Here is a 141,281-nt window from a genome sequence, read left to right as displayed (position 1 = left end):
CTTTCTAAATGAGCATATATCTTTCTTTCAGATTAAAAAGTTGTTTGAGATCAAATTGTAATAGAAGTCAAGGTATCCAGCACAGAACACCAGAATATAGTTAAAGTTTTTTTTTTTAAATTTCTAAAGTTGCCGTAAATACATGACCACAACAAAAAGTCGCGAATTCTTTAAATGTCCTGATGAAATGCACATGCATATCTTCAACTCATTTCCAAAATGTACACAAATGAGTCAGTTGACATCTGCTTCTGCTCTTTTCTAAGGTATAAATGTGAATCTGGCCCCTTTTAATCATCTCCAGCACTTTGTCTAAGTAGCTTTCCATGATTTGTATACAAAAGTCACTTCCCAGGAGAGGAAGACTCTTTAAAGTATAAGCCGAAGTGTACACACGATTAACATCAGAGAGACCTTCGTTTTTGGAAGTAATTTGAAAGAAAATGAGCAGGGGTTTTTTCTTTTTCTAAAGAAAGAAATTGGAACCATATTTTTAGGTATTTCTGTGTAACCAGAAAGGATTGTATCAGCCTCTCTCTATCGTATATGTTTCCTCTAGTACATCCTCTGTGACCTTGTCATTTCCAAGGTTATTTTTGGCAGAAATGTTTAATTCAAATTTGTAAGGCCCACAGGATAAAGATTGATCTAGCTTGATGTCTATTTTTTAAATGTCATTAATAAGCAAATATTAATGACATGAAAGTATTAAATTGTTTGGGAGACTTAGTTTAAAAATACAGACCTATTTAATATTAAAAGCAGCAAGTTTAAAGAGGGAATGAATTTTTTCCCTTCATGTTTCAGCATGTTGGAGTGTACTAATTTACGATGAAAGGTTTTTCCCAAGTGGGGCATTTCAAAACCAAGAGTAGCCCAGTTTTGTAACTGTAGTGTTGTTTCACTGAAGATGGTATTCCTAAAAGAAGAGACAAAAGCTAGAAACTCGTGTGCCATGTTGTTTCTGGAAGGATGTGCTGTGATTGATCGGGTCCTTCATGGGGACTTCCCTGCAGAGTTTGAGAGGCCCTGTTAATGACTCAGCAAGCTTGTGCTCTTAATTTGATCAAGTTCAGATATTAATTAAACCTATTCCTTCTTTTGTGTGTTTTTTTAACCCCCTCCGCCCCAATTGTTACTCCCACATCCTTCTTCCTACCTGCTCATGAGTATAATAGCCATATCGTATTTACCTTAAGTCTCCATCCTTGTTTCCGCTCCCTCTCTCCATTTGCCAATGCCCCCCTGGGCAGGGGTAGTGCTGAGGGAGTGGGGTGTCTCACACTGTGGGCTCCCAGCACAAAAGCCACCCTGATGCCTGCTCTACGTAGCCAGCCTTCCCTCCCTGGCCCATGGTCCTTGGGTTGTCACTGCTGCTGGACTCTTCGTGCCACCGCTTTCCAGCAAAACACTTCCTGAGCAGCTTTTTTATTTAGCAAGAGCTCCTGGAGCAACGTGTGGCTCCACCAACTGGTCACAATTCTTTTCTGGGGGACACAGGCACTCCCGAGTGAGAGAATGGGCTTCTGGTAAACCTCCTCCTCCCTGCCAGGACCTGGGACCACCTCCATTCAGCACTGCTCGCTCAGCCTCTGCCCCCACCATAGCCACGAGGCAGGGTCTGTACAAGTGCCAATCCCTTTGGGACTGGATCTGCCAGTTGGTCCTGGGAAGTTAAAAGGTTCTTTTCAGGGCCTTGAGGCCCTGGGGGGCGGGGAGGGGGAGGAGGCGGAGAGCATCGGGGCTAGGGGTTCAGACCTAAAGGCTAGAGCCCCTTTCCATTTAAGCAAGGTCAGCCGACAGGCAGCTTGTTAGAAATGCAAATTCTCACCACCGCCGCCTCTCCTCCCCAGCTCTCCGGGTGGTTCTTGTGCATGCTCTGGCCTGGGATGTGGTCTACTACACTGTTCAGGCTGAAGACTGTAGAGGGGACATCCTTCTAGGATTCTGGAAACAGAAGGAATCTCAGCTGGAGGCCATGGTCCCAAACATTCACCCCAACCTTTACTTTTAAGGCTGAGCCACGTAACCAATGGAAGGGGAGTCAGGACTCAAAAGCAGGGCTGCTGGCTTCTTTTTGTTTTTGTCTTTCTGTATGATGCGCCTTCTTTTGCAATATGTTAAGAGCGTTTTTCATTCAATTAAAACAAGCCTGCTCTTCCATGTATCTTCCCGAGTCCCCCAAATAGCAGTTTTCACCAGTGGCCTTGCTCACCTTTTCCCATTTACTGCTACACTGTGGCACATATTGGAATTTGCATGTGTGCAGTTATAGTAGAAGGAGTGGAGGCCCTAAGGTGTTTTTTTTTTTTTTTTTTCATGTGGGTACTTACAGGGAACACCACTCCTGCATCCTCTCATGTTCATTCAGCAAACATTTATTGGAACTTGCTATTTGCTCTTTGGCGGTTTGGTAACTATTTTTCCAGATAAAGGAATAATTGTATCAGTCTGAAGAGAGTGCAAGATTCTTAATCAGTGAACAGTTAAAGTGTTTCTAAGTGACTTGGGAGTTGGTTTGTTCCACATGTTGCTTATGTAGTACAGCAGTGCTGAGTGCCTCTCCTCCAAAGGGTTTTTCCCCCTCACGACTGGTAACTGCCAGTCAGTGTTGGGCTCCTGGCTGCGGCTAAAGTCTGTGTTCAAAGGCTAACTAGAGCTGGGGGGTTGGAATCTTGTACTTTATTAGGTATAGTAATTATATATCAAAAGACAATAATAGGATTGGTGGGTTCATCTCAGGTGCACATATATCTGTTATCAGCGGAAGTGGGGTTCTTGGGATACTGCTGGAATAAGTAAGCATTTCCGGAAGCCCCCACGGGAGGATGAGAGCCAGTGTCTAGTTTCCATTCCATATTGCAGCCGGGTCCAATTCATCACCAGGTGAGTTGCAGTCCATTAGTCCATTGCGTGGGATGCAGGTTAACGCAAGGGAGCCCTACAAGCCCAGAGTCACGCAAGTCCCAAGTGCAGTAAGAGCACAAGAAAGGGAACTCTTGTTTAGGGGATTAAATATCTCTAATTACGCGCCCTTTCAGTGGCCATGTCCATTCTAGCCAATGACCTTTGTTCTCAGGTGTGATTGACAGCAACTTTACTGGTCATGCCTCTATCTCCCTTTTGTTGGGAGTTGTAGCTTCCTGGCGAAGCTGCCCAAATGACATGCCTATAATATCTGGCCCTCCCTCTGCTCCTTTCCTATTATTAATAACTAGGTTAATCACAGCGGTATCATAGCCACTTGTAGAAGTGTCACACTCACCTTTTTAAGGGTTGCGATGTCAAAGGAAATGAACTGGCTTTTATAGTTTGTGCTTTTTATTTCTAGCCTTGACCATTTGTTCTTTGATTATGATCCATTTGTTTGGTGAGTATGTTTTGGTAGAGAGAACAAGGCCCCATTTTAGTTGAGAGCAGAAATAATAGGGTGTCCCCAAAAAATGTATAACACACACATTGAATCATTATAAAGGCAGTGTTTATTAAAATACATTTCATTTTCAAAATTGAGCTATCCGCTGTTGAAGTGTGTGCACATTTTTTGTATATTAGAAGCAGTAACTGATTTTCTGAAAGTGAACACATAAGATACCTATCCATTCATTTAGCGGTTTTCAGTATTTGAGAGCTGAAAAATCTGAGACTTTTTAATTGTTTTAAATCACGAGTGCGTATTATTTTAAAGTTATTGCTCATTTTAAAGATACTTTTCCCAAACGTCAGCCTCGGAAAGCTGATGAAACGGTTTAGTTTTTTAGGCATGAAGTTGTGGTCACACCTTACACAGAGCTGTTTTCTGTGCTCTAGGAAGGATTCGGGCATATCTTTTCTTTTGATCAGACATTCTGTGAGGCAGTGCCCAGATGTTCTACATCTGAGTAGATAGTCTTGACAACATATGCTTTACTGCACTGCCTTCAGAAATAACTTCATAATTTTAAAGAAATGTGCTTTCTAAATATGCTTTCTAAATCATCTTTATAAGATTAATTTTTTTTCTCTCTTTAAAATTAAAAGCATGATGAAATCAGGCTGGAAAAAGTTAAGTATTAGATCAGACTATGTGAAATTGTTAATATTTGTCAGCTTTTGAGCTATGAAAATGACCTTGTTTTAATGGGCGAACCTAATAGGTCTTTCGAATTAACCTTCGGTAGATGATAACCTTAAATGGTCTAGTTTGTTCTCTCACAGCTTTCAAAATGCTGCTGCATTTTAGATGTTACTTTTGTTCCAACTGCTGCCTTTTACTTCCTAAGAAGGGCTTTCTGCTTCTCGGAGCTGTGCAGTGGCAACCCAGGCTTCAGCCCTGAAAAGAGCTTTTGTTTATTAAGTCTGTGGCTGAGACCCAGCAAGCCCGAGGAGAGCCCGCGGTTGCCAAATGCTTCTTCGGTGCTCTTTGGCGTGAGCAGACACTCAGTCCAGTAGAGTGCCTCTTCCTTTTGCCATTAAGATGAACCTAGCCATTCATTTCTATCTTAAAAGTTTGTAACTTGTCTCTGGTGTATGTGTGAGAGCCCCCAAAGTTTTTTTTTCTTTTTTTAATTAAAGTGTATGTGTAACTTTATTAAAGTGTGAATTGTGAACCAGCTCCTAACTTGTAAATAGGAGCCTCCTTGAACTCAGGAACAAAACAAAACTCAAATATAAGTTTTGAGGTAGCAAAGATTTTGCTTTTGCTTAAGAAATTTTCACTCATCAAATGCTCTTCACATTTGCCTTTGCTATGCTGTGAAGCAAACCATTGTCAAGATTCTTTTTGTAGTAGTTATAGAGGTTTTTTCCCCCCCATCCTCAAAGAAGATATAAATAAATGTTAGCATCTTTAAAAAAAAAAAAAAGAAATGTAAAAATGTTTCCCATTTCTGCTGCCTTACATGGTCAAGTACTTTGAGATTACTTACAATATTTGCATCCAGTAGTGGAGTTAGAGACTCTCTCATATATTTGAAGACAGTTGGATAGCAGTGCCCTCTTGTGGGGTAATAACATATTGCTTATTTCATGCTTGCTTAAGTCTGAGCAAGGATTTATAAATGTCTCTTAAAAATCTGTATGTATGAGTATATTTTGCACAAAGTACCTTTTCACTAGGACCTTGAACCCATTATTAACTTAAGTAGAACAGTAGGGAGGGTGGTAGAAGTGGCTGGATGTTTGGTAGAATTGCTCCAGTTCCTGGCTGGGGGAGAAAACTTTCTGGTAAGAGTTAGAAAATGTTTTTTTGTGAGCAGCTAATGGCAAATATGTTTAAAGAAATTCATGAAAATGGCTCCTTAAAGTGAATTCCTTATAATTCGCTTTTGTAAAGAACTCACTTTTTCAACCATGTAAACTCTTTTCTAGGCAAGGCTCTCTGGGCTGAGATCACTTCAGGTACTTGAGTCTTATCAATGATGAACTGTAAATTGCATCACATTTTTGCAGTAAAGTATTGAGGTTAGCCTGCGGAGAGCTCTTCTGAAGTAAGTTCTCCAAAAATAGTAGCAAGAATGGTGCTTCTTATCAGATTTTGCTCTTGCTGGGGGAAAAAAAATGATGTTCAATCCCGCGGCCCCCCCCCCCCCCCCCGCCCCCGTAGTTATATCCTATTTGATGTTTGTTAAATGAGTGCTCTGGGTTACATGGGGTCCTGGAACTTGGGAGCATCTTTGTCTGAAGTCCAGATAATGAACCAACATGGACATTTTACTGGGGAGGGCTCACCCTGTGAATTTTAAATAGGACACCCCTTCCCCCCATTTTAGTGTAAGGAGTTTGTTGTAATATGTTCTACAGTCTACTTTCATTTAAGGAAATAAATGCATTTTGTGTCAAAACTTTCTTAAACATGTTACATTTTTCAGGCAATTGCGATTTAATTTTAAAATAATGTTTTGTTTTGTTTTTTTTTTTAATATATTTTTATTGATTTCGAGAGGGAGGGAGGGAGAGAGAGATAGAAACATCAATGATGAGAGGGAATCATTGATCGGCTGCCTCTGCATGCCCCCTACTGGGGATTGAGCCCGCAGCCTGGGCATGTGCCCTTGACCGAAATTGAACCCAGGACCCTTGAGTCCATAGGCCAACGCTCTATCCACTGAGCCAAACCAGCCAGGGCTAAAATAAATAATGTTTAATAAGCACCTTTAGCAAAATTGACTTGTTAATATGTTAAAATTTATTTCATTGGAGTTGATTGTTTACCTTCATTTTTAAGTGCTATAATAAATATATAAATATGTAGTAATAAGTATAGTGTTACAGTAATAAATATTGAATATATTTTCATCAAACACAGCCTTATCCAGACCAGTAGCCCCACCTTCCCTGAAGAGCAGCCCACCAGCCTTAGGCTTTCCAGGACCCCCTTTCCTATCCTTCAGGGACTTTCTCCCTTTTGCTTCATCTGCCCATCAACTATTTGGTTTTCCTCCTGGGTTGTGGAATATGACTTTTGGTTGCAACCTCTTTTCGTAGGTGAAATCCCGCTATCTTTCTCTCTCTATTAATTTGTAAACATCCAAAGGCTTTGGAGGTCTGCCTTGATAAACATGACAGTTGGTGGTCTCTGGCTGTGATATGGATAAAATGAGAAAGAATGGAAGAGGCAGGCGACTGGCCTGGCTGCGCTCTAGCCTAGCCGTGCTCTAGGCTGTGGCCACCTTTTACCATAGAGCTCTGTTGACAGCTTCTGCCCCCCTTCCCTGTCTACCATGCTAACCCCCCTCCCACTCCTCCCTACCCCAGGTCTCTATGCCGGGTCTCTGTGAGATTAGAAACATTATAAGAAAGTGTTCTGTTTGGGTGTGTAGGTCTGATTGTATTTCTCAGTTCTCAATGCAGTTTAAAATTCAGCTTTTAGGATTCATTGGTGGAAAGCCAGTAAGGATTAATGAGAGGGCTGAATTAGAGAATATTTTTTAATGCAGTTTTGTTCCTCTGAGGTACATTCAGTAACAGAAACTAGGCCAACAAGTTATTGACAATTAGTGGTCCTTTGGGAATCTGCTTTAATGAATAGATAAGAATGATTTGTAATTAGCATAATAATTATATGCAAATGAATGCTTCTGAATTGCTCTAAAACACTTCTGAACTGTTTAAACAGCCCTCCTGAGATCTTGTTACTCTATTAATTTGTGTAGCAAATCCTTTTTTCATAGATCATGCAAAGATAAACTTCAGTCCAGCCCCTGTCCAAATTATTATGTATTCCAAGGTGGTAGGACCTGAATTAATGAGATTTACTTATACTATATTAATGGCACTCTGTGGGAACCTGAATCGGTGAGGAGTCACTGGGGAGATGTAATTAAAAATAGAAAAGAAAGCTGCTTATTTGAAAATAACTGTTCAAATGGGTTTCTTAAACAAGTTAGTAAATGTTATTTCTCTTAACACCGCTGTTACTTGCTATTGCAAAATGTAATGCCAACATTTTTTTTATTAATAGGCTTCCCCTTTGGGGTCTGGCTTGCATTTTGTCAACTCCAGTTAGTTATGCACTAGGGTCAGTGGTGATAGGATCCAGGAATCCCTTGTTTTCTATGTGCCGCAATACTGAAAAATGCAGGGCAGTGCTGATAAATGATGTTTGCTATTTACCTTCGAATTTAATGCAGCCTTTCTCCCATCCTGGCCTTTACTTTGAGGATGTGCTGAGAGGAAATAAGCTTGGCTAAATTGAGCAGCAGTACCTGTGCATTTTAAACTTAGTGATTATCTTGGAGCTATTTGAATAGACACCTAATTAATCATGCTACGCTAAAGGGAAGCACTTTACGGCAGGCTGCAGAATCCTAATATCTCTCTCAAGTTTTGTGTTGACCCTGTAGAATTGTTCCTCTTTTTTTTTTTTTTTTTTTTTTTTGGGAGGGCGGGTGCTCTTTAATAAGCAGATGTCCAGGAGTTGGTAATGATGTGTTTGGGCACACTTTTCCTTATTTCCATTAAGCCTCACCGGTGGGAACCCATTCATGGTTCTTTAGGCAGTTTCTGGTGTCTGGAGTTTATTTTGATTTTTTTCCACAAGCTGTCAAGACAATCCTACCAGCCTACCCTTCCTTCACCTTCTACTCACTTCCCATTCATAGTCATGAGTTAAATCTGGACTCACGGATATTTAGGTTGGCTCAGCACAGATTTTGCACTTGTATTTTGGGGGATAGCCACTATGCTTAAAGATTCATAAAACTAATATTCTTTGTCTTCAAAATGAATCTGGTTTCTGTTGAGAGTTTCTATTGAGAACTGTAGTGAGTAACAGATGCATACCCAGGAGGCAGCACAACTTTTGTATTCCAGTGACAGAAAACAGGTATTTATAAGAATTGAATAAATGTATTCTGTGGCTCCAGCTTGGAGACTCAGTAATCCATTTATTTTCCATGTTTTATGTGTTCTCCAAAGGGTGTCTTGACTTTCTTGCCTCCTTTTTTACTTAAGAGTTTTCAATTAAATGGAGTTGTGTTAACACTAATCCAAATCCACGTAATGTTGATACCAGTGTGTTTTCGGTGGTTCAGGCACTGGTATTAGTGGAGCGAGCAGTGTCTAGGGACATCACACCTAACTTGATAATGATGGTTTTACTAAGCCCTTATCCTGGCCAGGCCTTTGGGCATTCTACAGATAATTAAAATTTGATCATAAAAAATTTTAAACACAATGCACCTTAGCAATAAGATTTTTCTACCTTTAAACATGATTTTAAAACTCATTTTACAAATACATTTCCTTGGCCTAGTGAATTTGCTTTCTTTTTTTCCCAAGGATTACAGAAAGTGCATAGCAAATTCAGCCTTCAGAATACCCAGGAGCTGAAGACTCAAGTAGGCTACAGCTGTCTTCACCCACTGTATTCTAAAAGAACTAATGAGATGAGAAGTCTGCAGCTGGTGGCAAGCACAATAAACCATGAGCCAAGGGCTTCTCTTCATCAGAGCCTCCCTTTCCCCATGGGACCCCAGAGGAGACAGAATACTAACAAAGCCAGCAGGCTGTCTCATTCCACACTATTGCTCATTTGCAGCTATAATTGGTAGCTGAGGTTGCATTCTCTATGCTGAAACTGTCATACATGAAAGAATATATTTGTTCGTTGTGATACGGATATAAATCGGCCAGTTTTCAAATACAGAAAGACCAAACTAGATACCCAAGAATAAAATGCAGCAAATAAGATACTCTTCAACAAATTAAATGTTTGTTACAGAAATACCAAACTGAGGTTGTTAAAACTACACCTGCTTCCTGCTTTTTAATATCTTGCTACTTAATTCAGCTGATTAAACATTTACGTGTTCAAACTAACAAAAAAGCACAAAAAAATTCCTAGGTTTTGACAAGATGCATTATTCTCATCTGTCAAGGTTAAGGTGCTATTGTTAATAATTGGGTTTTGTTACATTTCCAGTATATCTTTAATATCTGCTGCTTTATATTCCAGAGAAAAAAGCGGAGAGGGAAAAAGACAACGCTTTAGAGATATATGTGTATGTAGTATTTTATATGCATACACTCATTTCTTGTAGGGAAATTCACTTCGGTTTCTGATGCTGCTCCTTTTTTTGTGTTTTTGAAATGTGATTTTGCTTATCTGGTATTTGTGGACACTCTTTGCCCCTCTCCTGTGTAAGTGCCAGGATGAGCCCAGGACAGGCTAAGAAGCCTTGTGTTGAAGTCCTAGGTGAGCCATATCATCTCCTTGTTGGACTGTTGCATCCTCATCTGTAAAGTGAGATTTATCTTCCAGGTTTATTTCCCCTGTATAATTCTGTGAGTCCATATTGCAGAACAGCATCCAGTGAACAACCAGCACTAAAAGTGAAGGCTTAAAAATACACTTTGTGGAACAGTATATGCGTTAGGTCCAGAGTGAAGTTTTAAAGTGTTATTTCATGTTCTTCAGTTAATTAATCCATGTCAGACGGGTGTGGAAAACCTGACGTCATCACCCAGGTGTGGAGCTGGGTTTAGGAAGGAGAGGGGCATTGTCCAAGAAGTCCATGTAACCCATCCACTCACACTGTCACCTTCACTGGGGCCATAGTCATGCTTAGGGCCATCTCCTGGGCGAGGCACCTTCTCCGTTAATTGACCTCCCTCCACATGAAAATAATTTATGCTGGCCACAATTTAGACCAGTTTCACTTTTCTTAAATCGGTTGTTTCTTGGTTTATGTACTACCCTTAGTGGGGTTTTTTCCTTTCACCCTACTGACATTTGTGTACACTCTGTGCTGTGGATTTTGGGGTGCGTTTTTTTCTCTGTTGGAGTGGACAAGTGTAGAATCTGCAGAAGTAGTCCTGCAGTCTCCATTCACTTCATCAATTCTAAGATTCTGCCCCCTTGACCTCATATTTTATTATATTCAAAATCAGGATTTGTCTTCCAGTTATAGCATGTTTATTGGCTGAATGCTTTCCTTCTTTTTTTTTTTTTTAATATATTTTTTTTATTGATTTTTTTACAGAGAGGAAGGGAGAGGGAGAGTTAGAAACATGGATGAGAGAGAAACATCCACCAGCTGCCTCCTGCACGCCCCCCACTGGGGATGTGCCCGCAACCCAGGTACATGCCCTTGACCGGGAATCGAACCCGGGACCCTTCAGTCCGCAGGCCGACGCTCTATCCACTGAGCCACACCGGTCAGGGCTGAATGCTTTCATTCTTAATGGAGCACCTCTCTGAAGTTTAGGAAATGTGGTATTTGCTGTTCAACTCATAGTGGGCTCTATAACATTTTAGATTTTGAAAGAAAAACAAAATGTGAGCATTATGCCCACAGTGAGGTCACACTCAGTGAAAAAGAAAAAAGAAAGTATTTTCCTTCAAATGTAATGAAACACTAGCCAAGCCTCTGGCCATTGTACAGATAATTAAAATTTAAGCATAAATCATTTTAACACAATGCACCATAGCAATATGAGTTTTCTACTTTTAAACGTAATTTAAAAAATACATTTCCTTGGCTGGCGTCGGGTGGTTTCAGTTCTGACTAATTCTGCATTCTCGGTTGGCAGTTAGCGGGTCCTCCCTGGCTTTCAGGTGCCTTTTCTTTGTTTGCCTCTCTGTCTTCCTCCCAGCTAGACTGTGACTTGCTAGGAGCCAGAACCAGGTACTGGCTCTCCCTACCCCTTGCTCTGCTTCTTAGCATCCTGTGTACTACCTCCTCCTACGTGGTAGCTAATGAATAAATAGACCTTGATTGAGGGAGATGATGTTAAAAGTGATTATTTGATATGATGTTAAATGTGTTCAATTGTGGAGAAAAGGGAGCTTGTCTCTGGGTTTTAATTCTAAGCCTCTGACCTAGAGGAAAGTGCCCTGTGGAGTTCCATGATTATTTATGTTAGCACTATGGCCCGTTTCTCACTGTGAATCCAGGTCTTGGGAGACCAAGCCTGTGCCATTGATTCTTTCCTCAGTCAGCAGTGAAGTTGTTAATTTTCAGGGTGTGGTTCTAAATAGGAGTTTCAGAATTCATATTTGCCGACGGTAATTGAACTTCTGCTGATGTGCCCAGACACATGAAGTAACCCCAGTTGTCCGGCCCCTTGCAGTCGGCTCACCCCTGTTTGTCATTCCTAGGTAACACTGACTGACCTAATGCCTGTGGCTATACCACATTGCATATTTTAAGCAGTAAGACCCTGTGTGGCCTGCTCAGTTTGCTTGTGTAGTAATTTTAGCTGATTGTTGGGCCTTTTTATAGCTTCTTAGACAACCTTTAAACAGGCTTCGAGGTCAGGGTTGTACATTTACCCAGCTATCTTTAAAGTTTTGTTTTTTTACCTGAACCTCACATTTATAACTTTCTCTTTAGGAATTATTATGTCATAGGCACTTACTGAATAGCTGTTGAGTGTTGTTGTTAATCCTCACCCCCAAAATTTTTTTTTTCATTGATTTTTAGAAAGAATGGAAGAGAGGGAGGCAGGTAGAGAGAAAGATGGATGTGAGAGAAACTCATGGATTGGTTGCCCTGACCAGGAATCCACTGAGCTACACCGGCCAGGGCTAGCTTTTGAGTCTTGATTGGCTGCTTCTCAGCATGTTTTCATTGATTTGTGAAAGTTTGTGTTGTGCTTTGGAATATGTTCAGTGCTTATCTCTAGAACAACGATTTGTCATATTGACTTATCTGGGCACGTCCCCCAAAGTGTGTGGTCCCGCCACCAGTGCAGTGAAGGACTCCTGGTTCCAGAGTTCTGCTTGAGAGGGGAGGGCTCTTTCCTGGTAGTATTTTCAGTTGACCAACTGACCTGTTCACTGTCACTATTACAGCTCCTCTACACCTGAACTTTAGCTCTTCAAAGGTAGTTTTTATTTCTTCCTATAGATTGTGCGCATATATGTGTGTAATGACAACAGAACTTTTGTAAAGCAAACAGGTTTAAAAAGATTTACTTCGTTCGTTTTCCCTGTTCTATTGGGAAGAGTAAATTAAGGGCAATCGAATTTACACACACTAGAGCCTTGCATAAAACCTAAATGTTAGAGCGGTGCCCCTAAGGCAGTGGTTCTCAACCTTCCTAATGCCGCGGCCCTTTAATACAGCTCCTCATGTTGTGGTGACCCCCAACCATAAAATTATTTTCGTTGCTACTTCATAACTGTAATTTCGCTACTGTTATGAATCGTAATGTAAATATCTGTGTTTTCCGATGGTCTTAGGTGACCCTGCTAGCGGTTCTCAACATGTGGGTTGCGACTGTAGAGAACCGCTGCTGTAGAGCCTCAGACCATCGGAAAACACAGATATTTACATTACGATTCATTAACAGTAGCAAAATTACAGTTATGAAGTAGCACCGAAAATAATTTTATGGTTGGGGGTCACCACAACATGAGGAACTGGATTAAAGGGTCTCGGCATTAGAAAGGTTGAGAACCACTGCCCTAAGGAGTCATAGACCCCTCCCTTTTCTCCTATGGCTGTGAGAGGTACCTCTTCCATGAGGAAGGCACAGTATGTGTATCCCATGGCTCTCCGTGGACTAGGGTTCGGAGAGGATGATTCTGGTTGAGGCATCCACCACAGACCCAACCATGGAAGACATGGGAAATGCCACGGAATCAATACTTCTGATCTGTGTTTCCAGTTACAGCAGTTGCTCTCTAGGAGGGGGGTTAGTTCTGTGTCATCATCTATGGGTATTGATAAAACTGGATGTTTAAAACTGGGCATGTTTTATTTCTTGAATGTGATTATATATATATCAAAATGCTGGAACTATGGGAAAATGTTGGAAGATTTGTTCTTGGAGATAGCTCTCCGATAAACCAGTAGACAGCTAGTCAAGACTTCTGTTACCTTTTATTATGTAGTCATTTTGCCTTAAGGCAAACGTTTAAAACAGAGAGAACCAAAATGAAAACTTAATGTCATATAGAAGTGTTTTTCTACTTCTATTTTATACAGAAGCACAATAAGCCTAATGAGTTGCTGTCGGGTGTACTAGTAGCTGCAAAGCGCTGTTCTGACAAAGTTAAAGAATTTTCTCGGGTTTTCTTCTCCGCTTCTGACTTTGTTTTGCTTTGCAGGACTACAAAGCTGATGAAGACCCAGCATTGTTCCAGTCAGCCAAGACCAAGAGAGGCCCTCTGGGACCCAACTGGAAGGTACTGGGTGCTGACCTTTCTGACAGGCAGAGTCTTGGCAACAGAACGCTTGACAGGGCTTGAGTCTGGAAGAGCTGATGACGTTTAAGTGAAAAATAGAAATGGCACAAAAATAGTTTTATTTGCGATAAGGACTTACAGCCAGTTGCAGTTGGCCAGCAAGTCTGTGTTGCATTAGCAAACAGAACAGAGCCAGACTGTCACTTTCGGCATAATGCTATTCTGATAACTCTTAAAAGAGACAAGTGAGTGAGTCTTTGGGGATTGTATTGTTCTCTTTTGAGACTTGAAGCAGTACAAAAATTCATGTTAAGTGGGCGTTTCTAGTTTAAATTTAGTCTTAGTAAAAACGGAACATGCTCCCTTCACCCAAGCTTATGCTCCTGGCCTTTTAATAGTTATATTTTGGAAAGCAGGACACCAGAGAACAATGGCGATGCCAAGTAGTTGCTTTCTAATAAAGAGCATATCCTAATTTTATTCAGGGAAGTAAGAAAAGCAATGTCCAGGTAATCATTTAAATTGCTGTAGAAATATAATGCATTTTAAAGGCATTTGTTAAACTAAATGACAAACCTTTACAGAAGGATTAATGTGTCGATGGCAGGTTATTGTAGCTAATTTGACAGGAGAAGAGGAGCATAGAAACTTAAACCTGCCCCGAGCAGATTTCCCACCAACAGGATTTTACTTAGGAACGAATCTGTCTAGGTGCTAGTTGTTGCTTGCAGGTAGAGGATTAGTGTAACAGCCCCACAAGTAACCCATTGCATGGTTCTGCATGGGCGTCAGACTGTTTTGTAGATTGTCTTGCATGTCAATTAAAATGAAGAATGAGTCTGACTTTCTTCTATAAGAAAATGATTCATAATTATCTTATTTTCACATTTGTTCTCTGGGTAGAGTTCCATTCCAGATTCTCCCAGTTTAATGGCCATGACTAGAGACGTTTAACTTAATATCCAGGAAGTGATATATGCCATTTCCAAATCAAGAGACAAATTCAGTATGCATGATCTAAATTTACTCGAATGGGTTTTTAAAAAATCCCTACCCTTACCCAGATTTCTAGCTGTGGGCTTCAGAGGAATCTTAAGCGATTTAACGTTGGCCTTCTAAGAGTGCTGGGCTAGGCAGCAGGCAGTGGATAGCTTCTCAGGTTGCCGTGTCTTCTAAAAGGCCATCTTGCTCCAAGAAGTAATAACTCTCTAGTTGACAGGACTTTTACAGGGAATGAAGGGCATCAGTTGAGACTTAGAGGTGAGTTAAATACTGAATTTTCTTCCAATTATCCATTTTTCCAAGTGTAAACTTGAAAAGCATTGCTACATTACATGATCGGCTATTATGTTTAGGCTCAAGTGTTGGCTGTAGGAACGCCTAACCAATTTTATATCAGGCACAACGGTAGTTTGACACTATGACTTTACCTAATTTCCAAACTTTTAGGAACTTGGAGTACAATTTTTACTCCCTCTTTATTTGCAATTTTTACCTTTGTAACTAGCACTGATTTTTCTTTATCAATTATGATTATTTAAAATTGTAGGATAGCTTTAGTTTTTAGAAATAACGTGAATTTTACATTGTTTCAGGTTGTAATATTGCAGTCTTTTTCCCCATTGTGTGTGCGTATTTATTAAACAATAGCTTATTATTTCTCTGGGAGAGTGCTGGCTGATAGTCATACCTTTCTACCCATTTGCCTGTTGGTTGTTAACTTTTGCCAAATGATGGTGGATGTAGCTACTCTTATAAATTGAGTTACTACTTAACTGAATTTCAGTGAATTACCATGATTAGAAATAACTAGGGTAATCAAGATTAACTAATTAAACCATCTGTTTACTGCTGTGAAGGAAAAATAGAGCAAGAAGGATGACTAGCTGATAGTACAGCATAGACAAATAGAAACCCGTGGACTGGCTTGATCTTATTCGTGCTCAGGGGCCCCTACTTGTCAATAAAAGTACTCATCTTGGCGCTGAGGTAGCACTGGGGAAGGGTGGCAGGTGGAGATTTCTGTACTTCTGCAATATGAGAGGAGGGAAGGAATGCATGGTAGTTAAAGCAAAAAGGAAGAAGAAATCCCATCTGGACCCACTGCCCCAGGACTGTGTGTGAGAGTGCTTCTGGGTAAGTGCTGCCTGGTTGTTCACAGCTTTGAAGGCCTTCGATGCCACCTAAGCAGAGCCCCACCTTAACAGCACAAATTCCAGAGTGTATTCACCGCTAGTTAAACCTCAGGATCTCTGGGAAACTTTCTCTTACTTATCCCACAGTGGCGTTTTCCTTCTGAATTATTGCAGTATTTACCGCTTGTCTGCACCAGACTGGAAAGGGGAAAAGAAACTTTTCCCTGGTGCCAGGCACTGTACAAGGTCGTATTTAATCTTCACAACCTTCCTGTGGGGTAAGTACAACTGCTTCATTTCATAGATCGGAAACTTGGCTAGGGAAACACCGGTAATAGTTGTAGAAGAAACTTGATTCTGTGCTATCCACAGAGATGGGTAAGGTGTGGATATGTAGCGAATTCTGACTCAATCCAGTGTTTCCAGAATACCAGTCTACACCTTTTATGCTCTGTCATATCATGGCCATTTTGTGCTTTTCTGTATTCGTGGTATTTGTCAGAATTTGGTAATTCCTGTTAATACCAATTATGTGTTTCCAGTGTTCAGGGGATTTGTAGGTGACAGTGGCGTTAGGGAGATCCATTAAAAACCCATTTAAGCTGTGACTTAAATAACTTAATCCTAACTCTGCCTTTGTTTTCCACATCTCTGAAATGGGAATGATACTAATAACTACCTCAGGGTTGTTGTGAGAACTAAATGAAGTAATGAATGAATGTTACATTCCTAGCAGAAAGGAACTACACAGTAAGTGGTAGCTCTTATTGTTGTCACCATGAAAAGCCCTCATCATCTCTTGGTGTTGATGAGATCAATGTCTGTGATATCCTATTTATGACAGTTACTCCTGTTCTCTGTCTAGTATTCAGGGGTTCCCTGGTTCTAGTATCTGGGGGTTGTCAAATACATCCTGGTTCACCTGTCCTTACCTCCCGTGGTTATGTGGTTAATGGTTGGCCCTAACGCAGAGGCAACACAGTTTAGAAAGCCTTCAGGGCATAATGGGGTTGCCAGGGAGATTTTAATATTTTCCATGTTGGTTAAGAATACAGGCCTTTTAATTTTAGCCTAAAGTATGATGCATCCTTTTAATTTTCAAAAACTAAAAACTCAGAGATGCAGGCTTTAGTTGTGTATTCATTTTCCCTCTGAAAATAAGAGTGCAAAAAATCTGAGCACACGAATTATATTTTGTTATTTAGGGTTTAACCCTTGATGAAGTGACTCTGTGCATAGTAAAAGGAGAGCAGTTTGTAACCTGATAGAGATTTTTGCTTCAGGCTGAATTGTGTGTTTCTGTGGATATAAATGTCTTGCTTCTCTGTAGCACTTCACATGCATGTGTGTGCGTGTTTTGGTTTGTTTATGTTTGGGGGGCTTTGTGTGTGTGGTGGCATTGGTATGACTACTTGTTCTGATGGTTTATGAAAAACAATTTACATGTGGGTTCCTTTAGCTTTCCAGTTTGCCTCCTGATCTGGTGAGGAGTTGTCATTTTAACAAATTGAAACACCACCTTTGAAGATTATGATGTCATTTTTATCCTATAGCAAGGACTCATTTCTTCCTTCATTTAATCCAGATGTCTCTGAAGACTTGAGCTTTTGTGTCTACATATATATGATAGCTAAAAGCTAGGCGTGTAAGGGTCTTTGCCCAAACACCTAGCCCTTACAGTACTTGACATTTCTCAGAAGACTCAGCCAGTATCTGAATGTTGGGATATAAGGGGATCAGGTCAAATAAAGAAGTTGCTCCAGAAATTGTGGTGACTTTTTAAAAAATATGTTTTTATTGATTTTTTTTCAAGAGAAAGAGGAAGGGAGAAGGATAGAGAAATAGAAACATTGATGAGAGAGGAACATCATCATTCAGCTGCCTCCTGCACAGTCCCTATTAGGGATCGAGCTCGCAACCTGAGCATGTGCCCAGATTGGGAATCAAACTGGCCACCTCTTGGTTCCTGGGTCAGCGCTTAACCATTGAACCACACTGGCCTGGCGTGACTTTTATCTTTATATAGGGTGGGCAGACGTAGGTTTACAGCTGTGAGTATGTGAAAACAGAGTTTATTGCATTATTTTTTATTGATTATTGCAATCATAAAGGCACGTCCCATTTCTCTTCTGCATTAGTTAACTCCAGTCAGCAGCAGTTCTGGCAGTTGGAGCTTAGCCTTTCAAAAACAGTTTGTCATGCTGTTTACCTGCTCAGTCACGCTTTAGACTCATAATTGCTGGAAAAGCCATTCTGGATCCTCCAAGCCAGTGGAGGGCAGCCGTGTGTGTGGATTTTAGGAATGCTAATGTATTTCCTGCCGTACTATCAGGACTACTTTCTCTTCCTACCTCCTCTCTGTATAAAGAAGGCGATAGCCTTGGTTGTCAGTGACCCACAAGGTTCTGTTGGCTGGTGATTGGTAGAATAAAATGGGGGGGAGGGTGTGGGAGAAGGTGAAACTTAGCTGTGGCGATCTGTTTGAGAATTAGACTAGCAGGAAAGGAGCTCAGAGAGTCCTCAAGAGGCTAATGAGCACTGCCCTTTACTGACAGCCTCCCAAGGAGAAAGACTGAGGGTGTTCTCCTGTGTTCATCTAGACATGGCTGTGACTCCTAGGAAGGATGTGAAAGCATTTTAAAAGCTGTTCCCTCTCTGTAATCTACATTTGCAATCCCATAGTGGGTGGTATAATGAAGCTTAATAATTAGTTTCTGATTAGACCACATCATAGATTATATATAACTAGAGGCCCGGTGCACGAATTCACACACGGATGGGGTCCCTCGGCCAATCAGGGCCACAGGAGGTTGGCTGGTTGGGGGGAGGAGCTGCGGGAAGTTGGCCGGCCATCCCCTATCGGGGCCACGGGGACAGCTGGCCGGGGAGAGGGACCGCGGGAGGTTGGCCAGCTGTGGGAGGTTGGCTGTGGGAGCGCACTGACCACCAGGAGGCAGCCCCTGCATTGAACATCTGCCCCCTGGTGGTCAGTGCATGTCATAGCAACCAGTCGACCAGTCATTGGGTCGCTTAGGTTTTTATATATAGACTAGTAGCCCATTTGCAGGAAGAATCCTGCAAGCGGCCGCTGCGCCTGCACCCGCTCTGCCCCGCTCCACCTTGCCCGGGCTTTCCCTCTGGCAGCCACCTTGCTTTCCGCTTTTCCTCCCTCTTCCTTCTAAGTTGTCTTCAGTCCCGCCATCTTTGTTGGGTAATTTGCATACTCACCCTGATTGGCTGGTGGGCGTAGCGAAGGTGCGGTCAATTTGCATGTTACTATTTTATTAGGTAGGATGAAGCAGACCTTAAAACATGGCTGATTATTTTGAGTGCCTGGTTTGACAACTAGTTTTTTAATTAGATTTTTTTAAATGTGCATTTAATGTAGCATAAATTATGCAACTCCTATGGAGGATACCAAAAACACTGTTGCATGTCTTCAAGAAGCTAAGTGCCCAGGAGCAGTACATGATGAGTTCTGGATTTACCTTGAATACAAATGCGTCTGTTCTCAGGCAGAACCGAAGGGCTGGGGCCTGAAGGAATGAAGGGATCTGGCAGGCTGGGCTTCTTGCAGTGTCTTACTGACCCGTCAGGGACATCAGGTTTTCTTCATGAGTTTTATTTGAAGAGTGAACTTGTGTTTTCACTTGTATATAGTGTCACTCCTAGAGTAATTGGACACAAGCATGAAGCATGTCATCGTTGTTATTAGTGCAATGGGTGTGAGCTCCAAAAATATTAAGTTTGGAGACATGGAAAAGGGGCATGATTATCTTCGCACAGGCAGTACATTTTCCGGCCTTAACTTCATCTTCCTTATTTTTGTGACTTTAGTTTAACTTACATAGTTTAATCTTTTGAACTTGATCTCACATTTACTTCTTCCGTTTAACATTTCTCATTTGCCCAAACATGTAGGGATCTTCTACCTCTGAACCCTTCTGGGGGCCTTTGTTGATGACCTGCTCATGGCACTTGGTGTGTCTGTGTCAGGGAAGGGGTTCATGTTTTCCCTCTGCATCCCTTCCCCAGCCTCCTGTGTTTGTCCCACGTTATTCACTGAATTTCCAGCCAGAGGCTCTGTGTCTGACTTAGCTTGTCTAGCACAGATGTTTGCTCAGAGTGGATACTGAGTATTTACTAGATTTCAGGTAACTATTTTAAACCAAATAAAAATCAAATGTTGGACTTGCCATATACTTAGAGAGAATATATGCCTGGTGTAGGTCTATCAAAATAACTAGCAAAATCTAAACAGAATTGAGGGAATGGCTGTGAGTCAGGGAATCGGGTTTTGCTTGAAATTTCAGTACACACATTTCACATATATTCTATAATCTTGTGTTGATATTTACTGATGCATGTACTGGCAACAGCCCCAGCACATCATTTATTTTTAACTTGCTTAGTGAAATCTGGGTTGGAAACTTACATTACAAAATCAACAGCTGAAATTGAGCATTCAGACTCTCTTAAGTTGAAAAATTAAGATATGAAGGGAGTGTGAGTCTTTTAGAAACTGCTGTGTTCTTGCAAAGTATTACCTTTAGTTGAATGTGGCATATACTTATTCCATCTTCATCCTAATACATTTTAAATAAGAAACTGTGTATGGGGAGTTGATAATGTAGCATAAGACTGTGAGAGACTATTTTTAGAAATTGAGTTTTCAGAATGCCTTTGGTTGTGGTTGTGTGTGTGTGTGTGTGTGTGTGTGTGTGTGTGTGTTTTAATTCTCTTACATTTGTGTATATTTGTTTGTCATAGATACAAGAAACTAGTTCTTGTGGATAACATGGGCTGATTGCTCACCATTCCAGTTAAACATGCTGGGTTTTGTTTAGTTATGTTGTGTGGCTTCAGTATACATTACTCTCCCTTAGGCCTCATCCACATACCTCAGAGTAACCTAATATGTGTCGTTAAATTAAAAACATGATTTGAGTTTGGGGGCTCCATTTATAGTAAGAAATGTGAAATGCAAGGAATTCAGTGAATACACAAACTAAATACAATTAGGGGAACATTTCACAACTATGTTACAGATGAAATTTTAATTATGTAGAGATGAGTCATAATTTTGGGTTCTTCTGTTAGCTCCTGGTTTTCATTTTATAGAATTTCTGATTATTCTTGTCTTTTGGTAACCAAGCATATTTTACCTTTTATTTTCAATTATTCTTTAAAATTTTTATGCTTTAATCTATATAAATCTTGTGTTTATCAGCAAAATAATTCTATTTACGGGTAGATTAGGAGTGTTAATCCTGTTTTGCCTGCTTTATGGTTATTTTTTTCAACTGATGAAGAGCAAAGATTCGGAAAACATACCTATTGTTTAAGGCCCTAGAAGAAGCTTTGTCCTGCCCCCCAGCAGTGAGCCTTCTTGAAGGAGCCCCTTTGGGTTGTATGGATTCTAGAACATTGCTCTGACTGGGGAGGAGGGGACCCCAAATATTTGTCCCATTAAGATTTTTTTCACATTTTAAAAGTTACGCATTTTTCCCCCCACAAGAATATTTCTGATAACTCTGAGAGTTGATTATATTTTACTCTGCATATATACTTGTTTTTGCTTCAGAAGTTTAAGATTAGGAAAAATTAAATACGGACTGGACTAAAGTTATATATTTAAGATCTTAGTTCAGTTTTCAGCTTGATTTTGTTTAGCTTTGATTTATTAAACATCAAAAATAAGGAAGGCAGGAAAACATATTGTTTATAGTCAATGAAGAATAAAGATTTGAAATATTAACCAGATAATTTACAGCAAAGTAAATCTTTGTTCTAAAATACTCAGCTGAGGGCAAAAAGTTTTTATAGTTTATTTTTTATGCATATTAGTTTTTTTTTATATAATGATGTTTATATATTAAATTTTGAAAATAAAGAATTATACATAGGAGAGACTAAAAGTCAATTATAGTCTCACTGTTTAATTACTTATATTTCCTGATTCATGTAGTTGATTTTGTTACAAATGTTTCTATCATAGACCTATTTATATTCATATTAAGCTTTTTTGTTCTTTTTTACCTTGTTAGTCATTCACTTAAAAGATGGTTTCTACTGGCTATTTGCATAGCAGGCCATTGTTTGGAAGGCCTATGAGGTATCCACCACTCTCCTTCAGTACATGTTGAGTTTAATAGTCCAGGTTTTTGTTGTTATAAATAAATCTACTGTGTTGTTATTTTCTTACTTGATGAATTGGGATACATTTCTGAAGGCAGAATTACCAGGTTAAAAGTATATGGTATACATAGGATATGGACAGCCTTGAGATTTTTAATTACATGGTATTATTCCGCCCCAAAAAGATGGTGCCAAGAGCATTCTTTTAGCCTTTATTTACTGCATCTGGGCAATTTGACTACTTTCTGCTTTATCAGTGTAAGCATAGAGACTTTAAAAGTTGTTTCTATTATTTAATCCCTTGTTTTAAGATCATAGCTCAAACTAACAGATGAATTGCATCATTTTTAGGATTGGATGAGACCTCAAATATCACACATATTCATAATAATAATTGAAGAAAACTATATAGCTTCTATGTCCTCAGCTTTCACCTGGGGATATTAGAGAATGTGTGAGATATTTGTACTGTGAAGAATTGGCCAAGAAATAAAGGCAGCAGGCAGTTTATTATTTATTTCTCAAATATGATGTTTTTATTGATTTTAGACAGAAGGAGAGGAAGAGGGAGAGAGAAACATGGATCGGCTGCCTCCTGCACACCCCTTACTGGGAATTGAGCCCGAAACCTGGGTATATGCCCTGACCAGGAATCAAACTGGTGACCTCTCCGTGCATGGGACTTAACCAACTGAGCCACACTGGCCAGGGCTGAACTTTTTAAAAAAAATAATTACTTGTAAGTTAGATGGAAAACAAATAGCAGATTGAGACTGACTATACATTTTAGATCTGGGGGAAGATAGCTTAGAAAGAACTGGTTCTTTTTTGTCCTGTCCTATCACTTAAACTAAATTTTATAGGCCATTATTACTTAATATATTACCAGTATTACTGTAATTGATTTGAGCAGTCTGCCAGACTCACTAGAAAGAATGTGAGAAACAATGTAGGTAATTGTTGAAGTCAACATGTGTGCTCTGTTCTTGGAACCCAAGATTGGTATGGGCTTGTTTGTATTACATTTAGCTTCTTCTTTAATTAGAACCATGCTTGATCCTGCTTTTTGTATAAAATGGTGGGAGAATTTTGAAGAGTCAGTGTCCTACTTGAAATACCCAAGGCTTTCCTTTAGCACAAGGTGTCTAATGGTTTGGGCTTTGGAGTTACAGTATCAGCAGCCCCTACTGAGTAGGACCTTGGAATATTTCACCTGGTTCTCAGCCACAGAGGAAATTCAGCCTGAGTGTGTGGGCAGGGAGAGGGTTGTTAATAAGCCCAGTAATATGGGAGGGTACAAAATTATAGGACGTTTTAAGACAAGGCATTGGATGTCAAGGCCACGGGTGTTGCCTGCCACCTGTGGCCCTGGGCTGACCGTGACTCTTGAGGAGCTACGTTCACTTGCGCCTACTTTGAGTGGCATGGAAGTGGAGGGTGGAAAGCTCTGACAGAGCCCAGCCTCTCATTTTACTGACAGAGAAGGGAGGCCCAGAGGGGTTAAGGATCCTTCCCGCCTCCATAGGAAGTTACTTTGCATAATGGGGACTGTTTGGCGGGTGTATCTTAGTGCTGTAGTCTACAGATATCCAAATGGTGTTTCATATGAAGGTCTTAGTGACACTCATTGGATTAGAGAGGACCTCAACACTCGCTCATTGCTTATGGGAAAATGATCTCTGAAAGACCGGTTTTGTCATTATATCAGGAAGGCTGGGCACTCAGAAGCTATCTGTGTGCTGTGGAAGGCACACAGGAGAGCATGGGTCCTGCAGGTCATGGAGGGGGTGGGCAGTTGCAAATAAGTGGTTTGTGCCCAGGGCCAAAGCAGCCACAACATAAGGGTGGCCCTTCTGGGAGATGGCTGGCACCCAGAGTAGTGGTTTTATCATTGCTTATGAACACAATTACACTCCTCTCTGTCAGCCACTTCTGTGTCCCCTGGCAATACCCAGCACAGATTGGGTTGTAAATGGCACCCACTTAACACTTAACTGGATTAAACTTGTTCATAAAGTATGGGGGGGGGGGGGGGTGCGTGCGCACATTTACCGAATTTTCACAGTGGTACTCTGTTTTATGGGAGGGAAATCATGGAAAAATAGAGCTAAGCTCGCCAAGTTCCTCTGTTGACATAGAACGCACCTGGAGAAGGATGGTTTGCTGTATGTAATAATCTTATTTACATGCTTATGGTGTTACCCCATTGATTTAAGTCGTGTACCAGCTCATTATTCAAAAGTGAACTGTTACTACAGAAGAGATTTTCTGATAAAAGTTGATCAATCATTCAGGACTCTATAGGACATTGAGTTCTATTAATAATACCAAAGTAGAATTTTTTCATATATCTTATCCTTAGAATTCACTTGAAACTGGAACATTATTGAGAGTTAAGGGTGGGGGGGTGAATATGGTCTGGTGCTATGATTCCACAAATGAAGAATAATCTTGAGGTTTTACAATAAGCCTAGAAATTCATCATTTTTTTGAATCCATGTATATGTGGCTAAATAGAAAGAATATTTGTTCATACAACGAACTTATTGGAAGCGGGTATGTGAGTGAGTTGAACCTGACAGGAAGTGACAGTGGCACGCTGTGACTGATGCTGGCATTGTAATGCCTTGAATGCTGTGTGCAGCCGAGAACAATGGTGAAGAAGGGAGGCCCTTGGAAAAGGCTGCTTTATCTTTTCACTCAGTAATTTGGTTTTTATAAAAAGGGTCCCCATAGTGTTGCACACGACTTTCTACTCTTTTAAGAAGCTTTGTTTAATTTTTTTTTCAAATTCAAAGTGGTAAATACGACTCTATGAAAGAATGAGGGAGAGAGAACTAACATGTGTTATGCCCTTGAGTTCCACCAGCTAAGCATGGCGCGCACACTGTCTTAGTTAGGTTTGAGATGCAGCTTTCATCTTGTAAGTACACCGCATTGGGGCTTAGAGTTTATAGACTGGCCCTTTGCCTAGACCTGTGGTCGGCAAACTGCGGCTCGCGAGCCACATGCGGCTCTTTGGCCCCTTGAGTGTGGCTCTTCCACAAAATACCACGTGCACGTACAGTGCAATTGAAACTTCGTGGCCCATGCGCAGAAGTCGGTTTTCGGCTCTCAGAAGAAATTTCAATCGTTGTACTGTTGATATTTGGCTCTGTGGACTAATGAGTTTGCCGACCACTGCCCTAGACTATACCTGCAGCCCCCTCTCTGCTATCTGTGATTCTTTGATAAGAACCTGCCTTTAGCCCTAAACTGAGCTCTGCAGGTAAGACCATGTCTGCATTTGCTTGCTGCTCCGAGCCCATTGCAGGCTCTCTCCCGGGTCAGCTCAGGAGTCTTTTGGTCTTTTGTACACACCACCTTGCAAGCTATGTGCTGCGAGCTCCTGATTCAACCCCACAGTCACCTGCTATCTGGAACCTAAGGCAGAAGGCTGCACTGAGTGTCACAGAAATGGTCAGGAATACCATGGACTGCAGTCGCCCTGCCCAGTTTTTATAATCAAAACTTAGAACTAGCCAAAAAGCCGAAAGAAGACAGCGAACACCTCCACGTACATGCAACAGTTGTTGACACTTTGCATATTTGTTTTCCCCTCTCTTCTCATTTTTCCTCTTCCTCTTTCTCCCTCTCTCCACACAAATACACATTAAAAATTTTTTTGACTGAATCTAAAAGTTCTGTGAATCTAGGGTGGCATAATCTGAGGATCCAAATTCTTATTGCTCCCTTATGTTTTCTTGGGAATGTAAATTGTAGACATTATATTTTGTTTCTTTAGTCTCTTTTAATCCAGATAGCCCACCTACTCCTCTCCCTCGTTCTTTTTTAAATATATATATATATATATATATATATATATATATATATATCCTTTTTTTTTTTTTTTTTACCATAACAACTCTTGATTTGATTCCCTGACTTCACCATTTAAACTATCAGGTGTAATCATTTGTGGATATTAAAGTCCGGATGTTTGGGATTTGCCTTCGAAGACTTGCTGCAGATCAGTTTTGCTGCTGCATCCCTTTGTATATCCCCCTTCCATTGAGAACACCTCAGTTAATAAAACACAGCCCCCCACTTGCCAATGTTTGAAGACACAGAAGACAACTAACTTCATCGTTTCTTATTGTGCCGCAGCACATTCATGGTGGGAGTACGATAATGGCTTTATGGGAACACTTACGTATTAAAGGCTCACTATGGATACGATGTGAATAGAATTTGGTGTTTAATATGAAATCTGAATAGTGTAATTTGAGACAGAGCAATGCGCCTATTAAACTGTGCAGTCAGGAAGTAACTTCGTCTGTGGAAGGACGGTTGCAGCGGGGGAATTCTGCTGCTTTTGCTAAAAAGATTTCAAATATCCAAATACCTAAGTTAAACACACATATGAGATTATAATTTTCTTCATGCATATCTGTGATGTCATTACACAGCAGTCAGTTTTAATCAAAACATAAATATCTAAGTCACGATTTCTCCTTTTCAATGTTCCTCATCTAGAAGGAGCTGGCAAACAACCCTGACTGTCCTCAGATGTGTGCCTATAAGCTGGTGACCATCAAATTCAAGTGGTGGGGGCTGCAGAGCAAAGTAGAAAACTTCATTCAGAAGGTAACGTCTGTTAAGAATGCAGTGACTTAAATGTAGCTTAAGATTTGAGGTAGCTACTCATGGGATATTTTCTCTGTTACCACTTCTTTTTTCTCATGAGGTAAAAATTACTGTTCCTGTATCAAATCTCTGCCCTTTTCTCCCTAGAAACAGCCCGCACAGAGGCCAGCAGAGGTTTTAAGGGGCTTACTTTAGGGAAGACTAGCATTTTAAAAAATATATATTTTTATTGATTTCAGAGAGGAAGGAGAGGCAGAGAGAGAGATAGAAACATCAGTGATGAGAGAGAATCATTGATCGGCTGCCTCCTGCATGCTCCACAGTGGGGGTCGAGCCTGCAACCCAGGCATATACCCTGGACCGGAATTGAACCCGGGACCCTTCAGTCCACAGGCCAACGCTCTATCCACTGAGCCAAACCGGTAGGGCAAGACTATAACATTTTTTGTTCAAAGTGCTTTCCTGGTGGTTTGCCCCGCTCTTCTGTAGAGAGCCTTGTCCACATGCAGCATGGCCCCAAGGGGCATGGTGTCTCAGCACTGGCTGGAGGGAGAGGCCAGGCCTCACCCGCTGAGGCGCTCCTTGTCCCAGCTCAGCTCGATGCCCCTCCCCCTCCCCCAGATCTCTCCCACATACACGTCCTTGTGTGCTTTGCACTCCTTTGTGGCATGTCTCCTTTTGGGGTCTTCGCTAAGAATAGTTACACTCTGAACCTAGGGTAACATAATCTGAGGATCCAAATTCTAATCACCTTTTTTATGACTTCTTTATTAAACGTGGAAGCTGCAGGGACAACTGATCTAGAATGAGGAGAGAAGTGCAGCTGTATAAAAACAGACATGGTTGTAAGCACAGAAGGAATATGAAAGTTTTTGGTATTTGCTTTTCCTATAGGGTGAATGTGTATCCATTATCATTATAAAAAAAGCCCCTTTTGTATCTCTGGAACCCACACGGGTTGCGGTGGCAGAGTTTCACCATAATTTTTTTACTTTTAAACTGGAACTGCTCTAACGTTTAAAAAAAAAAAAAAAGCATCTTAAAGCCTGGAAACTGATTCTTCTTGGGCCTGCTTACAGTTGGCCCACAGGAGGCACTCTGTAAATATTGGCTTCCTTCTTTCCTCTTGGATCATAATAATAGATTAGCAATCTAGTTCTGATAAATAGAAGTCACACATATAATTGATGAAGTCCCTTCTGTTCATGGGAAAATTGTAAAAGTTGAAGGCTGTCCAAAAATAGTAAAGTGCTCACTTTTCAGTACACTTTTCTCTCTCCTTGGAAAAGTTTAATAAAACTTAAATAACCCAGCAACTAAAATCACTAATTATATATATATGGTTTATTTATATATGCACATATACACATATAATATGGGCAGTAACATTAGAGTAGAAAAATTAGTGGAGTGTGTGTAATAATTCTTTAACTTAATAAAACATCTTATTCCAAGAACCCAGGACTCCTCTCTCAGGATGTTATTGTATTCTACCTCACAGTATTCCTTTGAATTACAGAAAAGTTAGAAATTTGAGTTGACCTTTGGTGATTGACATTTAGAAAAGGTAATAATAAATCAGGCCCAGCAGGAGTCTATGCAGGATTAGCATGTACTCATCACATTTTTTTTCAGTTTCTAGTAAATATTACTTCCTTTGCAAGAAGAGACTGTTTCATATTTCACAAGGAAATCTTTATTTTGTTTTACAAAATGGTAATAGTATGAAATTAAGAATTTCACCAATCGACATAGTAGTCTTTTCAAACCAAGTGTATGTAGATTTCATGTGTTAATTAGGACATATAAAGTTCATGTGTCATTAATCTCAGAGTTTTACCATCTTACACTACTTTTTCTTCTTTGTTTTAAAAGCAAGAAAAAAGGATATTTACAAACTTTCATCGCCAGCTTTTCTGTTGGATTGACAAGTGGATTGATCTGACAATGGAAGATATTAGGCGAATGGAAGATGAAACCCAGAAAGAATTAGAAACAGTAAGACCTCCTGTTTTGGGGAAATTCCCTCATTTTCCTTTCTAGTACTGTGTGTGTGCTTAGTAAGTATAGACTTAGAATTAAGAAGAGTATTATTAGAAGCCATTCCTTAATCTGTATATCCTTGTCAAAATCAAGTTTTTCAGACACTAATCTCTCTTCACATGTTCTGATTTCTCTTTTGTTGAGGATCTTTTCATAGAAGTAGACGAGAGCTTTCTTGAGTTAGAATGTTACCGGTAGGGTGTCCAGTTGTTTGTAAATTCTTTTTTATGCATTAGTTCTCTTTGATGGTCTCGGGTTCGCCGTCCTTGTGGACCCGCTTTCTCAGGCCAAGTTGCCTTTGGCTCATTTTGCTGTCACAGTAAGTTACTAATGTCAGCACTGGAAGTCCTAGTTCCCGCTCCTGTAGAAAAGATAAGAGGCTTGGTTTTATCACTGACTCCAGAAAAGCCTCCTCATTTCTTTTTAAGCTTTAGGCAGAAATACTGGTGATCCTTGGCCTGGAGGTCAGCCTGCCAGGTTTCAAACTTAAAACCCACCCAGCTCCTCCTCACCATGACCAGTGAGCAGGCCCTTGAGTGCCTGAGCACCCCATTTCTCCCACAGACTGGTTCTTCCCGACTTCCTCTTGCACATGTCTGCTTTTGCTTTTGCTCTGGGCTGCACTTCTTTTCAGTTGAAAGTCAGGCCCCAGGGGGACATGAGCCCCAGGAATGTCCAGGGTAGGCTAGTGGTTTCCATGCAGTCACCCCAAGTCCTGCCAGCAGTCTTCGTTTTGGAAGCCCTGCAGCTGGGAGTGTTTGACAAATGCCTGTGTGTGAGGCAGGAACTCCATTTAATCACTCGAGAGTGGCAGCAAATCAGGTTCTTTGGCACAGAAAGAAATCTATTTGTCTGGCACGGAGCATCGTAAAGAATCTGTTTAAAATTGCTTACTTTTGGTGATTACGGCAGATCTGCTTCTAATTAGCTTTATACAAACCTTCTGAAAGGACTGGGGCATACTTTCTTTATAAGGCAATAAATGTTATAACCTTATCTTATACATAAAGTAAACTTCAGGCAGTCTCCAACGTATGAATGGATTTTGTTCCAAAAGTTTTTAAGTTGAATTTTTTGAAATTTGGAACATGATTTCCCATAGAGAAAACAATATAAATTGGGGTTCGGTTTCTAGGCCAGACCATGGAAGCCTCGTTGACATCAGCTTCTTCTACTGCTCGTCTGACTCCTGAGTTTTGGATCTCGGGAATGGGGTGATCGAATAGCAAGCGTGGAAGACTCTCGCTTACCCCCTTATTTTTAGGGTGGCCCAGTCAAAATACTTAAACAGGACAGAGTAAGTCAGGGTATGTCCTGTCCTTCTTCCCATGCCTCTCACCCACTTCTGTCTTCCCTGACTCAGGAGTCAGGTGCCCTTCAGTCACCTACCACCACTGCTCCTTTGAATCCTTCTCCGCTGCCTTGCCTGGTTTCACTCCCTCCAGGAGTGCAGGCCCCAGCGATACCTGCTGGCTCTTCCTCAGCCCTTGTGAGGAGCTGCTGTCGGCCGAACATTAAAAAGAAAGCAGCATGGTTACCCTCATTCTCACTACACTCATGGTACAGCTTTGGCATCTCCGAAAATGATTTACCCACACCACGACAGAACTGGAAACAGACTTATTTCTATTGGTTTGAACTCTCAGGAAGGAGGCTTTTTTTGTGTTGATTTTGATGTTGAGGAGCTGACCATCGCATGAGGAAGAGTGCTCACAGTTGCAGGGGGATGGGTGGAGCCCTCCCTGGTTTGGGCTCTGAACCCTGCCTGTCTCTGGACCCCTTGGGTGGAACTTGGCTGAGACCTCTTCTTCCCCCAGGGAGGTTACTCCTGCTTCCCTCCCAAGTCCTCAGTCTCCTGATACCTGAACACAGAACAGCCCCAATGCTAACACGACGAGAGCCCTGACCAGGAGGTGGGAACTCGCTCCCGCCTCTGGCAGGAGCCTGCAGTCTCCGCCACTTCTCCCTGCAAGCTGTTCTTTGTGAGTTGGCAATGACACTTGGAAAAGGAGGTGTAAGATAGGCAAGTAGTTTCACAGAAGCCCAAGTTATTAGAAGCTATCATCATTATTGCACCCACATGACTCAGCCTAACTCCCCCAAGAAGTTGGTAGGAATCTATCATTGGTTCAGGGTTGGGGGTACATATTTCAATAGCATCTTAAGGCAAATTTCAGATCAAGTGTTGACCATCTTAACATACAATCCCATTTCAGTCATTTTGTTCAAGTCATTGGGTGGGGGATGCTCTATTCCACATCTAATGGTTGGTTCGTGAGCATCTTCAGAGTCTGGGCAGCATCATGCCTCTAGGCCAAGCCGCCTACCCAGAAAGCACCGCCTCCTGAAGAGGCTTAAGGCTTTCAAGTCCTCTTCACCACGGAGGAATTTCCCTTTTCTTGAGGTCCTGTTTCCCTGACACCTGATGATAGAATTGGATACGTTGCTCTTGTTAATTCTGAAATACTTTTAAGAATTGGATTTTTTCAAATGGCCTTCGGCCCTGGAGAGAAGGAATCGCATCGTGAGAGGTTAGGCATGAGAGAATGCCCCTGCCCGTAATCCTGCAGAGAAACACTGGGTTTGGGCAAAGCAGCCGAGAGAACCCTTTGAGCAAACCTTTTGCGTTTGTTCTCAACTCGCACTTCTGTGGGGTTGAAGGAGAAGGGTTGAGGTTTAGAAATGTGTTTATTGTATTTATTCCTTTTCTGTTCATTCTTTTCCTTTTCTCAGTGAGGTTTTTACTTGTCTGTAGTTTATTGTTATGGAATGCCTGTTCTTTCTGATGCATCCCTGTGTCTGTCCTTCATCGTTTCTCATGCATTGTTCCTGTGCTCGCTTGTTCTTCCTTTCCACTTTCCTGTTTTCAAGAAACTTCCCATAAGGAACTTCTCGGAGGGACCTTGGTCTCAGAAGCCACGGAGGTGGCCATTCCTCATGGCTTCCTGTCTGGTCCGGGGACTATAGAAGGATGAGCCAGACCATCCGGGCATTTTCTCACCTCATATTGGTGAATGGTTCATTTACCCTTGGCTGTCTTTGATAATTTTACATCATCAGTCTGCAGACTTTTGTTTCCTAGATTCAAGCATAGGTACACATTTTTTTATGCTGTGCAAAAAAATCCTTTTGCAACATTTTCTTTTGACCAAGATTACGAAAAGGGCCTCAGAACCTCATTCTCTATGTGGAAATGGCTATAAACAGGCAGTGGTCACTTCACAATCTCTTCTAGATCTTTTTTTCTCCCCTTGCTTGACTAACCCAATACAGAGTCTATGATTTCAGCAGCTCATGCTTTTATTTTACGTTTAGATGCGTAAGAAGGGTTCCGTCCGAGGCACGTCGGCTGCTGATGTCTAGATGAGTCCCCTGTAGGGTCAGAGACAATATCAAACTGTGTAAGTGAAGACCTGGGTAAAAAGGATATTTGAAAACCAATACCTTTTTAGTAATGAGTAGTTAACTCGCCGAGAGAGGCTAAGTGTTAAATGTGGTTTAAATTTTGGAATGTAAGCGATTATATTTTAGAAATTGACAGTAAATGCTATTCTATAAAAATGGAACAGGTTGGATTTAGTAATCCCTAACTACTTCTTAGTGTTACTGGGTTAGAAACCAGCTGTCGATGGCCAGTTAATTGATCTGTTTCTCAGTGGGACCTTTTGTGGTTAGTAAGGAAAGATTTTAAAGCATTTTAAGTCAAAGACCTTTTATCCCACACCATAAGGGCCAACCTCAGTGATTCGTTTTAGTTGAATTTTTTTTCCTGAACACCAGAGAGTCATCCTTTATGGTGACCCTTCAATTATCTTGATAGTTAGCTTTTTACTTTAGCTTTTATTCCCAGTGTAAAACATGTCTATGGTCTTATTCCTCTAGCACAAATTTATTTGCTTAAATTCGAGATTTTTCTATAGGGGATAAAAGAGCCTCAAAATCTACCAGTATTGAAACCAGTGTGAGGAAACAAAAGTTGACAGGATACTGTTGTCATTTGTTAACATTGAACTGCGGTGTTAATTGAGGAAAAGCACAAGACAGAACATTCTTGTCACTCCACTGTAGTTCGTTACTGCCCTTACATGTGATACCTGCTCTATGTTATAGAACATGGGAGACCTGACGTGTTCAGTAGTGAAAAGAGGTAGTTGTACCAAATAAGAATGAATGAATCCTGCCAGGATCCCCTCCAAGCTCTTTCTTTAAATTCAGTGTCCCGTTTAAAAAAAAAAAAAAAATCAACTTAATTATTTTTTGTTAAGTTCTTCTAAGTTTCTGTGATTTGTATTCGCTTCTCATTTACTTTCCCTCCAATGAAACAAAATGTTACGCCATCAGTACTAGTAAGACCACGATCTTCGAGAGGTTAAATTTTTAAAATGCAGTAGTTGGGGTCCATTTTCTGTCAAGAGTTTTAATACATTGAAGGTTTTGTTTATTTGTTTGTTTGTTTTCAGGAGAATGTGTGCAACAAGCTATTGTCTCACGTTTTTGCGTCTCTCTGAATGTTAACACGTTGCCCTTCTTTCACTTTCCTTGCAGTTACGTAACCAAGGTCAAGTGAGGGGCACAAGTGCAGCCAGTGATGAGTGAAGAAGAATCTGACCAGGATCTCACAGTGTCGGCATTTCCCAGCCACGTGCTTGTGACTGTGTACGCACATGCACAGCTTCCCAACCACGTGTATATATATGTTTGTGCGTGTATGTCTGTAGCTGTATATAAAGCGCATGTAGAGCTACAGATCAGAATACACACACTTGTGTATATATGTACATATAAACATACTGAAGGGATTAGTACAATTTCTCCAAAGTACTGTACCTATCTTCAGCAAGAATGCAAAAGAAAATATTTTCAATATATATACCTGGAACAGATTTTAATAATCAGAGTAATACCATTAATGGACAAATTGACTGCAGTATAATACTAGCTGGTATGTTTCATAAATGTCAAGTTGTGGACCAATAAATATATATATATATATACATACATAAATATATGTGTATATATATAGCCTTTTATTACTTTTCTGTTCTTTTAAATCAGTCTCTTAAAATTTTTATTTTCTCATAAGCAACTGACTCCCACAAAAAAATTTACTCAAAATCTGTTGGTATTCCAGTGAATGTGGACTATAAATGCTGAATGTATATACAACGATTTACTTCTGGATGGTCATTATCTCACAACCAAATTGGACAATATCTGTTAGTAAGGAGTGAAGTTATAGACCAGTTTTTACTTGTTTGCCCTGAGGGACAAAATCCTTTTAAAAGAAAAATCCAGTTTTTATTGGATTTTTTGTATTTTAAATTTCAAGTATTTTTCTACATCAGACATAGCAAAAAAAACGGAGATGATGGTTTGTGATGTATAATAAACACTATACAATTTTCAGGCTCCTGTTAGGCAAACAAAGAAATTGGTGAAGAGATTAATAGCATTGTAGGCTGTTTGGAAAAATGGGGAGTGCACTGCTTCCGCCGAGTCTTTTTCTGGAAAAGACTGTTTTCTGAAATTACTGCTTGGAACCTATGCAAATGAGCTCGATTCCTCACAGCTTACACGACAGAGTATAGATAGTGATGGTGTTTTGCTCTTTTCATGTTGAAACACTTTAAGGAGGAGATACTGACTTTGAAATAGGAAGAATTTAAGAGGCAGCGTGAGGTCTGCCTGCACACGGTTAGGAGGCCCAGCTGAGGGGCCAGCGCCCCCCCACCCCCACCCTCTCGGCTGTGCCCTCAAGTACAATGTCATTGGAACATACCCTGAACAAGCATCATGGAAATGCTGGTTAGAAGCGGCTGCCACCTTTTTGTTTTAAAGAAAGGAAGGACAGCTAGGTATGAATTTATCAGCTTTCTTTGTCCGAATCGCGTTTCTCTCCTGTCAGTCAGTCCTGGAAGCTTGAATAGAAGGATATTGTGGAAGCCTTCAGGTTACAAACTGTCTTCTTTAACCTCCCGTCCCTCCTGCAACACGCCAGCCCCTGTAGTCACATCACATTAGTAGTCTGACTTGCTGACAGTCCTGCCCCCCACTCCTCACTGCTCTTTCCCACATGTTCCGTGTCCCCACCGAAGCGACCGTAGTGACTCCAGGATGTCTTGTGCATCGTGACGCCGTGATCCTCAGCTCCAAGCCCCACCTGGCGGATGTCCTCTGTGTACTCAGGATCAAGACTGATGTTTACTCTCCGAGCACTGTTGTAAGATAGGTTCTGTCATCGCGTAATCATTGTCTGCAAAGTGTTTGATGCGAGGAAGATTATTGCTAATTTTGTGAAATAAAGAGTCTCGTCCTCTCCTCTTAATGAACTTAACTCTCGCTGGCATCTGTAGCATCGTCGGGAGCTGGGGCGCACATGGCAATGAGAGCCCGGCGCATGGATTTTAATGTTTTTCTAACAACTGTGGAGATTTGAGGGAATGTGTGGTGAATGTAAAATATCTAGTTTACTTGGCAGTCTCTTGTGTAAATTACAGTAAAACAAAGTAAATGAAATTTAAACAAAAAATAAATTTGATCACAAAACGCCACTTGTGTGCTTGAGTGGTTGTTTCCCTGATGCCACGTCTGCTTCCGAACACTACAATCCACTTCTCGGCTCTTTTCAAAAATTCTCTCAATTGCAGCACTGCCACTCTGGGAAAATAAAGAAAAAAAGTGTGTGTGTGTGTGTGTGTGTGTGTGTGTTTTAATTGCAAACTCCTGTTCTTGAAATGCGCCTATGCCACATTAAGTTGTTACATTTGGCTTCTTAAATAATTTTCTGTCTTTAAAAGCTAAGCAGTAAACTAAAGAAGGATTATTTATTATTAGTCTCAGAGGTTTTTTAAAAATTATTTTTAGCCCTAGCCGGTTTGGCTCAGTGGATAGAGTGTTGGCCTGCGGACTTAAGGGTTTTGAGTTCGATTCCGGTCAAGGGCACATGCCCGGGTTGCGGCTCGATCCCCAGTAAGGGGTGTGTGTGCAGGAGGCAGCCGGTCAGTGATTCTCATCATGGATGCTTCTATCTCTCCCTTTCCTGTCTTCTCTGAAATCAATAAAAATATATATATTTTTAGAAAATTATATTTAAAGGGGAAAAATACAGAATACCCATAGTATTTTTTAAAAGCACTCAGTAAGGATTGTGCTTTGTTTTACCTTTTCCTCTTTTAGGACTTTGGAAGGCCTGCTGTTTGGGGACATGTAACAACCATTTTCTCGTGGTTCCAGCTTACATCCTCGAGTTGCTCAACCTTGGGAGCGGTGGCCAGCCATGTGGATGTATTTAATGTAGAATGTTGAATGTCCGGGGTGTTCTTTGGTTCACTTTCCGAGGTAATTTTCTCAGTGTTGTGTTTCAGGCAGGGTTTGCGTTCATACTGGCAGTCTGTCCGTGCATTCGGCAGTCGGACACTTGCACGCCCAGCACTCGGTCTTGCTGGCGGTATCGAGGTGAATGCAAGCAGTGCACAGTCCAGTATGGGAGGCAGACGTGTGGACCAACGAGTTACCGTTCTGTGTAACTTAACAGCACAGAGCTGCTTGAGAGAGGTCTCTGACATCATTCACATTGTACAGATGAGGGAGCAGACGTCCAGGCCGAAGGCAGCTGGGATAGGCGAGGGCCTGGGGGTCAGCACACCCCTCCGGGCCCCTCGCTGAGTCCTGGACTTCCTGTCTGTCAGTGGAAGCCATAACGTCCAGCTGTGGAGTGTTCAGGGTCAGCTGAGATAGTACACCCTCTACCATATGGTACGCCCTCTGCCGCGTGATCTCTTACTTCCTATTCCATTCATTTACCAAACCGCTTCCTGGTTGAACTAAAATCACTGTGGACCTAACACCTGGCTTTTGGAAAGCTCACCTCTCTCTCTCCCTTCTTGAACTTGCTGAGCTGTAAGTTTCACAGCTCAGCCTCCTCCTCAAATCTGGTTTCTGAGGAGGTAGGAGACATTAACCAGGTGATTTGCCCATCTCTCAGCAGCTGAGCTGACAAGGGGTCGGTATGACATTCCCTGTCCTTCACCACTTGATATTGAATGCCGCTGTGTTAGGAGATGGAGTTCAATGGACACCAATCCAGTTTTTTGTGTTACCGGCAATTTTAGAGTTTGGGACTTCTCATGAGAGAGAGAGAGGGGAAGTGCGAGGGGACAGGTTAAAGATGGTCCTGCTGAGCGTGGAGCAGCTAAAGCCGACAGAGTGCCTCCCAGGAGCCCTGCCGGTGCCACTTGGGGTTACGCTTTCTGACTTGGAAATATTAAGCAACAGCAGGTCCCTTCAAAACCATTTCTTCCACCGGATTGGAGTGCGAAAAGCAGAAATTGCAGAGATTCTCAAGCTGCCTCCCACAAGCAGTGTGGGACAGGGTGAGGGCCTCATCACTTTTTGTTTTCCTTTTCTTTTTGAAAGTGCTGTGTTTCAAGGCATCTTTGATTGTTTAAAGGGAATTCAGAACTCATTGTTGCTCCCCCGACTCCTTCAAGATGGCTTGTACTCCCTGGAGGGGTGAGGGGTTGCATGGGGAACCACTGCTTCCTCATTTCTCTTCCACGGAGTTAAATCGCGAGTTACAATGTGTCCTTCATTCTGGCCAGGCTGTTATTGTTCCCAGACTGCACGTGAGGGCTCCCCTATCTTGAGGGTTTTATTCTGTTACGCTAGGGCTACCGGCTTGAGAAACTTCAGCTTTTGTCAACCAGAGAAGGTCTCCGCCCCGGCTGCCCCTGAGAGTCATGTGGGGAGGAGCCTTTAAAAAAAAAATAATAAGCTGCCCCACCCGTTGCCTTTCTGTGGCTTGGGTTCTGTGCCCTGTTTTCAAAGGCCAGGCAGGCGAAGGGAGCTCAGAATTCCCCCTCTTCCTGGACGATCATTGAGAAGACGGCTTTCCCGCCAAGTCACCCGATTTCTCCCCCTTCTTCAAAGCCACGTGCCGCTTTCCAGGCCGCCTGCCTTCACCTGGGGCGACCTCTGCGGAGTCCGCACCCTCAAGTGGCTCTTGCAGACGCTGCCTTGGTTAAGAGGTCATCTTTCATATGCATGTTTTGCATCTCGAGTCAGCTTGGGAACTCCCGGGCAGGAGTCACCGTGACACCCGAAGTCACCTTCCCTGGTGGGAAGTTTGGCTCCGAGACTGTGCCTTTTGCCCACAGCAGGGACCTGCCTAACCCTCTGTGAGGCCGCTTTTGAGTCTGGGCGAGAGGAGAGGAAAGTAGAACCAACAAGCAAAGATCTAATTTCTGGCCTCAGACACTTGAAGCCTGACCACTAGCTGCCGCGGGAGGTAGTCCTTCGGGCAGCGAGTAGGACGAAGTGCGATGAGACAGAGGAGGGAGCTCCAAGCCCGCGTTTCCTCCCCACTTCCCAGACATCCAACCCAGAGCTTCGGTAGACTTCAAACTAAACTCTCTCCTCCCCCTGAATGTGCTGTCTTCTCACGGAGTCTTACAAGTGCCCCAGAAGGTTTTTATTTTGATGTAGTCCCATTTGTTTATTTTTCCCCCTTTGTTTCCCTGGCCCGAGGAGATGGCTCAGCAAACATATTGCTACAAGAGATGTCTGGGATTTTTGCTGCCTACGGCTTCTTCTAGGCTTTGTATGGTCTCGTGACTTCCATTTAAGTCTTTCATCCATTTGGAGTTTATTCTTGTGTGTGGTGTAAGTTGGTGGTCTAGTTTCATTTTATATATATAAAATGGAAACAGCCCATGTGTATCAGTAGATGAGCGGATAAAAAAGGTGTGATGCATGTACACCATGGAATACTACGCAGCTGTAAAAAAAAGAAGAAGGATCTCTTACCCTTTGAGACAGCAGGGAGGGACCTGGAGGGTATTAAGCTAAGCGAAATAAGCCAGTCAGAGGAAAACAAGTATCACATGATCTCACTTATATGTGGACTAATGAACAAAATAAACGGGCAGATTAGGTCCAGAGACAGGGAAGCATGGATAGCAATCAGGGTGTGCCAGAGGGGACTGTCTAGGACACCCCTGATCATACCGCATGCACCCCTGCGCAAACACCGGCATGGCTCCCTAAGGCCCAAAAGGCCAGTGCCGCCCGAACCCGCAGACAGAGGGCCGCATTGCGCGTCTATAAAGCGGAGTCAGAGATGCTCGTCCACATCTTGGCCGTCGGAGCGTCAGGCACGAGTGAGAGGGACTGAGCTGTTCTCTGCCGCCTGTGACCCGGATGTTGCCCTTGGAAAGGACTCTACGCGCAGGAAGACAGTCGCTGCCGTTTGCCATCAGCTGAAATACGATAATGCTGGCGAGCTAGACTCTTCTCAATTGGCATATTTTGCTTCACTATATGTCTGTTGTCCAGAAAATACCATCTGTGGCTGTTAAACTAGACGCTCTCTTTGTGCAAACACTCACAGAATGTCCTATACATTTCCCATGATAGGAACTTGGCTCCCTAGATTCTATCTCGGACATGTTAGCCTGAGCTCGGCTTGGCGGCTGCTGAGGGGGCACAGGATGTCCGGGCCTTTGCCTAGAAAATCGGCCCCGAGTTTCCCTGAGTCCGTGACCCTCGACCTTGGGCCGAATCTGTTGACTCCTCGAGTCCCGAGGAGCAGGAAAGCCCTGGGACATGCTTCGGCCTCATTGACCCCCTATATATGCTGACACCACCTGCTCATCAGTCCGGAGCAGAACTGCCGTGCGCTCCAGACTGAGGGAGCTTCAGAAGTGGAACAGAGGAGTGGCTTACGGTGTTCAGTAACGTATGTGCTACACAAAAGCTGCGCCTCTGGGCAGCCCGCTGCACGCTGGCTCCCTGCAGCCTGGAATGCCGATGGCATGTTCTCTCCGCCGCCCCTTTCCCATGGCCCTGGAAGCCCTAAACGGCCAAGCCTACCGGGAGGTGCTGGGAGCGCCTCCCATCCCTGGTGCTCTGCAGACCTCACTCCAACACGTCTTTCCCAGAGAGAAACTGCAGGGCCAGAGCCTCCTCCCAACCAAGGCTCAGGATCGGGCCCAGAACAGCCCCGCGTAGACATGGCACAGGCCGTTCGCTTAGGTCAGGGCTTGGCAAACTCTAAAGGGCCGTGCAGTAAATATTTTGGACTTTGTGGGACGTGCAGTCTCCGTGGCAAATACTCAGCTCTGCCTTGGTAGCTGGAAAGCAGCTATGGACGACGATGTTGTGTAAACAAATGGGTGTGGTGGTGTTCCAATAAAACTTTATTTACACAAACAGGGGGTGGGCTGGATTTGGCCCAAGGGCCATAGTTTGCCAATCTCTACGTTTAGATTCTTCCATCCAAAAAGCCAACGCCTTATAGCACCGTGGCAGGCACTGTGCTAAGCCCAGCACATAAATAAATGTGATCATACTGCAGGCCCCCCTGATCTTCACCACCACCCGACCAGGTAGAGCCATGCCCCTCTACAGAGGGGGAAACCGAGGCCCGAATAAGAGTACATTTCCTAGGTCACCTTACCGAAAGCAGTGGAACCTCGGTTGTAATCCTGCGGCCACTACGGAGTCGGGCGTCACCACTGCTCATCCAGCCTCCCTGACTCTCAGAACCGCCAAGTGCCACGCCTGTGGCATGTACTGAGGGTCCATTAAGGAGCGGCCTTAACGATAAGAATCCTATTGCGGACACACTGTGTTCTTTTTTAATTATTTATTTTTATTTTTAATATTTTTCTTGATTTCAGAGAGGAAGGGAGAGGGAGGGAGGGAGAGAAACATCAATGGTGAGAGAGAATCATTGATCGGCTGCCTCCTGCACGCCCCCTCCTGGGGATTGAACCCGCAACCTGGGCATGTGCCCTTGATCAGAATTGAACCCGGGGATCCTTCAGTCCACAGGCCGACGCTCTATCCATGAGCCAAACCGGCCAGGGCCGGACCCCCTATGTTCTTAAACACCAGTTAGAGGCAGGCATCCATGACTGATTCTTCCCAGAGCTCAGAGCCAAGAAGGCATTTCTCCCTTACACGGAGTTGAATTCCCCTCCATCTGGTGTCAGGCAACGCCCTTTTTGCAGTTTCTGTCCCACTGAGGCAGCCTCTTTAGGCGGGGTCCCTTTCCCCCCAACCCCCCCCCTCCCCCAGCCATCCCACGCCTCACACTTGATTTTTATGATGGCGCTGTGACATTTGAGGGTGTGTGGCCCCCCTGCATCCATCCCTCCTCTGCAAGTCACCCCGGCATCGTCGGGGGGGGGGGGGCGGGGGGGAGATCTAGCGATAATTCTGAGATGTGTGTGGAAATACAAACAGTGTCTGCTGCGCGGAGGTGAGAAATCGGGGCTGCAGTCCCCGCGCAGCTGCAGGAAACCTCTGGGCCTGCGAACATCTGGAGGGAGCTGTGCGGTTGTTTTGTTAGCATGGGATTGTGGGTAGTTACCCCTCCCCCTTCAGAACTGTCTGCAAGCCTCTCACTGTACAAGAGGATCTTAGTGGAAACTATTTTTGTCAGGCACGGGCCCTGAGAACACTTCCCCATACAGGGCTGCCCGGCCGGGCCTTCTATCACGGGGGATAAGATTTTTCCTTTCAGCATCTGGTGGGCCATGAGCTCACTCTTCTTCCTAGGCGTGTGCCAGAAAGCCGTCTGGGGCGGGGTGGTGGGGGGGTGCGACTCAGGATTCCTCCCGGCCCCTTCCAACCCCACAGGCTCAGATTTTCCACTCGTGCGATTGAGGTCAGCATTCGGCTGGCGCGCTCCCCGCACATGCAAGCGCCGGCCTCAAGCTGGGCTTCTCCCACTGGCCCTGGAATTCGACCCCCTCCTTGGTCCTCTGGATCCCCGGGCTGTTTGAGCTCTGCCTGGCACCCAGGATCCTGGAGGGATGTGGGGGCCGGGGGGGCGCGGGGCTCCATCAGTGACTTGGGACAGGCCTGGCCCAGTCCTGGCTCTGGGCCACCAGGATGAGATGGTGGCCCCGTGTTTGCTCAGGCCTTTGTGCGCGTAGGGAAGGGGTGTCTGGCCAGGAGAGAAACAGTAGGATCACTGTTGCCTGCAAAGAGCTTCGCTCCCTCCCTTGTCAGCTCACCAGAGAATGTGGAGCCCAGCAAGCATGACTGCGGCCACTGGGTTTGACTGTGGTCGCTGCCAATGTCCCCCTCCGAGAGGCCACGTCGGACCCGGGGGCTTTGGCATCCGACCCTGCATTCCCAGCCTGCCACATCCACTTACTGGGCAACGGCCAGCTAGTGAGTCTGGGCCCCTCTGAGCCCCTGGGTCCCGCCCGTGGAGATGGAATGAGGCCATGAGATGAGCGGTGTACTGGTATACCAGGTGTGCCGGTTAATAATGCGGACTTTTTCAATAGATGGAGTTACACCTTTGCTGATATAGATGCGCTTCGATATGTATGCTATTTTGTTGTATTGACACAAGCCTCAAAACTTCGTATGTCAAATTTTCTGAAGGTGTTAACATCGTAGATATTTTTATGCTTAAAAATGTCGAATTTCGTGCCAAGAAAAGGAGCATTTGCGGCAAGTTTTAATTCATTTATTTTGAAGAAAAGCGCTGCTGAAAGTTATCGTATACTTCGGGAAGCTTATGGTGAACATGCTCCATCCATCTTAAGATGCTTGTGAACGCTGGTTTAAATGCTTTAAAGGTGATGATTTCGATGTGAAAGACAAAGAACGTCCAGGTCAACCTAAAACGTTTGAAGACCAACAATCACAAGCATTATTGGATGAAGATGTGTGTCAAACTCAAAAACAACTTGCGGAAAGATTAATCGTTGCTCAGCAAACAATTTCCGATCATTTACAAGCAATGGGAAAGATTTTAAAGGAAGGAAAATGGGTGCCACATCAACTGAACGAAAGACAAATGGAAAACTGAAAAGTCATCAGTAAAATGTTGCTTCTTCGGCACGAAAGAATGTCTTTTTTGCATCGAATTGTGACTGGTGATGAAAAGTGGATTTATTTTGAGAATCCCAAACGCACAAAATCATGGGTTGATCCAGGTCAACCATCAACATTGACTGCAAGGCCAAATCGCTTCAGAAAGAAGACAATGCTCTGCGTTTGGTGGGATCAGGAAGGTGTGGTGTACTATGAGCTTCTAAAACCAGGTGAAACTGATAATTAATACTGATTGCTACCGATAACAAATAATCAATTTGAACCACACTTAGATCTTAAAAGGACCAGGATGGGCCAGAAGACATGGCAAAGTAATTTTGCTTCATGATGACACACCATCACACATTTCAAAACCAGTTAAAGACACGTTAAAAGATCTTGCCTGGGAAGTATTAACCAACCTGGTGTATTCACCAGACCTTGCTCCTTCAGATGACCACTTGCTCCGATCGATGGCACACGCACTTTCTGAGCAGCACTTCAAAACGTACGAAGAAGTGGAAAACTGGGTCTCTGAATGGTCTGCCTCAAAACAAGAAAAGTTCTATTGGGACGGTATCCACAAATTACCTGAAAGATGGGGGAAATGTGTAGCTAGCAATGGACATTACTTTGAATAAAGCACTTTTGATGTTTCTCTTGAAAGTATCGTGTTTTCTTTGATTACAAAGTCCAAATTTTTAACTGGTTAACGGCTAATCCAAATTTTTAACCTGTATGTAACTCGTGAAAAATCTCTCCAGCACCAGATGTGCCCTTTGGTTATCCTACTAATTGGCTAGGGTGACGGGCCATCCCAGTTCGCCCAGGATGTATGGGTTTCCTGGGAGGCTGCACTGGGGATGCTAAAACCAGGACAGTCCTGGGCAAACTGGGGCAGTTGGCCATCTTATTTTGAACTCCAAATGTCAGCATTCTTTAACCCAGCAGCCTTCATTTAAGAACAAATTAAAAAGCTGAATGGACATTGTCTAGGAGGCAGGCAACCTTGTTTTCTAATCTGATGTAACCCCAACAACTGCCTTCCCAACCCCAGCCCCAGCAGGGCACAGACGGTGCCAGGGTGGGGTGGACGCCAGTCGGAGGAGGTGCTGGCCAGAAGGGCCTGGCAGGATGACTCCTAAGGGGCAAGAGCAGATCCCCCAAACCCCCCTAACCCCCCCCCCCACCCAAGCCTCCTCTCTACAGCTCACGGTTCCAACCTTGACCTTGTCCGGGAAGCCACGAGCTATCACCCTTCCCTATCTTCGAGGAAACTGGGTGCACACAGGTCAAGAAGCTCTCTCCGCTGAAAAGAGGCAGAGCTCCCTGCAGCCAAAGGCCCTTCTCCCCGACAGAGGAAGGTGGGTCAGGTCTTCCCATCTTTGCTCTCAGGACAGAGACAGACCCTGCTGTGCCCGAGGGGCCCTGCGTGTGGGCTTGGCCACCCTCTCCATCCCACCGCCTGCCCTCCCTGCTGCAGCCACGCTGGTCTTGTCCCAGGTTCTCTGAGCCAAAGCCTACAGGGTCCTCTGGGCCTGGAGCCCCTTCCCCTCCCCTGTCCAACCTTTGACCTCAGCCCACGTCCTCAAAGACACCCCCTTCCCCCCCATCCCAACTAGGCCAGCATCTTCCCTGGGCACTGCCATAGGGCAGCATCCAGGAGGGCCAGTGTCACTGCAGGCTCAGAGCCTGCCCACTGCCTGCCATGGAGTAGTCCACCCTCCCCGGATCTGCGTCAGAGAAGCCCAAAGCTTAACCCGTCTCCTCCCGCACCTTCCCCACTAGCATCTGGGCAGTCCGTTTCTTTCTTTCTTTTTCTCTTCCAGAGAGGAAGCGAGAGGGAGAGAGAGATAGAAACATCAATGATGAGAGAGCATCACCCGATCGGCTGCCTCCTGCATGCCCCCCACTGGGGATCCGGCCCACAACCTGGGCGTGTGCCCTTAACCGGAATCAAACCCAGGACCCTTCACTCTATCCACTGAGCCACACCGGCTAGGGCTGGGCAGTCCGTTTCCCTTAACCATTCTCCTGACCCTGCCTGCAGCCCAGCCGAGCCCCATCCCAGCCAGAGCCACGACACCTCCTCGATCCCCTCCCATCCTGCGCCAGGAAATATTTCTGTTTTACGGCTATCTCTGCGCCTCATGTCTCTCGCGTTATCTTAATGAATTAACTGGATCCCCATCGCGCCCCCTCCCTCTTTCTTCCCTCCCTCCCCCCCCCCCCTCCTCCCCGGGCAGTTTATGGGCTGTACAGCGATATCTGCGATCTTCGTCAACCCCTCGCGGTTGTTGTGCTGGTTCCTATTACAGTAATTGGCATAAACTTTATTCTTTTGCAGAGAGAGTTTTGGGCCCGCTGAGACCACATAACCATCTGCCATAAATTGAGACTAGTACGGCTTAGTTTGGTGAATGCAAAATTGGATCCCATCCTTCACTCCGCGGCTTGATGCAACTTCCAGATGGTTAATCCACATGAAGTAATAGGAATGCACCCGGCTCTGCTTAGCTGAAGATGGAGACGTAATATTTATTTGCTGATGTGGAGGCCCGGGACGCGGCCCTGTCGGGGTGTCAGTACACAACGCGGCGGCGGCACAAAAATGTCAGCTTGTTCCACAGGAGCGACAGCGTCCCTCCGAGTTGCCATGGGGGACCCCCGGATGTCATTTTTTTTTTTTTTTTTTTTTGGTCTGCCCTTGACCTAATCTCAAGAGGTTTTGTTCTCTCCTGGGCTGGTTCTTATCAGCGGTGTCTGCCCGTGTAGCCGGCTTCGCATCTGCTTTGACTTTAGTGCCTGTGACATTTTCATTAATACGTCTCCAAGGTTGAGCCTTTCTTCCAAATGCCCTGCAGCTCACGGAAGCCGTCGCTCAGCTGTGCTCAGCCGGGGGGCTGCCGGGAAACTTGGCCCCGTAATATCCACCCGCTCGGCCATCTCCACCCAGTGGAGCTAATCAATTCGTTTTTCATTGTGGCTTCTCCCCACACGAGCCCTCCACGCTGAGGAGGCTCTGAGAGGGATCCGGGTCAGCAGATTCCAGGGGCTTAGACCCCACGATGCTTCACTCCCAGGAGTCCCCCCACTGGCCAGGTTAACCACCCCCAGCCAACCCTGCCTTTGCAAGCCTGGCCATGTTTACCCACCTACCCCGGGGAAGACTGGGACTTGGGCCTCCTCTCCCCGCCCAGGTGGCCATAAGGACCCCCTGCATTTGAATGCCCTTGGGGACATTATTAAAATGCAGACTCACCAACCATCCCAGTTTGCTCAGGCCTCTCCTGGTTTTAATACCGGAAGTCCTGTGTCTTGGGGAAACCCCTCAGACCTGGGCAGATGGGGGCGGTTGGTCACGCTCCTGGGCCCTACCCTAGACCCCAGAATGAGAACCTCTGAGGACTCAGGCCTAGGGTTCTGCGTCTGGATCCATGTCCATGGGTGACTCTGATGAGCACTTGAACTTGGGAAGCACAGCAGGACGCGTCAAGTGCCCCCAGGGCTCACGCTCGCTCGCTCACGTAGAGAACATGTTGCATGAATTTAGCACAAACACCGTCATCATTTGCTCACGGAGAATGTTTGCTTTCCGAGCCCGAGATCCTCAAGGGAAGGACTCGGCCCAGGTCCCTTTTGCAGTCTTGGTTCCCAGCTCTGCGCCCGGCCTGCAGTCGGCCCAGCAAACAGACCGACTGAAGGAAGAATTAGACCCAAGTGATCGTTCGTGGGAGGGAAAGGGACCCAGGCCTGTTTCCCACACACTTTTCCAAAGTTCCAGGGCGGACTTGGTGAGAAATTAGACAAGGAAACACGAGTAGGGCGGGCATTAGGTCTAGGATGATCTTTTAAGGGAATGAAAACCTTGAAAGCTCGAGGACGAAACAAATAAGGAAGTAGGTCGAAGAAAGTCTAAAATGGAACGGACCAAGGCTGTGAACGTCCGAAGACTGAATTGCTCTTTCTCCCTTAACCGTCGCTTCTGCAGGCGGAAAGAGCGAGAGGCCCGGATGCCTTGTAGCTGATTATCAGAGCCCAGCATCGCTTGGTGCTTTCAAATGCTTCCAGTTTGCACCTCTCCAAATAACCCCAGCTGTGCACGAAGACAGACTCAAGTGGGAGGTCTCCGGGCTGGGAGGTGGGGACCCGGCAGCCCAGAAAACAGGCTCAGCCAAAGGGGAGGAGGGGGACCCTTCCAGAACCATGATCCGTCATGATCACGCCTCAATCTGGGCCGGGCTCAGCCAGGGGATGGCCGTCTCCCCATCACCTGAGCGTAACCCCCACCACTTGCCAAAGTCGCCCTGTTGCGTTGGGCCGCGGCCCTCACCACATGAGCTTAGCTCCCTTATCCATACCGTGAGGGTGGGAAGACTCCTCTTTCCTGCATGGGGGCTTTAAAGTGGGCGCAAACAGCTGAAACCGGTTTGGCTCAGTGGATAGAGCGTCGGCCTGCGGACTGAAGGGTCCCGGGTTCGATTCCGGTCAAGGGCCTGTACCTTGGTTGCGGGCACATCCCCAGTAGGGGGTGTGCAGGAGGCAGCTGATCGATGTTTCTCTCTCATCGATGTTTCTAACTCTCTGTCCCTCTCCCTTCCTCTCTGTAAAAAATCAATAAAATATATTTAAAAATAAATAAATAAAGTGGGCGCAAACATACAGGATTACTCGGGTGGGTTCCATCTATCCGAAGACACGGTGGCTGCCCTGGGGCCCTGGTCCCACACCTTGCTTGTGATCATCTTGTTGCAAAAGCGAGCGGGCGGGCGGAGTAGAGTTTGCAGCTGCGAAGAAGAACCCAGACATCACCTGAAGGAGGGCTCGTACCTGCCATGCAGGCAGCAGGGCTGTCCGAGTGGCTACACGAAAGCTCCGGTGACAGAGGAGAGGGCCCGGGCCACAGAGACGCCGGAGACCTGACTGGGTCAAGGGTGCCTCTCACGCCCCACGTGGGAGCCTCTCAGCTCGACCTTCAAAAGGTGTCCAGAATTCGACCCTTCTCACCACATCCGTCACCATGACCTTGAACTAGCCTGGATTCTTGCTCAAAACCTCCTTACCTGGCCCTTTCCCTTCCCATAGAGGAGCCAGAGGGCTTCTCTCACGTGTCAAACAGATCCCATTCCTCTTCTGCGTGAAGCACCTCCCCTGTAACTCAGACCTGTACGTAAGGGACATACAGATCCCTCACGGTGACCCCCACTCTGTCCCCACCCCCTCCAATTCTCTCCTCTCATTGCACTCCAGCCACCCTGGCCTCCTGCTGGCGGCTTCTCCAACACGCCAAGCAAGTCACCTCAGGGCCTTTGCACTGGCTGCTCCTGCAGAACCCCCCACAGATCCCTCCCTTGCCTCACCCAGATGCTCAAATGTCCCCTCTCCCAGGGGGCCTTTCCAGGCCCCCTTATATAAAACAGGCCCCCCCCCATCTGTCATAACTCTCTGTCTTTCATAGCACTTACCTCTACCTGCATTGTGTGTGTGTGTGTGTGTGTGTATGCGTGTGTGTGTGTGTGTGTGTGTGTGTGTGTGTGTGTGTGTGGCTTGCTTCTCCCGACTGAACTATCAGTTCACAGGAACCAATTTTTGTCTGGTCCTCGGTGCCTGGGACCAGGCACGGTCTGCACTCGGAGCTCAGTGGGCGTTTGCAGGTGAGTCCCACTGATGTTTCTCCCCTAATAGGACAGGCGGGCCCCTCTCAGCGAACCACCCGGTCGTTGCAAAGATCACAGTGTCCCTGAACAAGGTTTCCAAATGTAATAGTGGCCGTTCGCGTCTCCGCGCCCCAGAGCAGCGATCCGGGAGCCTTTGGGGGTAATTGGAGCACAATTAAGCATATGGCAGTGTTTCCAGCCGGCCGTAGGTCTGATTCCGCGCTTCCTCGACGAGGCTCTGGTTTCTATCTTTCCCCCTCCCCCCCCCCCCCCCCCCCCCCGCCTCCCGTAACAATAAACTTGGATCCACCAGCGGGCGGGCCCCGTGCTCCGGATCACAGGGGAATACTGGGGAATGAGATTCATGCTTACAGGACTGAATCCCGAGACACTGGGCTATATATTCAGCGGCGGTTTCCTGGAGTTTGCAGCCAACATAAATAACGGTGAGAGGATTCCCGCTGGGTGACGTGAGGTGCGTCCTGCTGGGCCGGGGCAGGAAGCTGCCCAGCCTGGGCTGCTGTGGCCGGATCAGGCAGGGCCCCCTGATGGAATCAGCAGAGCTGCACGCGGCTCCCCCCGGCCCCCGCTGTGTCGGGCCCCTCACTCACTGGCCTTGCTCTCTCATCTGGGAGTGCCAGGCACCCTCGGGGTGAGGACGGTGTCGAGGCCAACAACAGAGATAGGAATGAAGACACATAGTTGGCACCCACTTCAGCTGCGTCAGAGAACGTCTGTATGTCCAAATCACGTCTTTCCAGCTGGACAGTGAACTTCCTGGGGGTGAGGTCTGCGCTTTAGGCAGCTAGCTTGTGAAACTTGGAAGTCATCGGTGGCACCTCGTTGTTATTTTATTTTTTTAAAAAAATACATATTTTTATTGATTTCGGAGAGGAAGGGCGAGGGAGAGAGAAAGGTAGAAACATCAATGATGAGAGAGAATCATGGATCGGCTGCCTCCTGCACGCCCCACGCTGGGGATGGAGCCCGCATATGCCCTGATCAGGAATCGAACCATGACCTCCTGGTTCATAGGTTGACGCTCAACCACTGAGTCACGCCATCTGGGCTGTGGCACCTCATTTTTATAGAACGAAAGCAAGGTGTCTAATGGGGCAGGGTTAGAAATAATGTACATGCCTATCTGTGGGGAAATGGGCAGATAAAGTAAGGGATGTTCCTAAGACGGAATATTATCGTAGTATAACATAGTACTATAGTAGAGGGCGTGAGCTACCTCTTACTTCCTAGCAAGGGTGAATCTTGAAAATTAATACTGATGGAGAGAGGAAATTGCAAATGTGCCACAGAGGATGATATCACTAATGCTCACTTAAAAACCACCTGCTCAAGACAGTGTTATCTGTTGTTTCCGGGTACATAGGTGACAGATGTCCTGGAAAGAGGAAGCTGTGTTAAATACATGACGGCCCATGTCTGTAGCATCAGGGAGGGGAGCAGACTGGGGGTGCGGGTCTGTCTAGAGCTGTGATGGTATTGAGCCACTCTCGGATGAGTGTCCTGGAAAGGTATCATTTCATTCTGTGCACCTGCCAATCAAAACTGAATAATTCAGGCTCCTAGCACCTCCCAGCCTGTGGTGGCAGAGCCTAAGCCTGGGTCCATGAGCTGCTGTGTGCCTCCTCAGCGGCTCTTCAATTCATGGGACTTCTGTGTTCGAAAAACCAATACACACGGAGGGCTTTCGTGGCCAACAAAAGATGCTTCACTGAATCCTGAATATGAAAATCTACCCTCTAGGGCAGTGGTCGGCAAACTTATTAGTCAACAGAGCCAAATACCAACAGGACAACGATGGAAATTTCTTTTGAGAGCCAAAAACCGACTTCTGCGCATGGGCCACGAAGTTTCAATCGCACTGTACATGCGCGCCCGCACGTGGTATTTTGTGGAAGAGCCACACTCAAGGGGCCAAAGAGCTGCAGGTGGCTCGCGAGCCGCAGTTTGCCGACCATGGCTCTAGGGCATTCTCCCCTCTCCTTGAGAGATTCTGCTCATCCCTTGATTTGCATGAAACATCGTCATGTCTGCTCGTTCTTGCTGTTGTATCTGTTGTTTTTGTTGTTCTCTATGCTGTTTCTTGCTGTCGGAGTCTGATTCAGCTATAGCAACCCCTTTCTCAAAGGCCCTTTTTTTTTTCTTCCATGACCAAAGTTTTTCTTTGGTTCTCTTTCTTTCTTTTTTTAAATATATTTTTTATTGATTTGATTTCAGAGAGGAAGGGAGAGGGATAGAGAGATAGAAACATCAATGATGAGAGAGAATCATTGATTGGCTGCCTCCTGCATGCCCCCTACTGGGGATCGAGCCCACAACCTAGGCATGTGCCCTTGGCCAGAATTGAACCTGGGACCCTTCAGTCCGAAGGCTGACGCTCTTATCCACTGAGCCAAACTAGCTAGGGCTTCTTCCTTCCTTCCTTCCTTCCTTCCTTCCTTCCTTCCTTCCTTCCTTCCTTCCTTCCTTCCTTCCTTCCTTCCTTCCTTCCTTCCTTTCCTCCTCCTCCTCCTCCTCCTCCTCCTCCTCCTCCTCCTCCTCCTCCTCCTCCTCCTCCTCCTCCTCCTCCTCCTCCTTCTTCTTCTTCTTCTTCTTCTTCTTCTTCTTCTTCTTCTCTCTCTCTCTCTCTCTCTCTCTCTCTCTCTCTCTCTCTCTCTCTCTCTCTCTCTCTTTCTTTAATTCAACCCACTTGTCTTAATTAGCTTCCCTGTGCCATGCACTCTGCTGGGTGGGATCCAAATGTCAATGCAAGTTAGTCCCTCCCCTCGAAGGCCTTCCAATTCAATCGTCTCCCTTCTCCAGGCAGGTCAGCAACTGTAAGGCAAGGCCAGGGGGAGAGGTCTGTTCCAAAAGACCGTCGACAACCCGGCGCGTGTGCGGAGGAGGGTGGGCAGAAAGGAGAGGGAAGTGGAAACCAGGTTTGTGGGAAATGGTGGGAGGGCCTGGAAGTCCACATTCCGTTTCAGAGAGAGGGGCTCTCTGGCCTCTGCAGCCCTCAAGGATCCAGTTTATGCAGGTTTCGGGGGAAGGAGGGCCCCAGCTGGGAGTCTGCACAGGTTGAGACAATTAGGGGGATAATTTGGGCTGAGTCATCTTGGCGGAGGCTGGGAGGACTGTGTTCGATGGGTGGGGGCCCCATCGGCATAATTGCTCCAAATTTCTGCTTCTTTTTGACACGGCAGTAAAATAAGTTAATCCTCGGCTTGAACAGGGCCGCGTCTCCTCTGGCAGCGTGGCATGAACCACAAAATCTGCCTGAGCCTGGCACCAAGGTGACCTGGTGAGGACCCTGTCCCAGGGCAGGATGCAGGGAGCATAGGGGGCAAACAGCAGGAGAATTGTATCTCTGCTCCAACATGGAAAACGGGAATAATGCCACGTTTTGTCAATTCCAAGAAGTCCTTCCCCCCCCCCCCTCACACTTTAATATTTCTAAAATTGGAATGTGGTTTACAGCTGATGGTGTCTTAGATTTGGTGAAATGTGGCGATAAGAGAAGAAGAGAAGAATCACTATCATTTCTGGAGTGTTAACGCTGAGCCAAGCCCTGTTGCCAAGAATTTCCCAGTTTTATCCTCACAACAACCCTATGGAATGGATACAGATTTCATGACCATTTGTGGTTGGGAAAAACCGAGGTTTCAAGGAGTAGGGGATGCAAAATCTGGTGAAGTGGGGTTTTTTTTTTTTTTTTTTTAATTCGTACACAGGCACAGCTAATTTGAAAAGAGAGAGTGTTCAAATTTTCAGCTCGGTGCCTGACACAGAGTAGGTCTTGATTGTTTCTACCCTTGCAGGTTGTCTCTGTGCAGAGGGTGCCCGGTTCTGCAGCTAGAGGTTGCTCAGCCCGTGGATCTGCCGAGGCTGCAGAGAGAGAGCCACAGGAGCAAAGGTGACAAGAAACCGAACACAAATCCCTCAGCTTCTGAGCACAGGAGTAGAAACAGCCTGGACTTAGGGCCACGCCCACCTGGATTCAGATCCCAGTTCTGCAGCTTCCTGGCTCTCATGCCCTGACTGAGCCTCAATGTTTTCATCTGTACAATGGGAATAATAAAGGTCCTTGTGTCATAGGTGCTGAGAGGACTCATGGAAATGATAGGTTTAAAGTGCTTCACACATAGCCAGGCACAGAATAGCCATCCCCGCCCCCCAACCCACCCCCTCCCCGCCCCAGTCCCCAGTCAATTAATTGCCAATTTTGGGAACCCCCACCATCCGAGTTTCCTTTTCCTTTCATTGTACCATGGGGGGGAGGGGGGGGTAGAATGCCCTCATCCTGGAAGCATTGTCAGGATTTTAAAAGATTATGTAAGAGAAGAAGAAGCTCAGCGTCAGTGTACAACGGCTACATGGCAAAGGCTAGCTGGAACCACAGGTGTTAGGAGTTCATCAACATTTATTTCATTCCCAGGACACACTCTCTATGCTCCTGTCACACTGGCCTTTTTGGGTCTCACCACAGGGCCTTTGCACATGCTGTTTCTGCTGCCTGGAATGCTGTCCTCTCCTTTCTTTGCTTTGTTACCCCTCCCCCCTCCCCCTTCAGCTCTTACCCCATTTGGCACTTCCTCCGGGAAGCCCTCCATGACCTCCACATCCTCACGGCACCGTGAGGCCTCCTGACCCTTATTCCGCCTGGATGTGCTTGGTGAATGGTGCCTCTCTCTCTAGTCTATAAGCTCCGTGGGGGCGGAGCTGTGCCTTTTTGGCTCATGACACCTTCCCATGCTCCTGGCCCAGATTCTGACATACAGTCCACGCTGAGCCCATGATGGTTGAGTGAATATCTGAGGAGGGGGCTTGTGTCTAAAAAAATAAAGTCCTGAAGGAGTGACTCTAAGGCAAAGAATTTGGGGCTGGAGTGGGTGAGGGGAGTGAGCTGGGCTGCTTTTCTGGGCTGGAGAAAAGGGGCCTGTTTAGGGCCAGACAAGCCCCACGCTGGCTCTTTCCAAGCGCAGGGACATTCCCATATCGAGTGGCGGGTTCCTCTCCTGTGAAACACGGAGAAAAACACAAAACCCAGTGAGTTGTCGGGAAGAGTAAATAAGACGCCGTGAGTTCATGGCCTCCAAAAACCAGCTCTGTCCACAGACACAAGCTGCTTCGTCCCCTTCCCTTATTTCTCTGGCCCCCAGCGCCCGGCGCGCCAGCATTCTCCCGGGAGCCCGGGGCCTGGGGATGCTCTGCGGTTATGAGGCCATCGCCTGCCGCGAAGTCGTAATTGCGGGGTCAGATTTAATTGCGTGCTGAAGAGCAGATGGCCACGCCGGGCAGGGCAGCCCGGACACATCGCTCTGCTTACTCGCCTGGCGGCGCCGCCCCGGTGGGCGCAGGGGCCTTTGTGCCCGGGGTTTGAGCAAACGTCAGGCAGGTGTTTTCCAGGCGATTCTTGTCCGTCGTGGAGGCTTCTCCAGCCATTGCTTCCTCTTGGTCTGCGATGGGGGACTGGAGACCGGGTCTTAGGGTGGGACAGCGAGGGCATGGGAATGGTCGGTGAGGAGAAGAGGTCCCCAGAGACGAGAGTTTAGCCTTCAGCTCTCGGGAGGGCTGTGGCGATGGCAGGCCCAGGCAGGGGACAGCACACAGGGTCCCCCAGGGCCTCGGTGTGCCAGCAGCACCATGGGCCAACGGCTTTCCCTTCCTGGGCCTCACTTTTCTCATCTCTACAATGGGAATGACAGTAGGTCTAGGATGAGGGGATGAAACTGTAAAGAAACTTTAAAAACAGCCTGAGGTGCTGACACTCGAACCCCACAGCTATTTCCTTCTTTGCCCGTTCCCACGCCAACCTGTCCACGCGCCCTTAGCTTACGTGGCTGCGGGTGCAGTGTGCACGCTGTACCTAACCTTTAGCTGGGTCCCTCTTCCCTACTTTGGGGACCAGTCTCCCTTTCCTCTCTCCCATCACAGACAGTGGATTTGGGGTAGGGCTGATCCCACCCCCTACCTCCAGGTGTGGGCCTTGATGTGGACCGGGGCAATGAGACGTCGCTGTGATTGGCTGAGAGATGGGCCTATCAGAGTCGGCAAGGTGTTTTCCAGGCGATTCTTGTCCATCGTGGAGGACTTGGGCTGGAAGGACTATGTAACAGGCCCGTGGTCGGCAAACCGCGGCTCGCGAGCCACATGCGGCTCTTTGGCCCCTTGAGTGTGGCTCTTCCACAAAATACCACGGCCTGGGCGAGTCTATTTTGAAGAAGTGGCGTTAGAAGAAGTTTACGTTTAAAAAATGTGGCTCTCCAAAGAAATTTCAGTCGTTGTCCTGTTGGTATTTGGCTCTGTTGACTAATGAGTTTGCCGACCACTGTAACAGGCCTTCTCTTTCGGGTGGGGCTGCTAAGCTACAGGAGGCAAGCCTTCAGCTTCTGGGGGCCTCTCTTCTCATCACAGAGGGAGGATCTGTCTGGAAGGCAGCCAGAACAGAGCCAAGACGCGGAGAGAGACTGGTTTCTAAATTGAGCACCTGGATGCAGCCATGCCTGAAACTAATTACGTGAATCAGTGAATTGGCGTCTTTGCACCAGCCAGTTGGAGCAGGCCTTCGCTCTCCTCCCAACTATTCTGTGGCCTCTGATCAGACCCCTTTCCCACATCACCGCCACGCCAGAGCGGGAATCATCTTCCCAGGGTACACAGAGGATTTTGTCACTACCGCTTAGATCCTCCCCTGGCTCCCCAGTGCCTTCAAGAAAAATTTCTAACTTCCTTAGCCTGGCGCTCAAGTCCCTCAGACATGGGTCTGTCAACCGCAGCCTCCTTCCCCTCTCTGTCCCTCAAGGGGGGTTCTGTTCAGCTACACAGTCGTCAGTCTCCCCAGCTTGGTGTCCCTCGGTTTGAATGCCTGTTTCCCTTGAACTTACCTTCCCACGCTCTGTCCCAAGGCCGTTTAATCCCAATGGAGCTTGGGATTTGCACATTGAAATCATTTGCTCTGGTACCACCGGAAGAGTGTGGTGTAAACCCAGGTGCCCCAACTCCTGAGCTGAATTCTCTGGGGGAGGATCCCAGAAATCAATTTTCATCAGAGCCCCCCCCCCGAGGACCTTCCGCTCCCCTACTGTGTGACGTCCCGCTCTGAGTCTCAGTTGCCTGGTCTGTACAATGGGCATGATCTACCTGCAAAGGTCACCATGTGTGGAGAGCGGCTACAGTGTTTGGACAGGTTCAAGCCTTGACTGATGAGAGGGCACAGTCCTCTCGTGGCCACGGGCAAGTCCCAGCCTGGAGGGCAGGGCCCTCCCAGCACCGTTATAGCCAACAGCTGTACTTGTCAGCTTGAACCTATGGTCCGAACACGTGGCCCCACGTGCCTGAGTGATATCGGCTGCAAGGAAACAAAGCTTGATCAAGTGCATGTAATTGAGTAGGATCGAAACCCACGAGAATGTTGTAAACATCTTGACCACGCCCTTCCTTTGCCTCGTGGCATCGGCTATAAAATAAAGACACGGCTTGTGGGCGCTGTCGCTGTCTCTCCATCAGAGAGGACAGCGTCCCACCAAGACCCAGCTTTCATTCTCTTGTCTGTCTTTTCTCAATCCTTCACCGCCCTCACTCAGGCTCACCCTTGGCCGTGCTGGCGCGGCACAGCCATGGGGTGAAATGGGGTGACAGTATTTACATGAAGACCTAGCAGGGTGATGCTCTATAACTCTGTCTTGTGAGGTGACCCACTGTCCGCAGCTGTCCTAGACAGAGAGGTTTCTCTGAATACAAGGTTTTCCGTTTTACCCCTGGGAAGGTCTCCGGCAAATCAGGACGAATTTGGTGCCTCCATCTCTGGCTTTCTGGTTCCCGGACCATATATCTTTTTTTTTTTTTAATCTTTATTATTGAAAGTATTACACAGTCCTCCTTTTCCCCCATTAACCTCTTCCAGCCCACTCCCGTCTCTCCCCCATCCTCCACCCCAGGCCCTCACCACCCCACTGTCTGTGTCCACGGGTTATGCAGATAGGCATACACGTTTGTTGGTTGATCTTATCCCTGCCTTCCCTCTGAGGTTCCACAGTCTGTTCATGCTTCTGTGGTCTATTTTTGATCACCAGTTTATTTGGTTCGCTAGATTCCACCTCTGAGTGAGATCCTGTGGTACTTGTCTTTCTCTGGCTGGCTTGTTTCGCTCAGCATAATGCTCTCCAGGTCAGGACCAGAGATCTTGCGTGCCTGCCTCGGCCAACACTGGCCAATAGAAATCGCTCCATCTGGGGCCTGGACATCAGGGCTGGAGTTTAAACTCAATGAACAAAAGCACAAGCAGTTTTGAAAATACTAAGAACTGGTGTTTCTTTTTCCCTTCCAGGAGTGGTGTGGTCTTGCATGCTGCCCTTCGCCCCACAAAAGAGGTCACATGCTGCCCCCTCCCTCCCCTCCCCCTCCCATTCCCTGATCTCTCAGCCTCACCCACGTGCGGGAGGGATGCAGACGAGAAAGCCACGCCGGCCAAACTCCGGCTTGAGTGTTGTGATCTCGTGGCTCCAAACTATACATCGAAATATTTCCTCCACGGGCGCGTCGTCAGGATTTGTTTTTTTTCCTGCATTGACTTCCTGGATTTATCGGGAGCCAAACAGCTCCTCACCCAAACTCCTCTGCCTCCTTTTAAAACCCAAGGCCACGTCCAACCTCGCAGCCCAAACCGCGCTTACATAACCTGCAGTGACACTAAGTGTTTGTGAGGCCGGCGGAGCGGGGCCGGGCCGCCCGCTCTGGAGCACAGGGGACATTCTGTCCTGCAAGATGATGCTGTTTGGGGTGTGTGCGTGCGCGTGTGTGTTTTTCCTCTCTTGAAATTCAAAAACAGCTCCTTTTGCTCAAGCTGTCAAAAAGGAGAAGAGGAGGAGGAGGAGGAGGAGGAGGAGGAGGAGGAGGGGAAGGAAGAGGAAGAAAGCCTGCAATAATTTCAGTGCTGGGCCCAGATCAAGAATTGCAAACGCTAAGAGAATATTTTCCAAAGTCATGAGGCGAGTAGGAGTTGCCGAATTACGGGAAGTCAGAGGCCCACCTTGTGTAATTTCCAGGGGTTCTGTCTCCTGGCTGCTTCCTCACGGGGATGGGGTTTTTCACCATGATCGGGTCCTCGCGCGTGCCAGGTGCTGCTCTCCTCTCGCTTATTTCCTCCTCACCAGCACCAAAGCAAGTTTGGAGACGCGGAAGGGGCTTGTCCAAGGTCAGGATGTTGATTATTGGAGAGCCATGATTGGAATCCAGTTCCGCCTGGCTCCAAACACCAGCCTGACACTGTATGTAAGCACCTACTGTGTGCAGAGGGATGTGTTTTCATCTTTTTCATGGGGCTTTCTTGCTGAATATCCAAGACTTAGCATGTAGGCTTCTAACCAGTCCTCCAACGGTGGCGTTCGGCGTTTCCATAGGAGGGCAGCTATGTTCAGGAGGGTGGCGAGTCACGGATTATTGGAAGTCACCAGCATCGGCGGGCCAGCCCCCGCTAAGGGCTCCGTAAATCACAGCTGGCATTGTTGTTATGGAGGCTGTTAGGGTTATTTTGCCTCGGAGACTTCCTAGCCCAGGCCCGAGGCCCACGTCTGCCCTGAGCTAATCTTGGTCCTGATAGAAAGGCACGGGGCAGATTTCATTTCAATGGTCACTCCCAAATTTGAAACACGTCCCTTCAACAATTGCCGAGCCGTTTCACGGTGTGATCTCCCTGGCCCTGCTAATATCTTCAGGGATTTAAAAAATATATTTGCAACAAAGAGGCCTTTGTCCGCGGAGCTGGGGCAGCCTGGCGGGGATATTACTCGAAACCTGATCGTCGGACGCCGGCCACAAACCTGCTGCCCTGGGCCCCAGCCGTGGCAGCGACGACGGCGGCTGGATTAAATCGGGCCTTTTGTCAAGGTGGACGGGCCACCGGCCACGTGACATGGCGGGACCTTAACCCTGCAGGGGTCAATGACCCCCTTCCCTGGAGTGTCCTGGCCCTGGTGACCCATCACAGCAGCCCTCACTCGGGAGGTGGGGAATGGGGGGGGTGGGGCGGGACACTGGCTCTATCCCTGCTTTCCAGATGGGGAGTGGACAGGGACTTGATCAAGGTCACCCAACATGTGGATGGCACTGTTGGGATTTAAACGTAGATCTAAACAAAAGGCCTGCGCCACTCCGTGGGACCAGGCAGTGGGTGTTAGGTCCAGTCATTAGCAAATGGCTGTTGAGTACTGACCACACAGAGCCCCTGTTCTAGGCACCCGGGATCCAGTAGTAAGACAGACAAAGACACTGGTTCGTTCATTCATTCATATTCATTTATCCATCCATCCATTCATTCAGCTACTATTTATTTTATTGATTTTTTTACAGAGAGGAAGGGAGAGGGACAAAGAGTTAGAAACATCGATGAGAGAGAAACATCGATCAGCTGCCTCCTGCACACCTCCCACGGGGGGTGTGCCCACAACCAAGGTACATGCCCTTGATCGGAATCGAACCTGGGACCTATAAGTCCGCAGGCCGACGCTCTATCCACTGAGCCAAACCAGTTAAGGCTATTTAATATGTTTTTTATTGATTTCAGAGAGGAAGAGGAGAGAGAGTAACATCAATGATGAAAGAGCATCTTTGATTGGCTGCCTCCTGCACGCCCCCTACTGGGGAATTGAGCCTGCAGCCCCGGCATGTGCCCTGACTGGGGATCGAACGGTGACCTCCTGGTTCCTAGGTTGATGTTCAGCCACTGAGCTACACAGGCCGGGCACTGTTTCTCTATTTAAAAAAAAACAAAACAAGGCGCCCAGCTAACTTCTGTTGGTTCGCCCTGCGGCCCAGTGTTAGTCAAAGTCTTTGGTTGCAGGCTCTTCCTGTCCTCTTCCCCTTCGGAGGGGTCCTGGCCTCTCCGTAATCCTATGCTGCTCCTATAGCTGTTGCATGCCTACCCATCTCCCTCTGGTGTCCTGAAGGCTGGGACCCCATCTGTTTTAATCCATCAAATGCCTTGTGCCCAGCACATAGCAGGTACTCAGTTGAAGTCTATTGAAGTCAACTGTCTTTTACAGAAGTCCTAACCCATCTCCTCCCTGCTCTCAGCCTCAGTCTCCTCAGCGGCGTGGGCTCACTGGAACCCAGTTTGCGTGGTGCCAGGGAGGAGTCACCGGATGTCTGGATCGGGGGTGGCCTCGAGGTGTCCTCCGGGCTGTGACTGACCCTCTCGAGGGGAGGACGTCATAGGCACGGAGAGACGTTCTCTTCAGTTCAGACAGCGGGCCTCTTGAATGCTGATGCTGGCGTGCCTGGGGCCAGGCGGGCACCTTCCCGCCCCTCTTCCCCCAATACCCTTCCTCCTCACCTCCCCTCTACCTCTTCCGGCCTCCGTGCCAGCCCGTGCACCTAGGACGCCTACATGGCCTTCCTTTATGCCAGCGAGTGAGAGCCAGCCTTCCCGTCCAGCCCTCCAAATAGGAAACCGGGGTCCATCTAGGGCCCCTGCCTACCTGGCGCCCACGATGGGGCGGGGTGGGCAGAGATTCGTGAAAGGATCCCATGAGATATGCCCGGGCCTCGGGCCAGGAGAGCATCCCAAGGCGGCAGGAGTCGCTGGGGAGGACGTCTCTGAGGATGGGGCCCTGAGGGGAGGGATGGCTGTGCATTACCTGAGCCAACGGGGCGTGGACGGGAAGGAGCCCTCCGGCCATTGGGATCGGGGCGTGGACAGGAAGGAGCCCTCCGGCCATTGGGATCGCCGTGAAGAAGGAAGGCCAGAGGGCGGCGTGGCCGGGGAGAACAGGGTGAGCATAGCGAATTCTCCCGGGCTCGGCATGGAGGGCCTCCCAGGCGGTGGTGAGCCATTCCATCTTCATTCCAAACCATGAGCTCCACTGACCTCCTTTAAGGACGGGGGTGGGGTGGGCGGGAGGAGGGAACGTGTGACTTGATTTGATCAGATGTAGGCCCTGGCGGCTGTCCAGGTGGGGAGGGTGGTGGCCAGAAGCAGGGAAGGCATGGAGCTGGGAGAGGTTTCAGCAGGACCTGGGGATGGACAGGATTAGCGTGTGTGCACGCGTGTGCATGTGAGTGTGCGTGCGCATGAGTGCATGCATGCACCCCGCTGAGTGTCCGAGTCAGACAGGCACCTCCATCTCTCTCTCTCTCCTCCCGCCTGAGGCTTCCCCCAAAGAAGGGAAGCCATGACGCCCATGGCAGGGGGAGGTCCCATGCCTGGTGGGGGTCCCCCCTTGGGGCCCCGCCTTTGAAGCAGTCACCAGGCCCCTGCGCCTCCTGCCCTTGCACCTCCTGCCCCTGCTCTCTCCCGGCTCCCCGTGATTTAGGAGGCATTTTCCTTTGGGGTGATATAGATTCCAAAACGCCACATCCATCTCTCAGGCCCGGTGAAGCCAGCCTGTCTGAGTTATAGCAGATTGCTTTCTGCATGCACAAAGAGGGGGGGGGGACGAGGGGGGGGGCGGAGGGCACCGGTTTGCTCTTTCTGCTCTCTGCGCCTGGAACATTTGAGCAAACATTCCTGGCTGCCTTGGAAGTTACCAAACCCAGATGAGCTCATCTGAGCCAGAGGTGGGGGCAGCTGGCGCCTGGAGCCCGCCCGGAGCTCACCAGGTGGCCCAGTGGCCGAAGTCAGAGGCGGCTGGGCCTCAGCTGGGGAGGGTGGGCCCCGCACAGCTGGGCCTGGCCCAGAGAACCCCGGGTGGAGCCGTCGGCGCGCCTCAGGCCTGGCAGCGTGGTTGGTGTTGCAAGGTCTCTGGATGGAAGCTGGGAGCCTGGGACCGCACAGCCAGGGTCTGAGAGGGAGCAAACGTGTGATACAGGCACCTCATCAATTCTCAGGGCTGCCCTGTGGGCGCCGGGCCCGCCCTGCAGGGGCCTCGCTCCATGTAGTAGCACTGCCATTTATTGAGTGTTAACTATGTGCTAAGTGCTCTGTGCCCAGCTCACCCGCCTGGCAACCCGAGGCACCATTATTCTCCCCATTTGGCAGATGGGGAAACCGAGGCTCGGAAGGATAGAGCGCCGGCCCGGGGTGGCCGAGGTGAGGCTGACCCCCGTCTCCTCTAGTCGGGACTCATCTTCCTGTTTCGGGGAAGACAGCGTCCAGAGGAAGAGCTGCCGGTACGGTCAGGCGCCAAACAGTGAGCGTTGGTGATCTGTTCCCAGGAGCTGACTCACAGGAGCACGAAGCTCCCTCTCTCCGGCCTCTGTGTCCTCCTCGGGGTGGGCAGGGCACTCACCGCCCACCAGTCCCTCGTGCACTTCACCGCCTTCGTGGCAGGGGGTCGGAGGGGGATCCCACTGAGTCTTCCCGGGGGGGGGGGGTTTCAGTGTATTTCCTGCCTTTGTCCTTTGGGTGACGGGCGCAGGCTCTTATTTTGAAGGAGCTCTCCTCACGTTCCTTCCCCAAGCAGCGTTCCTTCCCTCTAAGTTCCCTTCTGTGAAATGGGCACAGGCGTAACCCCGCTGTAGGGGTGGTGTGAGAAGGACCCCCAATCCCCGGAGAGGACTCAGCACAGGGGCTGGCACATGGTGAGGGCCCAGCACCAGAGACCACCCCCCTCCTGTTGTGAGCTGCCAGAGCACCCCTCTCCCACCCCCGTGTCCCACAGGGCCCCCACTTCCAGGAAGCCCATAGCGGGAGCGTAGCCCCTCCAATGGCCCTCCTAGGGAAGGTGCCAGACGGTGACATGGGATGAGTCTTCCTCCCTCACCAAGGCCCTCTGGTGTAGGGACTGCTTCTACAGGTGAGGAAACTGAGGCACAGAGAGGGGAATGCCTGTTCGGGGACCTTAGGTCTGTAGGACGCTTTGAGCCGCTTGAGCCTGAACCTCTGTGATGCACAGCGAAGGGGAACAGGACGGATCTGAGCAAACTGGGGTGAACCTGGCCACCCCCCCCCCGCCCCCCCATCGCTGTCGCTGCTTCTTAGACACAGAACGTGGCTTCAGATTCCAGCCGCACTTGGGGTTCCTTTCTGGGAGACAGATCCTCGGCTCTGGGCACTGAGGGGCCAAGTCTGGGTGACCTTCCCCTTGCTTTGGGGGCGATTCTCCCGGTCGCCCCCCCCAAAAAAACACCCCCAACCTACCACAGCCTTTCCTAGCAGGGGATGGGTGGGGATGGGTGGGGCTGGGGGAACAACGGAGGATGGATTTGAAAGGCTTTGGCTAGTGACAGGCCGGTCCCGCGTTTTCCCATCAAACATGCTTGTTTAGTTCTGTTTATGAGGCTGGCTTTCCAGCCAGATTCCTGATGGTAATGAGCCCGCATTGCTGATGGCTGCAGGGAGAGAGAAGGAGGGGGTGGGGGTGGGATCATGCTAAATAGGCTTGCTGAATAATGACGAACCCCCGCCCGAACCTGCGCGTTTTCTGACTGATCCTGCGGGCGCAGGGCGCCTTGTGTGTGATGCCTGGTGTTGGTTGCCGATTGGGAAGTCTTTCAAGGGGAGGCTGGACTGGGCCGCGGAGTCGCCGAGGCCTCGGTTCCAGCCGTGGAGCTGGTTTGAGTTATTTTGGGACCGGGGCCCTGGGTTCAGCGCACTCCACTTAGAAAATGGAAAATAGAAGCTCATAGCTGGATGCCGTCTGGGGAAGAGAAAGCCTGGTGGATGGAGGGGTTGGCTGAGGCCCTTCAGGATCCTACGGACCCCAGTTGGAGACGCGCCCTGCCGTGTGTGCGCTGCGTGGCCTCCAGCAAGTCCCCAGGGCTCGAGGAGGCCGACCTCCAGGCATGGCTTCCGAGATCCCATGAGGTGTAAGGGTGTTCCTGTGCTCAGCGAAGGGGCCGTCCTGATCAGTGTTGCTATTCACACGTTCAAGCCACGGCCCAGCTTCTCCTCCCCCAGGTCACAGCGAAGGGTGTTGGGGGGCTGGCTCTGAGCTAGACCCCCGAGGAAGGAGCGTGCCCCAGGAGAGCTCGATGCTGGAAGCAGGTGTTGGAGCCCTGGCCCCCGTGTGTCTGGGCCCCTGGGAAGCTGAAATGCCTCCTGGTGGCCTGTGCAGGCAGCCTGGCCTGGCCTGGTGAGCTGTGAAACAGTCACTTCCTGGTCCAGGTATCATTCAGGGGGAATTCGGGGGCTCCCTCATATCGAAGCCCTGTGGCCAGGCCCCGGAGGCCTCTGGGAAGTGGGCAGGGAGGTGTGCAGGAAGAGGCCGAGAAAGAGAGGATCCCTCCCCAGAGTGGGAGTCTTCAGGAGCTGGAGGGAGGAGGTGTGGGGGGGGAGGAGGGGCGGTGTCTTAGACTCTGCCCACGCCCCTCCCCCAAACCCCTGTCTGGGGCTCAGACCCAGGCAAAAGCTGCACAGATCGTGGGCTGGTATGGGGGCAGATGGTGGGGTCAAGCCAGGCCTGATATGAGTCGGGTCCTGCTTCTCACTTGCTGGATGACCTGGGGCGAATCCCTCACCTCTCTGTGCTTAAGTTTCCTCCTTTATAAAATAGGAGAAAACGAGAACAACAGCAGCTACCTCACAGGGCAGTAATGTAATATAACATAATATACACTGAGTGGCCAGATTATTGTGATCTCTGAATGAATAATCATCTGGCCACTCAGTGCATATCCTATATAATAAAAGGCTAATATGCAAATTGTCCCCTCGACCAGGAGTTCGACCAGCAGGCAGGCCGGCCAACAGCCCATGTCCCCTCCCCCTGGCCAGGCTGACCAGACCCAACCCATGCACAAATTCATGCACCAGGCCTCTCTATATATACATACACTGAGTAGCCAGGTGATTATGTGTTCAGAGATCATCATAATCTGGCCACTCAGTGTAAATGATATGTCACATCTATTATACCCTGTGGGCTGGGTGCTTCCCCACACCTGCAGCCTCCCTGACACCATTGGAGACAGGTGTTCCTATAGATCCAGGAACTGAAGCTCCAGTCTCCGTCTAGCTCCCCGTGTGTGGTCCGGGGAGGGAGGAACTGGGCTTAGAACCGAAGACATCTAGCTCTCTTGTAAATGCCCTTGGCCTCCCCCACCCAGCCGCGGGACAGGGGAGAAGTCCTGCCCACAGGGAGTAGCATCTGTATTCACGGAGGCAGAAGGGGCCTTTCCGTGCTAACAGCCCCGAGTGGGGGAGCCCGTGGGTCCTGCCTTGCTCTGTGCTGGCTGCTTGGGGGCAAACTCAGGACTCTGTTTCCAGAAAAAGAAAATAAAAAACAACCAACCAGTGAAGATGGCTTCTGGGACCACCTTGAAAGACAAAGAAAAGGGAGACCCTCCGGTCTCCAAAGACCCCTTTACACTCACCTCTGACTATGTTCCTTGGCTCCCCAGAAAAACGTTCAAACTTTCCCACCTGCCTTTGTGGTCCTCCTGATTTGGGTCCCGCTGACCTCTTAAGCTTCAGAACCAGCCCCCCACCACGTCTTACTCTAAAAAAACTGCTGCTGGAACCTCCCCATAGCTCATTCAACTGATTCCTCTGCTTGGGAAGTCCTTTGACCCTGTTCTGGTTATTAAACTCCTATCCCACCTACAAAACCCACCTCTGGAAACCCCTATGATTCCTCCCTCTCGGCACAGTTATTGTATCCCTATAGTATATCATGTAGTCCTGTTAGAATATAATACTAGGCTTTCCAGACTGAGGGTTGGGATCCATCTCCCACCTTTTTTTTTTTTTTCTTTCTGACTTCCCAGCCTGAGCCCTGGCACACAGTAGGCACTCAAGGTGTATTTCTTCAATGGACAGATGGAAGAGAGACCCCAAAAGATAACCAGGCACCATGCATAGAGAGAGGGAGGGGATGCTGTTGCTTAGCAACTGGCAGCGACGAGGGTCTCATCCTTTCCAAACCCCCAAGGTGGTTACTATCCTTCGTCCCAGCAGGGCCTTCCCCGGAGGCGGCAGCCCTGGGTGCTTCCTGGGCAGATGCCAGCCGCACCCCTTTACCCCAGCACAGTGTGGGGTGGGAGAGGTGGAGGTGAGCGCCCGAGAGAGCCATCCTTTCTCTCACAGGGTGGCTGGTGGTGGGGGGTGGAGGGGCAGGCTGATCTGTCACGTAAACCCCATTTCTCTGGGGCCATTCATTGTTCTACTCTCCACGTCCCTGAGTCCAAACACAGAAGAAATAATAATGATAACAATGGTAATAAGAGAGGCTACCATTTAGTGAATGCCTGCCATCTGCCACGCGCTGTGCCACTTTTCAATGGTCCAGTCCTTACGGTCCGCAGCAACTGGCTGTGACTCTCCTTTCCAACGGGGGAAACCGAGGCTCAGAGGAAGGAAGGATCCTAAGGGGTGAAGACAAGATTTGAATCTGGGTGTGTCATGCCAGAGTTTCTATCCTTTCCACCACTCGTTCACGAGAGGGAGTCTTTCTGAAACCCTCCACCCCAGGCCTCAGGGGAAGTAGGTTCCCCTCCAGGCCTCCGAGGGGACTCTGCCTGCTGCGATTCTTCGAGTGTCCAAGCTCTAAAGGGCAGAGGTGTTAGCTGTGGCTCTGTGTGTGTGTGTGTGTGTGTGTGTGTGTTGGGGGCCTGGTGGGCCAGCATGAAGGCTGTGTGTCTGCTGGGTAAACGATGTGAGTGTCGGTTGTTTTGTGTTTTTTGTTGAGTGGGGGCTCACCAGTGGGGGTCCCCTTTCGGACTGGAGCTCCTGGGCTGGTCCAGGTGTGCAGGATCTCAAGCCCCTGGGGGGCATCCTTCTTCAGCTCTGGGTCCCCAGCCCAGCTGTGTCTCCCCCCCCCCCCCCCCCCCCGCCAGGAGGGCCCCTCGGACTGGAGGGGAGGCTGAAGGAAGGGGAAGAGAGGGGAGAAAGGCCCCAGGCTCCTGCTGCTCTGGGCTCTGGGCCGCTGGCAGCGGGAACATGAATTCGTCTGGGCGCTAGGGGGCAATGTGTCTGTTCCAAAGAAGCCGCAGGCCCTTGCAGGCGGCACGCACACACAGGCACACGCAGGGGCGCCCACACCAAGGAGGCGCACACGCTGGCGTGTCCACGGGCACAGATGGGCACAGGCAGTGGCCCTGGCTCTCGCCCTCGCAGAGAAAACAGACGCGTGAGCAGAGATGCAGGCACACACACGGTATGAGGCAGCTGCACACCCAGGGACACACACAGAGGCAGCACACAGAAGCAATGGGTTGGGGATGCTCCCCGCGCCGGGGACACTCGCAGAGACACCGGAATGCACGCACACGCAGGCATGTACAACAACACATGCAGATGTCCTTCCTCCCCCCACACAGGCGAAGACACAAACGCAGGCACATGCCACACACGCGCACGGCATTTGTCGCGGGAAGGAGAGGGGACCCAGGCACGTTGCCGGCACAGAAACCCGGCGAGCCCAACCACACGCACGCACCCTGCTCTCAGACCTTCGCACACCTCGCAGACTGCGCTCTTGGGAACAGCCCCAGAGAAAAACTCCCACACACCCCTCTTGGGAGTGCACAGAATGATTCCACAGGAAACCTGCGCAGGTATTCAGGGGACCCCCACCCAGAGACCGGTGAAGTCACGCCTCAGCCTAGAGCACGTCCCAACAGGGGTCTCCCCAGACTGCTGGTCTGCGGGCCATTCTTCCCACTGCCCTGGCCCAGCCCGGGCTCCAGACAGCTCCCAACGTTCCCTAGTCCCTCTGGACACATCCGTGGTGACACACGCATAGCCCAGAACCAATCACTCTGGACCAGGTATGTGACCAGGCTTTGCCCACACAGGGGTCCTCCTCCTGGCAACCCAGTCCCCCTACTGGTCCCCTTCCGGCCCAAGAGGCTTCGTGTCCCCCCAGGTTCTGGCCTGGGGCCCTGTGGGAGGGGAGGCCTACCCAGGCCCCTCAGTTCTTTGTGCCTAAATCAGCCAAGCCTCCCTCTCTTCTCAGCCTCTCACTTCCCTGTCACTTTGCTAAGTAATAATTTCCATGTCCAATTCCATTTCTTTTCTAGTTCTGAAACCTCTAAGCTATCAGCAAGAGGATAGTTCACATGAAAACTAATTACACAAAATCAATATTTAATCACAGACCAACAACCTGATCCTGCAGAAAAATCCTTTTAAAACTCCACCGCCCTGTACAAATACTTCTTCTCCATGCTTATTTATGGACCCCATGTTCGGTGGGGGTAATTTTCATTTTTAATTTCAAAGAGAAAAAAAGAATATCTGTCGGACGTTCCCAGCAGGGAGGTCCCACGAAGGACCTTGGGTCTGAGCTGGCTTCCGCTCTCTGAGTTGTCAAGTTGCAGGTTTTTATGGTTTGCCTTTTATTTTTATTCTTCTTGGAGGGCGGTGGGGAGGTGTCATTTTCTTCCCGAGTTCCTTGAGATTCCTGTCTCCTCTCACCCCCTAAGTTGAGCTCTTTCCCCAGCATTTCTGAAAAATCCAGCATCTGTCTTCCCAGCAGCAACTCCGGGGAGCAATGAATTCGCTTGCGCGAAGTGGTAACTTTTTAACTCCCTCCCGCGTTCCGTGGAGTGCTTAATCTGAGGTTTTTAAATAAAAAGGGCTCAGGGGTTGGTTTTATTATAACGTTTATTTCATTTCAGATTTCATGCGTAATTTAGCAAACGCTAGACAGACTTAGGCGATAAACACTTTCCTTTGTAGGGGGGGGAAAAGGCATTTTTATACACCATGCTTAATTTTATTTAGATTTCATAGCGATATCAGGGACACTTCAAAAAAAGTTCTTTTTTTTTTCCCCCTTCCTCCCCTTCTCCTAAGAACGCTGGTCGGCTCACAAAATTGCCTCGTGCTATTTTATAGCAAGGAGCATTCAAGGCCTTCCCCTTCCTCCCCCCGCACACACTTTAGGGAGGAAAATACACCCAGGCCGGCACAGAATAAACACCTCCTCTACCCCCGCCCCCCCCCCCCCCCCATCACCTCTAACTTCCAACTTCCAGCTGCAAGATAGATTTCAGCCTCAGTGGGGATCAGGAAGATCTAAACATTTTAACTAAGATTATTGGGATAAATATTTCATAAAGAGCAGGGCAGATATTAAATTACTCCTATTGATTTTAGTATCACACAACCCAATTCCTTGGCCTCTTCAGTTTAATTGATCTCTTAAGGAGGCCGACCTCGCGCCCACTGGGCCTCGGTCGGGTTTGCCAGTAGTGGGGTCCCCCCGCCGGCCCGTGCGTCCTTCTGCGCGCTTATCTCCCTCGCCGCTCTGCGCTGGACTTAGCCGAAGTGTCCCCCCCACCCCCATAAAGTGATCGAGTGGTCACGGCTCCTCCGCGTGGAAGCCAGCGACTGAGGACTGGGAATCTCAGGCAGCGGGATTAGGGAACAATTGTGCATGTCCTTGTGAGGGAGTGGCGAGCAGGAGCGCGGGTGTCTGGAGGAGAACCCTAACTTCGGGGGTTCCCGGTCTGCTTTCACCTCCAGGAAAATCCGAGGACCTGTGACGTTGGGCGCCACTCGTGAGCGGACTGCGGCGGAGAGCCGAGGGTTCGCCTCGGGTTGAAGCAGAGTCGATCCTTAGCGACTTTCCTGGCGAGTCCAGGAGCGGCGCCTGACGACCCCATTGTCTGAGCGCCCCGCACCGCTTACCACCCACCTCCCCACCCCCTTGCCCACCCCGCAGGTCTCGCTCCAGTTGGGGGTGGGGAGTTGGTAACTGGGTGAGCAGGAAGGGGGTGAACAAAGCCAAGCTCCCGCCATTCTAAGCCTGCGCCCTCTCCACCCCGATGCGCTGGGAGGCCAGGGCGCGCCCCAAGCGCACTGGCCCCGGACCCCCAGGCGAGACCCGCGCGGGAGAGACCCTGGAGTTGGCGAAGTGCGGGTTCGTAGGGGGGCCGCGGCAGCCAGTACCCAGGACCACCTTAACAGCGAGCCCCGCCCCGGACCCAGCTCGGGCTGTGCTGATTGGTGCAAATGTAATGGCTGAAATTGATTGCTGAAATGCAAAACTTGTTGCTGCTTCTCTCAGCGCCGGGCGAGAGGCAGACACAGAGAGGGGAGCTGAGACCCTCGGAACGCCCCACGCAGCCCCCCCTCGCCCCCGTTAGCCAGGAGAGGGGTGCGCGGACCCCCCAGAGCTGCCCCCGCCCCCGCACTCTGGGCTCCGAGAGCTCCGCGGGAACGCCTTAGCCGGCTCGCCCAGTGTGGTCCTCCAACCCGCGTACGCCCCCCTCCCCGGGGTCCGAGGGGGACTCGCGAAGCTCCTCGGCGCGGAGGCAGGGAACCCGAGCCTTGGAGAGACCCAACCCCTCGTTTCGCTGCCTGTCCGAGCTTGGAACCGGGCGCGGAGACCCCAGCGAACTCAGAGACCGAACGGCGGAGGACCCAAGCTGCAGTCGGCGGAACCTGGCAGCGAAGCGGCGCGCGGGGGTGCGGCGCGCCGGGGTGCCGCGCACCGGCCGCGGAGCGGGGGAACCGTGTCTTCCCCCAACCCTCGGGTCCAACCCCGGGTGCCCGCTGCCTCCCCAGCCCCGCTGCGCCCTCAGCTCGGGGGGCCAGCGCGGGTGATGTCGAGCGGAGCCTCCAGTCCTCCGACCAGCTGAAGAAACAGTAGCCGCTTGCTCGGGGCCGACGGGGACTGTGCGAGTGGATCGTGCTTGGCGGAGGCTCGAGCTACCGCGCGCGGGGACTCCGGGGGAGGGGGGAGGGACCGCTCTGTCCATGCCCGGGCGCCAGCCACGGCTTTAAAGGGTCTCCCTGCCCGGCCCCTCAGCAGCTCCGCTTCGGACTCACTCCGAGAGGCTTCGGGCGGCTTCCTGGGGGCTCCCCACCCGATCCGTTTGGACTTAAGAAGGTGATCGCTCTGCTTTCCCTGCCTCCTTCCCGCCTCCTTCCCCCCCACTTAACTTTTTGTCTCCACTCGCCTGCAGCTCTGTTCCCTCCCCGCAAACCCACCCGCGGCTGTGCCAACCGCCTGGGGCATGGGCCCTCCAACACGGCTCCTGGAGGCCCTGCGGCGCCGCAAGATGTGAGAGGCCCGCGTGGGGCAGAGCCAGAGCTTCGGGAGAGGAGCGGAGAAGCCCCCAGCCTCCACAGGCCAGGAGCGGTGGCGGTGCGCACTGCGTCCCCGCGGTGCCGAGCGTCCCAACCCGGGGCCGGAACGGGGTAGCTGGCCGGAGGCGCGCCGCGGAGAGCAGGCTGTCATGCCCTATTGATTTCCCCACCCCCCGCCAAGTATGTTTGGGCTGGACCAATTCGAGCCCCAGATCAACAGCAGGAACGCTGGCCAGGGCGAGAGGAACTTTAACGAGGCCGGACTGAGCATGAACACCCACTTTAAGGCTCCGGCTTTCCACGCGGGGGGACCTCCCGGCCCCGTGGACCCCGCCATGAGCGCGCTGGGCGAGCCCCCGATCTTGGGCATGAACATGGAGCCTTACGGCTTCCACGCGCGCGGCCACTCGGAGTTGCACGCGGGGGGGCTGCAGGCGCAGCCGGTGCACGGATTCTTCGGAGGCCAGCAGCCGCACCACGGCCACCCGGGAGGCCACCACCCCCACCAACATCACCCTCACTTCGGGGGCAACTTTGGTGGCCCGGACCCAGGGGCCTCCTGCCTGCACGGGGGTCGCCTGCTCGGCTACGGCGGCGCCGGCGGCGGCGGCCTGGGCAGCCAGCCGCCCTTCGCCGAGGGTTACGATCATATGGCGGAGAGCCAGGGGCCCGAGAGCTTCGGCCCGCAGCGACCCGGGAACCTCCCGGACTTCCACAGTTCGGGCGCCTCGGGCCACGCCGTGCCGGCCCCGTGCTTGCCGCTGGACCAGAGCCCTAACCGAGCCGCCTCCTTCCACGGCCTCCCCGCCTCCAGCGGCTCCGAGTCCCACAGCCTGGAGAACCGGAGGGTGGCGAACCAAGGAGCCGTCGACTCGCTGGAATACAATTACCCGGGCGAGGCGCCCTCGGGACATTTCGACATGTTTTCGCCCTCGGATTCCGAGGGGCAGTTGCCTCATTATGCGGCGGGTCGCCAGGTTCCCGGGGGCTCTTTCCCGGGCGCCTCGGCTCTGCCCAGAGCTGCAGGCATGGTGGGCTTGTCCAAAATGCACGCCCAGCAGCAGCAGCAGCAACAGCAGCAGCAGCAGCAGCAACAGCAGCAGCAGCAGCAGCAACAGCAGCAGCAGCAACAGCACGGCGTTTTCTTCGAGAGGTTCGGCGGGGCCCGCAAGATGCCGGTGGGCTTGGAGCCGGGAGTCGGCTCCAGGCACCCCTTAATGCAGCCTCCCCAGCAGGCCCCGCCGCCCCCGCAGCAGCAGCCCCCGCAGCAGACTCAGCCGCCGCCGCCGCCGCCGCAGCAGCAGCCTCCGCCGCCCGGGCTCTTGGTCCGACAAAACTCGTGCCCGCCCGCGCTCCCGCGGCCCCAGCAGGGCGAGGCGGGCACCCCCGGCGGCAGCCTGCAAGACGGGGGCCCCATGCTGCCCAGCCAACACGCGCAGTTCGAGTACCCCATCCACAGGCTGGAGAACCGGAGCATGCACCCTTACTCGGAGCCCGTGTTCAACATGCAGCATCCTCCTCCCCAGCAGGCGCCCAACCAGCGGCTGCAGCATTTCGACGCGCCCCCCTACATGAACGTGGCCAAGAGGCCGCGCTTTGACTTCCCGGGCAGCGCGGGCGTGGACCGCTGTGCCTCGTGGAACGGCAGCATGCACAACGGCGCCCTGGACAACCACCTCTCGCCCTCGGCCTATTCGGGCCTCCCCGGCGAGTTCACACCGCCGGTCCCCGACAGCTTCCCCTCGGGGCCACCCCTGCAGCACCCGGCCCCGGACCACCAGTCTCTGCAGCAGCAGCAGCAGCAACAGCAGCAGCAGCAGCAGCAGCAGCAGCAGCAGCGCCAAAACGCGGCCCTCATGATTAAGCAGATGGCGTCGCGGAATCAGCAGCAGCGGCTGCGCCAACCCAACCTGGCTCAGCTCGGCCACCCCGGGGACGTGGGCCAGGGGGGCCTGGTGCACGGCGGCCCGGTGGGCGGCTTGGCCCAGCCGAACTTTGAACGCGAAAGCGGCGGCGGCGGCGGCGCGGGCGCGGGGCGCCTGGGCACCTTCGAGCAGCAGGCGCCCCACTTGGCGCAGGAGAGCGCGTGGTTCACAGGCCCTCACCCGCCCCCGGGGGACCTGCTGCCCCGCAGGATGGGCGGCTCGGGCCTGCCCGCGGACTGCGGCCCGCACGACCCCGGGCTGGCGCCACCCCCTCCGCCCGGTGGCTCGGGGGTGCTGTTCCGGGGCCCTCTTCAGGAGCCGCTGCGGATGCCCGGAGAGGGCCACGTGCCCGCGCTGCCCTCCCCCGGCCTGCAGTTCGGGGGCAGCCTGGCCGGCCTGGGCCAACTGCAGTCGCCGGGGGCCGGCGTGGGGCTGCCGAGCGCTCCCTCTGAGCGCCGGCCCCCTCCGCCGGATTTCACGGCGTCTGCGCTCGGGGGCCAGCCGGGCTTCCCGTTCGGCGCGGCGAACCGGCAGGCCACACCGCACAGCGGCGGCCCGGGCGTGAACTCGCCCCCGAGCGCGGGCGGGGGCGGCGGCGGCGGCGGCCCTGGAGGCGGCGGCGGCCCTGGAGGCGGCGGCGGGGGCGCGTACCCGCCGCAGCCGGACTTCCAGTCCAGCCAGCGCGCCTCGGCCAGTAAGCTGGGCGCGCTCTCGCTGGGCTCCTTCAGCAAGCCCAGCTCCAAGGACAACCTGTTCGGCCAGAGCTGCCTGGCTGCGCTCTCCACCGCCTGCCAGAACATGATCGCCAGCCTCGGGGCCCCCAACCTCAACGTGACCTTTAACAAGAAGAACCCGCCCGAGGGGAAGAGGAAATTGAGCCAGAACGAGACCGACGGCGGTGCGGCCGTGGTGGCCGGCAACCCGGGCTCGGATTACTACCCCGGAGGAGGAGGGACTGCTCCGGGGGCCCCGGGGCCCGGGGGAGGCCCTTCGGGGACCAGTAGCGGTGGCAACAAAACCTCAGGGCCGCCCAACCCTCCCTCCCAGGGCGACAGCACCAGCCTCTCCCCAAACTACACCCTGGAATCCACATCGGGGAACGATGGCAAGCCGGTCCCTGGGGGCGGTGGCCGGGGACGGGGGCGCAGAAAAAGGGACAGTGGTCACGTGAGCCCGGGGACCTTTTTCGACAAGTACTCGGCGGCCCCGGACAGCGGGGGCGCGCCCGGGGTCAGCCCAGGGCAGCAGCAGCCGCCGCCGCCGCAGCCAGGCGGGGCCCTGGGCGGAAGCTCGACGGGCGGCGAGGCGCGCGGGGCGCCCACGCCCCATGAGAAAGCGCTCACCTCGCCTTCTTGGGGCAAAGGGGCCGAATTGCTCCTGGGGGACCAGCCGGACCTCATGGCGTCCCTGGATGGCGGAGCCAAGTCAGACGGCAGCTCCCCGCACGTGGTGGGCGAGTTCGCCTCCGACGAGGTGAGCACCAGCTACGCCAACGAGGACGAAGTGTCATCCAGCTCCGACAACCCCCAGGCCCTGGCCAAAGCCAGTCGGAGCCCCATGGTGACAGGTTCGCCCAAACTCCCTCCCCGGGGGGTGGGCGCCGGGGAACACGGACCCAAGGCGCCCCCGCCCCCGCTCGGCCTGGGCATCATGTCTACCTCTACCTCGACCCCTGACAGCTATGGCAGCGGCGGGGGCGCTGGCCATCCGGGCACGCCCGGCCTGGAGCAGGTCCGGACCCCTACGAGCAGCAGCGGGGCACCCCCACCGCCCGACGAGATCCACCCCCTGGAGATCCTCCAGGCCCAGATCCAGCTGCAGAGGCAGCAGTTCAGCATCTCCGAGGACCAGCCCCTGGGGCTCAAGGGGGGCAAGAAGGGCGAGTGTGCGGTGGGGGCTTCCGGCGGCGGAGGCGTCGGCGCCCAGAACGGAGACAGCGAGCTGGGCAGCTGCTGCTCCGAGGCTGTCAAGAGCGCCATGAGCACCATCGACCTGGACTCCCTGATGGCGGAGCACAGCGCCACCTGGTACATGCCCGCAGACAAGACCTTGGTGGACGGGGCCGAGGACGACAAAACGCTGGCGCCCTGGGAGAAGGCCAAACCCCAGAACCCCAGCAGCAAAGAAGGTATATATGCCCCCCCCCCCCTTCTGGTCCCCTTCTGACCTCCCAGAGACCCGCCCCGCCCCCACTGCAGGCCTTAGCCTCCTGCAGCCTGCAAGGCCCCAATGGAAAGAGGGGGAGTCCTTTGGCATTAGGAGATGCCAAAGGGCCTTCTGTGAGTGCCCAGCTCAGAGCTGGAGACCCTTTCTCTGACTCACACCCAGGGCTCTATGAGTCTGCCCCTCCCCCCCAGCCCCCCTGAGGTGCTGCCAGGTAGATCCTGGTGCCACTGGGTGCTAAGAACTTAGGGGAGGGGGAAGCGCTTTGAGGATGATTGCAGAGTCTCCCTCCCCCCCCCCCCCAGCTGGTTGCTCAGAGGTCTGGGCGCCTCTCCTTTCACACTGAGACCCCTCCTCGGGCCTCAAGCTCTAGGCTGGTTCCGGTTTTGGGGGGTCCTGTGCCCCCCTCCTGGGTAGGACACGTGGGAAGTTATGTTCATGCCTCCCCACCTTTTCTAGGCAGCCAACCTCTCGCTCCAGCTCCCTTCCCTGTGTGCCAGCCTCTTTAGGGAAAAAAAAAAAAAGTTCCCAGCCCTGGTTGTGGCAGCATCACTCAGAGGCAACGCCTAATGTGACATTTGTTCCTGATGAGGAGCTGTTTTGTCTCTTCGTAACTATTGGAGTTTCATTGCAAAGCTGGATACCTGTAGGGGTTGTGGGAGGCAGGCAGGCAGTCTTCCCCAGGTGCATGCCCTGGACATTGGGTGGGGCTGGGGTGGGGGGGTCTGCTTGGCACAGGCCAGGCCACGCACCCAGGGCACCGTTTGTGAATGGGGGTAGGGATATATATATATTCTTAAGACACAAAGGACCCGCGTTCGTCAATATCTATCCCTGGCTTTGGTGACAGATGTCCGGTCCCAGCTCTCCTTTGCATTCTAAGCATTCCCCGCCAGCCCCCCAATCAGGCCTGGGGGCTTTTAAGGTGCGTGGGGTAGGGGGGAGGCCTGGTCAATGAACCACCATTGCAGTTAAGGAATAACAGTTTTTTAACCTGAAGAAGACTAGGCTGCTGTAGATATCCATTTCATTTTAATGGGACTTTCCTCTCCTCCCTTATCCCCCCTCCTCACAGATAATGGCTTCTTAAAGTTAGGTAACATCATTTCTTTCTTTTATTCCCCCTCCCACCCCCCATTTCTCCCTTTTTTTCTTTTAAACCCTAGTTGAATCCCCTTGGTTTCAACAGGCTGAATAGTATCATGAAACCAGGGGCTGGCCATGCAAACCACGTCTTTAAAACCACATCTCTTGATTTCTGCCCTCTCTTCGAGTTCTTCTCCTCTTCCTTCATTTCCCTCGTCCTCCCCCACAGCCTGCCATCTCTTGACCCTGGGTCCCAGGGATGGGTAGGTTTTGGGAGAGTGGCATGGGCAGGAGGGGGAGGGGACGTCCGGCTGGAGCTGGGTGGCTCAGACTCAGGGTTCTCAGGGCAGGCGCCTGTCCCGGGTCGCTTTCCCGCTTAGGTTTTCTAATTCATGAATGCGGCCGGCCTTGCTGCTGCTGCTGCTGCTGCTGCTGCTGCTGCTGCTGCTTTTCTCTTTGTTCGCCTACTGCCCAGCCCGGGATGCCGCTCTCTCATTTGAAGCCGGGTGTTTAGCATGCACAGCAGACGCCGGAGCCGGCATCAGCATTCTCCAGGCTTCTCCCAGGCAAGGCCATAAATTGGTTAGTTTGGGGCCCTCCGTGTCTTCTCCCCTTTTCTCTCTCCCCCCCCCCCCCGCCCACCCCCGCCTCCTTTTAAAAATGGAGTTGGACACAGCATCCTGCTTGCTCGGCCCCTCTTCTCTTTTATTTTCTTGTACACAACATCTCGATCCCTGCCGATCGATAGCTGGTTAGCACAAATCCCAGCCCCTGTCACTTCTACCTGGCTTGGCCTGGCTGTCCCTCCTCCTCCCCCTTCTCCCATCTCCCCCCACCCCCACCCCCCAGTAATTAAGAACATATTGGCCCAAATGGGGCGAGAAAAGTTACGAAAAGAAAACCCGATTTAGTGAATTCATAAAGAAAAACCAGTAGCACGTTGCCTTTGAGTCTTTTGAAAGATCTTAGGTGGAGAGGGATTGAGTGGCTTTAATGAGTGTTTTTTTTTCTTAAAGGTGTCCCACCACTCCCTTCCCAGTCCACCCCAGGAATCTTCCTTTATAGGAAAAAAAAAAAATAAATGAAAAGATGCAGGCTGTGAATGAAGAAATGTCACGAAAGAAATGTTCTATTTTGCTTGTTTCATGATCATGGACAGATGAGGGAAAATGTTTTTTGGTGTTTTTTTTTTTTGGAAACAGATGCTAGTCACTTTAGGGTTGATTTGCCCAATATGCCCGCCCGACGCTGCCCTCCCCTGCACCCAGGAGGACAGGGACTTCCTTCCACCCACTTGACCTCCTTTGTTTCCCACTCTGTGATGTGGGAAGGACAGGTTCCTAGATAAAGCCCTAAATTGAGGTCACTTGCAGCTTCTGCAGCCTTGGGGCTGCTGGTTAGGGCTTTATAAGGCATTTGCACCCGATTGCTGCTCCCTGACTGGTAGTAAATAAGGGTGATTAAACTTTTCATTATGATAACACCCTACAGTTCCATCTGCACATGTTGTATAAATAGGTACACAGAGCCTTCAACAGGCCCCCGAGTCCCCTGGCTGAAAATCACACTGAAGTGTGCCACTCTGAACTAGAGTAAAAAAAAAAAACCCAAAACACAAAAAACAAACAACAACAACAACAACAACAAACACACACACACACACACACACACACACACACACACACACACAACACCATTAAAGTTAAATGTTCTGCTTTTCCTTAACCATGAGCCTCTATGGTCCCACCAGCCAGGAAGCAGTGGTGTCCAGCGGCTTTAATAATACCTTCCCCAGGGCCCAGCCCCAGCAAGCACTTTCTCCCACCCACCCCCCCTTTTCAGGCAAAGCCCATTTTTGTAATGATATTTTATTTTGTCACGCCGTAAAACACGCCAGTACTAATGTGATTAAATATTAACACCGTTTCTGAAATTCTTCGCTCCGATGACAAAATACCGGTCGGTATTTAACAAAACGGCCCGTGCTCGGGTCGGAGAGAAGGAATGATGTCTTCAGAGCTGCACAAGCCGTGTAGCCACTGGGACGTGCCCAGATTGTCTTATGGGGTTCAGACGCCCTTCCGAGGGGGAGGCAGCTCGACTGGCAAGTTGCAGTGCTGGGAAAGTCTAGGCCAGCATGACATGTGATTATGATTTTTTTTTTTTTTTAACCAGGAAAGCGAGTCTCTCCAAATCACCCTTCCCCTGACCTCTTAATCAACCCACCGAACAACTTTTTATAGAATGAAACTCTACATCTCCTGATGAGGTCCCGTTTGCACAAAGTTGGAGTAGGGGGGAAGGGTGCAAAGGAAAAAAACAAAACAAAACAAAACAAAAAACCCCAGCCTGCTTTGGGGCCTATTCAGACATCTGTGACATTAGCGAGGTCGCCGTGCGTTTGAAATGAGTTTGCAAAATTGCCCACCTATCTTTGTACTGGATGTGTGGCCGTGGAGGAATTTCAAAACTGATAAAGAACTCAAAATAATGCTAGAGTGCAGACGGAGGAGAGATTGCAGGAAACAGCATGCTTCGCCCCCCCCCCCCCCCCCCGCTCCTGTCTCTTCCCCAGAATTTTCAAAACTTGAATTCACCATAATCCTGTTACAAGTTGATCCTGGCCAAACTTCCATTCCGTAGGCTGCTCTCTATCTTAAAATCAGGAGCGGTCTAGGAACGCTCGTTCCTATACCTTGACGTGGGAGAGGTCTCTGTCTTCGCTCTGCATGCAATCCTGCCCTCTTTGGAAGTATGACATGTTTACAGTGATGCGGGAGAAATTTTTGGGATTTCACGCTCCCCTCGGCGTTCCAGTCGGAACACAGTTAGAACAGCGCCGAGACATCCGAGGCGGGCAGGATTTGAACACTGAATTTCCTTTAGACGTGGGGCAGGCCGGGCGGGGGGACGGAGGGGGACCCCGAGGGCTGTTTTTCTGAATGGTTCCCCCCGCTCCCCACACCTTTGGAGAGAATCTTCGGGCTCACGCAAACTTGTTTGGGGGCAAGGCGAGGGAGCCCCGTTTCCCTGTGAAAGCATCCAGCCAGGGTTGCATGCCTTCATGGGACTTTTGCGGCCTCCGGAAGATGTAACCCAAAACTTCGCAGGTGTTAATCGGGGGTAATGTAAACAGGAGCCCCCCTTTGTGCAGCTGGCACGAGGGCCTGCCTGCTCCCCGGCTAGTCCGGGACATACTACTACTGTGCTTGGTGCTTGTTTAATATTTCATGGCTGTAATAAACCTGTCTTCTTTGCCCGCCTCCCGACATAAAACCCCCAACCCAGCCCACATCTACAATTATACATTTCCACTAAATATTAATAAAGGACAAGGATATTTTCAGGGGCTGAAAGCTTCTTGGTGTGGAGCTTGCCCCTGGATTTTTTTTTTTTTCCTGGCTGTTTTGATTTTAAGTAGCCACTGCCTTCTAATATGTAACCTATACTTATGTATGCTCCTCTGTATAAATATATACATTTCTTTATTTTTATTTTTTGCAGATTGCAGGGTTTTCCTCAAGGATAGCTTTCTTTAATATAAATTCATTTAGATGTCTTGGGGGGGGCCCTCCTTCAGCCCCCGGAAGTAAGAGACCGTTGAAATGTACTTCTTATTTTATTGAGGTTTCTAGGAAAGGAGCGAGGCTCGGCTAATCTAATTTCTCTTTCTAGCAATGAGATTCGATGGTTCCTGATATGATTTTGTTTGCCTGACAGAGGTATTTAAATTTCCACAAAGAATCTTAATAGGTCCCGAAAACCGGGCTGCCCTCGCCAAGAAGTGACTCGATCCTCTGGGCTGATATTAAATCTACGTCTTTAATAAATCTTCGGGGAGGACCCGGTGACATGAGAGGAGGGAAATGCTTCCCACTGGGGAAGGGCAGACTCGAGGATCTATCCTTGGAATTGTCATGGGCACCTCCTCAGCCCACTGCATGCTGGAAGGTTTAGCAAAATCACCTTTCTCGCCACTCGGGTGACAGTGACTTTGGGTTGTGCTCTGTGCCCTGGGAGTGATCTCCTTTGCCCAAAGCATTCGGCAGATAAACGCTCCTCGTAAGGGAGACGGCGTTGAGCTCTGTTTAGTTCATTGTAGAGATTAAAAGGCTATGGCATGATGTCACAGGATCCAATGTTTTGGGAGGTCTCCCAAGCCCACTGCGACATAAAAACACCGAACCCTCTCGTGCCAGGGGGGGAACCTGGGTTTATGGGGGGGGCCCCCTGTAACCAGTGGGTGCCCCTTCTAGCCTTTCCTCGCTGCTCCCCCACCTGCTTATTCCGCCTCGCTTCATCGCTCCGACTCCAGTCGGGATTTTGACGCGCCCAGCGATGTGTTTGTTTTAGGACGATGTCTATTTTTAGGCGTTTCTCCGGCGGACAGATGTGAGTGTGCGTTCTGACCGCTGGCGGCGGGGATGTGGATACGTACGTGAATGCGTGATCGAGAAGAGAGACCTTTGGGGGGACGTTGCCAAGTTTCCTCGTCTTCTCGCACACGCGGGGAGCCAGACGAAGGGGCCCGGGGGCCGGGCGTCCCAAGAGTCCGGCCGCGGTGGGTGTTGGGTCTGGGTCTGTCAGTCACCCGCAGAGGAAAGCAGGCCTCCCCCCCACCCCCCGCCGTGCAATTGCGCGTGGGAAGGAGCACCCCCCTCACCCCACCCCAGCATACACACACATGCATATGCATGGCCAAGCGTCTTTCCATCGCCTCCCCCAGCGACTCCTCCACGTCCCCCCTTCCATCTACTTTCTGAAGGCGAGTGGGGAAGAAAGCTAAGCCTTCTCTCAATGGCCTTCACTGGCAGGCTCTGATTCAGTGAGGGACCGAGTGAGTGCAAGGCCTATATCAATAGAGGGAGGCCTTGGAAGGTCCTAATTATGAAACCTGGGCCCCCGGGGCCCTCCTGGGCCACGGGGGACGGTGATCCAGAGTCTTTCGGTAGCAGGCATACCCGTTGTGTGCGTGAGCGTGCGTGGAGGTGCCTCTGGCTGAGTTCCGCTCACACGAGACTCTTGGGCCAGGAGAGGAATCTTTGAATCAGCACCCACCTTCCCGCCCCCCCCCCCGCCCCCGACCCCCACTCCGTCTCTCAGCTGTGGGAAGCGGACGCCGCTTCTCACTCGTGGAAATTCCCCTCCTTTATGGTCATCCCCTCCTTTGTGGCACCTTTTGCTCAGTGGGTCGCCCAGCGCAGAGGTGGGCCTGATCCTTTCCTGCTGTCTTCCCACGATGGGACAGCACGCATCCAGCACGCATCCGACACGCATCCGACACGCAGCCTTACCCTGGCTGCTTTAGGGTGTGAGTGAGGGGACACCTGTGGGCGCGTGGGCACCGCAGGGGGCTCAGGCCGCCCGCGCATTCTGCGTCCGGATGGAAAAGCAGAGTTAAGTTTCATTCACTCGAGCAAGGAGGGCCGTCTGCGAAGACGCGGTTCTCACGGGGTGGAACCGTCACAGGCCCGCTTTGTTGGCCGGCCTGCATGTTAATCAGCCGCCTCTGAGGTTTGGGAAGCGAGTGGAGGGTCTGCTCCCTACACCGTGTTGGCCCAGAAAGAACATGACGTGGTGGGGGTGGTGGGGGGAGAGGTGGGGGGAGGTAGAGAAAGTGCCACAGGTTTCTTCACAGTTTGGAAACCCAAAGAAAGGGGCTCTTTCCTAACCTGTGTCCGATAGCTTCAGAGGTGGGCCGTGCACGTCCGTGTCGGATGGGCACCCCTGGGACCCCGCGGAGTCGGGGTGCGTCGCAGCCACGGCGTCCCAAACGCTCCTTCTCCCTCATCGCTGCTCCCGTGCGCAGCCGGCTCCGAGAGAGAGAGAAGTTTATAGCGATCGCCTGCGTTTCTCTTTTCATGATTTTACACATCATCGTACGGACCCAAATGCCCTTTAAACGTAAAGGCAATTGATTTGAACGGTTTGGAGGACTGGGTAGCATTCGCGATAACAAATGGGCTCTTTCTGAACGTCCCCGAAGGAACATCAGACGTGGAATAGACTTGCCCGAAAGAGGGGGGAAAACTCTCAGTGAACGTCCCAGCGCCAACTCGCCTTGTGGGGGGGGGGGGGGGGAAAGCAGGTTTTTATGTTCTGATCTTTAAGTAAAAGCTGAGGGGGCCAGCGACCTCCGCTCCCCCACGCCCCCCTAGAGCAGGTGGGATCCCCCCGTGCCACGCCAGGCCTCCGTCCTCCTTCCATCCGTGTCTCCGAGGAAGGTCTGGAGCGCCCCAGGAAAGGTTTGCCGCCGGGACCCCGACCCTTGGCGCCGTCTCAGGTTTTCTGGGTCGCAGCCGGACTGACTCGGACCGGTGTTGGGTTTGGGGGACATGAGTTGTGTTGGACAATGGTTTACGGAAGCCGGGAGACCCTGTGTCAGGGGCCTCTTTGGGGTTCATTGCGAAGTCTACCGCTTTGAAGACACTGGGTGGGTGGGTGGGGATGTGTGTGTGTGTGTGTGTGTGTGTGTGTGATCTTGCTTTTTTCTCAAAAAAGTAACACCGTGGTTGCTCAGAAATAGCTTTCGGAAGAAATGTGGACTCCCCCCTCCTCCCCGCTCCCCCCCACAGCCCGTTCCCTGTTCGAACAGCCTGTCTTGGGAGAACTAAGTGGCCCGGAGAGGCGTTTGATTCTGAGAGTTTAAAATTCGTTTCTCCTTCTCATTCCTGATCATAATGTCAAGAGTGTCGGGGTGCAGAGATTTCATTGGATCTTCACGTTCGGGCCAGAAATTCCGTTGGAGTGACAGGGTCGCAGCCCCCCTTCTGACGGGGCTGGCTTTGCGCGATGTGTCTTGGGAAGTCGCTGCCCCAAGTGGAGGGCCCCGTGGTGGGGTTCCTGGCCATATTCGGGAGCTCCTGGGATGTTAGTACGTGGACAGTTAGTGAGTGAACCCCTCCACGCACATACTTGCACACACACCCACACACACTCTTTCTCTCTCCCCCGCCCCCTCTCTCTGTTATCCGTCCACACACAGGGCAGGGTGAGATGTCAAAAAGATATGACCCTTTTCAGTCGCCGTGAAGCCGTGTTTTCAGACGCCCTTGGATCCCGGAACGCGGGCATTGTCGAGTGATTGGCAACGACCACCAGGAATAAACTGCTTCTGAGGGGCCATCTTACGACTAGAGAGGGGGTGGGGGAGTCTGCAGGCAACATCGCCGGCTTTGAATTCCCCCGGGCTCAGCCTTCCAGAGAAAGCGAGGGTCGGTTGAGCATTTGCTGAGAAAAGTGAGCGGGTTCCATTCTGTTTTCCGGGGCGGGGGATGTGGGGGGGGGGGGGGCGCGGGATGTTAAAAAAGTCCTTAAACATGTCAGCCTGAGTCCTGATGGGGACACGCTGGCCTCCTTTCCTAGGAGGCAGAAACACCCCCCCCCCCCCGTTAGGAATTCTGGACGGAGATGGGGGTGCAGTTTATTTTCTCTCAGGGGCGGCAGTCAAGGGGGAGAGGAGTGCATCCATATGAGCCCGCTGCTATTTACGGACACTCGGGGTTCGGGAGTGGAAAGGAACTTGTAAATGTGGGAGTCGTTTATGCGGCACCTCCTGGGAGCGGCCAGGGGGTGAGTGACTTGTTGAGGGGCCCGTGTCGGCCACTGTAAGGGACAGAAAGTTCTTGGCCGAGCTCTCCCCGTTGGGCCCGGCGTTTCCACGTGACCGCAGATGTTTCGGGGGGAGGGGGCGGGAATAGATGTGGAAGACCCAGTCCGAGAGGGCTGGCCGCATGGTGGGTCTGTTAGCAATCAGGGCCCCTTTCTGTTTAGTTAGTGGCCGAGGCAGACACACGGGGCCGGGGTGCGGGGGGTGGGGGGTGGGGGGGGATGAAGATCCAGATGGACCCCGGGTGGGTCGAGCCCTGGTAACGTGCCTGAGGCTAACGTCTCTGGCAGAAGAGCCGGCCCCACGAGGCCCGCGACAGACACATCAAGCTCGGCAGATGCGCCCGGCTTGTTCCATAGAAGAGGGACGAAGGGGGCGAGGAAAAGGAGTGACCTCTCCCCCCGGTGACCTCGTTAAGTGACCGCCGAGGTTTTCCTCCTAGACCTGAGCCTCTACGGGGATAATCTTGCCTCCACAGACCTTCCAGGCGGGTCCCGCTGCCTCGAAATGCAGGCAGTGCCCTCCCACACAATATATATATATATATATAGATACAGATATACACTTTCCATTTTTCTGAATGGTAGGCTGAACGAGAACGAAAGTTAGTGACGCATCGGGCAAGAGGAAGGTTTCCCTGACTCGAGATCAGCCGTGTGTGGAAAGCAGCTGGAGAAATGAGAGTCCCCTCTCGCCTCCCCTTCAGGGGACCCGCGGTCCAGCCATCGGAGGCCCATGCTTTTGTCGTGAGGCTTAATTGGCTCAAAACAAATGGGCCGTTTTCATCCCCGGCGATGTAACTTTTGGTGGTTGTTTAGGAGTTGAGGGGAGAGAGGCTGCGGACCAGAATTTGGCTTTTTTTTTTTTTTAAACAGGAGCAATTTCACGATCCTTATGCCGTGACTATTTCTAAATTGCCTGGGCATCACGCTCTGGATGGCTCGCGCTGGTTTCGGCTCGTAGGCAAGCATGCACGCATACACCCACCCACTCACCCACAAGCACACAAACACACACACACACACAGGCCTTAGAAGTCTTAATAAGAAATGGGAAAAAAAATGTGTGTGTGTGTGTGTGGTTTCCCCTCTAAGAAGCAGCGCATACTAAGTTCTGGCCCCGTTCAGTTTTAAGTAGAAGCTTATTGATCTCATTGTGGTCAATTTTTGCCGAATTTGTAATCCTGTTAGGCCTCCGGGAGAGGCATGATTAATTTACTTTGTACATTTCACTATTTTGGGTCAGTGTAGCTAATAAGCATTTATTTTGTGCTCAGTGTGTGTGTGTGTGAAGCATTTTGCTGGGATTGGAAGTGTACGTGTACGTGTACGTGTGTGTGTGTGTGTGTGTACAAGGGTGAGTGTGCACACTCCTGGAGCCCCTCACCCATCAGGGAATAAAAGCCCCCCCACCCCCTGTCTTGGTTCCCACCACCTTCTCCCCAGGAAGGGAGGATGGGTGGCCCCTTCCCCCAGCACTTGTTGGGGGAGGAGGGAGCACACGCCCTTTGGCCCAGCGAGCCTGGCCTCTCAGAGACGCGGACACAGCCCGTGGACATGGGCTTCCTTGTGGTGCCTTGGCTCCCGGGAAGTTTCTGAGCATGAATTCTTCCTAGAGGGAGCCGAGTGCCGACACGGAGAAGAGTTCGGAGTCCTCAACCACGTCGGGGCACCGTCCACGCTGCCGCTTGACAAATAGCGGCGCTGGGTGTGTGTGTAACTTGCAGAGAAACGCATGGTTTGACTTCCAAAGAAGGAAGAAAAAGTATGCGTACGGCCCGAAAGCTGGGATAACGGAAAACAAAGCCAAGCAGCCCGCGGCTTCGGCCTTGCCCAACACGCAGCCTCTGGCGGGGGACGTGTGTCATGTTGATGGTGCGGGCGCTTCAGCCGGGGTGCGGTGGGGGGGGGGTCTCTGGGTGTCCCCCTGGGCTCCCCACAGCCTTCCTGTCTCTCCGTTTCCAGATGATGGGCTACAATCCCACTTTTACGATTTTACGATTTATTTTTTAAACCCAGGGTTGGGCCGTAACAGTGTTAGAGCAAATGGTTTCCTGAGCACTCCCATCCCCCACCCCGCCCCCTTTTTGCTGAATGATCCTCGCACACGTCTTCTACCGAGATCTAGAGCGAGGGCCGGACAGGGTGTTGTGGGCGCCCAGCCAGCCTGCCATGAACTTGAGGCGCGGAGGATACGGGCATTGGGAGAGATGGAGATACAGTTTCTTTCTTTCTTTTTTTTTTTTTCATGCGGGCTCATTAAAGGCTAATGCACCTGGGTGTCTGGTCTTACATTTGGAGAGGGTCTTCATTTAACCCTTATAACCAGAGTCGTTTCCGGTAATTCCGACACCCCAGGCCAGACCAGTAAATCTTCCAGAAGCTTGTCTGGAAGGCCAAGGCGGCGGGGGTGGGGAGGGGCGGAGGGGCACACCTGTTACCTGTATCCACGGCTGTAATGATGACATTTCGGGGCCCCTGGTTTGAAAGGAAGAATTTCGGGACGGAGCAGCGCCCGAGGCGGTCTGGCTCAAGGCAGCGGAATCACGCCCCCCCCCCCCCCCCACTCAGTGCCCATCATAGACTCTGCATGTCCTACATGAATTAAGTTAGCTCCCCGACATTTGCTATTAAGTAGTTATTTTGGGAATCCAAGAGGGAAAGAGCTGGAAGACTTAAAAAAAAAAAAACTTTTTGGAAAAAATTAAAAAGTGTTGCATTTTGAAGTTTGAGACGACCGGGCATCGTGGGGGAGGACACGTTGGATGGGACCTGGCCAAGCAGCCTGGCCCCGTCCCTGCCTCCCCTTCTGCTTCCCCGAGGAGGGGGTTTTTCCGTGGTTAGGGAAGGCGGAGGCCCCAACACCCCAACTCGCGGCTGTGTGTGTGGAGGACTTGTTTAGGTTACTCTTCGCTTTTCAAACTGAGAGAAACTTCGTTTAATGGGAAAATAACAGCATGACTATCTTGGTGGTGTTTGCTTTCGTGTTTAAAAATAGTTTGTTTTCCTATCCTGAATTTCATCCCTTCTTGTTTGCTTGTCTGATGGAAACCAGTGAGTGTGTGTGTGTGAGTATGTGAGTGAGTGAGTGTGTGTGTGTGTGAGTGTGTGTGTGAGTATGTGAGTGAGTGAGTGAGTGTGTGTGTGTGAGTGTGTGTGTGAGTATGTGAGTGAGTGTGAGTGTGTGTGAGTGTGTGTGTGGTACCAGCACACACCTCTCTCTACACACAAGCAGGCAGGCAAATGGTTGCAATCGTGCACCCCCAAATCGGTTGCAGTTTCACAGCTGGCTAAAGGGATCCAGAGCATTTGCTTTTTAACTTAAACCATCTTGTCCCTTCCTCTCCCATCAGCAGACGGCTCCCCCCAACCCCACCTCCCTCAGCAATATTTATTTCTTCCTTAAAAAAAAAAGGCACGCCGGGCCTGTTGCTGAGGTCCCTGTTGGAATCGATTTTCTGGGGTTATGTAGTAAATGTGTTTGAGGGCGATCCCGGCCCTCAGCCCGGTCGCCCCCCGTCCTAATGGCAGAAGGGCCGATTATAGAGAGGCAAAGAATATTGTAAATGGCTTATGCAGAAAAACCATTTAGATAAAAATGCAATTTTCTCTTCTGCATAGAGTGCTAAGAATTAATAGCACATTCTTTCTAAATGGGTATTTTTATATGATATTTTCCTCCTAATGAAATTCTTTTCCCAAACAGGAGCGTGTCTCATTTGAAACTTTAGAGGAAAATGGATCTGTTTTGTTTTCAGCCTGCAAAAAACGGGGGGCCCTTCCCCTCCTCCGTCCCCACGGTAGTTGGAAGCGAGACCGCGCACAGGATGGGGATGGCGATTCTGCAACTTCGCGGTCCACGTTCAGGCGGAGAACAGGGAGGGGGGCTTGGCCTGGGTCTGCCCACATTTTGTTTTTCCTCTCTTGCATTCCTGGGGTGGGTTTGGGGGTACTGGGTGGTTTCGACAACTAGGGCAGATGGTGTTAAAATTCGAGCTCTTGGTGCCTGATGCCCCCCATCCCCTTACCTGCTCTGAGCAGGAGGCTCACCTCCCTGGTCCCCGGGAATTTCCCATCATCCTCTAGGTGAGTCCCTCTCTCCCTGGCTTCTTCAGGGAAGACCCTGCCCCATGCCTCTGCCTCCCATTACAGGACAGTGAAAGAGGATGCTTTTAGCACCCCCGCACCCGTGGTGGGTGGGGGGAGGGGGGGACAGCTCTCTGCCAGGGTCTGTGTGGCCACTTTGGGAGGAGTGGAAACTCAGAACTTCTTAGAAGACCGGCCGGCTTCATGCATTCCAGCAGAAGCGTGCGGTGCGGCGGCCGCGGGTGGAAAGGCTTGGAGAGTGTATGGAGCTGGCTGCCGTGGGCCGGTGTCTGCTGACCCCAGCTCCCTGCCCGGGTGTGTGCATGGGGAGAAACTGGGTAGACCTGGGGTGGCAACTCGGATGTCCAGACGTGACAGCAGTCGAAGCTGCCGTGTCCCGGGCAATGGCCACCCCGGAAACACACGCTTGTAGTTTCCACTCCTGAAATAGCCCCAAGGGGAAAGTCTAGGTGACATGGTAGAATGGGAAAGAACGTCTCCCACGTTTGTGCCTCTTCTCCACCACACTCTCCAGCTGGGAGATCCAAGGCCCAGAGAGGGTGAGCCACTGGGCCAAGGTCACACAGGACCGCGGCAGCATAAGGACTGGACTGTGGCTGACCCTCAGCCTTGGTCTTCCCTCACTGCGTCTTGACCCCCTTTACCCGGGAGCTTAGGATCTGGGTTTGCTGGGCTAAGCCTTGTGCAGACCGGGGCCGGGGTCTCCTTATACCGGAAGTTTCCAAACCTGGTGTAGACAGCACCGTGACATACATTCCTGGTGACGGCAACACTGTCCCCCCTTCCTCTCACGGAGGTGGACATTGTATAGCAGACAATCCTTGACCTTGGAGAAACTGCAGTCCTACCGGATCCCGCCAGACAAGGAGTCTAGGCTTCAGGCCTGGTCCTTTGACTGTTCTGAGCTGTGAGACCTTAGCTGCTTCTGTGCTCCCAGCTTGGTTTCCTCTTTGATACAACTTAAAAAAAAAAAAAAAAAAAAAAAAAAAAACGGGAGGAGGAGGGGAAGTTCCTACCTCATAGAAGTCTTGTGAGGACTGATAGGATGATCATAATGTAGTTAACCACATAAGTTCTGGAGCCAGATTACCTGGGGTCACACCCCAGCAACACCACTTCTTAGCTGCGTGACCTTGAACAGGTTGCTTAACCTCTCTGTGCCTCCATTTCCTCATTGGTGAAAGAGCACGATAATAGTTCCTACCTCATGGGGCTCGGAGGATTCAGTGAGTTCACACGTACGTGAGTAGACACTCGGAAGGCTGCCTGACACAGGGAAGGTGCTCTGCCAGCCTCCACTTTAAATGAGCACCTACTGTGTGCCAGCTGTTTCATATGGAGTGTCCTGTGACTCTTCAGAGGCCATGGTAACACTGCGGCTATTGCTGGTCGCATCTTGGGGATGAGGACACGAATCGCAGAGAGGCCGGGTGGCTTTGTCCTTAGGGATCGAGTGGCTGAGGCTGGAGCGGAACCACGCCAGGCTGCGCATCAGGCAGCCAGCACAGGGCCTGGCACAGGGATGGGGGAAGGGGACTTGCTCAGGAAAGGTTATCCTGTCATAGGGCAGGGCCGGGCCAGAACCGCTGCTCCTGCAGCAACCATCTCAGGCCTCACGGTTGGGTGCCGTCCTTGTCTGGGGCAGTCAGACCCTGTTCGGACCTCGGCGTGTGCGGCCAGCCAAGGTCAGGCAGGGGTGGCTGGCGGCGGATGGCAGCGCCGCGGTATTTAGGTTTTTACCTTCCCCTTGACGGCTCTGCCTGGGCACTGAAGGAACATCCCCTGATACGGGTGAGGATGGGCAGCCTTCTCGTGGAAGGGACTCATGCGATGAGCTGGCCCCCGGCCGAGGAGCACTCTGCCCGGAGCCCGCGCCAACGGTGAGCAATCTGGGGGCTGGCAATGGAATAGGAGACCCCTGTGTCTGGTGCCTCAGGCGGGGCCTGGGGGACCCGGCAGGCTTGGGCTGAACGGAGAGAGTGAGAGCAAGAGGGAGCGCGAACTTGAGCGTGAGTGGGCATCCCTGTCCCGGGTGAGAGTGGGAGGGACTAGGAGCCAGGCAGGCCCGGGTTCGAATCCCAGCTCTGCTGTTGTGTGCTGTGTGACCTTGGGCAGGTGGTTCGCCTCTCTGAGCGTGGGTTGCCTCACCTGTAACACAGGTGTAGCCCCTGCGCCCTCTCCGAGGGCCACCGTGGAGGTTGCAGAGCGCCGTGCTCTGGACGCATCGAGGGGCAGGATAGGTTGGTGACAGCAAACGCTTTGGAATCGGCTGGAGGGGAGTCACTCCCTGCTCCCACTTTGAGGCCCTTGGCCAAGTCCCAGCACCTCTTCCAGCCTCAGTGTCCTTGCTGCAAACAGGGTGTGTGGGGGGGTAACACCCCATCCTGGGGGCCCTGGCTCTGCTTCTCACTCTGGGGACCCTTGGCAGTGTCTGGAGATGTGTTTGGTTGTCACACCTGCAAAGGAGGGAGGGTACTCCTGGCATCTAAAAGGTAGAGGCCAGCCCTGGCCGGTGTGGCTCAGTGGGTAGAGCGTCGGCCTGCGGACCGAAGGGTCCCGGGTTCGATTCTGATCAAGGGCACGTACCTCGGTGGCAGGCTCCCGGCCCTGGTCGGGGTGCCTGCGGGAGGCAACCAGTCCATGTGTCTCTCTCACATGGATGTGTGTGAGTTTCTAGACTGGGCCGCCAGGAAGGCCCCTGTGAGGCGGTGACAGTAAGCTGAGACCCGAAGGATGAGAGGGACCCAGCCCGTGGCGTGCTGGTCACTGATCAACCACCTGCTCTCTGGGGGGGAGGAGGGAAGATGTTATGCTGGAAGGGTCTGCCGATTGCCCTGGTGTCAATACCCCCACCGCGGCCAGTATCAAGCTCCCCATCTAACTGTCAGCTGTCAACCTGCTTGCGGAATTGCTGGATATTGAACAATAGGTTCCCACAGCCAGAGCCGGCCCTGTCAGGCTTGCAGGAAGGGTGTTCCAGGCGAGGGGGACGGCAAGTACAGGAGCTCCAAGGCAGGATGGAGCTGGTGTTGTGTGTTTTTTTTGTTTTTTCTTTTCCCCAGAAACAGGGAGGGGCAGGTGTGGGGGTAGAGACGATCCAGGAGGAATGGGACCGGATGGCACATAGTAGGTGTGCGATTAATGCTGGTTGAATCTGAGCTCAAAGTCTGTGAGAAAAAGTCTGTTTCCTTCTTTTTTTTTTTCTTCACGCCGAGCCCCTTCTGAAGAGGCAGCCATGCTTCCACAGGTTAGGTCAGGGGTGACCTCTCCCTCCCGGGACAGGGTGCTCCAGCCCCGAGGCGGGGCTCAGCCTGCCACAGGTAGAGGGCTTGGGGGATGTCCGTCCTCTCCCTAATCTGGACAGGCCGTGATTTATGTCCCGGCCCAGGGAGACCGCGCTTCCTTCTTTTCCCAGGCATTGTTCTCCGGGCCTGACAGAGGTCACCGGACAGGAAGGTGCAGCCCCTGTCGGGCCGGCCTGAGGAGGAGCAGGGGCCGATCTCTGGGGGACCCGGGCTGGCATCCACCTTCTGGAAGTTTCTTTCTTTCTTTTTTTTTTAAAAAAAAATATATTTTATTGATTTTTTACAGAGAGGAAGGGAGAGGGATAGAGAGTTAGAAACCTGATGAGAGAGAAACATCGATCAGCTGCCTCCTGCACACTCCCTACTGGGCATGTGCCCGCAACCAAGGTACATGCCCTTGACCGGAATCGAACCTGGGACCCTTCAGTCCGCAGGCCGACGCTCTATCCACTGAGCCAAACCGGTTAGGGCGGAAGTTCCTTTCTTTTTTTTTTTTTCCTTCCTCCCTGACTCTCTTAGTTGCGAAAGGAATCATAACAGTTTGTGGCCAGTGAGCACCCATCACGCCAAGCCCCGTTTTACAGATGAGCAAGCGGAGGCTCAGAGAGGCAGAGTGATTTGTTCAAGGCCTCCCAGCCGGGAGGCAGAGTGCAGATTCCCACCTGGGCCTGTCTGACTTGGGAGCCCGTGCTCAGAACCACCGCGGACCAGAAGGGAAGCTGATTTCCTAGCAGCAGATGCTCGGAATAAAAACCCATGCGCCGTCTCGCTCCCTCCCAGCAATGGCCAGCCAGGCCCTCGTTGATGATTCAAATCTTTACCATCTGTTCCCCGCGGGGGCGAAGGGCCAGAGGGCCTTGGGCCTCCGGGCCTGGGAGGTGGCTTGGTGTGATGGAGCCTCGGTCTGCTTGTCTGTCCAATGGGTCAATTCAGGTCTCTTGTAGGATCCCTGTCAACAGGGAGTGTCGTGCCAGAACCATTATCTGTGAGCAAAACAGACATCTTGTTTTGGGGGGGGGGGGATCACCCTGAAAACATGGAGATAAAAAGGACAATTGCATTAATGTTCCACAGGAAGTTGGCGGGTGTCAGGAGAGAGGGTCTGGGGGGCAGGGGGGAGGGGATGGGCCAGGTGGCTCTGACGTAGGAGCGGAGGCCGAAGTGAAGACAAAGTGGCAGCTCTCCCCAGCACCTGGCACTGGCTCAGCCGCCAGTAGGTGCCCGATGATTGAATGAGCGAAGAAAGGGGCTTTGTCCGCTGCAGGGGGGCACACCTGCCTGGCCCCAGGGCTGGGGGGCGAGAGCCCCGTCCTCCAGAGACATCAGGCGGCACGGCCACCCCGAAACCACGGAGACCCAGGAGGGGTGATGGGTGTTTCTTCCAGAGGGGCAGGTGTGGGTCCAGGGTCCAGGGTCCCAGCTCCCATGTCTGCAGGGGTGAGTAGGGAAGGGAGGGGGCCCGGGCATTGGATCGCCTCGTCCCCGGTCTGCTTTTCTCGTTTCTCTGTTGCCAACACTGCTCCCTGCCAGCTCCTCCCTCCCATGGGTTGTGCTTGCCCAGGACTTAGTGACCCTGACACGGGCACTGTCCCACCCAAAGCATGCCAAGACGTCAGGGCGGGCTGTGAGAGGATGATGTTTCCTTCTGAGTCACCCGGCGCTGGCCCGGGGAGCTGGCCGCTCCATCCCGACCTCAGGAAGCCAGGGCCTCGGCTGGAACAGCTCTGCCCCCCGCCCCCTGGCCTGATCCCCCACCGTCCTGGGCCTCAGTTTCCTTATTTGAGTGTCGGGTTGAACAGGGCCATGGTGAGGATCATGGGAGAAAATGAAAAGCACTCGACCCCGTGGCTGGCACATCGGAGAGGTCACTGACCTTAACCTAATACAGATGCTCCCTACCTCCCGGGCGGGAGGCAGGCGTGGGGAACCTCTGAGGGGAAGGGATGGTGTGCTGCAGAGATTGGGGGAGCGGGCGCCCCTTTACAGGGCCCCTGGCCCCGCAGTGGGCGGCGAGAAGTCCGCCTGTAGAGTGTTGGGCGGCTGAGCGTGGGCGCCGTGGAGGGGCGAGATGGTGGCCGTTGCGACGGGCAGAAGTTCCCCAGGTGGCTGGGTGGTTTAGGATGTGAATCGGCGAGAAGATGGATTTGAGATTTTGGAAAACGGAGCGTTTTTCTGGAAGCCCCTTAGAGTTTCCAATCCCCTGGCCCCGTACGCCCACTTCTTAGAGTCTCTGTTTGTATAGGGTTTGGAAAATCGGCCCCTGGCGGGTGCTGGGAAGCATCCCTGAAAATCACGGCAACCATGCTAATAGCATGTAAAAGAACACGCGTCACTCCTGCTCTGTACAGAGACGGTGACGTGGGCCCCGTGGGTCCTGGGGCAGTTACGAGACAGACCAGGTGCGGCCCAGACCAACTGCGCCCGGCTGGGGGAAGCCCCGATAACGATGACTTGCTCCTCCTTTGTCACGGGCCTGGGTCACCCTCTTGGGACAGAACAGACAGACCGGGAAGGGCTGGCTCTTCTTCTTGCTTCTGTCTCTCCCCAAACCCACGTGACGGAGCGCACGCCTGCTTGCTGGGGACTCCTGGGTTTTGCTTTTGGAAAGAAAGCTCTTCCGATTCTCCACCTCCAGCACGGAGTTTACAGTTGAATCCAACAAAGTTGGGGTGAAGAGGATGCGTAGGGAGCCAAACCCTCCTTCTGCCCAGACTGGGGTACCTCCTCAACCCCCTTGAGTGTGAAGGACCCCGTGCATCCACTCTTTGCCTGCCAGGCCCTGGGGGACAGAAAAGCATCTCCGGCTGTGGTTCCCAGGTGTTCGCTTCGTCTCTCTCTCTCTCTCTCTCTCTCTCTCTCTCTCTCTCTCTCTCTCTCTCTCTCTCTCTCCCTCTCTCTCTCCCCAACCGTCGCCCCCCCCTCCTCTCTTCCCTTCTCTCCCTTTCATTCCTGGAACAATTGTCCGGGCCAGTTCCTTCGGCCCCTCCACATTCCTGGCCAAAACCAAAAACCATTCTTAACCCCCATGACCAGGCCTGCAGTCGTTTTGTCTGGTATGTGGCGTCCGCCTGGGGTGGGGTGGGGGGCATGCATGCTTCCAATTTATATTCCGGCATGCCAGCTTCAAGGGGAGCAGGGGCTGGGGGCGAGGGAGGCGGGGGGGGGGGGGGTGGTGGGAGGCCTGAAGGAGCAGGGAGTCAGAACCACCAGATTTCACTAGAGGAGAGAGAGGGTGAGGGAAGGGCCATAGGCCCAGGGGGTCTCAGGCCAGGGGCACGAGAGGATTCTGGGTGAGGCCAGGCCCTGGCCCTTCACCCCGCTCCCCCCCCCCCCCCGCCCCCAACTTGTTCGCCGCAGTGTGTGGATTTGGGATTTTACTCTGTATTCTGTTTGGTTATTATTATTTTTTAATGAGGTCGGACTGGAAATCCATCTGCCTGGGCTGGCCTGCCTGGGTTTGAAGGCAATTAAACCGGAGACTAACCTCTTAATTAGGGTTTCCCTGTGTAAATCTCATTTGATAAATTCCTTATCATCCTTGGCTTTAACTCTACAGGGAGGCCTCGGGAGAGGGGATTGGGCTCCCCCTGGGACCTCTCAATGAATCCTCCCAGAGAGGCCGCCCCTCTCTGCACACGGGGCGCCCGCCCGCCAGAACCTCCCCCAGGAAGGCCTGGGAGAGAGGCCCCTCTCAGAGTTAATTAATCAGAAATTACAGTGGTGCCTGGCGGTTCTGGAGAACTCGTCTGCCACCTTTTCAGTCCCCGGGTTCCCCCTCCAGCGCCCTTCTAGGTCTTTCTTTAAAAAATTTTTCTTGGGGCGTGAACTGAACTCCGCTAAAGGAAATCTGCAATGCCCCCCCCTCCCCCCCGCCTTTCTTTGCCACTCCCCACTTTTCTATCGAACCTGTTGGTCCGTGTGGATGGTGAGATTTTTTTGCCTTCCCTCTTTTAAATGCAAGTGCGGCCGGGAGTGGAAATGTCAGGGGTCAGGCTTCAGGCGGCAGGGAGCAGGGGGCGGCCTCAGCTGCTGGCTGCTGCGGTCTTTGCCTTCCTGGAGAAATCGGAGCCGAGCTTAACCCCTTGGCGCCCAGCCCCTGCTCTGGGTTCTGGGCACGTCCTACTGTCTGCACCGGAGTCAGGGGATTTTTGTCCCTGGGCCTCCTCTGTGAGGGATGGGGTGGGGCAGTCACAGCAGCTTCCCCGCGACCCACAGGTTGAGAACCGCTTAGCAGGGTCGCCTAAGACCATCGGAAAACACAGATCTTTCCATTACGATCCATTAACAGTAGCCAAATTACAGTTATGACGTAGCAAGGAAAATCATGTTATGGTTGGGGGTCACCACAACATGAGGAACCGTACGAAAGGGTCGGGGCATTAGGAAGGTTGGGAACCACTGCCTTAGAAGAATGTCACCTCGGACGGTGGTCCCAGCCGCAGGTGCTGAGCACTTAGGGTGGGCTGGGGACCGAGCTCAGGTGCCAGCCACCCAGGAGACGGGCCACTTTGGGGAAACCAAGGCCCAGGAGGTCTGGGTAAACCCCAGCTGATAACAGGTAGAGGTGGGATTAGGGCCCAGCCCTTCCTGTTCTGAACCCTTGATTCCCGAGTACCAGAGGTTCCCCGCCCCCGCCCCAGAAGCAAGAGGATTGGCCTGACGTAAGGATGGCGTTTGGACTCCTAACCCCACTCCGCGGCCATGGAAGGGGCAGGGGGCCCAGTTTGGGAGCCGAGCGTGACTCAGCCGCGGCATCCTCACGCCCCTGGGAAGCAGCTTGCTTCTATGGACCCATTTTACAGATGAGGCGGGTGAGGTGCCGAGAGGGAAAGGACCTGACGGTGGGTGTGGTTGGTGGCAGGCGGGAACACTGGATCTGTCCCCACTGGTCCAGGCTGCTGCTCCACCTGGAGACGCCTCCAGCCCATGGAGACAGGGGAAGCCGTGCAGAGCCGTGTCCACCTGGCCTCCTTCACCTGGGGCGTTCCCCAAGGGCAATGTGGGGTGGAGGGTCTGTGAAATGGGCTCGGGAGAATGTGGAGGGGGCCGGGTTTGCCAGCCCCTGGCTGAGCTGCCCCAGTACACAGGGCTGCATGGTAATGATCACACCTGTTAGCTCTGAGCCTCAGTTTCCACATCTGTGAAGGGAGGGTAATGGCAGTTTTATCCTGTGGGTTCTGTGGGGAGGGACTGCACGGCTCACACACATACAGCCTGATGAGCAACGACTCATACTGGCTAAGTGTCAATACACATTAACTGTTATTATTATTATTATTACTAGAGGCCCGATGCATGAAGATTCGTGCAAGAATGGGCCTTCCTTCCCCTGGCTGCAGGCACCGCCTTCGCTCCGGCCAGAGCCATCTTTCCACCTTCTCACGCTGCCCAGAGGCCCGGAGCACTCGGCGCCTGCATGTGCAAATGAACCCGCCACCTTTGTTGGGTTAATTTGCATACTAACTCCTGATTGGCTGGTGGGCGTCGTGAGGGTACGGTCATTTTGTATCTTGCTCTTTTATTAGTGTAGCTTATTAATTCCTAATTATGGAGAAAAAAAATATAGGCTCCAATGAAGTCCCAAAGGGAACAAACCCCAGGGAGTGATTGGTGCCTCCCCAGAGAGCCAGGAGTATGAGGGTTCTCAGTGGGAATCAGGGAGGGCTGGGAGGGGTCCACCTCGGAACCAGGGCTGTGTGACTCTGGGCAGGTCACCTCACCTCTCTGTGCTCCCAGGGAATCGGGGACAGGCCAGCTTCCTCGGTTGCAAGTGGGATGAGTCTGGACCTGGAGTCTACGGGGGGGAGCAGAGGAGGGTTTGCTTCTTGGCTTTGTCCTTAATGGGACAGTGGCTTTGGGACCCACCCTACTGGCTGTGGTCAGTTTCCCCGTCTGGAATGGGGATGCTTGGAGGAAGCCATATACCCTGACGTGTTTTAGGGATGAGGTTGGGTGAAGAAAGCTGCTCGGATGTCAGGGATGACTATTAGAATAATAGAACGTGGACCGTTGCTCTGCAGCGTGGCGGGAAGTCTGAGCACACGGCAGGCATAGCAGCTGGCAGCTGCAGGTCTGCCCAGGGGTCCAGTTGCGCGGTGTCTGCCCGGGAGAGGGCACCACGGGGCGGTGAGAGATAGTCATGTAGCTAAAAGGGCCAAGGCGATGTTTTGGGTTCTGGCTTTTAATCGTGGCGCCCTCTTGTAGCGTGTGGTTTTTGAGAAAGTCGTGTTGTTCCTCTGCACCTCAGTTTCCTCGTCTCTAAAATGGGTGTAGTAGGCGTCCTACCTGGTAGGGAGGCTGATTGGATTAAGTGAAGTGCAAGGTGCCAGCCCGGGGCTCCCACGGGATGATGCCGTGCTCTTGGTCTCTGGTCACCTGTCACCGTGACAACGACTCGGGCCCAGCTGGGCCTGGGAAGGTCTTGGGAGCCGCCTGAAGCGGAACTTGCATTCTCCCCTCGCCGGCCTGCGGCCTCCCGCCCTCCCTCCCTCTGAAACCGGAGCCCGGCATCTGTTTCCCCGGGAGCTGCTTAATATTCCGCCGCGGTAAGATGAACTCACTGGAGCCACCCGAAAACAGCTGAATGAACCCGGGCGCCCGCGGCCTTTCAGAGCAGCCCCAGACCCGCCTCGGGCCGCGGGAGGCTGGCAACAACAGCAGCTGGGGGAGACGGGCCCCTTTCCTTCTTGGTGCCCCGGGGGAGCCTGTGCCCCCAAAGGGGGCTCCCGGGGGGGGCGGGGGGGGGGAGCTGGAGGCCGGGGAGGGGCGGCCTGGGTTTCCTGGCCTGATCAGGGCCTCATTTGTACTTCTTGGCTCAGAGGGTCTGTGCGTGGGGCCTCCTTAGGGCGGCTGAGAAAGCTCGGCCTTCCCCTGATTCTTTTCCTGATCCTCCCCCACCCCAGCCTCAAACCGGGCCCAGGGGAGGCAGGAGGCCCCAGCCTCAAGCAGCACCGTTTGAGGACGATGATGATGGTGATGATGATGATGATGATGATGACGACAACGATGATGATGATATAGCGACAGCAGCCGCCAGTGAGCGCTTGCTGAGTTCCAAACACCGTGCAAAGCGTGTTATCTGTGCTGTCCATTGACTCCTCAACGCCACTGGGGCAGGTTACTATTCTTAGTCCCATTTGACAGATGGAGAAGTTGAGGCCTAAGAAGCGAACTGGCTTGTCTCAGATCACGCCGCTAGGAAGTGGCCAAGCAGGCTTCCTCCAGAGCTTCATTCTTTCCTGGATGGCACACAGATGTCTGTCCTCGACCCTTTGGGACCCAGTGGCCTCGTCGATAAATGGGGGCGGGGCGTCTCACGTGCCCCCCCTGCAGGGTGGCCTGAGGTTAAGTGATGTTCATGCCGCGGAGCATTTTGGACAGGTATACAGTCGGCGCTCACTGAGGCGCTTGCCGTTAGCATTGCTGTGTCACCCGTGGCCTGTTCAGCCCGCGCCTCAGCGCGCTCTCCCCGTCCCCATCCCCAGTTGTGCCTGCGTGCCTCGGTTTGCACCCCAGCTCCTCAGAAAGCCAACGGTAATAAAGTGCTTCCAGGGAGAAGCTGAATTAATTCCATGTAATTATCCCTGATAAAATGAAACATTACTTGCAATTAGTCTTGGGCAATTTCTCTATCGGGAGGCAGCAAAGCAGTAGGGTGAGAACAGGCTGACTTGGTGCTCACTGGGCCCGGGCCCGGGCCTGCGGGCAACTGGGGACGAGCTGCCCCATGAATGTCGCCATCACCAGCGCTGAAACCCACAGGCGTGATTTCTCCCCAAGGCAGAGCGCGCTGGGGAGAGCCAGGCGAGAGCTCCTACACAGCCCCTCTCCCCTGTCCTTATTATATCCGGGAACCCTCAGCTATAGCACTGGGCTTGGTTTTTCCGGGAGGTAGCCTGACACTGTTTTGTCCCACAGCCTTTCTGGAATATTCCAACAGTGGACCTCCAGACCAGAAATGATAGCCAAGGTTTATTATTTTCTCCCCATTGTTCAACCCCCAACAACACCATTTCCCAGCCGTGAGATTTTTTTTTTTTTTGGCCAAATCACTTCCTTTCTCTGAGCCTCAGTTTTTCTCATCTGTAAAATGGGGACAACGTTGTCCCTCCAATGAGTTAACACTGCAGCGGTCAGCGTGCTTTTTCTTTAAAGGATTAGATAACTATTTTCAGTTTTTCAGGCCATCAGGTCTCTGCCACATTTACTTATCTGCCCCGGGCATGGAAAAGTTTCTATGATGTACAAATGAGTGGGTGTGGCTGCGTACTGTGAACCATTATGGACCCTGGCAGTGGGATTTCATATTTTCACTTGTCATGAAATACCCTTTTTATTTATTTTTTCGATCATTAAAAATCTAAAAACAAAATTCCTAGCTCACAGGCTGCAAAAACACACCCCCCAAAACCAAAACTCAGGTGGCAGGCTGTCTGTCGTTTGCCAGCCCTCGAGTTCATACTGGAAAGTGCTTCGCACGGTGCTCGGCAAAGAGAAACTGTTCAATGAATGGAACGGACCATGATGATTCTCCGGACTTGACACTCCTGTCATTGGCATATTGAAGAGCAAGTTAAAGACAGGTGTGTGCCGTGGAGTTTGGGTGGTGATGATAATCACCCCTTTTTACTGTTGATCCTGCAGCATCTTTTCTTTTCTTTTTTTTTTTTTTTTTTTTTTTTGGTTTGTGTTCTTTGTCCAAGGAAGGATTATTGCCCTCATTGCAGGGACACCGAGGCCCAGAGAGGGAACGTGCCTTGTCTAAGGTCACACAGCGGGGAAAAGGCCAAGGTGGGACCAGAACCCAAGTGGTTCTCTACCTGGCTTCGGGCCTGCCTGGGAGGGCCTCGGGGTCTCCTCTGGCCATTTATGTGTGGGAAAGCTTGCTGTCTGGGAGCCTCGGTTTCTCCACCTGGAAATGGCTGCCCTGCAAGCCTCTGTCTGTCTGCTGGAGTCTCGGACCTGAGACTCTCTCCCCATCCTCCTTTCAGGGGTCCGGCAATCCAGGTGACACCCAGCCACCATTTCCACCACCTTGTGGGCAAGGGGTGGTGGGATCTGCCCACTGTGCTGGCCGGAGAGACGTGGGGGAGGGAGGGATTGGGTTGTAGGCCTAGGCGAGCGGTGGGGTTGGGGTGAGGTCTGTGAGAGTGCTGAGTGCTCTGAATGCCAGTTATCGCTCTCAGAGGATGATGTCACTTTGCGATTGTATGACCTCGGGTGGGTCCCCTCGGGTCTTCGAATTTCCCTTTACTTATCGGGAAAAGGGGGACAGGAACTCGTACACTGTAGGTTGCCGTGAGAATGAAGGAAGACGCTGGTGAAGACAGAGGCTTGGGCTGGCCACATAGCAGGCGATCATTACTTAGGTATGGTGGTTGTTGTTATTATTATTATTATTATTATTATTCTCGTCGTCCTTCTTAGTCACTGCACGTCCAGGCCTCTATTTTGAAGATTGTGAACTTGGATGATCCAGAGCCTCCATCGGGGGATGGGATGGGAGAGTAGGAGGCCAGAGACGGGAGTCTTGATCCTGGCCTGGCCTGGCCCTGGCCTCATCGTCTGACCTCAACACTTGGAACAGAGTCTGTTGGCTGAGTTGGGGTTCAGAGCAGCAGTGGAGGTGACTCCTCTCTTTCTGGATGGTGTGTGAGAGGGTGTGGCCTCTCAGTACATTTCGAGGAGGGCCGGTGAGCAGACCTCCCGAAGAGGTCTTCTTTCCTTGGTGCTTTGCAGCCTTGAAAAGCCCCTGTCCAGGTTGGTCTGGAGGCCCAGGGGTGGTGGTTTGAGTCTCCCTTATTCCAGTGATTTATTTTTTGGGGTGGGGTCAGGGATGAGTTCCTGCTCCCAGGAATTGATGCAGTCAGCATATGGGCTGAGGACCTACTACGCGTCAGTGGTGCATAGGCGAGGCAAGGCCCCTGATGTCATGGGACTCACATTCCAGAGGCTGCGGCGGAGAGCAGGGCAGGTCTGAGAAGCGGCGGGTAGCGCCCGGCGTTACAGTACTGAGGGGTGTGGAGAGACCGACTATGAGAGTCAGGTAGGTGAAGGGAGACGTGACAGTCCTGGTCCAGCGAGAGGGGGGGAGCCGGCAGGACCGTGGTGCCACCGCTTGGTGACCGTGTCCTCCGTTGTCACACCGTGTGACAGGTCTGGGTGCGGGCGTGGGCAGCCAGGCCGGAATCCTCTGACCTGGTCAGACTCCTGCCCCCGACGGAGCCTTCTCTGGCCTCAGTTTCCCCAAGGTGAAGCACCAGCCAGCGCCCGGTCTTTCTAGGGTCCAGTTCTGCCTTCCTCAGAGGACCCCAGGGACAAGGGGCTGTGGTCTCTGCCATGGGAGGGGAGGCACCGGGTCTTAAGCTGCTTCTCCATACCCAAGACCTCGGCAAATCCTCAAAATCCTTCCAGGAGGTGGGGTGTGGGTGCTGTAGGGTGTGTCGTGTCCTGGGTCTCGGGGAAAACTTGACAGAAGGTGAGGCTGGGTGGATTTAGTCATTTGCTCCCCGCCCCTGTGCCCACCTCTTCCTAGACTCCCTGCCTGTGAACTGGGGCTAAGAGATTAGGCGCTTGCTTTCCGCCAAGGTTACGGTGAGGCCTTAGCGAGCTTAAAAGGATGAACACGTGATAGGCGTTCACCCTAACCGGTGTCTGTGCTTGTTAACACGATCACATGTCTTGCTCCCAGCGGCCCTTCCCAGCAGGTGTCTGGTCTCGTTTCACAGATGGGGAAACCGAGATGCGGCGATCAAATGACTTGCCCTCAGCCCTGCTGCTCGCTGTTGGATGACCCGGGACGCGTCTCGGTGCCTCTCTGTGCCTCGGTTTCCCCACCTGTAACTCCAGAGAGGAACTCGTTGACGTTAATGCCCAGGGCCCGATGGTGATGTCCATTGTGTAGGGGTGGGGTGGGGGAGGGACGGAGGACAGGAATGTGGAGGCACAGAGACGGGGAGCCCCTTGCAGGGGCCAGCACCTCGCAGGGCTGGGATTAGGACCCGAGCTGTAGGCATCTGACCAAGTTTTCTTGGGGGCCAAGTTCTAGGCGTCTGACTTGAGAGCTGCCGGGGAGGAGGGGCTGGCCCAGGTAGACCAGAGCTCAGAGTACCGTTCCCGTGGGGCTGGGACTCTGGTCCCATCACCTGCTTCAAGGGGCCTTGTCTCCACAGACGGGCGTGTTTCTCAGCCAGGTGTCCTGTGCCGAAGCCTGGATGGGTCAGGTGCAAACCTCTTGCCAATTTTGACAGACTCTCGAGGTAGCTCCTCTGCTCCAAAGCCCTCCTTGGCCTTCAGTCCTCTGTGACTGATCCCAGTTGATCTTTGGAGCCTCCTCTTCCTCCGTGTCCGCTCAGGCCCCAAAGCAGGATCCCTGAGCTGGCCCCTGGTCACACGGGCGCTTGGAACAACCCTCTGCTTCTCCCACTGTAAAGCTTTGGACTCATCCTCTGCACCCCTCCCCTAGCATGTCCTCTACTCCGCAAAGCCTTCCTGGACCCCCCTGTCCCCTGGGTCCTGAGACACAGGGTGGCCTTGGGCTCCGAGGGCCATGATGCTGTTAGGTGTTTACCGGAGTATTTCTCCACGAGGCCCGGAGCTCTGTGCTGGGGTCGCCGTTCTGAGCCCGGAGCCCAGCACGCAGCCGGGGACACACGTTCACATGTAATGTTTTAGCCCATTGACTCCTTAGAGTGGTTCTCAACCTTCCTAATGCCACGACCCTTTGATACAGTTCCTCCTGTTGTGGTGACCCCCAACCATAACATTATTTTCGTTGCTACTTCATAACTGTAATTTTGCTACTGTGATGAATCGTAATGGAAATATCTGTGTTTTCTGATGGTCTTAGGCTCTACAGCAGCGGTTCTCAACCTCGTGACCCACAGGTTGACTGTCCCCTGCGAAGGCCTTTCTGGGGGATGGGGCAGAGCGCTGGGGAACTGCCTGGGTAAGCCCGCCACTCTGCCCCGCTGACCCCCCCCACGAGAAGGTCACAAAGGTCGCGCAGAGCCGCGGAGGGGAGAGCAGGGCAGAGGTCCCCCCAGAACCTCCACCCAGAGCATCGGCACTTCAGAAACTTGTTTTTTAAAATTCACACTCGTCACGGAGTCTGGTCTGTCCTCCAATGGGCTGGAAGCAACGAGGTTCTAATTCTGCAGAAATGCGTCCGTATGTTTGTCTTCCTTTATAAAAATGATGACGGTGGAGTGGCTCACCGGGTGACAGGCAGAGTGAGAGCCGGGAGCTCAGGAGGTGTCGGCTCTGGTGTTAGGTGGTTAGGGGCTCAGAGAGGGACGGTGTTCCTCCCAGGGTTACCCAGCGGTGGGTCCAATGCCGTGGGGCGATTTGGGGGTAAGAAGGTGAGAAGACACAGAGTGGGAGCGGCTATGCTAGAGACGGGGATGGAGAGAAGCACAAACGTAAGAATCATGCTGGCATACCGTTTCTTGGGGGCGTCCTTGGTGCCTGAAAGAGTGCTAAGTGCTTTGCTTACATTATCACCGGACCTTCCCGATGGCCCCATGAGCAATATACTTCTTCATACCCATTCCATGGATGAGAAAACGGAGCTTTGGAGAGGTTAATGTCCCCAGAGCTGAGGCTGAAACCCGGCGCCCCGGACTCGCTGTGCAATGCTCTCTCTGCACAAGCACCACCGTGGACGCTGTCAGGAGGAAGGTGCTGGCTGAGGGGGTCTGTCCCCAGCCCCCCAGTCTGTCACATCTCAGCAGCAGGCAGGCCAGGAGTGGCCCGGGGGGTGCGCAGGGCTGCGTCTGTCACGGGTCACTGGCCACGTGGCTGGAGGCACCAGGAAAAGGAGTCCAATCAGGCTCAGGCCGGGGAGAGGCGCCTGCCCGGTCCCTCCCGTGGACTCGGGTCCTCCTCCGCCACCCCCCGGCGTGTCTCCTCCTTCAGGGCTGGGGGGAGGCTCGGAATTCAGCCCCCCTCCGCATCCCCGCCCCACTCCCTCCCGCTCTCGGCAGCCTGGCTCCCGAGATGCCCTTGCTGCCTCGCCTCAGTGGAGCCCTCAGCCAGTTCTCAATCTAAATGACAGCTGCCCTCAGCCAAGTCAACTCCAATTAATTCCCGAAGCTTCCAGGGGCCTGGCTGAGCCTCTCATAGGCCGAGCTGCCCTAGTGCTGGCGGGCGGCTCCTCCTTCACCCCGGTGCAGTCCAGGAACGTGGGGTCTCAGGGACCCCCTCCGATCATGGACGGGGCGGCCCTCCCTGCCCCCTGGAGTCCCCACGTGTGCTGTGTGCTGGCCCCCATCCGATGGGGCCGATGGGGCACCTTTCGGGCAGCATCCACGGAGAAAGCATTGAACGGGCCTCGGGTTTTGTCCTCTGGTTACTCAGACACCCGGGGTGTTGGGTCCCCATTGATGAGCGTCAGGGCCTTTTCCAAAAAAAAATAAAATAGTAGTATGGATCTCCAAGAAGGAGAGGAGCAGGGAGAGGAAGGGAGAGATCAAGGGGAAGAGAGATTGAGGAAGAACGGGGGGTGGGGACAGGACAGATGGAACGAGAGAATGGGGAGAGGTAGGCCCTACCACGCTGGCCCCTGACATTTTGCGTTTTCACGGGACTTGGATAAAGCCACACGCGTTGGCCTCGGACAGACCTGGGTGGGAGTGACCCTGGCGCTGCCTCTGGCCGGCTGTGTGACTGGGGACCAGGGACGCTCCCGCCCCGAACCTCAGTTTACTGTCCTGTAAAACGAGTGGGAGCGTGGGGCCCTCTCTCCCTGGGTGTTGGGGGGGGGGGGGATCTGATGAGATGGAACGAAGCCCGGCCTGTACGGGGCCCAAGGTCATTGTTCGCGGTGACATCCTTGGAACTGGCCGGCGAACATGTGGCCAGTTTCCTTGTTCCGTGCCTCGGTTGTCATGGCGACACCATTGCTGGCCGTTGATGGGAGGGCACAGAAGGGGTGGGGGATGCAGATAGAAAGCTGGGCTTGAGGAGTGGCCAGTCCCCAGGCCCCTGGGAGATGGCCAGGGGGCGTGTCACTCAGGCTGCTGGCTCTTGGTCCCCGATCCTTGGAATTTGGGTGCTGGTCCCTGGGGCTCACGTGAAGGCATCTTAGTGTCCCTGATTTTGGAAGCCCCCCCATCTCCTCTCTACATTGAATGTAAAATCTCATCGCCCCCATGGATAGGAAGAGTCAGGGGGGGATTGTACATCCATCCACCCCCAGTCATTTGGGAGAGGACCCAATAGGCCCAGAGAGGGGGAGTGACTTGCTCAGGGTCACACAGCCACCAGGAGGGAGTGTTTGTCCACTTCTACAGGTGGGGAAACGGAGGCTCAGCAGGTTGCATTTGCCCAAGGTCACGGAGCTGGTGAAGGGTAGGGCTGAGATTCCGACGGAGGCGGGATTCGAACCGGGGCTTCCGCGTGCAGAGCAGGGGCTCCCCCAGAGCTGCCGAGCGTGGCGGAGGAGTGGAGCGGGGGTTTGGGTTTGCTGCCTCTCTGCTTGGTTGGTGGCTGAGGAGACCCTCTTGGTGCTGCCTGTGTGTAGCTTAGCTTTTCTGTTCCTGCCCCCGAGCCTGGCGGCAGGGTGTCCCCATCTCCCACATGGCCCCGGGGAGGGTCCTCCTGGGGGGTCGTGCATTCTGGGTGCAACGCCCAGACCCCCTTTCTTGGAGATGGGGAACAGGAGCGAGGAGCGTCTGGGGACATGGATGTGTCTGGGGGACCTGAGGGACTCCCGGGCTGCGGGACAGAGCTGCCGAGAGGACGTGGCTCAGCCCTGTGGCTCCCAGGCCTGCCTCTGCTTCTAGGCCCAGGGGCCCAGCCCCCTATTCCCTCCCTCCCCCCCCAAGCTGAGTGGCAGCTGTCACAGATACCAGCGTCTCCCCCGGTCAGGTCCAAATAAAGGAAAAACCAAAATACATTCGCCTTTGTCGGAATCCTGCGAGGGTGAGAGGGGCGAGAGTCATTCGCTATTGTGCTCTGGGGCCCACACTGCTCCTTACGTAAGCCTGGAGTTAAAAATACCCCTGGAATTCTAATTCCCCTGCTCTGCCTGGGATTGCACCCTGGCCCCCCACCCTCCCAGGCTCCGAGGGCAGGGGGTAGGGCGGGCCTCTGGGCCCCCGTGGAGGCGAAGAAACTCCCAGTAGCTCGGGCTGCCCTCAAAGCCCCGGGCTGTTCGACATCAGGGAGTGGAATAATCCCAAGAGCAGCCAAGCTTTTCCGAGGGCTCAGCGCCTGCTCCGTCTTCACCCGCATCATCTCGTTTAATCCTCCAACAGCCTGGGAAGTAGGTTCCCCTTTACAGCCTGAGTCAACACCTTGCCCAGGCCCCCCCTTTCTCACCCCCCGCCCCCCGGGATTAGCACCCAGGGAATCCTTGGCCCGGGCGCTCGCTGGAGCCCACTTTTGACTTCCACCACCTCCACTCTCCCCTCTGGTGAGCTGGGGTCAGGAGGAGGCCAGGCAGAAGTCCCCTTTCTGAGGGTTCGAGGACGGAGCAGTGGCTGCACATCCCAGAGGCACAATTGTCAGCCAGGGGGGCGAGCAGCTGCCCCCCCACGAGTTCTCCACGCCTGAGCCACGCGGCTCAGCCACATGGGAACCCGGTCCCGGGAATATTGAATACAGAGCAAAGGTGGTGATGGCCCTGTTTTGTGGACTCGAAAAAAGAGCCCTAGCCGGTTTGGCTCAGTGGACAGAGCGTCGGCCTGCAGCCCGGTTCGATTCCGGTCCAGGGCATGTACCTCGGTTGCAGGCTCCTCCCTGGCCGGGGCCCTATCAGATGTGTTTCTCTCACAAGATATTTCTTCCCGTCTTTCCCACTCTCTTCCACTCTCTGTAAAAATCAATGGAACAATATCCTTGGGTGAGGATTAAAATATATATATATATGAAAGAAAGGAAACTTGGCCCCCTCGGTGGGCGGCATCTCCAGGTGGAAATGAACAAGGAGATGTCCCCAGGTAAACAAATACAGTCTTTTTTTTTTAATTAAAAAAATATATATTTTATTGATTTATTTACAGAGAGGAAGGGAGAGGGATAGAGAGTTAGAAACATCAATGAGAGAGAAACATCGATCAGCCGCCTCCTGCACACCCCCCACTGGGGATGTGCCCGCAACCAAGGTACATGCCCTTGACCGGAATCGAACCTGGGACCCTTCAGTGTGCAGGCCAACGCTCTACCCACTGAGCCAAACCGGTCAGGGCAACAAATACAGTCTTGTCCCTTCTCCCTTCACCCCGGTCACGGCCAGCAGGGTCTCCACCCGGGCCGCAGGCCGGTTAACAATACAGGGCTCCCAGCGCCGGCGGGAGCGCGCTCCGTGCTGGGCAGCGCTCGGAGCCCTTTCCTCGGATCACTTCACCTTAATCTCCGACCTGCCTCCAGGACCGCCAGTCCTGTGACGTCCCCCCTTTTCTCGGACGGAGGCCCTGAGAGCCCAGGTGATGGGAGCCGGGTCCTGCGCCCGCAGACGGCAGGCGCCCTCCCCCTGGGTGAGGCCTGAGCGAGGACGGGCTCGCATTCCTTATTCATGCGCTCGCCCGCCTCGTTGGCACCGGCTGGGGCTGTCCTTCTCCCTTTCATGGGAGCCACTGTCCCCGCTGTGGATGGAGAAGCGCGGGGGACCAGATCCGAAGCAGGTCTCGGGATGGGAGCGGGGTGAGCGGCAGGCGGCCGGTACCTCCCTAGGGTGATACGACGTCGGTGGCAGGAATGACAGAAAGGAATTGGGGTGTCCGGTGAGGGGGTGGGTGTTGGGAAGGGGCTGGATGGCTCAGCAAGGACTTGTGCCCGTGAGGAAAGAATAGGAAGGGCCTTGGAGGGGAGGGAGAGCAGGGCATCCCAGCGCCAGGCCCTGCCCCTGTGTGGTGACGGATGCGGTCCCTTCTGGCCAGTGGGAAGGTGTCCTTCCAACTGTCCCAGAGTCCTTCCTGGCTGGGCAGGCGCTCCGTCCTGTGAGTCGGAAGCCCTCGCCTCTCCCCTGTGCTGCCTGCCTGGGTGAGGCACAGTCAGGGGGGTACATTCTGAGTTGATGACAGCCCTGCCTGCCTCTGGGACGCCCCCCCCCCCCGCACGCACAGCATCATGGGCTTTTTCATGGTTTCCCCCAGCTGCTCCGCACAGGGCCCGCCAGGAATCTCCACCCTAAGTCACAGATGAGGAAACGGAGGCCCTGCAGTTAGGGACCAGCTGCCCAGGTCTGGGGGTGTCCAGGAGTCCACCTTGGCCCCACCGCTAGGAATCCTGGGCCGAAAGGAGAGGGCAGGTCTCCTGGGTGGTACCCTGGCCCTAGATGACCCCTGGACAGCTCCCTGCCCCATGGAGCCTCAATCTTCCCATCTGTCAAGTGGGGAGGAAGGTTCTTCAGAGTCAGCGCGCGGGCCCCCCAGCCGAGTGCCTGCGGTACGTGGGGTGCCGTGCTGAACACACCAAGCCCGCCCCTCCCCCAGGCAGCCCGTCCGATGGGGGCGGCTGACAGCTAGCACGTGGAAAACACGACAACGCCATCAGGTTCCACGGTGTCTGCCTGTGCCAGGGCCGAGTAACTCCAGGGCTCCCCACCCCCCCCCCCAATCTGGGGAGCTTGGCGAGGGGGGCGGTTTATCTCTGGGTCCTGCCGTGGGGGCCGGCCTGCCTGCCGCCCCGGGAGCAGGGACGAGGGCCTCTCGGAGCCGGGGCAGGCCCCGACTTGAGACGGCTTCCGCGGGACTAATTTATCGGCAGCCGCTCGGCAGCCCGGGGGAGCCGCGGTCCCAGGGCGTGTCGGGTCCCCCCAGCTGGAATGAATCCGGCGGGAGGATGAGTTTGGTCATGCTTGGGTTGTCAAGAACCGAAGAATAATATTCCCTCTTGAAAAATATTCCCCGTGGATACCACACTCCCTTGTTCATCCCGGGCAGAAGCTGGGGAATCCTACGCCGGTGCTCTGTGACATCAGGCGAGCCCCTCACCCTCTCTGAGCCCCAGGGACCTCCTGTGACGTGGGGGGAAGGGTCACCCCGCTGCTGGGCTTGCTAGGGGCTGGGAGGAGATAATACCCGGAAGGGCTCCGCTGTGTGCTGATAAAATCCACCACCCTGTGCAAGAAGAGCAGCTGTCTCGGGTGTCGGTGTCTGGCTGCATCGGAGCCGTCTATGCGTTGGGAATAGAGCATCTTGAGAAAATTTGGCCATTCCGGTCCCTCTGGAACCATCACTCAGCAAACCCAGGTGGCAGAAGAGTCCCTAGGCCTCCCTGTAGCTCGGGAAATGCCGATGCTGCAGCCACGGAGCAAGAAAACCAGGGGACAGGAGCGTGGGTCTGGGCCTTGCCTTCCTTTGGCGGTGCCCACGTTGGCCAGCGGCCTTGGTTTCCTGCCTGTGAAATGGGCACACGCATTGCTGTGTCGGCTCCCGGAGATCGTGCGTGTAAAGCGAAGTCAGGAACCCCTCTCGGACTTGCTCCCTTTGGCAGACGCGATCCCTCCCGCCAACCCAGATCTTGCAGTGCTTGGAACAGAGCTCCTCTTGGGGGTGCTAAGCCGTGGAGTCACTGGGCGTCGACCGCGTGGGCCCCAGAGCCGACGTGTGAGGGCTGTGCGCCCGCGTGGCTAGAACCCAGGGCTCACGGTGCGCAGGGGAGCCTGAGTCGGAGGCGGCTTGCTTCCGGCTTACCTTCCCCCCCAGGAAGCCTGGCTCTGGGGTGCGTGGCCTCCCAGCTGCACCGCTAACTCACCGGGCTCATCGCCTGGGCTTCTCCTTCCGTGAAGCGGGGCGGAGACTCCAATGTCACGGACAGGACCGTGTCCGTCTAGCCATGTCCAAGGAGGGGGACGAGGCTTGGGGGCCTCTAGATGGGTGCAAGGACCCCTCGCCTTCTGACCTCCCCAGATACGAATGACAGTCCCAGAAGCCCTGTCTGGGGATCTCGCTGCAGACCAGGCGATGGGCAAGGCCCCAAGGGGAGAGGATGTCACCCCCACCTCAGCAACCAGGACCGGAGGCCGGGAGAGGGGAAGTGGCGGGGGCCTCGGCACAGGGTGGTGGGACCGGGACTCTAGCCCCCAGCCTGTGTGGCTCCACAGTGACTGTGCGATGGACGCTGGCTCCTCGGGGGGCGGGGGTGAGGGCTGAAGACAGTGTCTGCCTGGTTTCCTGCTGGATCCGCGGGGCTAGCACACACCTGGCACCTGGTCGGAGCTCCACAAAGGCCTATGCATGGCGTGAGTGAGGGAAGGAGCCAAGGAGAGAATTTCCTCTCCAGCCCCAGCTCCTCCCAGCATCCCAAAGCTGGGTGTCTCCAGGGCTCCAGGGAGGGGGCCCCAGACCCGGTTAGTCACAGCCTGGCCTTGGCTGCCTGAGCCCGTCTCTCTGGGAGGGTTTTTCTCGCTCTTAATCCCAGAGGCGAGATGGGCGAGGTGACTCCTGCCTGGCACAGGGCCCTGGGTATGGAGTTCAGTATCTGGGTGTGCTCTCTTGGCCCAACGTGGGCCCCCAACCCCAGCTTTTCTCATGGCTGCCGAGTCAGAAATTCACCTTCCGGGCTGTGTGACCTTGGGAAGGTCACCTCTCCTCTGAGACTCAGGCTGTCTAAAAGCGGAATAATGAGAATATTCGTCCGTATACAGTGTGTCTCAGAATAGAACCATTGGTCACCAGGCGGCAGTAAGTGAGCAGTCCTCCACAATGAGTGCTCTGTGCATCCCCTGCCTCAGAACTCCCAGGTCTTGCGCTCTTTGAGTCTAATTCATACTAAGGTGTGAATGGTTGTCAAGCAACCTTCCCCTCCAGTGTGTCTAACCCAGACATCTGTGTTTATTTCTGGTGCCATGTGACCGAGTGAGAAGGAAATGGAAGGGATTCTTTTGCTAAGGGTGTAGGGAGGAATAGACTCCCTCACCCTTATCACCCAAAGTCCCTTTGTACAGCACTTGGGGATGGGCAAAGGGCATTGGTCTGGTTGGGGGAATCCAGACTTTCAGTCTTCACTGCACTGAGCAGTTTGGCACCTTGTTAAGGAAGTTCCAGCACATGGCAGACCCTTAGCAAATGTCTTTCTGGAAGATGATGAGAGGATAGGCTGTGGTCTGGACCTGGACAGTGTTCCCTAACACCCTTTCATGGCATCTGACAAACTCCTACACATCCTGCAATGCCCAGTTTAGATGCCCCTCCTCCAGGAAACCTTCCCCACGTGGCTCAGGTCCAGCTAATCTTTTGGGGACTCTAGATCATCAGAGATGAGCAAACCCCGAGTCTGTCCGTCCCAACAATCCTATTTCCCAAGGGTGTCCAGGGGTGACCCAGCAGGAGGACTTCCGCTGGCTGAGGTCTCACAGCCGAATCAGAGGCAAGAGCGGGGGTAGATTTCAACCAGACATCTCCAGATCTCTTCAGAATGCCTTCAGGCACGACGAGAGGCCATGGATGCTGCCTCGCTCCTCATGCCTCTCCCACGCTGCCCGCCCCCCCCCCCCCCCCCCCGCCCCAGGGCCTCCTGCAGAGCCGAGCGTGCTGCTAACCCCTCTCTTCCTTCTTTCTCCACAGCCCATGACCTCCCCGCAAACAAGGCCTCCGCAGCCCAGCCCGGCAGCCATTTGCAGTGCCTGTCTGTCCACTGCACAGACGACGTGGGCGATGCCAAGGCCCGAGCCTCCGTGCCCACCTGGCGGTCCCTGCACTCGGATATTTCCAACAGATTCGGGACATTCGTGGCCGCCCTCACTTGAATCGACAAGAATGCCCCCCTCCCCCACCAGGCCCTTCCCTCCCCCACCCCTCTCCTCTCCTCCCCCCCCCCCCGACCCCGTCCCACCCCCACACCTCGAATAATTTGAGAGGGCCACTATTGCTGAGTGAATGAATTATTTTCTAGATTGGTACCTGCGTAGTGGCATATGGACCGGAAAGGGTTAATTTAAAGGGAAAAAAAAAAAAAAGAAAAACAACCTCAAACATTTTTTTTTTTTAAAAAGAGAAACTCTGTCTGCCACAGTATGTTACCAGTGTTAACCCTTCTGCAGTTAGCAAACTTTGGCGTAAGCCTTTTCCTTGCTTAGAGAATTCCCCTTTTTTCTGTCACCTTGGCGTACGGTTTTTGTTTTATTTCCATGCTGCTGTATGTCCAAGTATTGTTACTTCATAATAAGACAAGAGTTGCTTTCCTTTTTTATTCTCTTTTCTTCTTATTCCCGCCCCCCCCGACCCCCGCCTTTTTTTTTTTTTTCCTTCCCTTTCTTTTTCTTTTTTTTTTTTTTTTTTGCTTTGTTCACTGCTTATTAAAATGGAAATCCTGGAGAAGAGTAGTCCTGGAATATTGCCGGGTGAAAGTCAAATTGTCATCACAATATTATATATTGACATCCAACTGTCATCAGTGAGGCAGGAGCCAAACAATGAATGCCCCCCTTAGGTATTCCACCGGGGATTTTGTTTTGTCTGTTCCCTAAGAAAAGAGAGAGACAGAGAGAGAGAGAGAGAGAGCGAGCTTTCTGCTAGCAGCCGCCCCTCTCTGCACTGAGGTGATGACGTGGCCAGCCCGCTCTGCGGGAAGGACTCAGAATGCTTGACAGCGGCGTTTTTTTCTCCTTTTCTGGGCCTCTCCACAAATGCCCGGGCTCCGAATTTTCACGCTATGCTGAGCAGCCCTGGTCTGCATGGGGGAGGGGGGCCTTCCAGCCTGCAGAGTCTCTGGGGTGGGGGTGGGGGGTGCTCCGGGCTCCAGCTCTGCTACAGCCAAGGCCGCTGGGGCTTGGGTGCTGGAGTTGGGGGGCGAATCAATGCTTAGCCGTTGACCTTTGGTGACAGCTGTTCCCAGCCAGGCATCCCTAGGGAAGGAGGCGGGGGGGCCTGGGTGTATCTCCCCCACCTGTTCTCATGGGTCCCCACTCTGATCTATTTTACCACCTCCAATCTGGGCAACGCCCCATCCCCGGAAAGAAGGAGGGAGCCCCAGGCTCAGCTTGCTGAGCCCCCTCTCCAAGCCTGGGAATTTTTATTTTTATTTTTTTTTGCTGGGTTTTGCAGACTGCTGGGGGTCAGAGGGAGGGTAAAGGGAATATAACTCATGACTTGGATACCTGGGCCTTGTTTTTTTGAACCCTGGAATTCCACCATCCCCCCCCCCCCCCCCCCTTTTTGACTTAACCTCACTCTATTGCAAAATTAGAGCCACATCCCATGTGTCTCATGGAGAATTAACTTTTTGAGAAGTGATGAGGGGGGCTGGGCGAGTGGGGCTCCTGGACCCGCAAGGCATGCTACCTGGGCCTCCCTGAGGGTGGTCACCAGAGGCTCAGGGTGACAGGAGCGGGCACCTTGGGGTGCTGTTGATGCTTAGGAGGGTCTTGAATGACCTGAGGGGATGGGGGGGGCATTGAGATTCCAGGGGTGGGTCAGATAGGAAGTGACTGGTATCATTCCACCCAAATCGGCGGCCCCTATTTTACTGTTTTTTGTTAACGACCACGGCTTACTAAATCCCCCATTTTGAGCCTCATCTCATCTCCCCTTTTGCTCCCCTCACCCCCACCCCCCAGGTCCCAGAGTTTGCAGACCTGGCTTTTTTTAGCAAGTGACCTGAAGGCTTTGGGCTCACCATACAACACTCAGATTGTTTATTTCAAAGAACTTTTCAGCCAAGGGAGGGGACAAGAGCGTCTAGAAAAATCTTGCTCTTTCCATAGCTACCCCCCCCCGCCCCCCGCCCCTTCTTTCCTTCTGCCGGCCTTTTTGGCTCGGGTCCGAGTCTGGACAGTGCAAGGTCCTGGCCTGGGTCGGTCTGCCCAGGGGCTGACCCCCCCACGGCAGAGGGCAGGCCCAAGCCGGCGGTGTGACTTTATCAGAAGAAGGTGTGTGAGCGGATTCAGGTCCAAAGGAGAGAAAAGGGGGGTGGGGACGTCCCCTGCTGTCACTGGCTGCAGGGGCATCAGCCAGTCGGAGCAACACCCCACGCCCCCTCCCATCCCGCCATGTACAGCTGCTTGAGAGCTTCATCATTTTTTTTTTTTTTTTAAAAACAGGAATGATTTCTCCTCAATGGCTTCAGGCCGGGGAGCCAAGCATCTTGACTTCTGTCTTTTTGACTTTGCCCAGCGTCGAGTCCATCGGCTCGTGGCCGTCGCAACCTCAGAAACACCTGAAGTTTAAAACTTTCTCGCTCCCCCCCGCCCCCCCCCTGGCCCGGACCCCGGAATGGAACAGCTTTAAAAATAGCCTTAAGCAAAAGGATGTTATTTCATTAAATTTGGTTCAATGGAAAGAATAAAAGCAAATTAAAAACACACCCAGCCCACGAGATTCCAAACACTGGTAATTGGTACTGCATCGTAAAAGACTCTTCGGGAAAAGAAAACGAAAATGTTCTTGCACATGTAAAATATGAAAACTTAACTCTGCTGTGTGTTAGGCAATCCTGTAATCTTTTTTGACTCTTAAAGAAAAAGAAGTTCATTTCTGAAATGCTTGGTTGGGAGACTGTGACAATAGCTCATGAAATTGAGTGTTATTTTTTTCTTTCTTTTTTTAAAAAAAATATGTAAAGTGCAGTCTTCTGTATTCATGCATATTGTATATACCTGTATATGTTTTCCTGAGCAGCTAAATAACAATAAATATGACGTTAATGGTGACTGTGGTACGTTTGTGGGCGGGGCTTTGCTTTATTTCCCCCTCCCCCCCCCCTTCCGCACGCCTCCCCTTTGCCTGTAGGTCGCTTCAAATGACGTGGGAGATGAGAGCGTAAGTCTGGATGCTGTCGTGTGTGTGCGTGCATGCATGTGTGTGAGTGTACATGCGTGTGTTGACGCGAGTCTAAGTTGGGTCATAGCACTATGGACATTTGGGTGGGGGACCCTTCGGGGTGGGGCTGTCCTGAGCACTGTAGGGTGTTGAGCAGCACCCTTGGCCTGGAGATGCCAGTAGCACCTCCTCCCCTCACCCCCCTCCATCCCCTTGTGACAACCAAAACATTGCTCAGTGTCCCCTGGGAGGCATCTGATGAATAGTATCTGATTATTATGGGCCGGGGGGGGGGGGGGGGAGTATGGGGAGACCCACCCCAGGTGGCTGTGCTGTGTGATGGCTCTTTTTTTTTTTGAGTCTTTGAGTCCAGTTTCAGAAACCGGAAAGCTTTGTTATCTTCCTGCGAGTCATGCGGCTGCTCCGTGCCTCCATGTTCTCATCTGTGAAATGGGTCTAACCAGGCGAGCTGTTCTAGAAGACAATGCGGTATGTGTGGCAGGCCCCACGTGCACACATGGTGAGCGCCGTGCCAGGACCGGAGCCTGGCGCCGCTGACGGCGTGCCGGAGTCTGTTTCTCCCGGGTTGGTGGCTGGTTCCGCTGCGTGTGGCCCTGGCCCTGGGTGGACAAGTGGTTCAACCCCAGTCTCCATTTTCCTGTCTCTGAAATGGAGCAAGTAACATCCAGCGTGGAGGCTACTGTGAGCACCAGCCCCCTGTGTCAGCTCTTACACCCTTAAGAGCTCTGTCTGTCCCAGGGCCTTTGGGCAGTAGCTTCCCTCGGACACCGGCAGCCTGAGGCTTGAGGGCATTGCAGAACCTTCCTCTACGAAGGGGAGAATGGAGGGAAAAGGAAGACATGTTAAAAGGGAGGGGACTGTGTCCCATAACGAACGGCACCAAGGATGGGAAATACTCTGAGAGATTCGTGGACCCCATGTGGGAGGCTTAGGCAAGGCTTCCTCCAGCAGGCCCTGTCCAGGTGGGGTTTTGACGGAGGAAGAGGAGTTCGTCCTCTTCATTCCAGCATATCAACTGACCCCAGTTTGGCAGCCATTTTGTTGTGTTCCTCCCCCTTCGGCCTTTTAAAGTTCTCTTGGTATGTGCGACGACATATTCGTCAGAATAGAAAGTTGTAGGGACAAGGCCTCTCTATTCACTTTAATTTGGAAGAGCTTAAAAGTCTCTTTAACCTTTAAAGGTCTCCCGCTCAGAGTGACAGTGGTATATGATCATGGTCTGAGCCCAAGGAAGGGAAGGAAAGCGGAAGAAGGATGAGCCGCGGGGATGGGCATTGGGGAGACTTGAGGTTCGTGTGAAATGAATGGATGAGTGAGTGAGTGAATTCATGTCTCAGAGGACGAAGAACCGAAAGAACCACATGACGTGGGCCCGTAACCTCGGGATGGATATTGGTCCTGGGGAGGGAGGGCCAGGCCAGGGCTCCCGCAGCGGGCTGGGACATCCTGCTAGCTTGGCCTTCCCATGTTGGCAGAGAAACCCCATCTTCGCCAGATATCCCCCCTCGGAATGGCTGCCTCCCTTTTGGGCACCAACAACTCCGGAGGCCTGAGAGGCAGTCTCCTGGGAGGGGATGGGGGGGGGGGGGGGTCAGCGGGATCCTCGAGAGCTAGGGGCAGGTGCAAGAAAGACACCCCATCCCACTTTCTTTGAACAAAGATTAGAAATATTCACAAGGCCGGAGTGAAACATGGATTTCCTTAACTGACCAGGGGATCAGCAGGAAGAACCCCACCCGGGGCACCCCAATCGAGTGTAGTGGAGAGAGAGAGACGGTGTGGGAGGTGTCAAACCGTTGCCCCTAGACCAGGCTGATCTGAGCGGGCGGTGATAGGGGCGAGTCCCAAACTCTGCAATGATAACGCGGTGTGAGAGGATGGGTTTAAGACCCCGATTCTGCAATTATGTCCTGTGGGGCTGGCCCAGGAACCTGGAGGAAAATTTTAAATTGGTATAAAAATGTACATAACACCGAATTCTCCATTTCAATGATTTTCGCGTGCATGATTCGGTGGCTTTTTTCGTGTATTCACAGTGTTGTGCCAACACGATTCCTATCCAATTAAGAAAGGAACCTCGGACTGATTTCCAGTTCATCCCCACGATCCCCCTCCTTCCAGCCCCTAACGGGCGCTCCGTGGCTTTGCCCAGTCTGGACATTCCATGTACATGGAATCATGTTTATGTGGCCTCTGCTGTCAGACTGCTTTTTCTTAGCATAATGCTTTCAAGGTTCATTCCTTTTTATGGCCGAAGACAACTCCATGGTTGGAATAGACCACGTTGTGTGTATCCGTTTCCCAGTGGGTGGAGTTAGAATTGTTTCCCCATCTTGACTATTATACATGCTGCTGCCACGGAGCATCGGTGTGTGGGTTATGGTGGGAACACACATTTTCAATTCTCCGGGGCATGCACACCTGGGAGTGGGATTCCCCGGCCGCACGGGAGCTCCGTGTTCCACTTTTTGAGGAACTGCCAACCTCTTTCCACAGCAGCGTCCCCCATTTTACATCCTGGGAGGAGTTTTTCGTTTATTTAGCCCCGTGTTCCCCACCCCACCCCCTTTGTGCACGTTAAACACGGAGGTATCATTGCTATTACGTCGAGGCCAACTGCTGTGTGAGTGTGGGGGACACCCTTGCCTGTTATCAGAACCTGTGCAGCCAAGAGTTAGGATCCCTTAGGCCAGTGGTCGGCAAACTCCTTCGTCAACAGAGCCAAATATCAACAGTACAACGGTTGAAATTTATTTGGAGAGCTAAATTTTTTAAATGTAAACTTCTTCTAACGCCACTTCTTCAAAATAGACTCGCCCAGGCCCTGGTATTTTGTGGAAGAGCCACACTCAAGGGGCCTAAGAGCCGCATGTGGCTCGCGAGCCGCAGTTTGCCGACCACTGCCTTCGTGCGCACCAAGTGCTGGCCGGATGCTTACGCTGCACGTTCAATGCTCAGAAAGCTGTGGGCCAAGGTCACCGGGGAGGTGAGTGGCTGGCCGCATGCACATTTGGGGAGCTCAGAGTTTGTGTGCTGGCTGGGGGCAGGGGGAGGGGTCACCTTCTTTTATTTTTACCTATTGTAGGGGTTTGAGCAAACAGGGATAACCTCCCGGCTCCCAGCTCCCAGCCAGGCCTGTGGCCACCTTGTTTTTTTAGGGAGAGCGGGGACCCCAGAGGGAGGCTGTCCAGGTAGGGTGCCAGCCTCCCTCTATGACGTGGGAGGTGCTGGGGAGAAGATAGGGGCTGGGTGGCAGGTGGTCCCTCAGCTCACTGGCTGGGTGGCTGCTCTCTGAGCCTCAGTTTCCTCATCTGCAAAATGGGGCCAGTTCTAGCCCCCACCACACAGAGAGGTAAGGCCTCCGTGCGGTAAGCGGGCTTTGCCCAGGGGCTGCTCTGAGCAAACGTCCAGTCCGTGTCCGCTGCTGCGGGGGTAGAACGAACCGTTACGTGCCTCAGTTTCTCCTGGTGCAAAGGGAGGTACAGCAATAACAGGAAACAGCCGTGTGAGGCTTGCTTGCTCCAAGGGGCCTTGCGCGGGTGAATCCTATTAACAGCTGATGAATTACGTTAATAGCTCGTCATTACACGAGGGGCCCCATTCTCCAGAGGAGGAAGCCGAGACGCAGAGAGGGAAAGCCACCTGGCCAAGGTCACCTGGGCACTTGCTGGAGGATTCAGTCGTGCTAAGCACAGGCCCAAGCTGGGCCTTCCGATTTCAGGGGCCAGGTCTTCCTACCCTCCCTGCTCCGCGCTGGGCCCGGCACACAGTCACCGCTCTGTGGCGTGCCCTGGGCAGGGCCCGGCCACACCTCCCCCATCCCTTTGGCGCGTGTTGGCTGCGGAGGCAGGGAGGAGAGGCTGGGGTGGGGAGGAGAGGCTGTGGAGGAGAGGCTGGGCGGGGAGGCTTTTGTGGGGCTCGCGTCCTGCACGTCTGGCCGGTGGTAGGAGAGCTGGGGGGCCGCAGGGACCGCCGGGACCCATGCCGCTGGGAGCTGTGGCTGCGGCCTTTGTCCTCTCCGTGACAGCCCCTCCCCGTGGGGTGGAGGAGCCTGACCCCGACGGGAATCTCACCCGCACGAGCCCATTCTTCCCGGTGCCTCCGGAGCCCCCTCCAGCTGCCCCGAGCAACCCCCTCGCCTCCAGCCTTTGTCCCAAAGAGGACCCCTCAGGAGCTCTGAGCCCCTCAGAGGACAAAGGGCTCATTGAGGCGCCGAGGCCGGGCAGCGGGGGAGGAGAAGGGTGCAGGGCAGAGTGACGGACGATAGTGGACAGGACTGGAGTGCCCAGGGGCCAGGTTCGAATCTTGCTCTCGCCACGCAAACTCCGCATGGTCCCGAGGACCTTGCCTCTGGGAGCCTCGATTTACCCATCTGTGAAATAGGGTGAATAAGGGATGGTGAGAGCCCACACTGGCTGGCTATTGCCTGTAACGTATATTCATAATGTGTGGTGTTGAATATTGTTAATATGGATCCCAAGGCCACCATTGTGTATGGAAACCCCTGGGTCCGGCTGTGTTCCCCAATCTGGAATTTGGGAGAAGCACAAAGGTGGGCTTATACCATGTGCTCAGAGAGACCCTCAAGGGGCTGTAATCATATGTTGGAAGCCATCGGAATACTCTGGCTAGGTGGGATAAAGAAAGACCTCTAGGCCACACACATTTGGGAAAAACTTTCTGATGCTGGAGCCTTTTTGAGTTTCAGAATTGCATCTAACGGAACGTTATCCTTCCTGGATAGAATTCATTCATTCACTCAGCAAATATTTACTGAGCATTGACTAGGTGCCAGACACGGCTTCAGGCCCGGGAAATCCGGGGGCTCACACTGAGGTGTGTGGGGTGCTGTCTATACCTGCATCTACCTGCACCCAGTCTTTGAGGAAGTTCCAGTCAAGTGCACAGGCCCCTCTTCTCCCAGCCCAGATACATTTCTAGAAAGTTCCAGACGCTGAGACCAGAGGCCGTGACTCTGATCACCCCTTGACAAGCGGCCAGAGGGTAGGGTGTCTGTGACAGCATCAGACCGAGGAGTCGCCGGAGAGAGGCTGCAGTGTGCTGAGCGTTTCAGCAGCCGGAGAAAGGTCATCCCGGAAGAGGGCACAGCCTGGGCCAAGGCTGAGGGCTCAGAGGGTTTCACGGGAAGGCCGCCCAGGCCTCGAGCCTCAAGGATGAGGGGTCGAGGCGAGGAGGGAGGTTTGAGCCAGAGGCCTGAGAGCAGACACTCAAGGGTCATGTGACTCCAAATCCCATCCCCCGACCTCGCCAATTCTGGGCCCAGGACCCCGGCCAAGATTTCTCCTTGGAACTTGGCTGTTGACAAAGCTGAAGGCGCCCTTGATGGCCCTGCCTCGTGGCCTAGATACGTCAGGTCCTCTCTCTCTCTTCACCTCTTTTCTTTTTTTCCTCTTCTGTTCTCTTGCCTTCCTTCTTCCTCCCTACCTCCCTCCTTCCTTTCCTTCCTCCCTCCCTCCCTCCTTCTCTCCTTCCCTCCCTCCTTCCCTCCTCTTCCTCTTCCCTCATTTCCCTCCCTCCTTCCCTCCCTTCCTTCTTCTTCCCTTCCTTCTTCCCTCCTTCTCTTCCTTCTTTCTTCCTTTCCCTCCCTCTCTCCCTCCCTCCCTCCCTCCCTCCTTCCCTCCCTCCCTCCCTCCCTTCCTCCTTCCCTCCTTCTCTTCCTCTCTCCCTCCCTCCTTCCCTCCTTCCCTTCTTCCTTCCTTCTTTCCCTCCTTCTCTTCCTTCTTTCCTCCCCTTCCTCTCTCCCCCCCTTCATACCTCCCTCCTTTCCTTCCTTCTTCCCCAGGCCTGTGGTCTAGAACAGTGGTCACTAACCTTTCGGACCTCACAGACTCCCAGTGGTCCTCGGACCACCGGTTGGCCACTGCTGGCCTAGAAGATCCTCAGCGGAGCTTCTCATGATCGTACCAGCTGACACTGTGTTCAGCACTCTGCCAAGCCTGTGCATCTTCTCATCAAATTCTCCCCCCAACCCTATCCTCTTAGAGATGAGGAAACTGTGCTCTGAGAGCAAAGGAACTCTCCCAAAGCCATTGCGGATGGGAGGACTGGATTTCAGCCCAGGCCATGGGAAGCTCACCTGTGGACCCTGAACTACCAGGCCCTATTGCCACAGGCCTACATGCTCACCTCTCCCTGCTTTTTCTGCCTCCATTACCTCTTGGGAACTCCTCTTCATCCTTCAGAACCCCGATGAAATGGTCTCTTCTTTGTTTCCTCAAACCTCCAAGCAAACAACATTCTAGTTCTCCACCCCTCAACTATTTGAGAACCCCTGTGTCCCAGGCACGGTGCTAGGCCCTGGAGAAACGCCGACGAATAAACTAAACGGGCCCTGCCAATTAACAAGCCAACACGTTGTCGTGAGACGCGAAAAGGACACGGACCGAGTATTCTAATAAACAACAGGGAGCTGGGCCCGGCTGGCACGGCTCAGGGGTTGAGCATTGACCTATGAGCCAGGAGGTCACAGTTCGATCCCCAGCCAGGGCACATGCCCGGGTTTGCGGGCTCCCTCCCCGGCGTGGGTCATGCAGGAGGCAGCTGATCCACGATTCTCTCTCATCCTTGATGTCTCTATCTCTTTCTCCCTCTCCCATCCTCTCTGAGACGAGTAAAAATAGATTAAAAAAAAAAAAGAAGAAGGGAAAAAAGAACAGTGGGTTGGGGTTCCTATGTGTCAGGTAATCAGAGAAGTTTTTTGGAAGAGGAGAGCTTGGCAAGTGCCTTCCATGCCGGGGGCCTGGCCAGTGCAAAGGCCCGGAGGCAGGGAATGCTTGCCGTGTTTGAGGAACAGCAAGGAGGCCGGTGCGCCTAGAGGGGAAGGAGAGAGGAAAGGGTGGAGAGGCGTCGCACCCCGCCTCCCTCCTGGGGCAGAGGGATCAGACACAGTCCTCCCGGCCTTCCCGGAGCAGGCCTGGCACCCGGGCGGTGAGCAGCTGGGGCGGCTCGAGGCAGTCGTGAGTCAGCAGGCAGCTCTGCCCCTTCCCTCCTCTCCTCTGCGCAGGATGGTGGCTGGGCCCTCCCCGCGTGGCTGGCTGCTCTGGGTCACCCTCCTGAGGGTCAGCTGGGTTGGGGGGACATGAGCGATGCGGCGGTGGGACCCAGGAACGGGCCAAGGACAGCACTCGCTGGGAGTCAGGCACCATCTGCAGCTCATTTTCTCGTGTCATTTGCATTTTCTCTGAAAGCATTTTTCTCAAAGGTCCCGGCCAAGTGCCTGTCACGGAGCCGACAGCTTTAAAGGGGCATCCGAGGAGCTGGTGGGCATCAGGTGTGGCCCCTGCAGGCCTCCAGCCCCCTGCCACCCCTTGCCAACCCCCTCTCCTGCCTGAAGCAGCTGGTCTCTTGGAGCAGAATGGACAAGAGCCACAAACTAGCCCTAGCCGGTTTGGCTCAGTGGCTAGAGCGTCGGCCTGCGGACTGAAAGGTCCCGGGTTCGAGTCCGGTCGAGGGCACACGTGCCCGGGTTGCGAGCTTGATCCCAAGTGGGGAGCGTGCAGGAGGCAGCCGATGGGTGATTCTCTCTCATCATTGGTGCGTCTCTCTCTCCCTTCCTCTCTGAAATCAATAAAAAATATATAAAAAAAAGAATCTCCTTTAAAAAGAAAAAAAGCCACAAACGATGCGTAGCTGGTGTTTGCAGAGGCTTCCCTTGTGCCAGGCACCAAGCACCGCCCAGTCTCCCCGAGAGCCCTGTGCCAGGGGGAGGCCGTGATCCCCACGGAGGCGCAACGCATGCTCAGGGCGAGCAGAGTGCAAGCTTCCAGCAAAACTGCAGGGCAGCTCCTCCTCCTCTCAAGTTCAGGGTGGGCGGCTCTGCCAGCGGGGGCACCGGTCTGCCAGGTCCGCTGTCTCCTGGCTGCGGACAGGAAGGGTTCTCTGAGGTCCTTGAGCACAACCAGCCATTGTGTAGTGGAGGAAGCGAAGTCCTTCAAATAGACGGGAAAGGGTGGGGCTGGGATCCGAGCTAGGAATGCTGGCTTCGGAAGAGGATGGATGATGTCACTTCAGGCCTAAGAAAGGCGCACCCCCTAAAAGTGCGCGGCTGGCTCCGTGCGTCTTCAACGGTGGGGGGGGGGGGGGGGGCGTGATTTTGAATTCCCTAGGGAGACAGCCGTTTCCTTGCGATTCCTCCCAGGACATCAGAGAAAGAGTCCCGTGTGTGCCGATGTGTCCTTCACACCCTTCTCCAGCTCTTGCTCCTCTTCCTTTGAAACTAAGAAGCGCAGAGCCGTCTGCAGGCAATGCTGTCCATGAGGGTTTACTGGGAGCTCTGTCAAGAAGGAGCCCTTTGAGCTGAGCCCAGGAGGGGCACTGGGGGTTTGGCAAGGAATGGAGAGGGGCATTGTGGGTGGAGAGAACAGCAGGCATCTCATCCTGGAGGCCTGGGGAGGTGTGGCATATTTGGGAGAGTGGGGTACCCTTTGATGTGACAGAGACAGCAGGGTGTGGGTGACAAATTAGGAAGGGGCCAGAGGGCCCCCGATTCCGTATGAAAGAGCTTGGGACTTATTTCATGGGTGATGGCATCCTGAAAGGGCTCTGAGCAGGAGCTGGGGTTTGGAGGGAGCGAGACTAGAGGCAGGTAGGTAGGTAAGAGGGTCTACCAGTGCTCTGGGTTCAAGATGATGGGGACCTGGGGGAGGACAGGGGTTGTGGGGCTGAAGACATCAGTGTTGGCCTAACAACTAGGCTTTGCTCAATAGTGGTGGTGATGACGATGGAGATGAGGATGGTGTAGGGGTGATGGCGGTGATGGTGCTGGAGATGGTGATGGTGATGATGATGGTGATGCTGATGATAATGATGATGATGATGGTGATGATTGTAATGATGTCAGTCATGGTAGTACTGGTGGTGCTGATGGTGGCGATGGTGCTAGAGGTTGTGATAGTGATGATGATGGTGATGATTGTAATAATGTCACTCATGGTGGTACTGGTGGTGCTGATGGTGGCGATGGTGCTGGAGGTGGTGATGGTGATGATGATGGTGATGATGGGAGTAATGATATGGTGATATAATGCTGCGGCTGGTGGTGGTGGGGATGATTGTAATGATCTGATGATGATGATAATAATGGTGGTGATGGTGGTGCTGTTGATGAAGATGCAATAACCGCAATGATGTTGATTGGTGGTCATGATCTTGGTGGTGATAATGGTAATAGCACCACAAATAACACTACCAACTACCATTTAGTTTTATATCCCTCATCTCATCGTTATTATGAAAACGCGATCCCAGAGGACCAGCACCGTTTTTATCCCTTTTTTTTTTTCAGACGAGGAAACGGAGGCTTGCTCATGGTCCCCCAGCTACAGAACGGCGGAGGAGGGATGGGGACAGGCTGTTTAGGCAGCAGTCGGGAGAGGCTGTGCCCCAGCCTCCCCCCAGGTCCAGGACACCGAGGTCGCCGGCTTCTCTTGTCCCTGGTCTCTGTCCTGCGCTGACCCTCTAGGATAGACTTTGAAGGCACTGGCTCCGTCTTTGGCCAGGGACTTGTCATTCCCTTGGACTTGGTGGCTGCACTCCGGTCCCCAGGGAAGGAGGAGCGTTTCCACAGCGCTCAGCCTTTTTGTGCCAAACCCGGACCCCTGCGGGATGAGCGTCGGAGGCATCTGGCCCATATGGATCCAATTTCTTGCGGAATATCCAGCAAATGACGCTGGACAAAGGCAGGCTGCCTTGGACAGACCTGAAAGTTGTGGGCGATTGCTTCCGAGGTGTCTGACAACTCCAAGACTCAGCAGAAGGGGCCCGGGGGCGCTGGGCTGCGGCCACGGGTTCAGAAGTGAGCGACCGAACGCCACAGCTCATCTTGTGAGGGTGGCGGGGACACGTGGACCGGGCCCGAGGTGCAAGGGGATTCGGCCAGGTTGGGTGACGTGCTGAGCAGGGCTGCCTGGGGCCCGGGGAACTCTGTCTTCCAGGAGACACAGGATCGCATAGTGCTGGGAGTGACGTCTTATTTTCCCGCCGTGTGACCTGAGTGAGTCTCCCTCTCTTTTTTTAAAAAAAAATATATTTTATTGATTTTTTACAGAGAGGAAGGGAGAGGGATAGAGAGTTAGAGAGAAACATCCATCAGCTGCCTCCTGCACACCTCCTACTGGGGATGTGCCCACAACCAAGGTACATGCCCTTGACCGGAATCGAACCTGGGACCCTTCAGTCCGCAGGCTGACACTCTATCCACTGAGCCAAACCGGTTCCAGCCTGAGTGAGTCTCTTGACATTGCCTAGACCCGTGGTCGGCAAACCGCGGCTCGCAAGCCACGTGCGGCTCTTTGGCCCCTTGAGTGTGGCTCTTCCACAAAATACCACGGCCTGGGCGAGTCTATTTTGAAGAAGTGGCGTTAGAAGAAGTTCACGTTTAAAAAATGTGGCTCTCCAAAGAAATGTCAATCGTTGTCCTGTTGATATTTGGCTCTGTGGACGAATGAGTTTGCCGACCCCTGGCCTAGACCCAAGCGCCTCTATCTAGTCAGATGGGGCGAGCAGACCTAGAGAGTGTTGAGCAGAGCCATACAGGCCTTTTGGGTTTATCTAACTTCCCTTTCCTTCCAGGACTCTGTGCTTCCTTTTCTCCACACATGCTCCTGATGGGGGGCTGCCAATCATAATATCCCCATCCTCCAACTGCAGTGATTGGTCTAAAGAAGGGCATGTGACTCTCACTGGGCCAATCAGAACTCTTCCCTGGGATTTCTGCTCTTGGACTGGACATGACGTTTCCATAGAGGCGAACCCTCAGCGGCCTATGCGTATGACTGTGCCCCCTGCTCTGTGGAGAGGCTGATGTGAGAGAAAGGAAGTGACCAGTAAAGGGAGAAGCAGAGGAACGCAAAGGAAATGTCCAGGGGAGGTGGGCATCCTATCCTTCCCACAGAATTTCTGGCGACAAGAGCTAAGAACATCTCCTGTTTTGCCGAAGCTGATTGGACTTGGGTTTCCGTCTCAGGCGACCAACGCGGTGTTGATAAATGCCGGCCTCTTCTGGCTTTCGAGGCGCCTCCATGGTCCATCACCCTCATTGTTCCTCAGAGCTGCTCTCAGAAATGGGTATTCATATTTCCTATTTATAGGTATTCATAATCACAATCCGCCCCATTTCCTGAGAACTCACTGCCGTGCCGGCCATGGAGCGAAGTCAGCCTCTTGTAGGAAATATGTGATTGCCTCCTACAGGGCCCTTGGGATGTGAATACACATCCCTTCCCGACAGATAAGGAAACGGAGGCGCAGAGGGGTCCAGGCACTCCCTGCAGGTCACACAGCTGGCAAATGGCGGAGCCAGAATTCAAACGCGGGTCAAGTTTTCAACCCCCATGGTCACTGATCTGTGAGGGTGGTGTTGACGATCATGAGCAAAGATTTATTAAGCACCTACGGTGTGACGGCCACTTCCAATGCATCATCTCTTTTAGTCCTCACAGTGGTTCCATGATATAGATGCCATTTTTATCCCCATTCTGCAGATGAGGAAAGAGAGGCTTAGAGAGGTCGACAGCTTACCCACTGCTGCCTGGCTAGAAAAGGCAGGGCTATTCTACAACCGATTCACATGGATTCTATATGGTCCAGTTGGTGGTGTTGGACCGACTGAGAAAGACCTCAGCTCCCTCTCCCTGCCTCTCCCCTATCTCTGCCTCTTTATTTTATTTTTAAAAAATATATTTTATTGATTTTTTACAGAGAGGAAGGGAGAGGGATAGAGAGAGAGAAACATCTATGGGAGAGAAACATCGACCAGCTGCCTCTTGCACACCCCCTACTGGGGATGTGCCCGCAACCAAGGTACATGCCCTTGACTGGAATCGAGCCTGGGACCCTTCAGTCCCCAGGCCGACGCTCTATCCACTGAGCCAAACCGGTCAGGGCTCTCTGCCTCTTTATGATGTGGCTTTGTAACCCCTTCCCTCCCAGAGGCACAGTCTCTTTCCCATCCCTCGAAGCCGGGCTTGGCCATGGGAGTCGTGTCCGCCAAGAGAATGTGGTAGAAATTGGCACTCCGTCCGTTCCAAGCTGGGCTCTCACGAGGGTTTGCTGGCTCTACTCTTTCTCGGATCCCTCCCTGCCCAGCGGCTGGGAGAGTGAGCTTGGGCCGGGCTGCCGGAGGACAAGAGGCACGTGGGACAGAACCAAGTGGACGTGGCCAATCCGGAGATCTGCCAACAGCCAGCTGAGCCCTGGACGTGACGGTGAGCCCAGCCAAGGTGAGCAGAGCCTCCCGACCCACCGCCCACGCTGGACGTGGGAGCCATAACGCTTGGCATTGGATGCCCCGGAGGTTATGTCATTATTTGGTCACACAGATTTATTGTGACACAGAGAACAGGCCGTGACAGTGGGGGAGGAAGGGAGAGTGTTTTCCTGGAGCCATCTCTGGCTGTGCCCACTTTGCTAGATGCCATAACGAAGGACCGAGGGACATCACCTTCGTCCCCCCCACCCCCCCCCGCCTTTCAGCAGCTGCGAAGGTGTGACACAGGTTTCCAGAGCGGCGCTTAAGTGCCTGTAATTAATAGCAGGGCTGACTCAGAAGGGCCGTCTTGCCTCCTACCCCGCCGGCCCACCCCGCTCCGCGTGGAGTTGCAGGAGTTGAGTAATTGTATTGTTTATTGCACTAAATGGAACATTCATCAAGCAGCGCGAAGGCTCTCGGGCTGTTTCCATGGGCCGCGCTCTCTGCTGAGCCTCTTGATGGGAAGCAGGCACTCGCTGGACCCGCAGGGTGGACACGGGATTCCTGCTCTCCAGCCTTCCAGGCGCCCCCTTCCCTTCTAATGTGTTCGGGTCTTTCTGTGTATGGGCCCATTTTACAGATGTGGAAACTGAGTTCCAGAGAAGTCAAATCACGCGCTTAAGATCACCCAGCAAGGAAGGGGGAGGGAGAGGATTTGAAGCCAGGGGCAGCCTGTCGAGAGCTAGGCTGTGAGCAAGGCCCTGCAGGCGTCCCCGGTCACCAGCGGACCCCCTGAGGTTGCAGGCGTTTTTTTCCTCAGCACCTCGAGGCCCGGAGGAGAGAGAACAAAGCTGGTAGACGGCACGGATCCCGGAGATGATTTGTCGGAAGCCCCAGAAAGCCTCCCCAGCACGGGCACGGGGAAATCTCAGAGAGTTCTCCCCAGCTGGGCTCAGGGTGGCGCGGAGGGGGCATCGTTGATGGGCGCAGCCCTGGGAGGTGCTGGTGACTTGCCCCCTCACCCCTGTGGGTGGGGAGGGGGGCGTCTCTCGTCCCTCCACCCCCTACAACGCGGCTATTTTTAAGCTCCTCTTTTTACAGCAAACCGTGGCCACGTCACAGCCACCACGCGAGGAACACCTTGGCATCCTGGGAAGTGACGTTCAGGAAGGCAGGGCCCGGAGACGCCGCGGCTGACGTCAGAGCGGCTGAGCTGGCAGCCGGGAGTGGGGCTCGGGTGAGTCACCCCCTCTTCCTCGGGTCCCACGCTCCTCTGCCCCCGGGAGCTGCCTTACTGGAAGTTCCCTGGTGACAGGGACAGCGGCCCAGCCATTCCATCTCCGCACTGGAGTCCGAGGGGCTCTTTCCTCACCTCCACGGATCCCCTGGGGCCGAGGGCGCTGCCCTCCTCTGCAGCCCCAGGGTGACGGAGCCCCCCTCCAGCCCATCCCCCCTCCCCCAACCCGTTGTCCACAGGGCTCCTTCCACAGACCAAGTGTGATCACCGCTCTCCCAGACTCAGCTTGCCCCCCTCCCTTGCACCGTCTTCCCCAGAAGATTTTATTAGAAAGAGATGTTTGGCAGCTGAAAAAAAAAAAATGTTTGCCAATCCTAGGTTTCGAAGTTAGACGGCATGTGTTCCAAGCTGAGCCACTTAGCTGGGTGACGTGGGGCAAAATTAACCTCCTTCAACCTCATTTTCCTCATCTGTGAAATGGGAATCATCGACGTCACACCTACCTTGTTCCCAAGAACGTGACAACTTGTGCTTTCCAAAGACGGTCACAACGCTATTTCCCATCCCTCACTCCCTTGCAGAACCTCGCCTCTCCTACCTAGGTCAAGAGGCGGAGTCTAACCACCCACCCCTCGAAACTGGCGGGGGGGGGGGGGCGCATATGAGATTGCCTCCACCAATAGGATACAGTGGGGGTGCTGCTGTGACTTCCCAGGCTAGGTCATAAGAAATGGCACGCGCACACACACGTGCCTGGCTCCGTTGGGATGCCCTCTCTGGGACCCGGCCGCCATGCGGTGAGGAAGCTAAAGCAGCCTGTGGAGTAGAATGGGACTCCCCCCCATCCCCCCATTGAACAGCCCAGCCGGCTCCCCACCCACAGCCAGGGCCAACCCTCCTGCTCTGTGAGTGAACTGTGTTGGGAATCGATCCTCCACTCCATGGCTGATTTGCCTCCGCGGAGGTCATGGGGAGCAGTGGTTAGCTGTGCTTGCTAAGTCCCGCCCCCCCAAAAAAATGACAGGTTCATAAGCACACCAAACGATTGTTGTTGCTTTGAGGCATTAAGTGTTGGGGTGATCTGTTATGGAGCAGCAGAGCACTGACACGAGTTTTAGGTAAGATAGAGCAGGTAGGGGGCCTAGCCCAGGACCATACGCTTTGCAAACACTTCAAATACATATACGGTATTTTTTTTTTATTGATTTCAGAGAGGAAGGGAGAGGGAGAGAGAGATAGAAACATCAACGAGGAGAGAGAATCATTGATCGGCTGCCTCCTACACGCCGCCCCCTCCCCTCCCCTCCCCACTGGGGATTGAGCCTGCAACCCAGACATGTGCCCCTGACTGGGAATCGAACCTTGACCTCCGGGTTCATAGGTCGACGCTCGATCCCCGAGTCACGCCGGCCGGGCTGTAAACACTTTTGACTCAGAAGAAATTGAGCGTAGAGACAGCGGTGGGCTGGCCAAGGTCACACAGCTCTGGCCCTGCTGTCCATTGACTTCTGTGCTTTCTCTGCATGGAGGCGGGGAGGACACGGCTGCTGGGTTCTGAGCCCATCCTACGGCTGGGGCTCTAACGTCTCCCCCTCCAAGACTTAACTCGTACGCATTGCTCAGAGCAGGCTGTATCAACGGGCCATGGGCACCTCCAGCCGGGTTTTCTGCAAGCCTTTTCCTCCCCTCCACGGCGGCCCGGGAAGATGGGGCCGAGGGGTCCAGCTGGGCGTTGGCAAGTGAAGAGCCCGGGAGGCGGGGCGGGGGCATCTCCTGGCACCAGCCCCTGCTTCCTGTCTGCCGGCCGCTTGCACTGCGGAGCGTGAGTTGCTGTGAGAAAGGATCTGGGGGACTCTTTCCTCCGGGCATTCATAATACTGCTAATGAAGCGGCCCAGAGAAGAACACGGCTGGCGCCAAGGGGAGGACAATGGTCTGAAAAGGGAACAGAGGGACGCAGCGACGGCCTCCCCAGGCAGGGCTTTCAAAAGAGCAGCTGCGGGGAGCAGGCGGGCGCGGACAGAAGGGACGTCGCCGGCGTGGCGAGATCACAATGTGGACGGGCAGGGAAGGGCTGTGCGGGGGCCCCTGCCAGCCTCCCAGCTGTGCTCCTCCCCGGCACCCCCTGCCTGCCCCGCCGGGCCAGGGCTTCTCTGGAGAGGCTGGGAGAAGCAGGCTCTAGCTGGTCCGCGGAGACTCCTCACGAGACCTTCCTTTGCTTCCTCATCTGCCGAATAGGCAGGCTGACCGAAACCCCACTTCTTCTTCTGAGTTGACGCTGACTGGAGGTGGTGGCCTCCAGGGAGGATAGAGAAGCTGGATCCGTGCTCCGTCGGAAAGCATGCTGGAATCGATTAGTGATGTCTGCTGTGGGCATGGGATTGGCAACGTATGGCACGAGTGCTATCCATGGGTTGGATCTCCAAGGCCCATGTATTTACCCGGGTGAGTCGCTAAAACACACACGCGAGGTGGAGGTCTTCTTGGAACTCCCCCCGAGGATCCATTAGGGAGGGCGCTCAGGTTGCGTACGAGTGTGTGTTGTGTGTGGGCATCTGGGGTGTGTGTTTCCACACCAGTGTGAAAGGGGACGGGTGTGCACCCAGGTGGGGAGCAGCAGAGTGTGACTGTGTTTCTGTGGGGGTGAGCGGGCACACGCGTGTGGGCGAGCCTGTACAGGGGCTGTGGACATGTGTGTAGGCCGGGTGTGGGGTGTGGGGAGGTCTGGATTCACAGGTTTGCGTGGGTTCCACTCTGATCTGTGTTTTCTGCCAGCCCTTCTCAAACACGACCGTGTCCGCACATCCCGGGCCAGGGGGCTGCTAGCCTGCAGGCCTGGTGTTAGTGTGGGCGCTGAGTTTCTGCATTTGTAACCATCAATTAGGTGCTGCTGTTCCACATACCACACTCAGTCTCACCGGACTGCTGGCACCAGGATGGGCAGCCCGCCCTGGGGCGGGAACCCAGGCCCCTGCCCCCAGCTCCGGAGGCTCCCACGGGGGCCCCCAATTCTGTGCCACCTCCGTGTTACAGGCTCCATGAGGGTGGCTCTGGCATCGAGGGGCGTCAGCAGGTGGGTTTAATGTGCCTGGGCAATTCTCACAGCTAGGTGCCAGCAGCCATAACTCACCTGCTAAATTATGGCCATAAATTTCCTCAAGGAGATGGGTCCCCAGGCAGGTGGGTGGGTTGATGCTGGTATCATTGAGCTGAGTTCAGTCTTTTATTTTAATTAAACAGGAGCGTGGGCCTGTGCACGACCAGGGTAGCCCTGAGGGCCGGGGCCCACTGCCCCTGTGCCCGCTGTGCCTGGGCAGGAGGGTGGTGGGCCAGGCAGCCCGTGGTGGCATGGGGGGGAGGGGAGAAGGTGAGCGCTGGTGTGTGTGTGTGTGTGTGTGTGTGTGTGTGTGTGTGTGTCGCAGAGAGAACCAGGAGGCTGTATTCTCAGCATCAATCCTGGTCCTGCTTGTGGTGGGTCGAATGGTGGTCCCCCCAAAAGATGTCCCCGATCCGGTGAACGTGACTGTTTGGGGAAAGTCTTTGCAGGTGAAATTAAGTGCAGAATCTCGAGATGAGATCAGCTTGGAGGAGGGTGGGCCCTCAATCCAGTGACAAGTGCCCTTAGGAGAAGAAGGAGAGATGACAGAGGGGGCGTCCACGGGAAGACGGAGGCAGAGATTGGAGTGATGCAGCCACAAGTCACAGAACGCCCAGAGCCCCGGACGCTGCGAGAAGCAAGGAAGATTCTCACCTTGAACCTTTGTCCCTGCCGACACCCGGATGTTAGACTTCCGGCTCTCGGATCCGTGAGAGAATGAGTTTCTGCCGTTCCGAGCCACCAGGTTTGCGGTGATTTGTTACAGCGGCCGCAGGAAGCACTTACCCTCCTCTGGGACTTTGGGCAAGTCCCCCAGCCTCTCTGAGCTGGGTTTCCTCTCCTGGCAGATGGGTGTGTGTCCTGCCCTCCTCTCAGGTGCACGCCGGGCCCACTTCCATGAGTCCCTGGGGACTCAGGCTCATCGTTTTTCCTTTTGGGCCTTGCTTTGCTCATCTGTGAAATGGGCACAACTAGTCACCCGTTCAGGCAACTGACCGAGCCCCTCCTCTGCGCAGGGTCAGGTCCTGGAGGAGAGGGAGAAGAATAACCCTGCGTCCGTCCAAATCCCCACTTGAGGCCACATGAGTGAGAAGTGCCAGGAGCCCTGAGGCGCCCTGGCCTCCCCGCCAGGATGATGTGTGTGTGGGGGGGGGGGTGTGGGGGGGCAGGGGAGAGTGTGGGGGCTCTAGGAGATCCTGGGTCTGGAATCCGGGAATCCCTGCAGGTCAGAGTCAGGGCTGATCTGATGACAGGCTTAGCAGCAGTTCTAAATCATCCCCCTCCCCCACCCCCAGGGAGAGGAGGCGACACAAATGACCTTGGGCAGTGAGGCTGAACTTGATACGCGACTCCAGCCTGCTCCCCACAAGCCACTCCTCAGGGTCCTTCCTCTGTCACCCAAACAATGGCTGTTCTCTCAACTTTCTGTGAAACGGGAAGAGCCCTGTCTCCCGTTACTGAGCAGGAAACAGTGGGCTGGCCATGCACCTGGGCTTCCCGAGGGGGCCACCACCACCCCTGGCCCACCTGCCCCCCCCCCCCCCCCCCCAGCTGCTAGACAGAAACCTCTGGGCGGTGTACGGGGATGTGGCGACCCACCGCAGAGACTCCAAGGAGGAGACCTCGCTTTACAGCAAAGAGCGTGGTAGGCCGGCCTCAGGCTCAGAGCGCGAGGCAGCCGGTAGGACAGGTTGTCCGGGATTTAGTGGCATCCTCTTTTTTTCCCTCTTATATGTATTTTTATTGCCTTTCCAGGGGGTTATGATACTGCTTTTCCAGGTTTTCTGTAATGGTGACCAAGGTTTCTTTCGACATAAATGTATTTAAGTGCATCGGTTTGAAGAAAACATACACGCGGACAGGATTCCTTCAGGGGCCGCGTGGGTAAAGCAGGACTGGGGAAGTCGGGCCTGGAGTCTGGGAAGGGCTGTCCCGGGCGTTGGGGGCCACCGCCGGCCTGAGAGCAGGGGAGGGACCGCCCGTGACCGTCCCCCTGGAGGTACCCAGTCAGGGGAGCCAGGCCCAGGCCTAGCCCGCGTCCACGAGGCCCCAGGCCCCGAACTTCCAGGGTGATGGAGAAATATAGAGAGACAATAAGGCGGTGAACCGTGGCGGAGGGTTTATGAGGCGGCCATGCTCCAACGGTTGAAAGTTAGGGAAAATGTATTTATTACAACACTTTTCATGGGCAAGTTATCATTTTGTCAAACTTTATTAGAGGGACTAATTAATGGGTTGTAAAAAGTACTAGTGCGTGGCCAGAGAAAGAGCTGGTCCCAGGGACATTGGCAGCCCCAGGATTTATGACCCCTTGGTTCCCCATTTATTAACACGAGGAGGCACGTGGGGTGGGTTATATATGGGCTGGTGCAGGGCTGCCTTCCCCTCCCCGCCCCCCCCCAGGGGTCCTCCAGCCACTGCCTTCTGGGGACGGTGGAGGGGCAGGCGGAGAAGGGCAGGGGCCTGAGTTAGGAGAGGGACACCCGGCTGTGTGACCTTGGATGACATTCTCCACGCTCAGCCTCCGTTTCCTCGTCTGTGCACCTCAGGGCGGACGCGAGGGGCCAAGCAGGCCCTGAGGAGGGTCATACCTTGTCAACGGGGAGCGTGCTGCAATCTGAGACCAGCTGCTGCGGGACAGGGTGGTCCAATGGTGGAAGGTCAGGCCGACAGCAACAATGACCTTGAGGGAGCCCCGCTCTCTGGCAGCGGCTGGGGAAATACTTCTCTCATTCCATTCCCCTAACCCACACTCCCCGCCCGCCTCCCCCCAGCCCTTAGCATGGTGGGTCCTTCTCCCCTCTAACGTCTCCGCTCAGGGGCCTCCTCCTCCAGGCAGCCCTCCCCCACCATCCTGACTGTCACCCACGTGCTGCACTCGCTGCTCAGTGCTCAGTTCATATCTCCCGGGCCCCGTGCAATCCTGACGTATTCAGTGATCGGTCTGCTTGCCTGTGTATTGTTTCCACATGGCGACAGAGCAGGGACTGTGTCTATATACGCCTTGCTCCGTCCCTGAGGACAGAGGGGGCACAGTCGGGGCTCATGCATGTTTGCTGGGAGGATAAGGGACGACCTGTGGGCATCAAGGCTGGGAGGTGGGACCACAAAGGGCGCATGTAAGGAAGTGACAAAAAGCCACTCCCTGGGCAGTGAGCACAGTGGGCATTCAATAAATGCAGGTCGCTGGAGGGGAGGGTGGATTTGGGCCTCGACCTGACCTTCCCCAGGCAGCAGCAGGGCCAACTGGGGCTCAGCCTTCTGGCACGAACCCCCTCTGTTCAGGCCAGGAGTTACAGGGCTGGCTCCCCTGGCTGCCCAAGAGGAGGAACCATTGGACTTTCGGTGGAGACGATGCCCAGGGGCCTTGAGTGAGAACCCGTGTCCCTATTGGGTGTTTCTCAAAGTCCTCTTCGTAGCCAACAGTGGGGGTAGGGAGGGTGTCCCCAGGCTAAAAACACCGTCGCCCGAAGACCGACGAGGTTAAGGGGTTGGGAGGGTCAGACTGCCCTGCAGACATAGTTTTACAACCTGGCTCCCCCACTCACTAGCTGTGAAACCTTGGGCAGGTCACTCAACCCTCAACCTCGGTTTCCCCATCTGTGGAGTGGGGATGCTCACGGCACGCAGCTCAGCAGGCTGGTGCGGGGATTCGGGACGATGTCCGGAAGCTCCTGGCACCAGCTGGGGTGCCCTGCCCCGATCTGTCTCAGTCTTGGCTGGGCCGAGGGCAGGAGGCAGAGCCTCAGCTACTTGCGGGCTCAGCTTTCATGTGTGTGGAGCCTTGTGACTTGGGCGAGGACAGCTGGCCCCTGGCTGGGGACACGTTCTCCTTGTGGTCTCTGGACCGGTGTTGTATGAGGTCAGGGAGTGGTAACCTTGGCAGAGACCACTGCGCAGGGGCAGGGGCAGGACAGGGGAGGAGGGTGCCTTTGAGGGAGGAGTAAATGAGCCACGCTCTGCACTTCCCCTTGTTGCCCTTTTCCCCTCGGGAGGGGACTGGTGCCCACGGGTGACATTCTCACCCCCTTCTAGGTGGGGGGCTGTTACTGCTTTGGGCATCCCAGGCTCCTGTGCGGGACAGCCAGCCACTTCTCCTGCCCCGGGCATCTCCTGGGTGAGGTTTCCTGGGCCTCACTTGTTTCCTCCTCCCCACAATGCTGGGTGGTTGGCGTGATGAGCCCATTCTTCAGATGAGGAAACTGAGGCTCAGGAGGGTAAGGCATGTGGCTCCGAAGGACTGCTGGTCCTGGGTGCTGGCCGACTAGGAGGGTGTAAGACACAATCCCCGCCCTGGAGGACTTCTCTGTCCAATGGGGAAGATGAACCCTGAAGGACAGACCGGGATCGGAGACAGACCCAAAACAGAGGCACTTCCTGGAGAAGGGACATTTTAGCTGGGTATTGAACATGAATTTTGTAGGGACAGAAAGAGGGGGATGGTGTTGCAGACAGAGAGGCCAGCATGTGCAAAGGGGCAGAGGGTGGAGAGGAACTGTTGACTGGTTGGCGAGGCTGGGTTCCTCGGGGAGAAAGGGCCTGGTGCCCACAGATGCAAGGACGAGCAGACACCTGCTTTAGGCATCTCTGACGGGGGGCTCCCCGTTGTCTTTAGAACCAAACCCCAAACTTCCGACCCACCTGCCAGGCTCCGGGGGACCTGAGCCTGCCCACCTCTCCCTCTTGCCCTTAGCCCAGCTGCCCCAGCCTCTGGCTGTCTCCCCTCACCTCTCTTCTCTTCTTCTAGCGACATCTGGAGGCTTCCCAGCACGTCCCTTCGGGCAGCCCCGGTTCCAGGTGTGGCCAGCTACTGGGTTCGGCACCCACCGCGGGGCAGAGGTGTGGGTGAGCCTCCGGGCCCCCTAGGCTGACCGCCAAGGAGGGAAAACTGCACATGCCAGCAAGCACTGGGCACCTACTGTGCGCTGGGCATTGGGACACGGAGAGGAAGAGGTGGGGTTCCTGCCCCAGGGTGGGGACGGTGACGCCAACGTGAGTGTCAGAGGAGCTGGGTCGCGAGACGCAGCTGGGGTTGCCCAGGAAAGGTGACGCGAGGAAGACGCCCCTGACCCACGAGGTGAGAAGGGAAAGGTGCACCCCCATTTTCCCGACGCAGCAAAGGAATTGCAGGTGGGGGCCCCGCCTGGACAGATGCGGATGGGGGGCACCACTTGCTGTCTCTAAGAGGCCCCGCAGGCGCCCAAGGGGAGCCAGGGGCAGAGCGGGCCTCTTTCTGGGGCCCTCACCACGAGTCGGGGTGACCCTCCCTGGGTGCCTTTGCATCCTCCACGCAGGTCAGGAAGCCCGGTCTTTGCAAGCAGGTGCTGGCTGCAGGGGCACGTTTAGTCCAGTGAGGAGAACACACTCCCCGGTGTACTTGGCCTCGCCATTATTTGCATGCGCACGGAGGCCGCTAATTGGAGCAGGAACCCGGGCCCGGGAAAGCGGCCCCCGAGGACCCGTTAGAAGGCTGTTGGCTGTGTGCACGCCTGGCGCCTTCCGGAGGGAGGATGCTCCGCTCCCTCTAAAAGGCTGGTTTATTCAGTCAGCCGCTCAACCAACGTTTATCCAGGGTGCCAGGCTCCAGAGACACGCGGTGGTTGGGGTGCACGCGGCCCTGCCTCCGTGGGGCTCCGTCCCGGTGGGAAGACACGGTCAAGGTGTGAAGTTGTGACAGGCGCTGGGAGCGCTGAGGAGAGGAGTGGTGAGAGAGGAAACGGGGCAGGAGGGGACTTGGCTTGGTCTGGGCAGATGATTTGTTTGAGAGATGATTCTAGAAAGCCACCTGAAGAGGACCGAGGCAGCAGGAAAGGGCGGGGAAGGCAGCTCATACAGAACATCCCTCTCAGAGACGTGCCCTCTGCAGGGGCGGGGGGTGGGGTGGGGGGTGGGGGGGTGGGGGGGCAGCCATTAGCTCCCAGGCACTTCCAGCGTGCCTCCTGGGAAATCCTTCAGGTCAGCGATGCTGGGGGCGGCAGCTGGGCATGCCAAGAGAATATGGAGACGGTCGGGTCCGAGGAATAACAGGGCCAGGGGGCAATGTATTCGCTTCTTGTGGCTGCTGTAACAAGCGAACACAAACGCAGCGGCTTGAAACAACACACACTTATTCCCTTATCGTTCTGCAGGCCAGGAGTTCTACAATCAGGGTGTTGGCAGTGTTAAGAAAACACACCATTCAGGGGAGTAAATCTGAATGATCTTATTGGCTTTATTCAGCCATTCTTGCATCGGGCAGCATCCAGACAGGCCGACCCAAAGGAGCTCCAGAGAGCTGTACGAGACCGGAGGTGGTACAGGCAGAAGGGAGCGGGAACAAGGAAGGGTAGTAGGCAGGAAGGGGATTGGTTACGGCAAGGTCACCTTCCTCTAGCGGACGGCAGGGGAAGCTTTCCGGACGGGCACGAACCAGGCGATTCCTGATTGACAGGTTTCGGATTCCAGTGTGGGGAGAGCTGAAACGGTAGTTAAGTCAAGCCTCAGCTTGGTGACGTGGGGCTTAGCGTCAGGGACTCCATTTGGGGCCCGTTGTCTGGTTTTTAACAGCCGAGATGATTCCTTCCGGAGGCGGCCGCGGGGGACTCCATTTCCTTGCCTTTCCTAGTGTTCAGGAGCCACCTGCCTGCATTCCTTGGCTTGTGGTCCCATCCTCCATCTGTCATCACCTTGCCTTGTGTGACACTGACCCTCCCGCCTCCCCCTTATCAGGATCCTTGTAAGGACACTGGGCCCAGGTCATCCAGGGTAATCTTCCCAGCTCCAGATCCTTAACTTAATCCCACCTGCAGAATCCCCATTGCCAGGCAAGGGCACATATTCACAGGTAAGCACACCAGTTGAAGGTTCTGGGGGTTAGGACGTGGGTGTCTCTGGGGGCCATTATCCTATCTACCATCGGTGCCCACAGCACCTGCTCTCGGTGGGTGCAGGGAGGCCTCCTGAGGGCAAGGGCATTGCTGGGGCGGCGGCGGGGGGGGGGGGGGGCGGGGGGGGAGAAAGCAGAGCCTCTTTCAGAGACAATTCCCCTCCATCATCATCATCATCATCATCATCATCATCATCATCATCTCTTCACCTCCTTCTCTGACCCAGAGCCAGGGGATTCGATAACCGAGGGAAAACGCACAAGAAAGGACCCCTGAGCATTTCACCTTCTCTCCTGTGTGTTGTTGTTGTTGTTTTTTTTTTTTTCTTTTTTAGCTGCAGTGAAAAACACCTTGATTAGACAGTAATTAAGAGGGCTTTGGACAGCACGAGGCACTAACAGCCTCCCAGGTGTTTTTAAGTGCCAGGGCTGCCAAGATAAAAATTTAGTTAGCATCATAACAGGCTCTGTGGGTGCCAAGTTCGCCTTCCGCCACGGCACCATCACACCGGGGAATGGGAACAGGGTCAGGGTTTAATGCCCGCTGGAGAGGGCAACTGAGGCAGCCGCGTGGGCAAGGCCCACGAACAGGTTGGGAGCCAGGCAACTTACCAATTCTATTCCCATGGCCAAGGTGTGGACTCCTGCGAGCCTCGGAGCCCTCACTGGTAAGTTAGGGCTTATACTATCTACCTTCAGTAGGCTGTGAAGTGAAGCAGTTAGCAACGTGAGCTCTGGGTTCCAATCTAGCCGCTTCCGCTTCTTCGCTGATGACTCTGAGAAGGCTTCTGAACGTTTTTCAGTCTTCGTTTCTTCACGATAATGTGGGAATAAGACTAACAACCCTATGAGCCACCTATGGAATTGTGGTGAGCTGCTAAAGAAAAAAAATAAAATGAAAGGCCTTAGCCCCAGTGCTCGGCACAAACTAAATGCTCAAAAAATTAGTGGCTTGCATTATTGGTTATTAGAAGTTGGCTGAGTATTAAAGAAGATAATGTATATGCACCTGAAAAAAAAATATGTGTAAGGTATATCTCATAGCTAAGGGGATGGTGGTTGTGTAAACACAGTGGTCGGCAAACTCGTTAGTCAACAGAGCCAAATATCAACAGTACAACGATTGACATTTCTTTTGAGAGTCAAATTTTTTAAACGTAAACGTCTTCTAACGCCACTTCTTCAAAATAGACTCGCCCAGGCCGTGGTATTTTGTGGAAGAGCCACACTCAAGGGGCCAAAGAGCCGCATGTGGCTCGCGAGCCGCAGTTTGCCGACCACTGTACAGTTAACGAATAAAGGTGATGCTGACATTCCTGTTTGGGCAGCCCTCCTCCACGCACTGACTCAGGCACCCAGGCTCCTTCCATCTTGTAGCTCTTCCATCTTCAACATGTGACTTGGAGTCCACTCTATTCAGTTGGCCTGCTTTGGAAAGAAAGGATGGGGGAGACCCACCACTTGTTAACCCTATCAGTCCTGAAGGGAATCCATCGCTTCCCCTCACAATCTATTGGCCAACGCCTGTCACATGACCCCACCTAGATTCAAGGGATTCTGGGAAATGTAGTCCCTGCCTGATAGCCATTTCCCAGCAGCAACTCTGTTTTAGGGGAAGAGAGCAAGGATCCTTGGTGGTGACCTTGACTTAGCCCAGCACCCTCCTTTCCAGGGAGTAACCTGGAAGTGGCCGGTGAGTGGGGTAGTCCTGCACAAAGTAACTCAGTGGGTTGGAGCTGAGTGTGTGGAGGGGTGTGTCTCTCCTCCTTGAATCAGGGTGGTGATGGTGCTGGAACCATTATCCCCCTGGGCAGAGAGTAGTGAGAGGAGCGATTCCCGTTATTAGAGCCTTGTAACACTCTAAACAGCCCCGACAGAGTGTTTTTATTATTACCGTCGCCCAGGTCGCCGATGAGGAAACTGAGGCACGGCATAGCTAAGTGCCCCACCCAGGTTTTCACAGCACAGCCGGGGCTGACCCAGGCCTTGAACTCAGATCTTGGGGGTGAAGAGGATCATCCTGGGAGGCCAGGTCACCGCGGAGGGTCCCACACTGGGGGCTGGGGGAGGGGACCCTTCACCTCCCCCAGCAGACGTCGTACATACAGTCCTTGCCAGACAGGGCCCGGCCCCGACAGAGCTGAATAAACACACCGGTGGCGGCACAAAGGCGAACAGGTGTTCTTTCTGGAAACTCGAGTTTGTCCTTTGAGCCGGTCGGTCACACATGCCCCTGCTGCCTCGCTGACCTTCTTCATTGGCTCCGTCAGCCCTTGGGTGGCTGCCGTGGGCATTTCTGTTCACCCAGCACTTAACATGGAGCCAGACACACCAAGAGGCTCGGCGGGCATTTGTGGAATAAAGGGAAAATTGATCTAAATGACAACTATTTTTATGTGTGTGTGTGTGTGTGTGTGTGTGTGTGTGTGTGTGTAGTTGTGGATGGTGGAGGTTAAACAGAGCCCCGGCTAGGGACAATGCCCTGCCCGGAATCCTCACATCGTCCCGGGAGGCAAGTCCCATTGCTACGCACACTTAGCGGGCAGGGAAACTGAGGCGCTCCCTCGAGGCTCCTCATTGGTCAGGCCAGCCCGACTCCTTTTCCCTCGCCCCCTCTGCTGCCGGGTGCTGCCTCTAGTTGGCAGGTCCTGTGGAGCTGGGAGAGAACAGGGCGTGAGCTAGCCTGCGGGCAGAGGCCACGTGACTGAGACCCTCCCTTTAGGGGTGGCCCAAGCTTCCTTGGCCCTGTCCGGAGTCACAAGGGGCTGAAAAGTGACCTCCGGGTATCTATAATTAGGCCTCGCCTGGCCAGGTTTTCTGCCCGGGCTAATGTTGCACTACGCTAAGCCCTTTACACGCTTGCTCTGGCCCTCACGGTAAGCTCCCCGGCAGATGCACTAGCCTCTTCTTTTCCAATGAGGAAACTGAGGCCCAGGAGGGGCCTTGCCTGAGATCGCTCTGCTGGGAGGGGATTGAAGCAGGATTTAAACCCAGCCCCTGGCAGCTGCGGCCCCCAGACGGTCACCAGCAGGCTCTGTCGATGAGAGTAGCTGCACGTGTCCAGAGCAACGCAGGGTTTCAACTGAGTAGGCAGGAAAGAGGCCTGATCAGGGCTGCTTGGCACTGATTGGCCACACAGGCCTTCCTCTCTGCACGTGTCTCGTTCCTTCCCCTCCATTGGGTTTCCGTGCAATTGTCACCTCCTCCAGGAAGCCTTCCCTGACCACACCCACTCCCAATCTGCCCAGTTTTTTATTTATTTTTTGAACTGATCTCCAGGTGAAATAGCCTTTACTTATTTATTGTTTGTCCCGCCAGCTCGATGCAAACTCCATGAGGGCAGACCGTGTTTCTCTTCTTCCCTGTGGGACCCAGATTGACATATAGTAGGTGTCCTATAAATAGTGGTCAAGCGAGTAACTGACTGAAGGGGAAAGATCCTCAGGGGCAAGAGGCCACCGGGATGGATGGGCAGGTGGACGTGTGTGGAGACAGAGCCTCGGGCCACCTGTGTGCTCTGCGTGGGACCTCCTCCAGCTGTGGGGGGTCAGGGAGCGGGATCCAGCCCCTGGGAGAGGGAGTCCGGGCCGTGTGTTACAGGCTGCCGAGGGCAGCCAGGGCCAGGCCTGGGATGGGGTGGCCTCTCCTTGACCCAGCTCACTTCGGAACAGCAGACACGGGTAGCCCCGTGGAGCAGGTTCTGGGACTGAGGCCTGGGTGTCCTGATGAGTCACTGGCCTTTGCCCGGACTGGCTTCTGGGACCTGCACCCAGTGGCACCCAGGGGTAAGGAGAAAGGGTGTTTGTTGTGGCTTGGCCAGGCTGCCCCCTTTCAGCCTGGCATCTCCATCAGTAAAGGCTGTGGAGGAAATGAATGAGGGGTTGGTCCTAGACAGCGTCCAAAGTGCTTTTCCTTTCCTTTTCTTTCTTTTTTTTAATTCTCACCCAAGGACATGCCGAGAGAGAGAGAGAGAGAGAGAGAGAGAGAGAGAGAGAGAG

At 52.7% G+C, this 141,281-nt stretch overlaps 2 protein-coding genes and 1 long non-coding RNA gene across 5 annotated transcripts in view; all 3 read left to right on the top strand.

Annotated features, from left to right (window-relative positions):
- The window catches only part of PITPNB (phosphatidylinositol transfer protein beta), a 60,032-nt gene extending 24,926 nt beyond the window's left edge, over positions 1-35,106 (top strand). The window contains exons 8-12 of one of the 2 annotated variants that reach the window (XM_079762785.1): positions 13,538-13,615; positions 26,404-26,514; positions 28,390-28,512; positions 31,873-31,958; positions 33,103-35,106. In XM_079762785.1, coding sequence (XP_079618911.1) covers positions 13,538-13,615; positions 26,404-26,514; positions 28,390-28,512; positions 31,873-31,920 — 360 coding nt within the window. In that variant the 3' untranslated portion in view covers positions 31,921-31,958; positions 33,103-35,106. The remainder of the gene's footprint in view (positions 1-13,537; positions 13,616-26,403; positions 26,515-28,389; positions 28,513-31,872; positions 31,959-33,102) is intronic. The other variant, XM_079762784.1, reaches the window with a different exon arrangement.
- Positions 35,107-68,955: 33,849 nt separating this feature from the next.
- MN1 (MN1 proto-oncogene, transcriptional regulator) lies at positions 68,956-110,850 on the top strand. Its single transcript, XM_079762234.1, has 2 exons — positions 68,956-74,013; positions 110,665-110,850. The coding sequence occupies exons 1-2, from the start codon at positions 70,143-70,145 to the stop codon at positions 110,844-110,846; spliced, it is 4,053 nt and encodes a 1,350-aa protein (XP_079618360.1). The 5' UTR covers positions 68,956-70,142; the 3' UTR covers positions 110,847-110,850.
- An 11,085-nt stretch (positions 110,851-121,935) lies between these two features.
- LOC307094057 lies at positions 121,936-133,495 on the top strand. 2 transcript variants are annotated; one of them, XR_013813035.1, is made up of 7 exons: positions 121,936-122,055; positions 123,182-123,889; positions 124,468-124,962; positions 125,983-126,116; positions 127,187-127,322; positions 129,560-129,766; positions 130,206-133,495. It is a non-coding gene; the product is annotated as an uncharacterized lncRNA (long non-coding RNA). The 2 variants fall into 2 exon arrangements; XR_013813036.1 differs by having other exon boundaries at positions 124,468-126,116.
- Positions 133,496-141,281: the final 7,786 nt, after the last annotated feature.

Source organism: Cnephaeus nilssonii (assembly GCF_951640355.1).
Source record: "Cnephaeus nilssonii genome assembly, chromosome: 22".
Taxonomy (NCBI): Eukaryota; Metazoa; Chordata; class Mammalia; order Chiroptera; family Vespertilionidae; genus Cnephaeus; species Cnephaeus nilssonii.
Note: the sequence above shows the minus strand (reverse complement) of the source record. Positions and strands in the feature narration are given on the sequence as shown.

Coding starts and splice junctions, on each gene's coding strand:
- MN1 (XM_079762234.1), top strand. CDS start 70,143: ATGTTTGGGCTGGACCAATTCGAGCCCCAGATCAACAGCAGGAACGCT. Junction 74,014..110,664: donor GAACCCCAGCAGCAAAGAAG/GTATATATGCCC, acceptor CTTTCTCCACAG/CCCATGACCTCCCCGCAAAC.